General features: G+C 46.9%; 2 protein-coding genes across 2 annotated transcripts; one reads left to right on the plus strand and one right to left on the minus strand.

Annotated features, from left to right (window-relative positions):
* The first annotated feature begins 18,725 nt into the window (after positions 1–18,725).
* OAZ1 (ornithine decarboxylase antizyme 1) lies at positions 18,726–29,363 on the plus strand. The gene is given in 6 exon segments (XM_063147210.1): positions 18,726–18,924; positions 25,879–25,936; positions 25,938–26,024; positions 26,251–26,423; positions 28,168–28,253; positions 28,871–29,363. Coding segments are annotated over 6 exon segments (660 nt in total). The 5' UTR covers positions 18,726–18,799; the 3' UTR covers positions 29,002–29,363.
* A 6,565-nt stretch (positions 29,364–35,928) lies between these two features.
* On the minus strand, positions 35,929–96,104 carry MYO1F (myosin IF). The gene is made up of 28 exons (XM_063147111.1): positions 95,990–96,104; positions 86,304–86,441; positions 79,329–79,418; positions 78,769–78,863; positions 73,976–74,063; positions 70,292–70,381; positions 69,401–69,532; positions 68,570–68,704; positions 63,731–63,863; positions 59,826–60,022; positions 58,516–58,596; positions 57,238–57,324; positions 55,517–55,603; positions 54,639–54,806; positions 52,734–52,819; positions 50,686–50,767; positions 50,074–50,180; positions 49,748–49,846; positions 48,328–48,472; positions 46,504–46,618; positions 46,175–46,344; positions 45,200–45,345; positions 44,379–44,525; positions 41,719–41,867; positions 40,960–41,043; positions 39,537–39,747; positions 37,810–37,979; positions 35,929–36,219 (listed from the first exon to the last, which is right to left on the minus strand). Exons 1-28 carry the CDS (start codon positions 95,990–95,992, stop codon positions 36,143–36,145), a joined length of 3,312 nt encoding a protein of 1,103 aa, XP_063003181.1. The 5' UTR covers positions 95,993–96,104; the 3' UTR covers positions 35,929–36,142.
* Positions 96,105–104,144: the final 8,040 nt, after the last annotated feature.

Below are 104,144 nucleotides of genomic sequence, written 5' to 3' on the forward strand. Positions count from 1 at the left end.
ACTGCAGCATCCCCAGCTCTCTATAGGGCCTGGAGAAGAAGAGGCGAGCATCCCCGGCTCTCTATAGAACCTGGAGAAGAAAGGCGAGCATCCCCTGCTCTCTCTGAGGCTTGCAGAAGAAGAGGCGAGCATCCCAAGCTCTCTACAGGTCCTGGAGTAGAAGAGGCGAGCACTGCAGCATCCCTGTCTCTCTATAGGGCCTGGAGAGGTAGAGGCGAGCATCCCCGGCTTTTTATAGGGCCTGGAGAAGTAGAGGCGAGCATCCCCGGCTCTCTATAGGGCCTGGAGAAGAAGAGGCGAGCATCCCCGGCTCTCTATAGGGCCTGGAGAAGAAGAGGCGAGCACTGCAGCATCCCCGGCTTTCTATAGGGCCTGGAGAAGAAGAGGCGTGAACAGCAGTGTCCCCAGCTCTCTATAGAGCCTGGAGAAGAAGAGGCGAGCACTTCAGCGTCCCCATCTCTCTATAGGGCCTGGAGAAGAAGGGGCGAGCACTTCAGCATCCCCGTCTCTCTATAGGGCCTGGAGAAGAAGAGGCGAGCACTTCAGCGTCCCCATCTCTCTATAGGGCCTGGAGAAGAAGGGGCGAGCACTTCAGCATCCCCGTCTCTCTATAGGGCCTGGAGAAGAAGAGGCGAGCACTTCAGCGTCCCCATCTCTCTATAGGGCCTGGAGAAGAAGGGGCGAGCACTTCAGCGTCCCCATCTCTCTATAGGGCCTGGAGAAGAAGGGGCGAGCACTTCAGCATCCCCGTCTCTCTATAGGGCCTGGAGAAGAAGAGGCGATCACTTCAGCATCCCCGTCTCTCTATAGAGCCTGGAGAAGAAGAGGCGAGCACTTCAGCATCCCCGTCTCTCTATAGGGCCTGGAGAGGAAGAGGCGAGCACTGCAGCATCCCCGGCTCTCTATAGGGCCTGGAGAAGAAGCGGCGAGCATTCCAGGCTCTCTATAGGGCCTGGAGAAGAAGAGGCGAGGACTGCAGCATCCCCGTCTCTCTATAGGGCCTGGAGAGGAAGAGGCGAGCACTTCAGCATCCCCGTCTCTCTATAGGGCCTGGAGAGGAAGAGGCGAGCACTGCAGCATCCCCGGCTTTCTATAGGGCCTGGAGAAGAAGATGCGAGTATCCCCAGCTTTCTATAGGGCCTATAGAAGAAGAGGCATGAACAGCAGTGTCCCCGGCTCTCTATAGAGCCTGGAGAAGAAGAGGTGAGCACTTCAGCATCCCTGTCTCTCTATAGGGCCTGGAGAGGAAGAGGCGAGCACTGCAGCATCCCCGGCTCTCTATAGGGCCTGGAGAAGAAGCGGAGAGCATTCCAGGCTCTCTATAGGGCCTGGAGAAGCAGAGGCGAGCACTGCAGCATCCCCGGCTTTCTATAGGGCCTGGAAAAGAAGATGCGAACATCCCCAGCTTTCTATAGGGCCTGGAGAAGAAGAGGCGAGCACTTCAGCATCCCCGTCTCTCTATAGGGCCTGGAGAAATAGAGGCTCGCACTGCACGCTCCCCAGCTCTCTCTTTAGGGCCTGGAGAAGAAGAGGCGGGCACTGCAGCATCCCCGGCTTTCTATAGGGCCTGGAGAAGAAGATGCGAGCATCCCCAGCTTTCTATAGGGCCTGTAGAAGAAGAGGCGTGAACAGCAGTGTCCCCGGCTCTCTATAGAGCCTGGAGAAGAAGAGGCGAGCACTTCAGCATCCCTGTGTCTCTCTATAGGGCCTGGAGAGGAAGCGGCGAGCATTCCAGGCTCTCTATAGGGCCTGGAGAAGAAGAGGCGAGTACTGCAGCATCCCCGGCTCTCTATAGGGCCAGGAGAAGAAGATGCGAGCATCCCTAGCTTTCTATAGGGCCTGTAGAAGAAGAGGCGTGAACAGCAGTGTCCCCGGCTCTCTATAGAGCCTGGAGAAGAAGAGGCGAGCACTTCAGCATCCCCGTCTCTCTATAGGGCCTGGAGAGGAAGAGGCGAGCACTGCAGCATCCCCGGCTCTCTATAGGGCCTGGAGAAGAAGATGTGAGCATCCCCAGCTTTCTATAGGGCCTGTAGAAGAAGAGGCGTGAACAGCAGTGTCCCCGGCTCTCTATAGAGCCTGCAGAAGAAGAGGCGAGCACTTCAGCATCCCCGTCTCTCTATAGGGCCTGGAGAGGAAGAGGCGAGCAGTGCAGCATCCCCGGCTCTCTATAGGGCCTGGAGAAGAAGAGGCGAGCACTGCAGCATCCCCGGCTCTCTATAGGGCCTGGAGAAGAAGAGGCGAGGACTGCAGCATCCCCAGCTCTCTATAGGGCCTGGAGAAGAAGAGGCGAGTACTGCAGCATCCCCGGCTCTCTATAGGGCTAGGAGAAGAAGAGGCGAGCATCCCCGGCTCTCTATAGGGCCTGGAGAAGAAGAGGCGAGCACTGCAGCATCCCCGGCTCTCTATGGGGCCTGGAGAAGAAGAGGCGAGCACTGCAGCATCACCGGCTCTCTCTCTAGGGCCTGGAGAAGCAGAGGCTCGCACTGCACGCTCCCCGGCTCTCTATAGGGCCTGGAGAAGCAGAGGTTCGCACTGCACGCTCCCTGGCTCTCTCTGCAGGGCCTGGAGATAAAGAGGCTTGCACTGCATGCTCCCCGGCTCTCTCTATAGGGCCTGGAGAAGCAGAGGCTCGCACTGCACGCTCCCCGGCTCTCTCTGCAGGGCCTGGAGATAAAGAGGCTTGCACTGCACGCTCCCCGGCTCTCTCTATACGGCCTGGAGAAGCAGAGGCTCGCATCCCCGGCTCTCTCTCTAGGGCCTGGAGAAGCAGAGGCTCGCACTGCACACTCCCCGGCTCTCTCTGCAGGGCCTGGAGAAGCAGAGCCTCGTACTGCACGCTCCCCGGCTCTCTCTATAGTGCCTGGAGAAGCAGTGCCGGCTCTGCCGGACGCCCACCCGGCTCTCCTCTACAGGGAGCCAAGCCGGCGCCCTGGGCATTTCCGGCTCCGCCAAATGCCCACCCTGCTCTCTACAGGGAGAGACTAGTAATAAAACTAATAATAAAACCAAGAAGTGTATTTTATATTACAAAAGGAGATAAGTATATCTACTTTTGTAATATAAAATATAAAAATTATCAGTGTGTGTTAACAGACCGAGCCAAATTTGTCTATGAGTCATTGGTTTATAAAATGACAATGCCTTTGGATTAGAAGTTTTTGTGATTGTTCAGAGAGAGTTGAACCAGATGGACTTCTTTACCTTCCAATTCTTGGTAGTTCTGCTGGCATCCCCACCCACCAATGTCACTGTCATTGCAGGCCAGTACCCAAGTACTACCAGCACGTTCTGACCTTGGTGTTCACCATCAGTGAGGTCAACAAGGATCCAACTCTCCTACCCAACACCACCCTCGGCTTCCGCATCTATGACCACAGCAACAAAATCAGAAGGGTCTCCCTGAACAGCTTGTCTCTGCTCTCCACACAGGGGCAATTTCCCCCCAATTATAAATGTGACAGGCAGGATAAACTGCTTTCTATTATTGGGGGTCTCGACTCAAAATCCTCAAAGCAGATGGCACCCCTAATGAGCGCCCTTAAGATCCCACAGGTAAGGGGATAGATGTGGGTGTTCTCCAGGACTCAGGAACACAGAGCTACAACCCAAGTCTCTGAACATGGTTTCTTATCCATAAATTGGTTGGTACCATATGATTCTATGATCAGGAAAAACTTCCTGACTGTTAGAGCAGTACGACAATGGAACCAATTACCTATGGAGGTTGTGGGCTGTCCCACACTAGAGGCCCTCAAGAGGCAGCTGGACAACCATCTGTCAGGGATGCTTGAAGGTGGATTCCTGCATTGAACAGGGGGTTGGACTCGATGGCCTTATAGGCCCCTTCCAACTCTATTATTCTATGACTCTATGTTTCCATAATTCTGGATGGCGTGAATCTTCTGACTTTCATGTTAGCCTTGATGTTAATCAGGAATGGGGAATCTCAGGATGCTGTTGGATGACTCATTTCAGCAATGGGTCCTTAACGTAAACAACGGTTTTAAATTGGGGAAAACAGCAATGAATCTTCTGACACCTTAAAGACTTACAAATGAACAAGGTGCCACAAGACTCCTTGTTGATCTTGCTGCAGTTAACTGAAAGAGTTACTCCTCCTACAATATATTATTGGTCATAAGAATAATAAGAACATAAGAACACATAAGAACATAAAAAGAGTCCTGCTGTTTTAAACGTTTGAATTAGTTGTATGTATTTTATGGTGTTTTTATTTGTGTTGTACCCTGCCTCGATCCAGAGGGAGAGGCGGGTAACATATTATTATTATTATTATTATTATTATTATTATTATTATTATTATTATTATTATTATTATATGAGAAGGAAGGCCTATCTAGTTCAGCACTCTGTTCACGCAGTGGCCACCCATATGATGACCAGGAAGTCACGTGCAGGACACGGTGCAACAACACCCTCCCACCCATGTTCCCCAACAACAGGTGCACATAGGCTTACTGCCTCTGATACTGGAAGCAGCATAGTACCATTAGGGCTAGTAGCTATTGATAGCTTTTTCCTCCAGGAATTTGTCTAACCCCATTTGAAGGCCATCCAAGTTAGCGGCCATCTCTACATCTTGTGGTAGAGAGTTCCATAGTTTAACTCTGTGCTATGTGAAGAAGTGCATCCTTTTATCCGTCCTGAATCTCCCACCGATCAGCATCATGGGATGACCCCATTGGGTTCTAGTATTTGTGAACCGCCCAGAGAGCTTCGGCTATTGGGCGGTATAAAAATGTAATAAATAAATAAATAAATAAAATAAAAATCTCCCTATAAACATGTGATACATATCTAATCTATCATGTCTCCCCATAGTTCTCATTTGTTCCAGGTCTACTGGAACAAATGAGTGAAAGAACTGGGCATGTTTAGCCTGGAGAAGAGAAGATTGAGGGGAGACATGAGAGCACTCTTCAAATACTTAAAAGGTTGTCACACAGAGGAGGGCCAGGATCTCTTCTCGATCCTCCCAGAGTGCAGGACACGGAATAACGGGCTCAAGTTAAAGGAAACCAGATTCCAGCTGGACATCAGGAAAAACTTCCTGACTGTTAGAGCAGTGCAACAATGAAATCAGTTATCTAGGGAGGTTGTGGGCTCTCCCACACTAGAGGCATTCAAGAGGCAGCTGGACAACCATCTGTCAGGGATGCTTTAGGGTGGATTTCTGCATTGAGCAAGGGGTTGGACTCGGTGGCCTTGTAGGCCCCTTCCAACTCTGCTATTCTATGATTCTATGATTTGCCTTTTCTCCAGGCAAAACAATCCCAGCTTTGTAACCTTCCCTCAAAGGGAAAATGCTCCAGCCCTTTCATCTTTTTTGTTGCCCATTCCTGCATTTTTTTCCAGTGATAGCTTTGAAACTGACTCTAGAAATTCCTCCCTTCAGCTCGGTTATGGCTTCTTCGACCCCATTCAGAGAGAAGAAAACGTGTTTCCTTCCTTCCACCGGGTTGATCCCAATGAAATTCCTCAATATGTGGGCTTAGTTCAGCTTCTGCTTCATTTCCACTGGAACTGGATTGGGTTGTTTGCTCCCAAAGATGATAGTGGCGAAAAATTCATTCAGACATGAATGAATGTCTAATGCTAAAGCAGAATGATATCTGCATGGCATTCTGCAGAATGCTGGAGCCAGCTAACCTGGGTCGACTGATTCTATCAATATTTATTCATATTCATTATTCTTGGCTTGGGGCCCAAGTGATGGTTCTCTTTGGCAACCCCAGTGATGTACAACAATTATGGAGTCTTCATCAAGAAAACGCCAAGACCAAATTTATGGATCCTAACATCCTTTGGGGAGTTTGTTGTGACTGCATCCAACTTCAACCAGAAACATCTAAAAACCTTCCATGGTGCTTTGCACTTTAGAGTCCACACCAGAGATGTGGTTCAAGCGTTTTCTCCAGGCTTTAGATCCATTCCAACCTCAAGGAGACATCTTTCTCCATGCCTGGTAGGAAAGAGTATTTCACTGCACGTTTTGGAATTCAGCTATATATTTTCTATGGGGAGGAAGGAAGTGTAATGGGAAGGAGAAACTAGAGGACCTGCCCGACACTGTGTTTGAAATGAGCATGAAAACTCAGAGCTATAGCATCTACAACGCCGTCTATTCCATAGCACACGCGTTACATGCTGTGTACATATCAAGATCCAAACGTGCAATGACGGGAAAAGGCAAAAAAAAAAAATTATCCGAATATTCAGGCATGGCAGGTAAAGTCCTTCTTCAGATGTGACAATCTTATTTAAAAAATGATAATTCCCTTGGTGGTTTTGCAAAGGTGTGATCCTGGAAGCAAATCAGAGAAGCAAAAGTGTGGAATTAATTCCAGGGAAAAGGAATCCATCCATTCTAATGATCCCAAGGAAGACGTTATCATGGATATTCTTTAAGGGCCATAATTTCTGTTCAAGAGTGAGCAAAGAGTAGTGGAGGCTTATATTGTATCTGTAATATGATGTATTTAGAAATGTGGATATTGAGAATGAAGGAATCAAACAAGCCACCACCACTGCACTGTGCTAATCTATAAAGCATTATTAGTCCCACCAACCTGTAGAAACGGACAACAGGGAGGTCTCCTCTTCATTCTCTTTCTAGTCCCCATCTATACAACAATGGGATTGCTCCTCATTAAATATAAACCTGAGTTTTTATTGATTCGAATCTAGGTAAAGAGCGTCACACTGCAGCAGCGACAGCGATTTATGTCCTGAATTGATTTTTTATAGTGGAGTTATAAATGTGCACATGCGCATATACGATGCTACGGAGGAGAGACGAGGGAAGCTATAAATTTTATATGCGGAGCTCTGCAGATTCATATAACAGACAAACCGGGAGTGGGGCGGGGCAGCAGAATCAGAGAATTCCAACTACAAACGGTGCAAAGGAACGAGGCAGCTGATAGGTGGGGTCGGCCATTTATTTATTTATTTATTACATTTCTATACCGCCCAATAGCCGGAGCTCTCTGGGCGGTTCACATTCACATTGTCCTACCCTCAAAGCTCCGCCCCCATGTCAAAATGCGATTTAACTCCCCCAACACATAACCAAAACGCGATGCAAACTCGGACGTGACCCAAAAGTCGTGGTAAATCGTGAATGCGAAGATGCGCATTATCACATTAAAAACCCGGCGCTACGGCACATGGACGGCTGCGTCATATGTCCTGAAACGCGAATATGCACATTTAGGTCAGGGTAAACAAGCCATATAGACAAGCTCCTAATCATCCAGCCACATAACCTCAGATTTCAGGCTGGTATTAGCCTACTCCCTCTAGTGCCCAGCCAAAGATATGATGGTGTGTTGTAGCAATTAGACATCAGCCTCAAATGCTCAAAGTATGAGGCAGGCATTTTCTAATACTTAACGCCTGTCAGGGTTCCTTTTATGACCTGGACCTCCTGAGTGAGTCCTTTAGGATCTCTTGCCTCCTTAAGAGTCCCACCTTTCTTTCTTTATCTTCCCCTTCCCAATACTGTGGGCTTTGGGGTGATTGGCACACCAAAGACTTGAAGTTTAACACAATCATTTACTAGAATATTAAGACAACCAAATTAAACTTAAAGGTATTTAGTCAATAGAGCTGAGTGATACAAAGGCATTAAAGGAAAACAAAAGTTGCAAAATGCAAATTATTTTACCCTAGCTGCATTTAGGCTTTTCCAGCTGCTTCTTCCTCATGCTCTTTTCCTTCTCTCTCTCTCTCTCTCCCCCACACACACACGGTTGGTCTCTCCTCTATTTTTATACCCTCTTCCCCCAAAACAGAAAGTACTGAAGAAATGAAACTTAACGGGAGAAATAAAACTCATCCCGGGAAATAAAACTACTCCTCTCCCTCCCAATAGAAGAACCCCAGATCTCTAAGGACTGACCTTTTTGCTTTGCCTCTGTAGGTCACAGTGTCCAATGAAAAAGAATTGTTAGACATTAAACTAAGCAACGGAATATGAGAGAGGGAAAAAATGGTCTCCTAACCTGATGGCTACCCACAATATGTTAGAAAACCGCAGGCACTACTCACTGTTACCCCTTTTCTAACTGCCTCTTTCATTTCAGCTTCTTGCCACTTTGAGGGATGTCCGATTTAACAACACTGCTGGAGAAGAAGACTCTTTCACTGAACATGGCCGGAGATCATCTCGTTATGATATTGTAAACTGGATCTTTTTCCCAAATCAAACTTTTGCTCCTGTGAAAGTCGGATTTGTGGATGGAGGGGCGCCCCTTGGCCAAGACTTCACCATTTGCTCTGACGCAATTGTGTGGCCTGCAGAGGTAGGGTTGAAGTCAAGGATTCGGGGTCATGGGAGATCTAAATAATGTCGCAGTTCTGTCTTTGGGAATGTAAGATGTCTTTCTAGATGACACCAAAGGCCTCATGAGCCCAGGGAGAGACCATTGTCCAGTGGTAAAGCACAACACAGAAGGTCCCAGGTTGAATCCCTGGTATCTCCAGGTAGGGCTGGAAAAAGGTTGCTGGCTGAAGTCTTTTGGGAGCTGCTGCCAGTCAGTGTAGGCAACACTAAGTTAGAAAGACTAATGGTCTGACTCAGTAGAAAACACGTCCCTATTTTGCTATTTATGTCTCCTGAGCAGTAAACGTTTTAAATGGGCCTCACCTGTAGACATCTAGAAGAGGTTACATCCTCATAAATTAGTGGACCTATCCATCAACTCAACTGATTAACTCTCTGAGTGCTGTTTTGAATAATTCCAGTCATCTGGAAATCCTCAACTATTCCTCTCCTGTTTTAGAAGACACCCTTTGCCAGGTGTGTAGAGAAGTGCTTTCCAGGGCACCAGAGAAAAGTTCCAGAAGGGAAGCCAGTTTGCTGCTACGGATGTGATCGTTGTCCAGAAGGGATTTTTTCTAGCCAGGCAGGTAGCTGAAACAATGAGAGTCATATTAAAAGAGAATCATTTCTTGGACAAGGGTGGGATAGAGAGAAAATGTAGTGATGGCCACCAATCTGGATGGCTTCAAAAGGGGGTTGAATAAATTCCTGGAGGTGAAGGCTATCCATGGCTACTAGCCATGATGGTTGAGTGCTATCTCCAGTATTCGAGGCAGGAAGCCTGCATGCACCAGTTGCTGGAGAACATGGGTGGGAGGGTGCTGTTGTACCAAGTCCTGCTTGTTCATCCTTGGCCAATGGCTGGTTGGCCACTTTGTGAACAGAGCGCTGGACTAGATGGACCCTTGGTCTGATCCAGTATCAGGGCACTTCTTATGTTCTTATGGATGACAGGCAGAGACAGCCATTTTTACAACAAATAACATTAGATTTTCTTTTGCATAGTTCTATGGTTTTTCCTGAAGAAATGCTCAGTTTAGATCATCGTCGTCATCATCATCATCACCACCCTTATCTTCATCCTCATTAATACTTGTGCTTTGCATGCCTAATTGCGTTAAGGCCATTTTGGCTGTTTCATCTCAAATTGTTTGGGCAGAAAGCTGACCTTGACAGGTGTCTGCTTGTCCTTTCAATGAGGCTGCCGGTTTTTCAATTTGGAAATTGCTACACGTTTTGGGCACTAGATGGCAGTGGAAAATACAAAAGCTAGAGCCTAACATAAGAGCCGCTCTTTCAAGCCTTGCATTTTTATTGTGTACTTTTTCTACAGTGACGTTTACGCAAAACCTGGCCAACGACTAGAGTCACCACCAGCTATTCAGATATGGGTGATCTAAATTAACAAACAGATCACGGTTTTCATTCGGTGGGTTGGGACAGGGACCGTTGGCAGGAATCAATTGACCTTTCAATAATAAACATTATAATGAATAATAGACAACATGATAGCACTCTTCAAATACTTAAAAGGTTGTCACACAGAGGAGGGCCAGGAACTCTTCTCGATCCTCCCAGAGTGCAGGAGACGGAATAACGGGCTCAAGTTAAAGGAAGCCAGATTCCGGCTGGACATCAGAAAAAACTTCCTGACTGTTAGAGCAGTACAATGGAATCAGTGACCTAGGGAGGTCATGGGCTGTCCCACACTAGAGGCCTTCAAGAGGCAGCTGGACAACCATCTGTCAGGGATGCTTTAGGGTGGATTCCTGCATTGAGCAGGGGGTTGGACTCGATGGCCTTAGAGGCCCCTTCCAACTCTACTATTCTGGATGGGTCTAAAAGGGGGTTGGATAAATTCCTGGAGGCGAAGGCGATCCATGGCTTCTGGCCCTGATGGTTGTGTGCTACCTCCAGTATTCAAGGCAATAAGCCTGTGTGCACCAGTTGCTGGGGAACATGGGCGGAAGGGTGCTGTTGCACCATGTCCTGCTTGTTCATCCCTGGCTGATGGCTGGTTGGCCATTGTGCGAACAGAGTGCTGGACTAGATGGGCCCTTAGTCTGATCCAGCAGGGCACTTCTGATGTTCTCATGAGTACCTGCAGAAAACCCAACTGAGTTGACTGCTCCACCGACCATCGACTGAAGTTTTATCTGAACGCAGCCCTTGAGTTCTCTTCCTGAATTGTTTGGAGTTAAAAAAAAAAAGCAAGCTATGGTTTGTTACTGCCCTTGGGTTCACATAACAGAACAACCCAGAATCCAACCATTCATGCCCCAGGGTAGTGTTATGTGTAAACAAAGCCACTGAGTCAGAAAATTTGTATATCTACCCAGGATTATTTACGGATTACTAAAGGCTCTCCAGGATGTTTCCCGGCCCTTTAACAGGCTGATTCAGCCTTCAGTTTTCTGCATGCAAAGAATGTCCATCAACCACTCAGCGAGGGCCTTTCCCTTCCCAAGCAAAGGCGTGCATTGAGCTAGAGGTGGCATTAATAGCAAAACGCTCGGTGCTGTATTAGCAGCAACATTGTCACATGAGGCCTCGTTTCGACATCTGTTTTTCACTGCACGTCGGTTATATATCTGAAACAACCAACATCTGAGTCATCACTCACCAGCCACAACATAAACTTGGCACGGGGTCAAAAGCGTCTAGGCATATATTTCTTTTCGTGGCCCGACTCACGCAAGGGAACCCGTGTACCCACACTATTTGCTTTCAGGGTTGGTTTCAAGGAGTACAAAGAGCAAACATGTAAACCTACCCGAGGCATGCCATCAACGTTTGTAAGCATTTGTGAACCAACCAATATTCAAAACCCTTTGGTTGAAATCCTATGCAGCTTCACCAGGGAGAAAGTCCCAGTGAACTCAAGAGAACTTTCTTCCAAGTAGCTAAGCACAGGATTGTGCAGTAGCCTAGAAATATGATGATGGTGCCTAGGTATTTGAAATATGCACTCGGGCTTGCTGTGACCCGTGCCGAAAACTCAGACCAATGGAACGGCTTTAATCATTATTCAAACCACATTCCTAAAGGGATGTCAAAAGCATTTCGCAAGGCCCTCGGCTGAGCCTCAAAGTCAGAGCAAAGTTCTTTCTCACATGCTCTGTATTCAGCATTATGATTTACTAAAACAACCTGAGTATGCACACTTGCTTAAGAATGTAAGGAGTGCCTTGCTGGATTGAATCAAGGCCAATTTAGTCCAGTATTTAGTCCACCAAAAGACCACAATGTACCTCCTCTCCATCCCTGTCTTTTGGGGTTAAGCATTTAGGGTGATCATATGGAAAGGAGGACAAGGGCGCCTCTATCTTTCACAGTTGCATTCAATAGGTGTCCTTTGTATGCATGTAGCACTTGGTGAAATTCCCTCTTCATCACAACATTTAAAGCTGCAGGAGCCATAGTAGAGGGACCAGATACAAAAGAGGGAAGGGCTCCTGCAGCTTTGACTGTTGTGATGAAGAGGGAATTTCGCCAGGTGCTGCATGCATTGAAATTACACCTGCTGAAATTCCCTTTTTTATACAACTGTTAAAGATACAGGAGCCCTGTCCTCCTTTTCCACATGGTCGCCCTGGTTAACCGGGCGTCTGATTCCCCGCACCCAAAAGCTGTCTGCCTGGAAAGTTAGGAGGTCACTACCACTACTTAGCAATAAGGCACTCTCGATGTGCTCAGGGGTGGCATTGTTCCTTTGGTTCTGGTAGTACTCAGTCCAGGTGGTTACCAGCTCAAATGAAGCCCCAGTTTAAAGCTTTATGTATTACTACTTGTTTTAACGTGTACCAGAGAGGTACACCTTCAGAATTGGGCTCATGTAATGGTATAAATTTGCCTTACAGGCTGGTTAGGCCCAATTTCCGGAGGATTTCTGAACAACTGTGTAAGAAGAGCTGTTTCTTAACCACATGAGAAGATGATGAACAGCAATCTCTCTGGGGTTTTTCTCAAGTTCCCTGTTCTAAGCACGTAGGGGGGGAGGGGAAGCCATCTCACTGCCAGAAACTGCTGAAAAATACCCGAACTGGACAAACCTGTTCATCTAAGTTAGGGTGACCATATGACCGGATTTGCCTGGATTTGTCCAGGTTTTTGACGGCAAATCCGGGAGGGAGAGGGGAAATCCGGATTTTTTACAAAGAGCAGCTCTAATGGGAATTAACAAAAATGCTTATAACTCCGTCATTTTTTAAGATAGACATGAAACTTGGCACAATGGTAGCTCTTAGGAAGGGCTTTAGTCATACCAAATTTGAAACAGATCCGTTCATCCACTGATTTTTTAAGGATTTTTTTTAAAAATGAGGTTTTAAAATTATTATTTTTAAAATCGTCATTTTTAAAGATAAAGTGATGAAACTTTGCTCCATGAAAGGATTTAGGTAGAGCTTTAGCCACACCAAATTTGAAACAGATCTGTTCATTCATTGATTTTTTAGGAATTTTTTAAAAAATGAGGTTTTAAAATTATTATTTTTAAAATTGTCATTTTTAAAGTTAAAGAGATGAAACTTTGTACCATGATAGGATTTAGGTAGAGCTTTAGCCATACCAAATTTGAAACAGATCTGTTCATCCATTGATTTTTTAGGAATTTTCAAAAAAATGAGTTTTTAAAATTATTATTTTTAAAATCATAATTTTTAAAGATAAAGAGATGTAACTTTGTATCATGATAGGATTTAGGTAGAGCTTTAGCCACACCAAATTTGAAACAGATCTGGGGGCAGTAGCAAACCCTCTTAACAACAACAGCAGCTTGCAATGAGTGAAGATACAGTCAGAAAAGATATTTGAGGGAAGGGGAGAATGTAACACACAGAGTATAGCAAAAGCTTCAAAGTACAACAAAACCTACAAAAGTAGGAGTGAGTGAAGTTAATTTCAGATACATTGAATCTCTCACTTGTTCTTTATTTCAGTGATTTTAACATTAAGATGTTATGTAGAACAGATTTCTCTTAAATGTGTGCTGTAAAATCAGACATGTGACCAAGGCTATGTTCGGGTGGGCACGCCCCCTTGGTACTGGACACGCCCCCTTGGGGGCGAAGATGTTGTCCTCCTTTTGGGTTTCCAAAATATGGTCACCCTATCTAAGTTAAATAATAAAACGCCTGCTGTTGCATCACTGCTGGACGTCAATGCAAGCAAAGCAAGGTTAATTTATAGCCAGGGCAACTCATTTTTTTTAAAGGCAAGGTAGGGTGGTAGTGATGCGTGTTGGGATAATAATAATTATTATTTATTATATTTGTATACCGCCCCGTAGCTGAAGCTCTCTGGGCGGTTTACATATGGTGAAAAAGGACTCCAAATCAGCCATTGTACTGCAAAATCAAGTGCTATGTTCCCGGAGTACAAAGGAGTTTGTTACCACCACAGATTCAGCAGGGCTGGAAAGCAGTAGTGTAGATCCGGCCCAGGACAGAAACAATACCACACCACGTATAATTCTGCACACGAAACCAACTGAACACCACCATGAAAAGAATAATAACCAACTGCACACAGAGAAGAGAACTACTGTATTAAAAGATAAGTTACTTGTTGACTGTGCAATCAAAGAAAGCATGTTTCGATATCTGCTACTAGCAATATGCTTTTTCAAGCTATGATGATGTACTTCCTTACAGTATGAGCTCCATCAGATGAGTGTTTTATTGCACTCATTGCTGGGTGCTCACGGATCTGCGTGGGTCACAATGTCGTCTGCTTCCAGCCCCTTCTAGCCTCCTTTGCACCACCAAAAAACACCCCAGTAAGTCCAACTTATTTTTGAAGACGGAAGTTGCCGTGATTGCCTGCTGCGATCAAAACAGCCCACTGAATGGTCCACACGCACAGTGTTTACTTCCTCTTTCAAAAGAGGAAGTAATGAGGGACAAACGCACGGGCGGAGAAGCAACGGTAAGCGGATGTGATTTTCCTGAGTTATGATGCGCTATGATCAATTCAGCAGTGGGTGTTATTGGTGTCTTTAGAACTGGGAGGTTTAATTTAACCCAGTGGTTCCCAAAGTGGGCGGTACTGCCCCCTTGGGGGGGGATTGCATAGGGGGGCATTAAGAGGCAGGGGGTGGCAGGGGGGCAATAAGAGGCAAAGGGGCAGCAGGGGGCGCTCCAGGTGGTCTTTTCTGAGAAGCGCCTCTCCAGAAGGTCTTAAAACCCAGGGACATTTTTATGGGAGAAGGTGGTTTGGTCCCAAGCCATATAGGGGAAGAATCCACACATGTATTAATACCGTTTAAGAAGAGTCCTTTTAACAGTGAATTGAAATGTTTCAAAAGCACTAAAACGCTAATGAAGAGACATACCCTGCTGGGTATGCCCCGCCCCGCCGGCTGCAAAACAGAGGTGTTCGCTCTCCTTTCCCTTGGCAAGCCTGCGATGGGTGCTTCCCATTTAAAGGGGCCACGCACAGGGGGCACTGGGCATGAGTTTGTGGAACCAAGGGAGCAGTTACCTGAAAAAGTTTGGGAACCACTGATTTAACCTGTTTTATTTGCAGGATCCCTCATATTGGGATGTGGGCCTGAACTAAATGGTCCGTTGCTCCGCTATTAGATAGGGAATAATTAATAGTTTAAATATATGAATGTTCTAGTGCACATATTCCATTATAATGGGTGCTTTTTATTGAAGATAAATGTTTAGGCATGCATAACCGAGTCAGAATGCATACTTGTTAGAGCTCCTATCCAAATGCTCACACCATGGCATCACTTTGTTTTTATATCACTTCCCGGTGAAATTGCTAGTTGCAATAACAGAGCGGGACGGGGCACTTCCGTGTTCCTAATGTGGATCGACTGAACAATAACAGAGATTAAATGGGATCAGCTAATCGTCCCCCTAGCCAAAAAAGGGGAGGTTAGGGTAATATACACATGATATCCACCCCGCCATCCCACATCAACACAGAAGCACAGTTCTGCAGAATGAGTACAGTTAAGACCTGCACACAAAAGAGCAAACGACGGGACAAGATCGCACGAATGAAAATGATCAGGGAGGAAGTCAAAATGGCAAAACAACAACAACAACACTTTATCCTGTGAGGAAAAAGAGAGACCAGACCATCCCTAAAGCTATTTACTCAGGAGTAAGTCTTACTGCATTCAGACGAGTGTTTTATTGCACACTCGTTGCTGGGCACTCATGGATTTTCGCAGGTCCTTCTCAAGTTGCCGTCTGCCTCCCGCCCCTTCTTAGGGTGACCCTATGGAAAGGAGGACAGGGCTCCTGTATCTTTAACAGTTGCATAGAAAAGGGAATCCCATCTCACAAGGACATACCCGTTCTTGGTAGGGTATATTTCCAAACCTTCCATCCAAAAGGGCTGAAGGTAGAACGTTAAACCTGGCCAGAGTGAAAGCTTTCCTGAATTTAGGAATATTCAAGTCCACCAGATATTTTGCATAAGCAAATATCCTCCCATTAAGAAAAGGGAATTTCAGCAGGTGTCATTTCTATGCATGCAGCACCAGGTGAAATTCCCTCTTCATCCCAACAATGAAAGATGCAGGAGCCCCGCCCTCTTTTGTATCTGATCCCTCTAGTATAGCTCCTGCAGCTTTAACTGTCGTGATGAAGAGAGAGTTTCACCAGGTGCTGCATGCATACAAATGACACCTGCTGAGATTCCCTTTTCTATAAACTGTTAAAGATACAAGAGCCCTGTCCTCCTTTTCATATGGTCACCCTACCCCTTCTAGATTTCTTCGCGCAACAAAAAAACCCAAAACACCCCAGCAAGTCCAACTTATTTTTAAAGACGGAAGTTGCTGCGATCTCGTGTGCAGGAGAAGCAGCGGGCTAAAAACGGCCCCTTAATTGGGAAATGTGCATGTTATTTACTTCCTCTTTCAAAAGAGGAAGTAATGAGGGACAAATGTGCGGGTGGAGAAGCACCTGTAAGCAAACCCGATTTCCCCCTGTGCAATATACAATGCTCTCAGAATCAGCTTCCCCCAGATTCATTTCCTCCTACCTCTTCAAGCCTTGGAGAATAAAGAGGCTGCCTATTTAGGAATTACAGTGTGTGCATGGGGAGGGGAATCCTCAATCTCTTTTAATCAGAGACCTTGAGTTATAAGGGGTCCCTGGAAGTAATTTAGACTGACCCCCCAAACTTATAATAACTATATAATTATACTTTTTGACACATAAAACATGCGTAGTTATTCCATGGAACCTCCAGCATACTATGTATTGCCGTGTGCCATGCACTGCTTTGGCATTTTATATCATCTATCTATCTCTGGGCGGTTTACAAAGATTATAAACATTGAACATTTGAAGACCAATATACAAAATTTTAAACCATAAAAAGCATAAAAACAGATAACTTATCAACTATCTGTTAAAAAAAAACTTAACATATGCTGTTAGCCTGGGAGATGAGAAAAGTCTTGCCCTGGTGCCAAAAAGATAGCAATATTGGCGCTAGGCGGGCCTCATCGGGGAGATCATTCCACAGTTGGGGGGCCACCACCGAAAAGGCCCTCTCCCTCGTTGCTGTCCAATGAGCTTCCCTCGGAGTAGGCACTTGGAGGAGGACCTTAGATGTTGAGCGTAGTGTGAGGGTGGGTCCATGACAGTCAATGGGGTGGGGGGCGGGTGTAGATGAATGGGGACTGTGAAGTGTGGGTTTTTTGAGGATGAGGATGGGTAGAGTCTCTTTAGGGGTGAAGGATTATGGGGCAATTTTGTGGCTGTTATGTGGGCAGACCAATTCTATGCATGTGTAAGGGGAGAGGACTGCTTATGCTGATTCATGCGTGCTTGTGTGATTTATTTGTAATTTATATGTTTTAATTGTACATGTTTTTAATCTTGTAAACCGCCTTGCGTCCCAATACTGGGAAAAAGGCAGGATATAAATAAATATAATAATAGTAATCTAATAAGAACATAAGAAGAGCCCTGCTGGATCAGACCAAAGGTCCACAGGAATCTCACAAACAGGACATAGGGGCAACAGCACTCTCCCACCCATGTTCCCCAGCAACTGCTGTACATAGGCAGACAGTCTCAGGTACTGCAGATAGCACATAGCCATGGGGACTAGTAGCATTAATAGCCTTCTCCTCCAGAAATGAGTCCAACAGGGGGTTGGGCTCATTTTAAAGCCATCCAAATTTATGGCCACCACATCTTGTGGAAGTGAGTTCCCTAGTTTAACTCTGCGCTGGGTGAAGTCCTTTATCGGTCCTGAATCTCCCACCCATCAGCTTTATGGGATGACCCCACTGGGTTCTATTATTATGGGAGATACCGTGAGAGCCAGTGTGGTGCAGTGGCTAAAATGTTGGACTGAGAGCAGAGATCTGGGTTCGAGTCTCCACTCAGCCATCGAAACCCAGACTCTCTCGGCCCAACCTACCTCACAAGGTGGTTGTTGTGAGGATAAAATGGAGAGGAGGAGAGTTATATATGCTGCCTTTGGGTTCCTTGGAGGAAAAAAAGCGGGATATAAACACAATAAATAAATAAATACACTATCTTGTATGGGGGTGGGAGGACGCAGCTTAGGGATGGAGAAGGGGATTTTTAAGAGCACAGGGGATATATTTATACTGTTTTTATCATATAAAGCGTATGCATTTCTGTTTATGTGTGAGGTGTTTGGTTTTCTTTCCCTCAAAAACAAGATATTTTCCTTCCCACACGTCTTAAACCACCTTTCACGTCTGCGCATGCGCAACTACTTCAGCTAACGGAGGCATTCCCCACCCCCTTCCTCTCCCTCACAACCAACGACTTCTTTCCAGACAGTCAATCCTCCCAACCAATCGACCCCCTACGCTTATTTCCCTTTAGCCAATGAGAAAAGTCCTCGGGATTGGGTGGGTGGGTTTTTTTTCCTGGCCGGGTTCCGCCCCCTCTCCTTCCCCCACCCACCTTTTTTTGTTCAATAAAATCCCTTTGGTACACATGCGCATTTCGACCCGCCCCCTCCTTCGCTGAAGCCCCTCAGCCAATCACAAACGCCCACCCTGCAAGGTGAGGGGGATGGGGGGGGAAGAGAGAAAATATTGTTTACCTCAAAGAGAGAAAGACAGAGAAAAAAACGGTAAAAAAGCGGGAGGGGGGAGTAGGCGTAGCCATGACCTTATATGTGGAGGACTGGGCGGAACTGTCGCTTCCTATACAGCGGCGTGGGCGGGGCCTGGCTCGAAGGAGCGGAAATCGGGCGCGCGCTTGCCCTTATACGCTCGTAGCGGGGCGTGGCCAGGCCAGGGGGTGGGCAGGACCTGGCTCCGCCCCCTTGTATATAAAAGCGGTCGGCGCCGCGCCGCCCGCCTCCATTTTGTGCAGCCAGAGGGAGAAGAAAGACGGGAAGAGTCGCCGCGTGAGAGCCGAGAAGGAGGGGGCTGGGAGGAGGGGGCTTAGACCCGACCGGGGGTTCGGCGACCAGGGGGCGGCCCGGATGGTGAAATCCTCCCTGCAGCGGATCCTCAACAGTCACTGCTTTGCCCGCGAGAAGGAAGGAAATAAAAAGACCCACGCCGCCGCCGCCATGCCCGCCCTGCCCGCCAACGCCGCTTTGAGGAGGTGAGAAGAGGAGAGAAACAGCCCAGAGCCAAGGGCCTCGCCGCGGCCTAGTCGTGCCGCCTCGCCCCGCCGGCGCGAGAGGGGAGGGGCGGGGCCGCCGGGGGCCACGCCCCTTCGCCCCCTCCCCTCCCCTCCCAAACCCTTTTTGGGGAGGGGGGTCCTCAGGGTGCCCTTCTGAAGCGGCTCTCCATTTAATCCAGGCTTCAATGGTTTTTTTCTCTCGGCCTCTCCGATCAGGTTATACTTCGCCCTCTAGGCGCCTTGGACTACGACCCCCATCATGCGGGAGTTGTCGTCCAAAACATGGAGGGCGCCGGGTTGCCTACCTCGGCTAACTGTCCTCCAACCTGGTGCTTTACAAATATAGTCTTAGATTTCAACTCCTATCATCCCCAACCAGGGGGTGTGGGATTTGTCATCTAAAACACGGAGGGCGCCGGGTTGCTTACCTCGGCCAACCGCTTTCCCCAACCTGGTGCTTCACAAATATAGTCTTAGATTAAAGAAATACTTTTGTGAGCCGCCGTGAGAGCCTTTTTTGGCTGAATGGCGGCATAAAAATGCTTTAAAAAATGAATAATAAATAGATTCCAACCCTCATCATCCACAATCAGCATGGTCAGCATTTTGGGTTCTGTAATCCAAAGTTTGGGTGGCGCCAGGTTGCCTACCTCACTGAACAGCTTTCCCCAACCTGGTGCTTCCCAAATACAGTGTTAGATTCCAGCTCCCATCATCCCCAACTGGGGGTATGGGAGTTGTCGTCCAAAACATGGAGGGTGCCGGGTTGCCTACCTCGGCCAACAGCTTTCCCCAACTTAATGCTTTCCAAATATAGTGTTAGATTTCAACTCCCAACATCCACAATCAGCATGATCAGCACTGTGGGAGCTGTAATCCAAAGTTTGGGTGGCGCCAGGTTGCCAACCTCACTGAACAGCTTTCCCCAACCTGGTGCTTTACAAATATAGTGCTAGATTCTGACTCCCATCATCCTCAACCAGCATAGTCAGGGCTTATGGGAGCTTTAGTCCAAAAAACCTAGAGGGGGCCGGGTTGCCTACCTCAGGCAACAGCTTGCCCCAACTTGGTGCTTTGCAAATATGGTGTTAGATTCCAACTCCCATCATCCCCGACTAGTATGGCTGTAGTCTTAACGTATCTGGAGGGCATCAGGGTTGTGGGGGAGTCTGGAGTCTGTATGTGTATCTCCCCCCGCCCCAATATTGAAAGGGTTTATATCCTGCTTTTCAGCTGAAAAGGCTCCCATGGTTGCTTGCAGATGGCTAGAAAGAAATCGGTCCCCGTCTTTAGATTTGCGAGCTAAGCAGACAGGACACAAAAGGAAAAGCCTCCGTTCTGTGTTTTTATTCTTTCCTGGGGATTTATACCTAACAGCTGGATTCTGGGCCCGGATGGAGGTAAAGGAGGTGGAATTGCCCCCTTCCCCCAGTTATATATCATTAGGGTGTGGGTGTGTAGAAGCTATATTGGGGTGAGGGAAGGGGAAGAGAGAAAATACTTTGAATTTTTCGTTAATAAGTAGAGGTGGGTCTTGCTTTCTTCTCCTCCTCCTGCACCTAATTTATGTAAATACAGGACACAGAGACCTACCTATGGGGTGGTGATGAAAGAATGAGCAATCCACCTCTCCCCGTTAGTGAAAAATAATCGGAATTTGACATTTTCTTAGCTCCCCCCCCATCCGAAATACAGCCATCAGGCACCCACCACCCAAGGTCCTAACTCCATCTTGTTTGTTAGAGAAAACCGAGTGACTTCTTTTCCCACCATCACTCACCGGAGAGAATTTAGTCATTAGGTGCCTACCACCCAAGAAATGAGATTCTAGACAAATATATATTTATTGGTGGGGTAGGGGAGAGTGGGCCTCTTTTTTTTAGAGGATAAAATAGCTATTTATAACCCCTAATGTGTAGGAAAAGATGCCCTTTTTGAAAGAAAGAAAAGTGGTAGAAGGTGAGCTTCTGTTAATTAGGGAAAACTCAAAATTATCTTGTCTTCCAAAGACACGCCATACAGATCTTGGATATTAAAGTGCCCACCATCCAGAAAATATATGAGATTCTGCTCATGATATATGGGTGGGCGGGTTATATTTATTTATTTATTTATTTAAAACATTTGTATCCCATCCTATATCGTTAAAATCTCAGGGTGGCGTACAGATCGAAGCATACAGTTCAAAACAATAAATATACACAGCTAAAAACAAATTAAACCATGAACCGAGTTAAAACAATATATAATTTAAAAGCAGTAAAAACAATTAAAATAATCAGGCCCACCCCTGTTCATTGGAGAAAATTCACAGTTGCTGCTTTTCTCTCCTTCCACAATAATAAAAATAATAAGGCTATTGTATGCTTAACATTAAGTAGGAAAGTGTTACATTGAGGCCTCCCTCTGGTCATTAGGGAAAAAACGAATATTGTCTTATCCCCTTTTCTTTTCATCAAAGAGATCTGACAGCTAGGCACCCAACACTTGGGCGAGAGGAGTCCCATTTAAAAGTGCGTATAGGTGTGTGTATTTGTATTTATGGAAGGAAGGGAATGTGAGAAAACAAGGTGCATCTATAGTGAGAGGTTTGAAGAGGGAGGAAAAGGCAGACCCAATATTAGGCAGCATCTCTCTCACTGATCTAAATTAGAAACAGACTCTATTCATTAAGTGACATTCCTCGCTTCCTTCCACCCTGGCAAGTTGGACTTGTGCATGTTTAGGTACCCATCGCCCAAGAATGAAGTCTTATTAAGAAGATACTGCAAGGAGGGGGAATCACAGACAGCACATCTATTCATGAGAGGAAATTGGCAGATGGTTCAGCTCCTCCCTGCCAAAATGGAACACACACGCACACACCAGGCACCCAGGAAAGATAGAGGCCCTATTTGATGTATTTGGGATTGGGTGGGGGGAGATTCATTATGAACAATCTCCCTGTTCTCTCCTGTTCCAAAACATTAATACCTAAGGCCAGCTTTTTGTTCAGAAAAAAATATTCTTCTCTGCTGGGATACATACAAAAAAGGGACCCTTTATCCCTGGAAAGAAGAGATATTCCAAAAAATTGGAGGGTGGGGGGAAGCGCAGTTATGCACCTTCTGATATTGTTGGTGATGGGGAGGCGTTGGCAGTTTCTTTCATAGGGAAACTGAGATTAATGCACCCATACGATGCTACTGCAGAACATTCTACCTACGTATCCAATCGAGGATGTGTTTTCTACCGTCAAGGAAAATCCAGTAAATTCCTGCAAAATCCTCTCCCCCTGGTGTGGGTTATAGCCGCAGTTAAAGAATTCCTCAGCTGGTTATATAACGCGCTGGTTATTAGACTCTCGAGCGAGCTGCCGTTTAATACATGTGGGAAGGGGGGGCTATCAACGCTGAGCCATGTATTTTATACGCGCTCTAGATTTAACCGTATTGAATACTACCGTACTGACGAAAGGGGGAAAAACACTCCTGAAATGTTTCTAGCTCCTTCACGCACCCCCCTCATCTCAATATGCAATGGTGGGCAGGCAAATTCACTGTTTTAAAATGAGTATTCCATCGGTGGCTGTCGCCACTAATATTTTCCAAGCCACCAAGCCGTAAAAAGTTTAAAATGATCAAGGCGGAATTGCGTCCTTCGCTCCCACCAGTTGGTTTCGTGCAAACAGCCACACTGGTTTGGGCCTACCTGCGGGGCGGGTGAAGAGCAGAGCAAGAACTTATCTCAGACGTTGCTCGCAAGACCTCAGCTGTCACAAGGGAAGGCATTAATAGAGGCCGGGGTGCAGGCAGTATGAACGACACTTCATTCGTGACAAGGGCTCTGACTTCCTCCTTTTTGCCGGATGATGAGAAGAAGCTGATAATCGTGGGCATGGTGGAGAGGTAGCTGTCCGTCTTAGGGACAGAGCTGCATGTTGGTGGGGGGATTTCCTTCCTTCTGAGCTGCGGGTGCAAGACGCTAAACTTCCTCTTTCAGTACTTGCAGAGACGTGACTGGACCCACGGCCTTGTCAGGCAGAGGCTTCGCTAAGATCAACTTCCGCATTTCCAAAGCTGATGACTGATCTCTGTTGTCTAGGCTTCTGCTACAGTGGTTAACTGCTTGTACAAAGGACTAATCCTTCAAGGACAGTCTGCCAGATGTTGGAAACAGCAGTATGAATTGGGACCAAGACAGTGCTGTGAAAGGCCTTGGCTGGGTCCTTTTGAGAGTTGAATCTCCCAGTTCGTGCTTGGCCTTGCTTTTTTCCTTGAGCTCAGGTGTGACTCGACATGCCGCCTGTCAGAAATGTAGCTCTTCCACTGCTTTTCATCGCCCTCCTTTCTCCCAAACCCTGTGGCAAAGTGCCAGCTGGTCTAGCGCCCCCCCCTCCAAAAAAGGCACCTTTCTGGCACGGAGGACATAGTCGCTTTATTTAACCAGAAATCGGTCTGTCATCAGCTATAAGCAGGCACTGACCCACTTCTGGATGTAACAGCTCTCTATAAAGCAGTGGCTTCCAACCTTAGTTCCTCAGAAGTTGTTGGAATGCAACCCCCAGCAATCATGCCCAATGCTCGGGTGGTGATGGGGATTGTAGTCCAACAATATTGGGGTACTGAGTTTGGGAACCACTTCTGTGGAGAGATGTCCGCATAAAATGATGTGCAGGTCTTCTTCCTTGTGCCCTCTTAGGTGTCTGGCTACCTGGGCTGAGGGAGATGCAGGAGGAGAAGGCTACTAGCCCTGATGGCTATGGGCTACTCCAGTATCGGAGGCAGTAAGCCTGTGTGCACCAGTTGCTGGGGAACATGGGCGGGAGGGCGCTGTTGCACCTGTGCCCTACTTAGGGATTCCTGGTCGACAGCTGGTTGGCCACTTAAGAGAGTGCTGAACTAGATGGACCCTTGGTTTGATTCAGGGCTCCTGTGTTCGTTAGGCAAAGGTCGATGGCTTCCTCCTGCCAAAATCTTCATCTGCAAGCTTCTCCTGACACACTAGAAAAGGGTCTTGAATCCTGCAGGTTTCACTTGAACAGAGACATCAGACAAAAAATTAGCGACTTGAATAACGCTAGTGGGCAGGTTTGGGCGAGGCACTTCTAAAAATGCTGCCATTCGCCCTAGGAAAGGGTCCCGTTAGAGCCACCAAAAGGGCCTCAAAGCATAATCTGCCGTTCTTCATAGGAAGCGATGGCCGACAGGTTCTGGTGGGATCCTATGAAAACGGTCTAGATGGTGCCTGATAAACATAATCTTTAAATGAGCAGTGCATGTAACAGGCAAGGTAGCTATTGCAGCTTGCAAGTGGGGCGATGGGTGGAGGTTCACAACTGTGCATCATGGGGATGGCTGTTCGCCTGGAGGGATTAAATCACAGGGGAAAACATTCAGGTAACGAATCTGAGTGATAAAGTCCTTGCAGTGCTTTAAAAGGCTTTGTCTCACAGCCGGGTAAAACCTGTGCCTGGTCATTCACCAGAGTCGGGACAAATCACAAACTATTCTTCACAAGAGGTTTCTTAAGTGACCGATAAAACCCGCTTAAAAGATCTTTAAAAATGGCACAAAATCGGGTCAATGCGAAGAACAGCTCTCCGCATACCCCCACGGATAAACTACATAGCATCATTTGGGGGCTGTTTGATCATTAACAATCTACGAAGCTCACCGAAGAAACCGGGTTTGTGACGCAATCGTTTCAGGAATGCCAGTGGGGTGGTGTTTTAGCTGCTCAAAATGGTGGACGTTCCCCCCCTTTTTTTTTCTTCCTATTTTTTTTGGGGGGGGCTGTTTATACCGTTTTGCAAATGGCTGCTGGCAGGATGGTGGTGAGAATTTCCCCGAGGGAGACCTTTATCTGCTGCGGTGATGCAACCGGAGCGAGCCCGCAGGGCGAAGCATGGTGTAGAGGGGAGGGGCGAACTGGGGCTGCAAGAGCGTTGGGGGAGAAAGATCTCGTTCAGTTAAGCCGGCATGGCGTTGACATAAAAACCCCTTCTGTGTACCTTCACGCAGCGTGGCGTTTATTTCAACAGGCAGGGCGCTTCAGTGGAGTAATAGCAGCCGTCACGTTCGCGAAGCGATGTCGGTGTTTTCCCAATAGAACGCTAAATGTTTAGTCTTTCAATGTGAACGTGCAGGCTTAAAAATGGATGTTTCCTAATAGGAGAAGTAGCCCATTTGCAAGTGCTTTTGCGTCTTTACTAGAAACAAGGGAGCTTCCAGAATGGAGGCTTACGCCTTTATAGCAAGCAAGTGACAGTGGGACTTTATTGGAAGTCCTAAAGGGAAGCCAGTTCTGCTCTGGCATTTAGTGCTGTGAGTTTGGGGCTTCTCAGTAAACTTTTTTTTAAAAAAATGGGTTGTTCAGTTTTATGCCTGATGTTACTTTCATAGAATCATAGAATAGTAGCTCTGGAAGGGGCCTATAAGGCCATCTAGTCCAACCCCCTGCTCAATGCAGGAATCGACCCTAAAGCATACCTTTAACTGGTGATTTTTTAAAAAAAGGCTGAATTGTAATAGCGTTGTTTGTATGTATTGTAACAGTAGGTAGGAGCCAAAAGTTTATTTTTTTTTACTCACATTTGCCAATCAATTTGTAGTCTGCATAGGTGATGGGGTGGGTGGGGAGATCTCTTTTTTGGGGGGGGGGTTCTTTCCCCCCCCCAAAAAAAAACCTTTTCCTTTTTATGTTGTGTCTTTTAGATTGTAAGCCTGAAGCCAGCAACTGTATTTTCGTGAACCGCCCAGAGAGCTTTGGCTACTGGGTGGTATAAAAATATAATTAATTAATTAATATATTTTATTAATCTTTGTAAGTTGCTGTGGGAGCTTTTTAATATATTTTTTGCTGAAGCATGCCGTTTTTTTTAAAAAAAGCCGTATGTATAACTTGCCTATTTGCGTATTCACCCCTCGCTAATACTTTGCTTTGTTTTCTCAGTTCCAAGGTGTCCTTCAGTTGTTGTAGTAACCTGGGTCCGGGGCCTCGGTGGTGTTCCTGATGCCCCTCACCCACCCCTGAAGATCCCAGGTGGGCGAGGGAATAGTCAGAGGGATCACAATCTTTCAGCTAACTTATTTTATTCTGTAAGTATGTGCGGTCTTAGAAGTGAGGTCAATTTGAGGCGCGTTGTTGTGGGTGGAGAGTGTGGGCAACGTTGAAGCCATCAGGTCTCATCTAAATTGTATCTGCCCCCAAACAGTGCGCCTGGAGTGTTTGCAGCTTGAGAACTCTGTTGTATTGCTGGGAGACGAATTCTTTATAATTCAGTGCAGCCTTAAATAGTTTCCAAATCCGCTTTGCCTTCCCTAGGATAATCGGCTGAAGGTAACCGAGGAAATAACAGCGAACAACAGGACGAGAATCCTGAACGTCCAGTCCAGGCTGACGGAGGCCAAGCACATCAGTTGGAGAACCGTGTTGAACAACAACAACTTGTACATTGAAATTCCCAGTGGCGCTCTGCCCGAAGGGAGCAAAGACAGGTAGGCCGAAAACGGGTGGCTGTCGGATTAAAACCAGAAACGATGTCCTCAGCAAATGTAAATCTCTGGCTGAGTTATGTTCTTGACTATCTTTTTTGCGTTAGTCTTTTGTCCAGAGCTGTGGATCCTTTTACGCCGCACCCTCTGAAGTGGTGTTACTACTGTCACGATTGGCCTGTGTCTTGTGTCCGCTGTGTAATATCCGCAGGCAGGCTGCCCCTCTTCCCCGCAATCCTCCCTCCCTCCCTCCTTGACTCCTTTTCCTTGTGTGTCATGTCTTTATTAGATTGTAAGCCTGAGGGCAGGGACTGTCTTTTTTCCTAAGTGTAAGCCGCTCTGAGAGCCTTTTTTTGGCTGAGGAGCGGGGTATAAGTATGATAAATAAATAAAATAAATAAATAAATCTGTCTCAAAACTGTCAGGGATTAAAGAGAACTAATTCGTGGAATTCACTGGCACCAGATGTGTGTACTAGTTTAGGTAGCTTTGATGCAGGGGTCTAGAACTGCAAGCCCAGGGGTCAAATCTGGCCGGCTTGTGGAGTCCCAATCCAGTCCTCTGGGGTTTCTCAGATGGCTTGCACCCCCCCCCCCCCACACACATTTTGTGGTTTCCTGGCTTTAACGCACGTTCTTCGCCATTCTAAACGGTTGAAATGCCTTTTCCAATGCTAAGTTAATGGCAATAAAAGCTTTAAGCTAAAACACACTGATATTTTGGTCTTGCCTCCCGAGAAATTCTTTGAAATGCAATTCAGCTTTTAGGCTGGAAAAAGGTTCCGCACCTGAGCTTAAAGAGATTGAGCAGAGGCTCATAGAGGAGAGATTTCAGCTGGTGACTATTACCCATTGAACTTCCAGGTCCAGGAGCAGCATGCCACCAAATGCCCATTGCTAAGGAGCAACAGCAAGAGAGATACTGCTTTCTGACCCTGCTTTTGGCTTCCCGGAGGTGTCCAGCTGTCTACCATGGGAAGCTTGACGCTAGCCTGGGTTCAGACATCACGATAACCCACACTCAAGGCTTGAGTAGGGGCTGTTGTTGAAATGTGGGTTGTCGTGTTGTCTGAACCCAGCTGCACTAACAGACCACAAACAACCCGTGAAGAGAACCCACGGTTGGTGGTTGGATTGTTCACCAGGGTTTGTTACTGTGGTTGGTTTCAGACAACACAATTCAACGACAGCCCATACTCAACCCTTGAGTGTGGGTTAGGCTGTTGTGTTGTCTGAACCCAACCATCATGTCATCAGTTTGAGCTAACAAGCCACTTAAAACTCGACGTTCGTTGCTGGTGATACAACAGGAATAGGTGGAGTCTTAAAGTACTTCTCGCAGAGGAAGAATTGCTTCAGTCTTACAAAGACACCTTTGTGTCTGTTCTCTTCCTCACACACCCTGCCCTGAAAGGAAAGAACTTTGCTTCATGGAAAAACATGTGTGCATTTTAATTCTCCAAGCCTGCTCTCACCAGTTGGATTAGCTGGTGGTGTGTCTGGTGTTGGGAGTCTGTGCCAGATCATTGAGGTGACCAGTTCAACACAACAGAGTATTACGCTATAAATTGCAGCGACGACTTAAAGGGCACAGGTTCTTCAGCGCCTGCAAATCAGATCACATAACCTGCAGTTGCCTATACATGCGTGGTGATTTTTTCTGCATTCCCTCCACCCAAATACAATCTGCAGCCGTTTAAATACATCTCGGGAGAGGGGAAAGCGTCTCACTAACTTCCTGTTCTTAGTTTTGCAGTTCTGCTCGAGTTTGCTGAAGAACAGCTTCAGGTAGACCATGTGTTCATTTGCTTCCACAAGAACAGAGATGACAGAGGTAAGGGAGGCGGTATTGCTTTTCGGTTTGGCCACCGCCGTACCCCTAAGAGGTGGTGTGCTTGATTGGCTCAGTTCAGACCACACGTTAGTCAACGCAGCGTGAAAACTCCACTCAGCGGTGGAGTTCCTAGGGGGTGCTCCCCAAACAACATGTTTTAACTCCATCGTTGTGTGACTGTGTGCTCCTGTGGAGTTGAGTAATATCCATCGTGATGTTTGATTGACAGTTCCTCTGCCCTCTCTCCTCCCCCGGTCCTCCCGATGGTATCCCATCAGCCATTGCTGCAAGAAAACCAATCCCGGCGGCTCTCCTAGAGCGGCACCTGCTCTTTTCTGCGCTCTTGCCATTGAGAAAAGTCAACTCAGTGGAGCCTCTACGCAACACAATGCTTGTGCAGGAATTCTCCTCTGCACAGCGTGGATATCCTGCATGGAGTATTTTCCAAAGAAACCACCGTTGTGTGGAGTTTTCTCACTAGACAGCACATTTCTCAACGGTGGTGTAAAAACCATCGCGGAGTTCTAAACCCACCATTGAGAAACATGCCGTCTGAACTGAGCCTCTGTTCTTAAATCTAGACGAACCTGTACTAAACCTCCTCTTCTCCCTGACAGCTTCGTTGCTCCGTACTTTCAGCTTCTTGGGCTTTGAGATTGTGAGACCGGGACATCCCCTTGTCCCTAAAAGACCCGACGCTTGCTTTATGGCCTACACGTTCGAACGAGACTCTTCTGAAGAAGACTAGATTGCAGTGTTTGCCTGGTAGCGCTTTCTTCTTCGTAAAAGATGAATCCGTAGAAATTTTCTCAACATCTCCACGCGCATACGCCTGTGTGCGCACGCAGCGACGGCCGGCTCTTTGTACGAATTATTGCGACAGGCTGCTCTGGTGGTGGGAGAAGATGTTGGAAATTTCCTACTTTTGGTCATCTTTCTCTCCCCCCTCCCCTCCCCACCCTTGATTTGTCCGCTTGTTGTGATTGTGCAAAAAAAATAAATAAATGCTCACTCCAAATTAGCAGTATATTTCTTGGAAGTTTAATATTGTGTGTTTGTGATACTGAAGTATTTGCTTTAATTCTAAATAAAAGTTTATATTTTACTTTATTGATGGTTTTAATGTTTAAGCAGTTGCATATGTGGAGGGATCACCGTAGCCCTTAATCTCAACTTGGGGGGTAGTGGAATTTAACTTCTAAATAGGGGGTTTGGAGACACATATAGGGCTGGAGTGGGGTTGTGAACAAGTGCCCAGATGATGTAAAAGAAAGAGGTGGCGGGGATTTGTTTAGCAACAAAGTGGGTGAGGAGCACAGAACTTTCTCACTGAAGCCCAAGAGGGGAGAAACGTGGGGCAAAGTGGTGAAGATTTTTACTGCTAAGTGCACTACAGCCAGGTTGGATTTGATTTTTGATTTTAAATCACTACTCAAAAAGACTTGATTTAATCATGTGACTTCCCCCCGCCCCCAAAGTGCACTCTGTTCATTGAATGTTTTGAAACTTAGCACTTAAGAGGTAAGGTGGGTTGATTCTGTGTACATCGATTTGCAAAGGCACAATGGGATTGTGATCACCGCAGACCCAAATTCACAATTTTGAGAACTGTCAAACCAGGCATCTGTGATAATACCTTCTAGAAAGAATAAAAATTGCCCCATAATCTTACAGCAACCTCTGGAAGAGCATGACATGGTGAAATGGATTAATGGAATTCATTTCCCCCAAAATTTTAAACATTGCACGAATATACAGCCTCATGCGACATAATTAAAAACTAATCCCTATAGTGTATCTTAAATAGAAATCTATATTTTCCTCAAAAAACATTTTATTAAAAACCCGATTTAAATCAAAATCCGTTTTTTTTTATTATTTTTAAAAATGATTGATTTTCATCCACCCTGAATAAAGCTCACTTTTAGACAGAAAAACATCCTACAATTCACGGCATTGAGTTGGACCTGTTTCTGTGTAAACATGCATAGGATTTCACCCTAAGTCAAGCATCTCACCCCACCTATCTAAAATGTTGAGTCTATATTGTCTGGGTGGTTCCAGATTTAAACACCAAACTGCCCTCGTTATGTTCATATGGGTTCCCAGTGCCTCCAGTATCAGGCAGTAAGCCTATATATGCCCCAGTTGCTGGGGAACATGGGTGGGAGGGTGCTGTTGCACCATGTCTTGCTTGTACATCCCTGGCTGATGGCTGGTCGGCCACTGTGTGAACAGAGTGCTGGATCAGATCGTCTGATCCAGAAGGGATCTTAAGTGAAAGCATGAGCAAATTCAAGGGTTGGAATTATCCGTATCAGAAGGCTACAGGCGCTGGGTCTGAAGAAGCGCTGAACAGGGCCTCTAAAGATCGCTTTCCAGAGGCCTCCAAGCAAAGTTTAGTGATTTTTTTAAAACTAGGATACAAAAAGCAAATGCCAGACTCTTCTGACACCGCACTGTAAATGTCGAAGCATTACCAAATGTGCTAAAGGTCCCCTTTTTCCATGTTAACAGAATCATAGAATAGCAGAGTTGGAAGGGGCCTACAAGGCCATCAAGTCCAACCCCCTGCTCAATGCAGGAATCCACCCTAAAGCATCCCTGACAGATGGTTGTCCAGCTGCCTTTTGAAGGCCTCTAGTGTGGGAGAGCCCACAACCTCCCTAGGGAACTGATTCCATTGTCATACTGCTCTAACAGGAAGTTTTTCCTGATGTCCAGCTGGAATCTGGCTTCCTTTAACTTGAGCCCCTTATTCCGTGTCCTGCACTCCGGGAGGATCGAGAAGAGATCCTGGCCCTCCTCTGTGTGACAACCTTTTAAGTAGGGGTGTGCACGGATCCCCCGCTCCGCTTCATTTCCAGATCCGCGATTTGCGGATTGGGCCGCTCCGCCTATGTCCACTCCGCTCCACTCGGAGCTTCTGATCTGGATCGGAGCTCCGTTTCCCCCCCCATAGGCTTGCATTAAGCTAAAAAAGTATACAACTTTTTTTCTGTTAAAGTTAGAAACCTCAAGTTTGGCACCATGACACCTCATGGGAGTATACACACGCATGCCAAGTTTCAAGCCAATCCCATCATCCCCTGATTTTTGGGGAATTTATGAAAACCGGACACCCCATTCACACCCCTTTCCATAGCTCCGCCAATTTGCATGTTAAAAATCTCAAACTCGCCACCATGATAGCTTGTCCAGGGATACATACGCACGCCGAGACTCAAGGCAGTCCCATCATCCCCTGATTTTTGGGGAATTTATGAAAACTGGGCACCTCATTCACACCCCTTTCCATAGCTCCGTCAATTTGCACGTTAAAAATCTCAAACTCGCCACCATGAAAGCTTATCCAGGGGTGCACACACACGCCAAGACTCAAGGCAGTCCCATCATCCCCTGATTTTTGGGGAATTTATGAAAACTGGGCACCCCATTCACACCCCTTTCCATAGCTCCGTCAATTTGCATGTTAAAAATCTCAAACTCGCCACCATGATAGCTTGTCCAGGGGTGCACACGCACGCCAAGACTCAAGGCAGTCCCATCATCCCCTGATTTTTGGGGAATTTATGAAAACCGGGCACCCCATTCACACCCCTTTCCATAGCTCCGTCAATTTGCACTTTAGAAACCTCAAACTCGCCACCATGATAGCTTGTCCAGGGATACATAAGCACGCCAAGACTCAAGGCAGTCCCAGCAGCAGAGCCTGGTAAAGGACCAAGGGAGAGGGGGACCTTACCTGCCTCTGTCCATGGTCCGTCGCTGTCTTCAATTGAGCCCGCAGTTCCACCAGGAAGCGGCCCAGACTTCCTGGTGGAACCGCGAGCTCAATTGAAGACGCTGACGGACCGCGGACGGAGGCAGGTAAGGGAGAGGAGAGCGGGGGGGAGGGTTACCGGGCCCTGCCGCCGTCGCTGCCCATGCGGTGACGGCGGCAGAGCCCGGTAAGGGACCAAGGGAGAGGGGGGCCTTACCTGCCTCCGTCCGTGGTCCGTCGCCCGTCGGCGTCTTCAATTGAGCCCGCGGTTCCACCAGGAAGCGGCCCAGGAAGGAAGCGTTCCACCAGGAAGGAAGCGTTCCTGGTGGAACCGCGGGCTCAACTGAAGATGCCGACGGACTGCGGACGGAGGCAGGTAAGGGAGAGGAGGGCGGGGAGGGGGTTTACCGGGCCCTGCTGCCGTCGCCGCATGGGCGACAGCGACAGCGGCAGGGCCCGGTAAACCCCACTTACCTTTCCGGCGGAGCTCCGGATCGAGGCGAAGGATCCGCCTTCACCTCGATCCTCTTCGCCACGCTCCGCCGGCCCCCCAATCCTCTTCGCCTCCGCCTTAAGGGCAGGCGAAGCCCCCCGCTCCGCTCCTGCTTCTCCGGTCCGATTAGAAGCGGAGCACATCCCTACTTTTAAGTATTTGAAGAGTGCTATCATTATCTCTCATTCCGACGGACTACCTTGCCCATGTGTCTTTTCCCCACTCCCTCCACTAAGTAACAGCTTTTAAAAGGTCTCTGGTCCTCTCATAGGTTTGCTGCCTGATAGGACAGCAGTGAAGGCCAGTTGGCAGAGTTCACCAGCGTCACAGTATCCCTTCATTACTGTATAAATCAGTTCCCAATTGGTGGTTCCCATTCACATATTAGCTCTGCAAGGTCTGCATTTTAATAAAAGAAAATACGCCGTCTCCCGCGCTCCGTTTGCTTTGACTGTGACGTCATGTGCGAAAGCACCTGTGTGATTTAGCGGCTAGCTTCAGAGATTCCTTCCCTGCACCTAATCCTGAAAACTCCTGGCGAAGGAATCCTTTTGAATGTGGTGATGGACAACTAACAACTCTCTCTGCAGAAGAGAGAGATGCACTTGTTGACATGACTTGTGGTTCATTGAAATCATTTTTCAAAGAATATAGAAGGGACCAATTCTGGGTGAAGGTTTCTCCTGATTATAAGAAGTTAGGTGAAAAAGCTTTGAAACACCGAGTTCCCTTTTGTTCCATATATCTTTGTGAACAAACATTTTTTACATTTTGTTAAATGAAGAACACACCTAGAAATCGGCTCGATGTTGATCCAGATTTGAGATTAAAAGTAGGAAATATTGAACCGGATGTGGAAGGGATTGTTTGGGACAAAAAGAGGCACGATTTCTCCCATCACATTTAGGTTTAGTAGCTGCTAGACAGGTCATGATTTGTTCGATTGTAAACTAGACGTTGGTAAAATTAAATTCGTCTTTATATTCCTAACTAAATCACTGTCATTTTTGCATGGTAATATCACAAATTTTATGGTCTGTTCTTTAGTATCCCTAAAATCCTTTGCTTATTAGGGGCTACCCCTTATTTTCTCCAAAAAAATTGCTTCGCACAGGTAACTACCATAAAGAGAACAAAATTTTCAAAAGTAGGGGGTCCATGGCTTGGCATTTGAAAAACAAGGGGTCCGCAGCACTTCGCTAATTGGGAACCACTGGTATAAATCAATCTTCTGCAATGTGGCACCCCCCCAGCTGTTTTGGACTTCCAACACACGTTAGCCCCAGCTTTTGTGGATGTTGAGAACTGAGAGGGTTCCCCCACCCCTCTTAGAAATAATTTTGGACCCGAGTTTTAGCCCAAAACATTCAGGTTGCGGCAGGGAGGTATAGATAGCTTTTGTTGTTTTGAAGTGCAATCAAATGGTTTGTGGCTGATGAAAAACGCAAAGCTTCCAGCGGTTGTTATGTGGTTGGACTCTAGTCATTGTTAGACGTTTACATCTGTCATCTATGCTTTTTGCCATAAGCTTAGTTGTAGCTCTAGACACCTCCCCTGCAAGGTAGGCATCTATTTACTTTGCAGCATTAGTAATAACCAGCCTATGATATGTTTTCCTGGGCTGAGGAAGAGTGAAGAAAGAACTAGGAAATGGACAGGTGGTTTTTCTAAGATAAAACCATTGCCTCTCCAACTTCTTCTCAAACCTGCCTTTTTGAAGAGGCATTTGGTATAACCGCCTCAATCCATTCGCCCGACTGAAGCAAGAACACTTCCAGCAGAATAAGGTAGAAGAATCCCAATCGGGTGTGCTCCAGATTACAACTCCCATCATGAACCAGCCTGGGTGGCTGTGATGTAGCCTGATAGATGCGGAGAACACCAGGTTGAGTGATAACGTAATCCCTGCAGTGAGGAGTTTTAGACTGGTCGGAGGTGGTACAATCCATTCTGTGTGAGGCCTCTACCACTTCTTTCTATTTGTACGCATTTGTTCTTCAGCTCTTTCTCACTCTGGTTTTCTATTGCCTTTTTACATTGTAAGCTCTTAGGAGGCGGTGACCTGGACCTTTTCCTTCCAAAACCTTTTATGCTACCAGAAACGCAAATCGTTCTGTAATTATAAAAAAGAAAGCAGATTGTGCGTATGGGCAGAACATCCGAAGGGTCACAACTCCCAGGTTCCTTCACCATTAGTTATTTTCCTTGGTCTCCCAAAGTGTGTAGCAACACCAGCTTTCCTGCTGCAGACTGGTTTACAGTCTACCACCTCGAGAGCTTGGTTGAGTGCACTAAAATTCTGGATTCGTTTGTACGGCCCTGGTTCTTCAGGCTACCTCTACAAGATACGAAATGATCCATTCGTCACTGAGTGGATGAAACTACTCTGGAACAAGATCAACTCTCTGGGCTTCTGCCCCAAGTCTTTATTGATGATGGAAGCAAAGCAAGCCAAGACCCTTTTGTCTCAAAGGGTAAGAGACTGTGATACACAAGTTCTAAGATCTGCAGCAGATAGAACCTGCTTCCCTCTGTTCTTAGGTAGTAACCCAAGATTCAGAATGGCAGAAGCGAAATATTTTTCAGTGCTTAATATACCCAAATATCGGCGCGCACTAACTCTGGCAAGATTTCATGTCCTGCCATCTACTCTGTTGCAGGGGAGGTTTCAGAAAATCACTTTTCAGGATCGCTTGCGCCCATGTGGAAGCAATGCAATTGGATCGGTTGTCCAGGTTTTACTCTGTTGTTGTTTTTATGCAAAGATTAGAGAGAAATTGTTGCTTGACACCAGCTTAGAAGTTAACACACTTCTTTGTTGCTTCAGGGCCACAGAGGACAGAGACACAACCGAGGCTTTTGCAAAATTCTTTTTGAATGCTATGAGAATAAGGTCTCTCCAGAATTGATTCTGCTACATACTTCTCAAATCTGTAGGTAATTTTGCCCTACTCTCGTGCATGTGTAAAGTCTGGTTGGTGACCGTAATAAAGTTGATGATCATGATTAGTTATGCTTGCTAGGGCTGATGCGTGTTGTAGTCCTCTAGAAGTTTTGACCTACCCCTTCCAGTTTCTACTAGCAGCGTTCCTTTTATACAACTGCATTTACTAGCTGCACAAATGCACTGGCACTCTAGTTTCAAAAATGCCAAGGCTTTCCCCCCCCCCCGTTCTCCCAAGCCGATGTCATGCAGCGCTCGTGTTTCGAAACTTCGTTTTTATTCCTCTCCGCGCCCTTCCCAAGCGTTGCAACGCGTACAAAGAACGTGAAGGCCAGTTTGCAACACCTCTGACGTGCATTAACAACCCCCTCCCCAATTATTTAAAATATTTCTACCTACCCCCCCCCTTTGCTAGTTTGCACCAGAGCCACCGCAACAACGCACATTGGGGGGTGTAGGGGTGCAGCTCCTAGGGTTACATTCATCCTCCCCCCTCCCCGCAATCTCATGAAGCAAGGCTTTCATCCAAAAGTTTTTTCTGCCTTGAAAATATCTTGAGACTGAGTCCTCGCCGGCGACCTTGCAAATGAAGCTCCCCTCGTGCTGGGCACAAGCGTGCTCTGTTTTGAGGCTCGTAGGCTCTCCCCAACGCTGTCTTCCTGCTTTAGGACCGCTAAGCATGGCTTCTCTCAGATTTTCTGCACGTAATTGCCGGGAAAAAGGCCTTCTCGCCCATGAAGTCGGCCTTTCCACCATCCGGAAGGATCTGGAAAAAAAAAAAAAGTCAAAAGCCAAACTCTTCAATTTCAAAATTAATTTGTCACTCTGATGCGGTGGTTTCGAGTATTCAGCTACGGCTGGGGAGATCCACGTTCCAGTCCCCACACCCAGCCATGAGGCTTGTTGGAGTGAACTTGGGCCAGTCGCTGTCTCAGGCGTAGCCTAACCTACGCGACAGGATTGTTTGAAAACAAAATGGGAATGGGGGAAAATGTGCCATTGCTTTATGAAATAAAGCTTGTAATAATTTTTTTTTAAAAAAAATCTCGCATGTAGAAAACTAGCATTTCTGGTCTACAAGCTGTTTCCCTGACATGCTAGTTGTTTTAAGTGCAGGGATTTTTTTTTTTTTTTTTTTTTTTGCCTCTGTGGTGGAGCATTTTGCCATGTCATCACCCCAGGCAACCTGAAGTGGTATAGCCTAGACAGGTCAACCGCCCCAGTGGGAACTAGGTCTAAAATGGAGATAGTTGCTTAGGGGTATGGTGGCGGTCATGGTTACCTTGACGGCTAAATCAGATTAAAGCCAATTTTAGGTTTGGATGCTATGCCTCTCAAATCATTCATGATCTGATTGTTATCTAGGTAGATAATGCAAAATCAGATGGGAATATTTAATGAAATGGCTGAACAACTTTCACTGTTATTTTATTTTATTTTATTTATTACATTTACATACAGCCCCACAGCCAAAGCTCTCTGGGCAGAAAGTGTTAGGAAGTTTCTGCTAATGCTTAGCCAAAATTTGCTCCCCTGTTTGTTCTGGTCCTACCCTCTGGAATAAAATAAAATAAAATACAAGCTTGTTCCATTTTCAGTATGTCACTCTTTGAGCTATTTGAAGACCATTCTCATCTTTCACTTAAAAGTGGTTGTAATCCCATACACACACACTCACACACACACACACACACACACACACACACAGAGAAAGAAGTTTGCCCACTTTTAAGTTTATTTGAAGAAAATAAATATTTAAATATCAGGGCTGTGCACAGACACACACACACACCAGCCTGCTTTAGAGGCTGCTTCAGAACTTCCAAATCAGCCCCGATCTGCCTCAACCCGAACCGAACCGCTTCGAATCTGATCCAAAGCGAGACTTGGACATCCGAAGCGGGGCGGCTGTTGTGGTTTCTTGGGTATCTGCTGCCACTCATGACCCCTGCTCCTTCCTTGGACTCCTCACAAGTGTGCCCGCAACCATCCGCCTCTTTCAAAATGACAACTCGTCTATTTCCACATACCAAACCCTGTGCAAACGGCAGCCATAAGGCAATCACTTACCCAATATTACAAGCATAAAAGGGCCATTCGGATCCGGAACCGAAGCGGTGCACAATCCGAGTAAATATATGTTTATATAATATTTTACAGAATATCCACAGGTAGTCACCTCGAACCCTATAAATGTGTTAAACTCCCGCCTGAAACACGATTCATTTTAAACCGATGGCTGCATTCACACCAGAGCAGAAGGCTCTTGGTTTTCCTCCAGCTCAGTCCCACAGCACTGTCGTGGGGCCAGTCACGGGACGTCGGAGTGAGCCCAGCGCCCAAAGCCTTTTCTTACCTTCCAGCAAGAGATCTATCACATCGCCTATGTTGAAGCTGAGCTCGTCCACATCCTGCCCGAGATACTGGTACAGAGCGCGGCAGCGTGGTCCAGATATCTTCGGCTGTGGCTTGGGCCGCCCTACAGCTGGAGGTGGCCTCTGTCCGATGCTTCTTTTCCGCTGCGTCCTGCCGCGTTGGAGACAAAAGCAAATTAGCCCGGAGTTCTTCATTCAAAGCCAGGAAGGGTTTCTACCTGGAGATGACCCTACATCCTTCTCTGGCTGTGTGTAACCGGGATATGAATCATAGAATCATAGAACAGTAGAGTTGGAAGGGGCCTCTAAGGCCATCCAGTCCAACCCCCTGCTCAATACAGCAATCCACCCTAAAGCATCCCTGACAGATGGTTGTCCAGCTGCCTCTTGAAGGCCTCTAGTGTGGGAGAGCCCACCACCTCCCTAGGTCACTGGTTCCATTATTGTACTGCTCTAACAGTCAGGATGTTTTTCCTGATGTCCAGCCGGAATCTGGCTTCCTGTAACTTGAGCCCGTTACTCAGTGTCCTGCACTCTGGGAGGATCGAGAAGAGAGTCTGGCCTTCCTCTGTGTGACAACCTTTCAAGTATTTGAAGAGTGCTATCATGCACTCCTGCATTGAGCAGGGGGTTGGACTCGATAGCCTCGTAGGCCCCTTCCAACTCTGCTATTCTATGATTCTATGTCTCCCCTCAATCTTCTCTTCTCCAGGCTGTACATGCACTCTGTCCATAGGGCTTTGTTTCCAGACTCCTGATCCTCCTGGTTGCCCTCCTCTGAACGCGCTCCAGCTTGTCTGCATCCTTCTTGAATTGTGGAGCCCAGAACTGGACGCAATACTCTAGATGAGGCCTAACCGGGGCCGAATAGAGAGGAACCAGTACATCACGCGATTTGGAAGCTATACTTCTATTAATGCATCCCAAAATAGCATTTGCCTTTCTTGACATCCCTGCAAAGGTGGAGGTGGTCTGGGGGTGCCATGAGGTGCAGAATTCCACTTCTTGAAAATCTCCGTTTATTTGGGGAAGGGAGTACTTAAACAAAACCACCCGTTTCCAGCCTTTACGGCTGAAAAATTATGAGAGGGGGGTGTACGGAATGATGCATGGTGTGGAGAATGTGGATCAAGGGGCTGGAGCATCTCCCCTATGAGGGAGACCTTTTTCTCCCTCTCTCAAAATACTAGAACCCAATGGGGTCATCCCATGAAGCTGATGGGTGGGAGATTCAGGAGAGATCAAAGGAAGGACTTCTTCACACAGCGCAGAGTTAAACTGTGGAACTCACTACCACAAGACGTAGTGATGGCCACCAATTTAGATGGCTTTAAAAGGGGGTTGGACACATTCCTGGAGGAGAAAGCTATGCAGTCTACTAGTTCTGAGGACTATGTGCTACCTCCAGAGGCAATAAGCCTATATACATCAGTTGCTGGGGAACATGGGTGGGACGGTGCCGTTGCACCATGCCTTGGGTGACAGCTGGTTGGCCCCTGTGTGAACAGAGTGCTGGACTAGGTGGACCCTCGGTCTGATCCAGCCTCAGGGCACTTCTTAGGTTCTTATGACTAGATGGACCCTCTTAGGTCCTTAGGTTAACTTTCATTGTGAAGGAATACGTCCCATGAAAACATGGCCCCACCTTAAAACGTTGTCCAGTTGGTCCTTCACCCAACTGGAGTGAAAAATGGCCTCTTTTACATACCCTGCCATGCCCTGGTCTGGAACGTTCAGGAATTCCATGTTATGGTCAGATGGTAGCCGTGCCTTCGCCCGACGGGACATCCCTTGTTTGGGGAGAGCAGCGGCCGGTGGCCCTTGCCCGGGTCTTCTCGGAGTGCTGTACATCTGATCTTGCAGCCTGTTGCGAGGGAACTGTGCGGCTCCGTTCCTGCAGCTGCCAGGCGGAGGCATCCCTAAATAGGAGGCGTTACAACATCCTTATGAATACATCCACAATATTTAATGGATGTATCCCTACCTAGTCGCCTGGAGTTAACACTAAATAAGGGGGCAGTTCACATTGCATCCAATTAAGCGTTGTGTGTTTGGACAGATTTCTACATGAAATGGGATTGGTTTGAGACCTAAAGTCAAAAGTCCCCAAGCAGGGCCGGTGTTACAATAGAGGCCACTCAGGCGGCTGCCTAGAGCCCCAAGGTAAGGGGGGCGCTGCACGCCGCACCCAGAAGGCGCTCTCCCACAGCGGCTCTGAGAGGGTGGCTTCCGGGCACACCGTTCTGAAGCCATCCCCACCCCTATCCTGGCTTCGCTTTGGCTGGGCGCCCACCCAGCTGAAGCGAAGCCACACCCACCCACCTACTCCAGCATCCTGGCTTTGCTTCGGCTGGGTGGGTGCCCAGCCGAAGCGAAGCCAGGATGCTGGGGCGGGTGGGCAGCTTCGGAACGGTGCGCCCAAAAGTTGCTCTCCCAAAGCAGCTTCCGGTCGGTCGCGCCGTTCTGAAGCCGCCGGCCCGCCGGCCCCACCCCACCCCAGCGTCCTGGCTTCGCTTTGGCTGGGCGCCCACCCAGCTGAGGTGAAGCCACGACCACCCCCCACCCCAGTGTCCTGGCTTCACTTTGGCTGGGTCGGCGCCAAGCCGAAGCAAAGCCAGAATGCTGGGGTGGGGAGCGGGCGGGGGCTGCCTTTGGAACAGTGCGCCCGAAAGTCGCTCTCCCAGAGCAGCTTCTGGTCGGGTGCGCCGTTCTGAAGCTGCTGCCCCTAACCCAGCATCCTGGCTTCACTTCGGCTGGGCAGGTGAGATGGCGCCCCATGCCCAGGTACGCTGGGATGGGGGTGGGGGTGGGAGTGGGTGGCTGAAAGCAGCTCACCTGCCTAGGGCGCAAAATAGTCTGGCACCGGCCCTGCCCCCAAGTTGCATATGAAGAAACACCTTTCTTGAATACCCACGCAACAACCCTGCAGAGGAGATTAAGGTTGAAAGTTTCTGACCAGCTCAGAGACTCCAAGTGAGCAAGTAGATCCCAACATTCTCTTCGATCTTTTTCCAGAGTCTCCATCTACTACATTACGATTAGGTGCTTTACAGGTTCTTCAACCACATTCTCAAAGGGCTCCGTTTGATCTCCTTTGTACCTTTCGTTACAAGCTTCCTTCGCCTCCTTACCTCTTGGAGCCGGTGGGGCAGCCCGTGAGGGGGGTGGTTTCCTGTGATAACCTTTGCCTTGTTGGATCCCTTTCCTGGTGGGCTCTGTAAGGAAAAGGGAAATCAGCCTGGGCCAGAAAGATGAAGGTGGAATTCCTTACACGGCACTTGGACACTTTCCCAAGTGCTTACTTTTGAAGCCCTAAATCTATGGACTTTTGGATGGATTTTGTAAATGTAACCTTTCAGGAGTCTTGTATTTGGCTGATTTGACCTTTCCAAGACTTAGACTCAGAGAATAGTAGAGTTGGAAGGGTCCTATAAGGCCATCTAGTCCAACCCCTGCTCAATGCAGGAATCCACCCTAAAGCATCCCTGACAGACGGTTGTCCAGCTGCCTCTTGAAGGCCTCTAGTGTGGGAGAGCCCACAACCTCCCTAGGTCACTGGTTCCTGCTCTAACAGTCAGGAAGTTTTTTTCTGATGGATTTCCTTGCACATGCAAGGAGATACGTGTCTAGAACTATTTTTCTTTATTCGCCGAGGAAGGGCGTGGTTTCCTCTCATTATTCTAAGGCAGTCTGTGTGCACGAGGGACTGGTAGATGCTCACGCGGTTTTGCCTTCTTCTTTTTCTCTGCTAATTGCCTTTCTAACAGGAGGCGCCATTACAAAACAGTCCCATCAGCCACAAGATGGGTCAAGGTCCCCTTGAAACCGGGAGCTGCACCCCCCCGGCCTCTCAGAGTCCCCGCCGAAGGCCCCCAAAGCTCATTGCTTACTGGAGTTCTTGGGGAGTCCGCTCCCGATGCTAACGGTCAGCGTTTTCCCTCCTGCTTTGAGGATGGCCACGGTGCCTTGGCCACTTGTAAACGTCACGGCCCGAGTGCTGCCTCCGCCCCAGCCTTCCTTTTTCACACGGAATTGTAGTCTGAGGTAACCAAGAAGAAGGAATCCATCAGGTTCATAGAATCATAGAATCGTAGAGTTGGAAGGGGCCTCTAAGGCCATCCAGTCCAACCCCCTGCTCAATGCAGGAATCCACCTTAAAGCATCCCTGACAGATGGTTGTCCAGTTGCCTCTAGAAGGCCTCTAGTGTGGGAGAGCCCACCACCACCCTAGGTCACTGGTTCCATTGTGGTACTGCTCTAACAGTCAGGAAGTTTTTCCTGATGTCCAGGAAATCATGGTTGGGGTTTGCTAAGGGCTACCATACAGAAATCACTGCACATGCAACTCTTCTTTTTAAATTTGCAAATAACCCAACCAAAAAATCCTCCACAAAAAAAAAAAGGGGGAGAAGAGAGAAATAATAGTAATTAATAATAATAATAATGATGCGTATCATCGGGTGACTCTATGCAAAGGTGGACAGGGCTCCTGTATCTTTAACAGTTGCATAGAAAAGAGAATTTCAGCAGGTGTCCTTTGTATGCACACAGCACCTGGTTCCCTCTTCATCACAACAGTTAAAGCTGCAGGAGCCCTACCCTCTTGACCAGATATGAACGAGGGGAGGGGTTCCTGCAGCTTTAAGTACTGTGATGAAGAGGGGATTTCACCAGGTGCTGTGTGCATACAAAGGACACCTGCTGAAATTCTCTTTTCTATACAACTGCTAAAGATACAGGAGCCCTGTCCTCCTTTCCATAGGGTCACCCTAAATCTCAGGAAGGTTGATGGCACTGATGTCAAAAAGCTGTGAATGTGCTCTGGTTTTCCGTCAGAACTGGGCAGAACTCTAAAGGAGCAATTGAAGGTGCTGAAATCTATCCATCTGAAACCCAGAATGGATTCACAGCCCCACTGAAATCAGAGTCACCAGCCTCCATTGAACATACCCATCAAAAAGGGGACAATTTAATGCTACCATTTAAAATGTATACATTAATATAACATGCACCTTTAATAACAGCAGATTTTGGAGAGTTGGCACCCACATCTGAAACACCTCCTTTATGGGGAAAAAGCTACATCCTCAACCTGGTACCTTCCAGATGTTTTGGACTACAACTCCCATCATGCCCTAGTCGCCATTATTATCATTATTTATTTATATACCACCCCATAGCCGAAGCTCTCTATACGCCATCTTTCAGGATGCAAGTCTTACCAAGATAGCTCAAAAGGCTTGGCCGTTGGCTCTGCTGGTTGGGGATTATGGTAGTTGTAGTCCAAAACAGCTGGAAGTCACCCAGTTGGGAAAGGCTCAGGTAGAGCATTTGGGGCCTTTGGGTTTCAAGGGAGGGGGAAGACAATTAAGGGAGGGGATTTTTGCAGCAGTTTGCAAAATGATGGGACATGGTGAAGACAGATGTCTTTCTATCTAGGGAGGTTTTATCTAGGGAGGTTGTGGGCTCTCCCACACTGGAGGCCTTCAAGAGGCAGCTGGACAACCATCTGTCAGGGATGCTTTAGGGTGGATTCCTGCATTGAGCAGGGGGTTGGACTCGATGGCCTTAGAGGCCCCTTCCAACTCTGCTATTCTATGATTCTATCTCTCTCATTGTGTTGGAACTCGGAAATTGATCATAGAATCATTGAAAAGTAGAGTTGGGAGGGGCCTCTAAGGCCATCCAGTCCAACCCCCTGCTCAATACAGGAGTCCACCTTAAAGCATCCCTGACAGATGGTTGTCCAGCTGCCTCTTGAAGGCCTCTAGTGTGGGAGAGCCCACCACCTCCCTAGGTCACTGGTTCCATTGTCGTAGTGCTGTAACAGTCAGGAAGTTTTTCCTGATGTCCAGCCGGAATCTGGCTTCCTGATCGGCACAGACCAGGCAGGACTTCATGGAAAACACGGCCAAGGGATGGGGGTAAGATTAATTCCTAGAGGAGAAGGCTATCAAGGCTACTAGCCATGATGTCTCTATGTGCTCCCTCCAGTTGCTGGGGAACATGGGCGGGAGGGTGCTGTTGGCACCCGTGTCCTGCTTGTGAGTCCCTGGTCAACAGCTAGTTGCCCACTGTGCGAATAGAGTGCTGGACTGCATGGACCCTTGGTCTGATCCAGCATCAGGGCACTTCTCATGTTCTTAAAGTGGAGTAGACAATTGAGAAGGTGGAGAGGTCGCTCAGGGAGTGTTGGATGGAAGATATGACGCGTTTTGGGATCACTGGGTTTCCACAACACAGCCCACTCGGCTGGCATTTCTGAGCAAAGCTGCAGGGTTCCCCCCACCCCACCCCCAGAAATCCAGGGACTTTTTGTGTGTGTGGGGTCAAAATGTATTTGCGTCAATACACATTTGCGACTGCAATTGGCACAAATTCGCAGATGAAACCACGGGAATTTAGAGCCGCAGATTGGAATCCCAATCCTCCGTGGTAAGACTGTTTCTGTTTGGGACGTGGCAGGGGGGCAGCACCGGGCTGCCCCCCGCGCATCGTAATGGAGGAGCGCCTAAGCAGGTTTCCCGGCCTGTCGTCTCGGTGCACTTACGTGTCATTGAAAATGAGCAGGAGTTTGTTCCGGGTCGCCTCTTCGTAACGCTTGCACAAGAGGCTGATGAGTTCTGTCTTGAAGATGGACTCCAGGAACGTGTCCGCATCGGCTTCATGGAGGACGAAGAAGTCGTCTTGTCTTGTGCTGCGGGAGGGTCCCCAAAGGGGGGAAAACACAGAGAAAAGCGAGGAGCGTCAGTCCCCCTTGAGAGAGGGGTGGGATGGGGAAATGAGCAGAGAGGTATGGATCCCCCGGGTTGGCATAGCGGAGGAAGACTTCAATAGGATACTTAAGTAGGGTGACCCTATGGAAAGGAGGACCAGGCTCCTGTATCTTTAACAGTTGCATAGAAAAGGGAATTTCAGCCGGTGTCATTTGAATGCAAGTAGCACCTGGTGAAAGTCCCTCTTCATTGCAACAGTGAAAGCTGAAGGAGCCCTGCCCTCTTTCGTATCTGGTCAAGAGGGCAGGGCAGCTGCAGCTTTCACTGTTGTGATGAAGAGGGAATTCCACCAGGTGATGCATGCATACAAAAGACACCGGCTGAAATTCCCTTTTCTATACATCTGTTAAATTTGCAGGAGCACTGTCCTCCTTTCCATATGTTCACCAAACAGATTGGACTGCAAGTCCCATTAGCCTCTGCTGGCTGGCTTGGATGGATGGGACTTGTAGTCCGACATGTCGGGAGGCCACCTGGTTTCAGAAGGACAGGCTGAGCCCGTGGCATGCACCAAAGACGGCGGACGCCAGCCATAAACAATACAACACAGGTACTGAGTGCAGACACTTAGGAAAAAGATAGGAATAAGCATCACCTGAGGGACACTCTGTTGACTGCCTGGACCTCCACTTTCTTCTTCAGCACCTCCCGGATTTGGCCTTTCTCGGGCCCTTTCTTCACCTTCTCCCGGCCGATCAGGTAGAAGTGTTTGGGCGTCAAGATGAAGTCGCGCTTGATAGGCTGAGGAGGAAGAGGTTGCATCAAAGACGTACAGAAGGTCTTCCGTGGACGATGGAACCACGCAGGTAATTTTAGACCCTGAACTTTGGGGTCTTCTCTTCTTTAGATGGGAATGGGCATTACTTTGCTCACCTCCAAATGTATTGTGCTGGGTGGAGCCTCCTCCACACCTGCCCAATAGTCCTTGAGGGCACCACTGGTGTCTAGAAGGTGCTAGCATGTCTTTAGTGGGGTGGGGCTAGAGAGACTGCTAGCTAGCCAATGGGCACACAAGATTCAGGACAACCAAATCTAAGGGCAACCCAGTGATCCGTGTGATGAATTGCCTTCTTTGGGGCAAAAGTTTGAAGTGTCGGGGGCTTTTGAGTAGGGCCGTGTACAGCCCCCTGGATTTGCCTCGGAGGACAATTCGACCCCGAGCATCTTGGAACTGCCCTAGCACTCTTCAGAGTTGTTTCTGCCTTAAATGACAACAGTAGGTCTACGGCAGGCCAGAGCGGTTCTCCTGGAGGACAGGAGGTTCACCAGCGCAAATGGAGGTTTCAGACAAGTCCTGCAAGTGGGTGGGCATCGGTGGGCCATCAGGGCAAATCAGCCCGAAGCACTTCAGCTGCTTTGGGCCGAGGTGACCCAATCCGGTCCTGAACCAGATTCGGGCCGAGGCTGGCTGAATCATAGAATATTATGAGAGAGGGAGAAAAATGTCTCCCTGTGAGATAACTTTTACGAAGCCCTTTGGACAGGTCAAGGGTCTCTACAGATGCCAAAAGTGTTACTATTCCTGGGTTGGAGGGCAGGGTGGGAAGCGACATGGCCCTCCTGGCTTTACCTTAAACCGCCTGTCGTATTTGGTGACCGAGTCGGCAAAATCGATCCTCTCCCTCTTGCCCAAGAACTGTCGCAGCTCCGGCTTGTCCTCCATGCCCAGGTAATCGCCCACAAAGTTTCGGTTGATGCTGTTCCGTCGCCTTTCCTTGAAGCTGTACAGGATGTGGGAGGCTGTGTGGAAGGGTTGAGGGCGGGAGGGAGAAATTAGTGGGCGTATCGCCACGGCTCGCATTGAAAAACAAAAACGAAAAGCCAAGCCTCTAGTCCTTAAGGTGGCCTGCTTCGTTCGTGTGTCCGCTTGCTTAGAAACCACCCAGGCCTCGGCCTTACCTTCTTCTCGCATCTGCTCGTACTTCCGGATGGCGATGTGGCGACGCCATGCTTTCTGGATCACCCGGGCATAGCTGTCAAACTTCCGTTCCCGCATCTCCTCGAGAAGGAAAAGCTGGAGCCGGGGTGGGCGAAATGAAATCAGCATGGGGAGAAGAGGCCGGAACAAAGCCGTCTCTCCCTAACGCCCTCCGGATGTTTCTGGACTACAACTCTCATCATCTCCAAACGACTAGAGGTTATGGGAGTTGTGGTCCAAAACATCTAGAGAGCACCAGTGAGTTTGCTGATCCAAACCAGCTGGTAGGGCCTCTCCGGGGTTACAGACATGGATATTTCCCAGGCTCTTCCTGGAGTTGACGGGGATTCAACTGGGCCCCTTCTGCACGCGAAGCAGGGACTCTACCACTGTGCTACAGCCCTTCCCTTAAAGCAATGGAAGATTCTTGCTTAATTTTAATGGCACAGTAGACACGCCGCTTTGGGATTCCACGGCACGAAGCAACCGAGACTGCGAACCCTGTGATGCATTTAGGACAGAGCTGTTCAAAGAAGGGTGCTTGTGTGTGATTTTAATGAAATGGCGGTGGGCGGAGCCATCGGTTGATCAATGGGTGGAGACAAAGGGCAGGGTCACGGGGTTTGGTCAGTGGGCAGATCCATGGGATCGGCTAGGGGGTGGAGCTAAGGTGCAATTTTATTGGTTAGGGAACCCGGCAGGGGAGGAGCCAAGTGAGTAATGGTGAGAGAAGAGGTGGAGCCAAGTGAGTGTTGGTGAGAGATGGGGAGGAGCCTACTGAATATTTAGACAGAGGGTAGAGCCTAGTGGGTATTGACAAGATGGCAAGTGGAGACTTTTGAATCAGAAAATAGTAGAGTTGGAAGGGGCCTCTAAGGCCATCGAGTCCGACCCGCTGCTCAATGCAGGAATCCACCTCAAAGCATCCCTGACAGAGGGCTGTCCAGCTGCCTCCTGAAGGCCTCTAGTTTGGGAGAGCCCACAACCTCCCTAGGCAACTGATTCCACCGTCGCACTGCTCTAACAGTCAGGAAGTTTTTCCTGATGTCCAGCTGGAATCTGGCTTCCTTTAACTTGAACCTGTTATTCCGTGTCCTGCACTCTGGGAGGATCGAGAAGAGGTCCTGGCCCTCCTCTGTGTGACAACCTTTTAAGTATTTGAAGAGTGCTCTCATGTCTCCCCTCAATCTTCTCTTCTCCAGGCTAAACATGCCCAGTTCTTTCAGTCTCTCTTCCTAGGGCTTTGTTTCCAGAGCCCTGATCATCCTGGTTGCCCTCCTCTGAACACGCTCCAGCTTGTCTGCGTCCTTCTTGAATTGTGGAGCCCAGAACTGGACGCAATACTCTAGATGAGGCCTAACCAGGGCCGAATAGAGAGGAACCAGTACCTCACGTGATTTGGAAGCTATACTTCTATTAATGCAGCCCAAAACAGCATTTGCCTTTCTTGCAGCCCTATCGCACCGTTGGCTCACATTCAGCTTGTGATCTACAACAATTCCAAGATCCTTCTCGTTTGTAGTATTGCTGAGCCAAGTATCCCCCATCTTGTAACTGTGCATTTGGTTTCTATTTCCTAAATGTAGAACTTGGCATTTATCCCTATTAAATTTCATTCTGTTGTTTTCAGCCTAGCACTCCATTGGGATTCTAAAATGCTCCTCTAATTCAACCTACCTGGTTTAGTCAACTCAGCACTTGAAATTTCAAGTGGGCCTGAGGCAAAATAGATTCTGATAGAACGGAACACACACACACACCCAATCTAGCACTCTGGGACAGAGCTACGGACCCACTCGGCTTACCGACTCGGGGTTCTTGACGAAAACCTTTGTGCGGCCCATCTGATACTGGTCCACATCCATGTTGACAGACCTCAGCAGGTGCTGGACTCCTTGACGCTCATCTCCTCGCCATTTTGGCCAGGTTTCAGGGGTCAGGATGGCATATCTGGAGAAAGGGGCAGACAATCCCATCTCAAATAATAACTCCTGGTGGGTCCACATAGACCCATCCTCTGATTGGAGTCCACCAGGGGAAGAGCCTTCAGCATGGTGGCCCCCCCTCCTATGGAACTCCCTGCCTCTGGAGGTCAGGCGCCAATTTTGTATTCCTTTCGGCACCTCCTGAAAATGCCATTATTCCAGGAAGCCTTCCCTTAACGACCAGCCACGGTTTACTGTGCATTTTGCATCTTTTAAAATCTATTTTAAAGTATTTTATACTGTTTTTGTTTTATCTTGTACATCGCTCCAAAATTTTCAACGGGGAGCAGTATATAAATATTGCAAATAAATAAATAATAATAAACTCCAAAGGGTTGCTGAAATTTGGGCTGGACGCAGGCGGAGGATTCAGAGAAGGACAGAGGGGAAGCTTTAAGAGGGCTCTCCGCGTAGCCCTTTCCTCTGGTGACAGAAGTGCCCCTCTCATTTTAAGGAGGCCCAAATTTTTTAATTGTTTTAATTTAGGGAGTGTATCCAAAAAACGCCGCCCCTTTCCCTGCCAAATCACTCCTCTTTCAAAGAGGGAATGCAGGCAAGGCTGGTACTAACATTCAAAGCCCTAAACGGCTTGGGGCCAGGTTATTTGAAGAAACGCCTCCTCCCATAAGTACCTGCCCGGGCCTTAAGATCATCCTCAGGGGTCCTTCTCCGCGAGCCTCTGTCAAACGAAGTGAGGCAAGTGGCTACCATGAGCAGGGCCTTCTCTGCTGTGGCACCCTGGCTGTGGAACGAGCTTCCCAGAGAGGTCCGCCTGGCGCCTACACTGTATTCCCTCTGTCGCCAGCTGAAGACCCTTTTATTTTCTCAGTATTTTAACACCTAATCTAACTTAAATTTAAATTTTGCTCTTTTAATTCCGTATTTTAACCTACATCAATTTCTGCAGTTTTTTTTTTTTATCCTGGTTGTGCTTTTTATATTGTGTTTTTAATTGTGTTTTTAGACTGTTGGTTGTTTTATTACGCTTTTTATGGTTTGAATTTTTGTGAACCGCCCAGAGAGCTTCGGCTATGGGGCGGTATAAAAATGTAATAAATAAATAAATAAATAAATAAATAAATAAAGTAGAGAAGAATAAGGACACTGCACATCTTGGATGTGTCTTCCAATGCAGCCCAGAACTGCGTTAGCCCTTCTAGCGGGTACATAACACTTCTGGGCACGGAGCTCCAACCCAGAGTTCGCTACGCCCTCCTGGCTACCACGGACAGATCCTTACCTTTGCAGGAATTTATGGAACAATCTGCGGTACGCAAAGCCGGCTCTCCGGACTCTGATATTCTCCTTCAAACCCAGGTATTCCACTTGATGCTTTACCCTGCAAGCGGCGCACATGCAACTTAGTGAGGAGGTGAACGGTGACATCAGCTGTTTTGCACGGTCCTGGGTTTCCCTTCTCCCTCCCAACAGAACTACAGTTCCCAGGATTCCCCAGGAAAGAGGGATGCTAAAGCAGTTTAAGTCTCTACCATAGAGGTGGAAGGATGGGGAACTTTTGGCAACTGGTTTTGTTGGGGATTTGGCCCGTCTGTCCGCCTGTCTTACCTACTCTCCTCCCAGTCTCGGGGCCTCTTGGTCTCGTTGGGTTTAATGCAACGGATGTAGTGGGGCGTACACTTCATCAGTGTGTTCACCAGGTCATTGGCCTGTCTCTGTTTGGGAAGAACCAAGACGTTTGAAAGCCACCACCTCACCATCTTTTGCTCCAGGGAACCAACGGTGAAACTCCTTCAGTTCCTTGTCCAGTTTTCTTACTGGAGTTTGGTTTTCTGGAGTAGCTCGCCATCCCCAACCCTGTACCCTTAAAATGGAACACATGGATTTGGTATCCTTTGTCCTAGTCTTTCATACAGTGAAGCTGGGTGGGATTCGGATGTCCAAATCCTGCTTTGGATGTCCGAATCCCACTTCGGATGTCCGAATCCCGCTTTGGATCCAGAGGCTAGAGCAGGTCAGTCTGGGTCCAAAGCAGGGTAAGGCAGGTCGGGGTTGATTTTGAAACTCCGATGCAGCCTCGGAAGTGGCTTGAGGGGTCCGTGCACAGACCTAGCTTTCAGTATCGTCCTGCTTCACTGATGGCGTTATTTTCCTTACAGGCTTCCCAGCTGCTCACGGTGGGAAGTAAAGGAATACCTAGAACGCCAACTGGAGGGTTACCTTGATTTTGCTCCCAGCTGTGGTGGGCCGTCCTTTTTTGTCTGCGTCAAGTTTTTCTGGGAAAAGCATCCGGATGAAGGCACTGAGAAGCCAAGAAGAAAAGCATCGTGACTTAAAGACAAGGAAACACCCCAAAAGAGAGAGAGAAAAGTAAAATTCCAGGGAACACAGGAACACCAGAAGCTGTGTTATCCCGAGTCAGACTTTATCTTGGTCTATCTAGCCCAGTGTTGTCAACACTGACTGGCAGCAGCGGCTATACAGGGTTTCAGGCAGGATTCTTTCCTCGCCCTACCGGGGATTGAACCTGTACCCTCTGCATGTCTAGAATGTGCTCTACTACACTGAGCTATGAGAGCCCCGCTGGATTAGATGAATGGGCTTAGCCTGAAGCTTCTGGGAACCTTCCAACACACACACAAAACCCATTTCTTGGTCTGGCAGCATGTTGTGTTTTGTGGTAGACTGCCCCTGAATATGGCGTTCCCATTTTGGTCCCTTGGCCAATGCCTGCCGAAAGATCTAACCTTAAGAAGAGCTCCTGCTTAATCAGACTGAGTAGATTTATCTGGGCCTGTTGAGCCTGGAGAAGAGAAGACGGAGGGGAGACATGATAGCACTCTTCAAATACTTGAAAGTTTGTCACACAGAGGGGGGCCAGGATCTCTTCTTGATCCTCCCAGAGTGCAGGACATGGAATCATGGGCTCAAGTTAAAGGAAGCCAGATTCCAGCTGGACATCAGGAAAAACTTTTTAAAGCTCAGCTAAAAACTTTTCTTTTTTCTAAAGCTTTTAAAACTTGATTTTGATCTGACTTTTATATTGTTAGTATAAAAGTGCCTGTTTGGTGCATTCTCTTCTCCTTATTGTTTTATTGTTATTTTATTAGAATGTAAGCCTCTGCGGCAGGTTTTTGCTATTTTATTGTTTTACTCTGTACAGCACCATGTACACTGATGGTGCTATATAAATAAATAATAATAATAAATAATAATAATGGATTAGAGCAGTACAACAAAACATCAGGAAAAACGTCCTGACTGTTAAAGCAGTACAACAGTGGAATCAATGACCTAGGGAGGTGGTGGGCTCTCCCACCCTAGAGGCCTTCAAGAGGCAGCTGGACAACCATCTGTCAGGGATGCTTTAGGGTGGATTCCTGCATTGAGCAGGGGGTTGGACTCGATGGCCTTGTAGGCTCCTTCCAACTCTACTATTCTTTGATTCTGTGATTCTATGATGCTATCTAGCCCAAAGCTGGGAACCCTGTTGCCCTCCAGAGCAGCCTTCCCCAAGGTGGCACACTCTAAATATCTTGCTGTCTGGGGATGATGGGTGTTGTAGTCCAACACATTGACAGCATGGCAGGCTGGAGAAAGGTGCTTAAGTTCAGAGGTGGGTAATGTGCAGCCTTCCCCAAGGCGGCACACTCTAAATGTCTTGCTGTCTGGGGATGATGGGTGTTGTAGTCCAACACATCTACAGCATGGCAGGCTGGAGAAAGGTGCTTTAGTTCAGAGGTGGGCAATGTGCAGCCTCCCCCAAGGTGGCACACTCTAAATGTCTTGCTGTCTGGGGATGATGGGTGTTGTAGTCCAACACATCTACAGCATGGCAGGCTGGAGAAAGGTGTTTTAGTTCAGGGGTGGGCAATGTGCAGCCCTCCAGAGCAGCCTTCCCCAAGTTAGCACACTCTAAATGTCTTGCTGCCTGGGGATGATGGGTGTTGTAATCCAACACATCTACAGCATGGCAGGCTGGAGAAAGGTATTTTAGTTCAGGGGTGGGCAATGTGCAGCCCTCCAGAGCAGCCTTCCCAAGTTGGCACACTCTAAATGTCTTGGACTACTACTGCCATCACCCTCAAGGCTGGAGACAGGGGGTGTCATAGTCCAACATACCTGGAGGGCACCAGGTTGGGGAAGGATGCTCTAGGCCGTGCTGGACTGCAGACCTTATCATCCCTGGCCATTGGCAATGCTGGATGGGGATGATGGGTGTTGCAGTCCAACACATCTACAGCAAAATGTGAAGCTCCGACACTCACAATTCACTGCTCTGCATCAGTTCGATCAAGTCGGTGAAGAGCACGTCGCGATTCCTTTCGCAGAAGCCGCTCACATCGTAGGACACCTGAAAACCGCATTGGCCACCAGTCAATATATTAGCAAGCCCGTTGGTAAAATAATTTTCTTTCCAGTAACAAGTTCAGGAGTCTGAGAAGACAGTAAACTCCAGAGTACTATTAGACTCTGTACCAAATCACCGTATAGGGATGTCAGAATTCTCCATCCAGGGTGTGAAACTGGCCTGACTCATTCTATATCAAATAAAGGCCAGCTTGTGGATTTTCTGTTGTGGGGGAGTTGTTGTTCTTCAAATAGAAATGAGGGCAAATGGTAGCTGCCATTTACTTAATTTGCGCAAATTTTAGCCCTGATTTGGGTAATTGCACAATTTGCAGCCACCATTTGTGAAAGTTAAGCATAGGACAGCTGCAATCAATGCAAATTATGCAAGGCATGGCTGCAATTTTTACAAATTTCTGGGCTGGGTGGGGTGTCAAAAATGTTCCCAGATTTCTGGAAAAACCTGTATGCAAATGCAAGCCAAGCTGGGGGCACTGCAGAAATCCAGTGACCCCCAAAAGGGGAGACACCTCTGCCAGAACCATTTATACTTGACACATCCCTATTACCACATTGCATCCCAGACCTGCTACAATGACTTCCTGATGTTTCCCTTTCTTGTCATTCCATTGCGCTGCACCAAATAAATAAATATTTGTTTGTTTGTTTAGTTGACTAGTATCCCACCTTCCTGTAAAAAAAAACCTGCACTGAAATGGCCCTTTCAGAAAGCGACGAAGCTGCCTTTTCCCTCTCCCCTCCTCATCCTTTTTTCCTTGTGTGCTGTGTCTTTTAGTTTGTAAACCTGAGGACAGAGGAGCATCCTGTTCGTTACGGATCTCACAGGGGCAACACTGGGAGCCTTTTTTGGGGGGCTGAAGCTCAGTGTAAAAATGCTTTAAAATAAATAAATAATAATCCGATTCAATAAAAGAGAGTAAAAAAAATCTTTAGGTGGGGAGTGTGTTTGGCCTGTGGACCAGAGGTTCCCCATTCCTGCTCTAGGTCCCCCTAGCTGTCCTGAAGAGGCTCTCGTGACATGCCAGATTTTGCCATGATTCCTCCGCCTGTTTGCCCATGTGTACTCCTGGCTTCACGCTTTCACATTGGCTCAGTTCAGAGAACATGTTTCCCAATGGCGGTTTTGGAACTCCACGGTGGAGTTTCTACACCACCGCTGAGAAATGTGTGGTCCGGTGGGAAAACTCTGCGCAACGGTGGAGTTCCATTGGAAAACACTCCACCCTGAATATCCACTCTGTGCAGAGGAGAGTTCCTGCACAGCCATTGTGTGGAGGCCTCCGTGGAGTTTCCCGACGCATTGACTTTTCCCACTGGCTACAGAGTTCTCTGGCAAGAGCGGCGAAAGGAGCGAGTGCCGCTCTAGGAGAGCTGCTGGGATTGTGGGTTTTTTTGCAGCAATGGCTGATGGGATACCATTGGGAGGAGGAAAGAGGAACTGTCAATCAAACATCACGATGGGTTTTACTCAAGTCCACGGTAGCCCACAGTCCCACAACAGTTAGAACATGCCATGTCAAGAAATACTTTTGTAAGCCGCCATGAGAGCCTTTTTTGGCTGAATGGCGGCATAAAAATACTTAAATAAATAAATAAATAAAAATAAAAAATGTGGGGAGCACCCTCCTAAAAACTCAACTATTGAGTGGAGTTCTCCCACTGCGTTGACTAACGTGTGGTCTGAACTGAGCGCCTGGCTATGGTGTTGGTATTTATGACAATAAAACTTGGCATCCCAAGAAAAAGGGGACCAGGACGGGCAAGCAAGGGTGAGGTATCCCGCTGGTCAGAGCTCCAGAGACCTTGCCAGCGTAGTGGTGGATGACGAATCCTGAGCTGGAGCCGTTGAAATGTTCGTGGGTGCCCACCGCCGACTGGAGTTTCTGCAGCAGTGTCTGATCCGCCCCCTCGCCCTTTGCGTACACCGTGGCGCAGACATCATCCAAGACGCTCATGATGCCTGGAGGATTCTGGGAGGCGGAAAGGGAGAATCAAAGGGCGGAAAGGTGGCATAACTTAACACGGCTTGGGACCACAATACCTGACGGAACGCCTCTCCCGACATGAACCTACCCGTACACTGCGCTCAACATCTAAGGTCCTCCTCCAGGTGCCTCCTCCGAGGGAAACTCGAAGGAAGGAAACAAGGGAGAGGGCCTTCTCAGCGGTGGCCCCCCAATTGTGGAACGATCTCCCCGACGAGGCCCGCCTGGCGCCAACATTGTTACCTTTTCAGCACCAGGTCGAGGCTTTTCTCCGATTTAACAGTATATGTTGAGTTTTTAATTGACCCCAGATCTATCTTTAGGCCTGGATGAGAGTTGAAAGTTGTTTTTAAATGTAGATTGTCTTTGCATGTTGCTTATTTGTATGCTTCTATGTTTTTAAATTTTGTATATCGATTTTTAACGTTCAGTGTTTTAATCTTTGTAAACTGTCCAGAGAGCTTTGGCTATGGAGCGGTATATAACAACAACAACAAGAACAAGAACAACAACTTTCGCAACTGCTGGGAACCCATTTGGCTCATTATTATTTTTTAATGTATTACAATACAATTGTGATTAGTAATGAACGGGTACGATTCTCAAACTTTAAGAATATCTCCAGTCTTACGTTGGGTTCATTCTGAATTTTGCGGAGTTTGTTTTTAACCTTCCCCAATCAGTGCCTTCCTTACCAGTTTGTTTTCAATGAGATCACAGACCACTTTGTTGTTGAAATATTCTATCGCAGTCCATTTGATCCCCTCTTGCACGTACTCTTCCTAAGTCGAAAGTCAAAAAGAAGCGAGGTGAAAATGTGGGTTTGAAGGGAAGGAAGAATGAAGAGGGTGGGCGGGGGGAGACAGAAAGACGGAAAAAGAATGGAAGGAAGGAAAGGAAAGGAAAGGAAAGGAAAGGAAAGAAAGGATGGAATTCGAGGGAAGAGTTAAGGACCCTATCTGTTGAAGCAGATGCAATGGATCTGTGGATCACTCATATGAAGTTGTCTTACACCGGGATTTGTTTCAAAGGAAAAAGGTGTAATGTCTAACCCTACTTGCCCCTGTTTTGGGAGAAGGTGTTTCAGGTCATCAATCAGAATCAGATTCAGGACTAGAAGATGCAGCGCCAGACATCAGACAGCCTGGACCAGTGGGGGAGGAAGCTCTCATGGGTGATTCCCCAGCTGGAAGTCAGCCCCCTCCAGAGCTTATCTCCTCAAGGCCAAATCCTACACACTCAGTGGGAAGTGAGTGTGCTTCCGGGGGCGAGTGTTCCGAGACATTAACTGATGCTAGGATTTGCCGGAAGCTAAAACGCACAGCACGTAAAGAAGCCATGAGAAAGTCGGAGATATTATTCTTCCTCATTATGACGCCACTAAGTTTACAGAAGGAGCCACGGCTACACAATTAGAAAGAAACTCACCAGGGTTTATCACCATATCATTCTCGTTTCCTTATCAGCTTGTGGCTCCTTCTGTAAACTTAGTGGCGTCATACTGAGGAAGAATCTTCGAAACAGCAATTAGTACCGGACTACTGTTTATATAAAAGACGCTTCATGTTGAATAGTTCACCATATGTATATTAGATTGTTGATATTGCAGGCTTTGTTGTGAATGTTAGTGTGAACATCTTATAAATATTGTTGATGTGCCTGTTCTTTATACATTTGTAAAATTTCTGAATTATTCATCTATGTAAGTTGTTTTGACGTCGTTGTGGTTTGAGTGTTACCACTCTTATTATACTGTTGTTGTTTCCAAACCACAGCCTTCTATTTTCCTCATCTAGAAAAACCGCCACGAGCGAGAAAAGAGATAATAATAATAATATAAATATTGCAATTAAAGGCACAATCCAATACATGTCTAGACAGACAAAAGTCCTACAATTCCCCAGCATGCTGGCTGGGGATTGCTTGGAATTGGAGGATTTTTGTCTGTCTACACATGCATCAGATTGTGCCCTAATTAATGAGTGAATAGCTTGTCAGGCCACTTGTTCACCTTCGTCCAGTGCTGTCTACTGCGAGGGGCATTGACTCTCAAGGTCTCTGGCCATTCCCCTAAAGACCAAGTATGTTTCTAGTCCTCATGGTTCTATTGTAAATAAATGGCTGATTTCAACAGGATGTCTTGATTGTTATGAACCCGAGACGCTGAGGATTTAATCTGGGATTTGGGCATGCAGACCCAGTGCCCTACTGCTCAGTTGAGGACGTTCCCTCAAGTATCCATACCCTTCACAGCTCTTGGGGTCAGAGTGGAACCTTTACACCCACCCACAACAGAGCAACATAACATTGCCGTTCCAATTAGTGACAGGGGGAAGAGATCCAGTAGATTGACCCACCCCAGCCCCTGCAAAGGAAACGCTCAAGGCTCTGTCCCGTTTCCGTAAGCTGGCCTCACCTGCTCTGCTTTGAGGGTGAGCTCAATGAAGATTTGTTGAAGTTTTTCGTTCACGAAGTTAATGCAGAATTGCTCAAAGCCGTTTCTCTGAACGGTGGCGAGAGAGTTAAGAGATTAAAAAGAAGAAGAAGCAGTTAATTTAGGGATGTTGGTCGAATTCGTTCCTTGTGAATTCCAACACCAACTGGTGCGCAACTCCTGCACTCATGTGTAGTTTGGGGGTGCTCTTGGGTCCAGAGCTGTCACTTGAGGCACAGGTGAACTCAGTGGCAAAGAGCACCTTTTATCAGCTTAGGTTGATATACCAACTACGCCCTTATCTGGACAAAGATAGCCTCGCTACAGTGATCCATGCTCTGATAACCTCTCGCTTGGATTACTGCAATGTGTTATACGTGGGGCTGCCTTTGAAAACGGTCCGGAAGCTTCAGCTGGTACAAAACAGGGCAGCCCGTTTACTAACAGGGACTGGCTGGTGAGATCACATTACGCCAGTCCTTTTCCAGCTTCATTGGCTGCCAGTCCAGGTCCGGGCCCGATTCAAAGTGCTGGTATTAACATTTAAAGCCCTAAACGGTTTGGGGCCAGGTTATTTGAAGGAACGCCTCCTCCCATATGTACCTGCCCGGACCTTAAGATCATCTACAGGGGCCCTTCTCCGTGAGCCCCTGCCAAAGGAAGTGAGGCAGGTGGCTACTAGGAGGAGGGCTTTCTCCACTGTGGCAGCCCGGTTGTGGAACGAGCTCCCCAGAGAGGTCCGCCTGGCGCCTACACTGTATTCCCTCTGTTGCCAGCTGAAGACCTTTTTATTCACTCAGTATTTTAACACTTAATTTTAACTTAAATTTAAATTTTACTGTTTTAACTCTGTATTTTAATCTTATATCAATTTTGCTGCATGGTTTTATCCTGGTTGCGCTTTTTATACTGCATTTCATAATTGTGCTTTTAACCTGTTAGTTGTTTTATTGTCATTTTAATTTTTGTGAACTGCCCAGAGAGCTTCGGCTATTGGGCGGTATAAAAATGTAATAAATAAATAAATAAATAAATATGTGCAGATTGGAACATAGTTCATTGAATTTATTTCTCAGTCAAGCATTGTGCTTTAAATACTTCTGACTCCTACGACATAAAATTACTTCTTTTAGCTTTGATCACTAAATATAAGTCAAATAAACGTGCCGAATCAGATCACTTTCCATTTAGGCCACCCGTTGAAATTCTTCCCAGAATTTCTTCTGGTTCGACATCGACTAGCTCCATATCTAAGCCTACCTGGAATATTTCAAAACCGTAAATATCCAGAACTCCAACACTGTACTCCTCATATGGCTTCCGAATGGCCCTATTGATGGACTAGAAGAAAGGAGACTTATTAGCAGCAAACAAGGTATGAAGTTCAGGATCAGATGGCTGCATGTGTGCTGGCATTCAAAGAACCATAGGCTCAGTTAAGACCACACATTAGTCAACGCAGGGTGAAAACTAGGGATGTGCTCCGCTTCTAATCGGACCAGTGAATTAGAAGCGGAGCACATCCCTAGTTTCCCCTTAAGGTGGAGGCAAAGAGGATTGGGGGGCCGGCGGAGCGTGGCGAAGAGGATCTAGGTGAAGGCGGATCCTTCGCCTTGATCCGGAGCTCCGCCGGAAAGGTAAGTGGGGTTTACCGGGCCCTGCCGCTATCGCTGTCGCCCATGCGGTGACAGCGGCAGGGCCCGGTAACCCCCCTCCTCTCCCTTACCTGCCTCCGTCCGCGGTCCCTCGGCTTCTTCAATTGAGCCCGCGGTTCAACCAGGAAGCCTGGGCCGCTTCCTGGCTGAACCGCAGGCTCAATTGAAGAAGCCGACGGACCGCGGACGGAGGTAAGGCCCCCCTCCCCCTTGATCCCTTACCGTGCTCTGCTGCTGCCACCACACGGGCGGCGACGGCGGCAGGGCCCGGTAACCCCCCCGCCCTCCTCTCCCGGCCTTACCTGGCACCACTCCCCTCCACTGCGGAGCTCCGATTCGGAGCCGGAGCTCCGCGGCGAAGAGGAGCGGAGTATGGGTGGAGCGGCGCAGAGCGGGGGGTCAGTGCACACCCCTAGTGAAAACTCCACTCACGAGTTGAGTTTCTAGGTGGGGGGTGCCCCACACGTGTTCTAACTCCACTGTTGAGCGACTGCGGGCTGCCATGGAATTGAGTAAAATCCATGTTTGATTGACAGTTCCTCCGCCCTCTCTCCTCCCTGGTCCTCCCGATGGTATCCCATCAACCACTGCTGCAAAAAAGAGTTGGCCATATCTATGGCGCAGTTTATCCTGCACCATAGAGTTGGATAAACAGGTTGTCCAATCCCATCAAAATGAACATCCCCCATCTCACTTCAAATTTGGTATTCAACAAGAGACTTAGAAGGGATAACCAGACCCTCAGCTTGTTCAGGGGCCTTGGAGAAAAATCTCCAGGAATTCCAAACGCTCTGCCTGATATGGTGTTCAAAGAACCATAGAGCTGGAAGCGACACACAAGTTGTCACTCTACAGTCACTGTCCAGAAAGGTTTCTATCCCCCAATATGTGCTGGAGCAGAACAAAGCCACTCACCTCCACCAGGAAGTCAAAGACACGGGAGTATAGACCCTTGGCAAGGGCATCGCGGGTGTAGGAAGCTTGCTCTACGTTGAGCGTCACGTTGATGGACTCCGACCGGCCGCCCCATTTGCTGTCCATTTTTCTACTGGTGAGCTTCTCGTTCAGGCGCTCCTTGTCGATACCCAAGAGGTAGGCCGGAAAAGCAAGCACTGGGTTGGGCGAGAAGGAGAAGTCTCCGTTGATGTCTCAAGACAGCATGGCGGAATGTTTGGAACTGTGGAATTCATTCTCATCTTTGACATTTGCACGCGTCCAACGTCCTCCAGGAAGTTCAGGATGAAACAACCTTGTGAAGTAGGTTAGCATGGGCCCAAGAAGGGCCCAAGTTTTGGGGGGGCTGAGTCAGATATTTCAACTCAGCTCTTTCTGGCCTCATGTTGAATTTCCAAGCCCTCCCACTGCCGTGCAAGACAATAAAGAGGTCTGCCAAGTAATCCACAAAGCTTTATTCAACAAATAAACATCTCTTCACACCTGAAGAGAGGTTAAACACTAGGAACTTTCCTCTAGGCTAAAACTTGGCTAACTATATGTTTCATTTATTATTATGGCAACCCTGAATGGGTTTTAGCCAGTTACAAATCAAATACAAAATCAAATCCAACTGATTAAATATAAAGATATAAGACTTGTGTGTATTAACATCCATAGACCTTCTAAAGGATCAGTTATCTATGACCCTGATATGTGGGAGAAGTTAGAATCCCTCATGGACACAATACATTCACAAAATCCACCAAGTGTGTTTATCATTATGGGGGATTTTAATGCTAGGATTGGTGATGGGTGAGAACAGAAAAAAAATGCATTAATTAATGAAGAAATCAAACACCTACCGCCAAAGAAATCTAAGGACAGGATATTCAATGAAGAAGCAGCATCCCTTTTTAGACTAATATATAAATCTAACATACTTATTCTGAATGGCACGGGTCTAGATGATACAACGGCAAACTTTACCTTTACTAACAGAAATGGGGGCAGTGTAATTGATTACTTTTTAGCTGATTTACAAATTGCCCCGTACGTAAAGAACTTTGCGGTAAGGAACCAACCGGAAAGCGACCATCAACCAACGATCCTGGAGCTACAAGGAGCATGGGAGCGAAGGAACAAAAGAACTTCAGAACTGCCTTATGTCCAACATGGTAAACAAAAACTAAGATGGGATAATAAACTGCAAAAACAGGTTTGAGACACACTATATAGTTGGGAGTGGATATCATTAAGAACTATCTTTCTTAGCACAGCTCCCCTAGATAACTATGTGAGACAATTGTCCTTTCAACAAAAGTGAAGGTCTTTTCCCTGAGTCCCTTTAACTTCAAGGAGGATTCGTCTGAAGAAGCCTTTGGCAAGAAGCTAGCCGAGCTGATTGTCTCTTGCCTGCTTTTAGCTCCACTTGTTTGAACCTGCGGCAGTGTCAGGTTCTCTCCTGCAGCACCACCTGGTGGGCGCAGGGTAGTTGCAGGATCCAGGTTCAGACCAGCAAGCACTCCCAGGTGGGCTGATGCAGACCAGCTGGGAGCAGCCAGGGACCGGCTATATAAGAACTGCAATTCCACTCCAGTTTTGCCACAGCAACACAGTCTCCTGTGCCTGCTGCAGTCCATTACTGACTACCTGCAATCCCAGGCCTTTTGCCTTTTGCCTTTTGCCTTTTGCCTTTTGCCTTTTGCCTTTTGCCTTTTGCCTTTTGCCTTTTGCCTTTTGCCTTTTGCCTTTTGCCTTTTGCCTTTTGCCTTTTGCCTTTTGCCTTTTGCCTTTTGCCTTTTGCCTTTTGCCTTTTGCCTTTTGCCTTTTGCCTTTTGCCTTTTGCCTTTTGCCTTTTGCCTTTTGCCTTTTGCCTTTTGCCTTTTGCCTTTTGCCTTTTGCCTTTTGCCTTTTGCCTTTTGCCTTTTGCCTTTTGCCCTGCTTGATCATAGAATAGCAGAGTTGGAAGGGGCCTACAAGGCCATCGAGTCCAACCCCCTGAACTCTGCTTGCTTTTGGACTCCGGACCCTGCTTGCCTCTGGACCTTGCCTTCTTCAGCATCCGAATCTGATTCTGATTGATAGCCTGAAACTCCTTCCCCCACACTAAGGGGAACAGGCCTGATCATGACATCTTAGTCCAGCACTCTACCCACTTCATCATGCAGTATAGCAAGAGATGGCATTTCCAGTGAGCTGAGAACCCAGAATCAAGAGGCAGTGTGGCGTAGTGGTTAGAGTACTAGACTAAGATCAAAGGGACCTGAAACTTAATTTATCGCTCAGGCTGAAAGAGGTTCATCACCTCTGCTGTTAAGCTCTGTAAAGGTTTCCAAAATTTGTGGATGATATTTTTTACTCCCATTTAGATTAGGCATAGACGAACCTGTGGGTTTCACTTTCCCCTGCACTGATATTTTCTAAAAGCTTATGTTCTTTCCATCCCAAATATGAAGAAATCTGCAAATTTTGGTAAATTATTATCAAAAATGAATTGAAACTAAATTCTCACCCATTGTATTATTATCTCTCTTTTATTGCTCATGGTGGTTTTTCTAGATGGACATGATGGGTATTGCTAAGTCATGCTGTCTTTTACTGATTCAGGAATTTCCTGACTATTGAGCATGTTTTTATGACTGCTTTCTGTTTGTTGGTGTAGATGTATTTTGATAGACCCAGTTTCTGAAGGTTTTCTGTGTAGTTTTTTAATGTGACGCCGGTAACTGATGTGACAAACGGAAAAATTGTGACCTTTTCCTGTTGCCATAGTTCTTTAACTTCCATAGCAAGTGGTGTATATTTCCCCTCTCTTTTCCTCTTCCTTTTCTACAACATTTTTTGTCATTACGTATTGCTATGTCAATGAGGTGTGTTTTTCTTTTTCTTTTTATCTATAACCATTATGTCTGGTCAGTTGCAAGGTATTGGTCTTTTCTGTGTGAATTGTTTTGTCCCAGGATATTTTATGAACTGCATTTTCCAAGATAGTTTCGGGTGAGTATGTATAGTAGGGTGCAGGTTGTTTGATGAGGTTGAATTTGATGGCCAGCTGTTGGTGAAGTATTATTTTTGCAGCTGTATTGTGTCTGTTCTATTATTATTATTATTATTATTATTATTATTATTATTATTATCCAACTTTTTTCCTCCTTGAAGAGCCCAAGGTGGCATACATGATCCTCCTCCTCTCCATTTTATCCTCTCCATTTTATCCTCACAACAACCACCCTGTGGGGTAGGTTGGGCTGAGAGTCTGTGACTGGCCCAAAGTCACCCAGTGTCATGTCTAACCCTAATGCCCCTGTGTCGGGAGAAGGTGTTTCAGGTAATCAATCAGAATCAGATTCAGAACTAGAAGACGCAGTGCCAGACACCAGCCAACCTGTACCAGTGGAGGAGGAAGCTCTCACGGGAGAGGCCTCAGCTGGGAGTGGCCCCCCTCCAGAGCTTACCTTTTCAAGGCCAATTCCAACAAGCTCAGTGAAAAGGCAAGAGAGCTTCCGGAGGTGATCATTCTGACGCGCTAACTGATGCTAGGGTCCCCCATAACCGAAAATGCTCAGAGCAGACAGAGGCCATGAGAAAGTCAGAGAGATTACGCCAGAAACTACCACCGCACCAGCAATTTGAAGTTATGGACATTTGAGACGTTAAAGAGACATTTGTTGCTTAAAATAAAGCTTTGTGGATCACTTAGCAAGTTTCCTCATTTCTTGTCCTATTGAAAGCACGAGCAACTGAGAGACATGACACCCAATGGGTTTCGATGGCTGAGTGGGGACTAGAACCCGGTTCTCCTGACTCCCAATCCAACACTCTAGCCACTACACCACACTGCCTCTCATTCCTAGTTGATAGGTTAGCCCGAAGCAATTACTCACAATCTGGACTTTCCACCTGGGCATAGTTGCCTTGTTCCTGGAAGCCAATGTTGCCAAGATGAAGAATACCAGCTATTATCTGTAGGACAAGCTGCTTATCTTGACCTGTGATGCCAATCACATCCATGGCATTCTGCAGAACACAGCCCAGGGCAAAGAAAGTGAAATTGAGAGGAAAAAAAAGAGAGAGAGAGAGAGAGAGAGAGAGAGAGAGAGAGAGAGAATGAGAGAGAGAGAGAGAGAGAGAGAGAGAGAGAGAGAGAGAGAGAGAGAATGAGAGAATTAAAAACATGCATACAAGGAAAACCAGAATGGGTTCTGATGACATGACAACCAACGGTGGGTTAAATATAGCTGTGCACAGTCCCTCAAACTTGCCTCCGAAATGGCCCCGATTCAACTTGGGGCACTTCGGGGAGTGCCTACCTTGCCTCAACACCAAAGCCTAAGCAAGAATCGTCCCCCTTGAAGTGACTCCTTGTCCATATTCTCCATGCCATGCATCATTTTGCACGCCTCTATTCCGTCTCCCTTCAGCCTCCTTTTCTCCAAGCTGAACAATCCCAGCTGTTGTCACCTTCCCTGCTATCATAGAATAGCAGAGTTGGAAGAGGCCTCTAAGGCCATGGAGTCCAACCCCCTGCTCAATGCAGGAATCCACCCTAAATCATCCCTGACAAGTGGTTGTCCAGCTGCCTCTTGAAGGCCTCTAGTGTGGGATTGCCCACAACCTCCCTAGGTCACTGGTTCCATTGTTGTACTGCTCTAACAGTCAGGAAGTTTTTCCTGATGTCCAGCTGGAATCTGGCTTCCTGTAACTTGAGCCCGTTACTCCGTGTCCTGCACTCTGGGAGGATTGAGAAGAGATCCTGGCCCTCCTCTGTGTGACAACCTTTTAAGTATTTGAAGAGTACTCTCATGTCTCCCCTCAATCTTCTATTCTCCAAGTTAAACATGCCCAGTTCTTTCAATCACTCCTCATTTTGCAGAGTTGGGTGGGAGGGAAGAAAGGAACGCCTGCATTGGCCAGTTGAAACTGAAACCCTGATTTGCTCCCCTGATTTGCTCCCTTCCTGCAGGTAATTAAGACTCCAGCCGTGGGTGCGAAGCCGTCAAGCGGAACTCTTTACCTCAGAGGAAGAACCCCAGCCCCGGACCGGTCTTCACTTCTGCTACAGGACATGCTCTCCTGCACTGTTGGGTTATTATTCTGGCAATGCGACTGCCTTAACATACCCTATCTGTCTGCACTTCACTGTGCCTGCCTTCCTGCTTGCTGATACTGGTCTTGGCCAGGCTAGCTCTGGCTAATCCCGTCCTGCGCATGTCTTACTTCCCTGCCTACTTGCTATCTCTCTCCTCAAATCTGTTCCCTATGGCTCGCTCCAATTTCATCTCTCCCAACTTAGTTCCTATTCGGTGTCTCCCCCCTTCCCAGCTGCCTTTCTCGTGTTCCTTATGGAACAGTCGCTCTATTGCTTCCAAGGCCCCTGTCATCCAGGACTTGTTTTTCTCTAGATCTCTCCACCTCCTTGCTCTTACTGAAACCTGGCTTCCTGCCCATGATACCGCCATCTCAGCTGCCCTCTCTCTTGGAGGACTCTCTTTCTCTCACTCGAGTCGCCCAGAGGGTCGAGGTGGTGGTGTGGGTCTTTTATTATCGAGTTTGTGCCAGTTCCAACCTCTTTCCATTCCACCTTCACACTGTTTCTCCTCCTTTGAGGCACATGTGGTGAGACTCTTCGCTCCTCTGCCACTGCGGGTTGCAGTTCTGTACCGCCCCCCTGGCTCATCCTCTAAATTTCTCTCTGATCTCGACTCGTGGCTGTCCTTTCTCCTCTCTGACAACTCTCCTACTCTGATCTTGGGTGACTTCAATATCCATGTAGATGACCTTCACGATGCTGCAGCTCTACGATTTCGCTCCTTATCTTCCTCGTACGATCTGAAGCTCTGGTCTGAAGCTCCCACACATTCCCTTGGACACTGTCTGGATCTTGTCCTCACTCGGAACTGCTCTGTCCTGGACTTTTCTACTGTTGACTTTCCTCTGTCAGATCATCATCTAGTCTCTTTCAATATTACTCACAATCCCCCTCCTTCACGCCCCGCTTCACGCCCTTGTCGTGACCTGCATTCTATCAACTATGAGGCTTTCTCTCAGTCTCTAGCCTCCTCTCTTCCTTCTGTCTTCACAGCCGCCTCCTTGGACTCAGCCGTCTCCTCCTTTAACTCCTCCTTATCTTCAACTCTTGATAATCTTGCTCCATCTACAACTCGGATAGTTCGCCCCTCTCAACCCCAACCGTGGCTCACCTCTTTCCTCCGCTACCTTCGCTCTTGTTCCCGGGCAGCCGAACGCCTGTGCAGTAAGACCAAGGACTGGGCGGACTTTGTCCATTACAAATTTGTTCTCACCTCTTTCTCTTCTGCCATTTCACTGGCCAAACAGCAGCACTACTCAACGTTGATCCAGTCAAATGCCAAGCACCCTCAGCGGCTCTTCACGTCCTTCAATTCTCTTCTGAAGCCTAATCCACCATCTCTCCCTGCCTCTCTGGCTGCCAATGACTTTGCCTCTTTCTTCAATGCTAAAATCCAAACTATTCGCTCCGATCTGGCCAGCTCTGCTCCGCTTCCAGCTCCTTTCCCTCACCTGTCAGTTCCTCCTGCAACTCTCTCAGCGTTCCCTTCGGTCTCTACTGATGAACTGTCTAAAATACTGCGCTCGTCGAAGCCTTCCACTTGTTCCCGTGATCCGATTCCCTCTCGCGTCTTTATTAATCTTATCCCCGCTATCCTCCCGTCCTTGCTTCACATCATTAATTCTTCTCTGTCCTCTGGTTCATTTCCTTCTGCTTTTAAACATGCTACAGTCTCTCCCATTCTCAAAAAACCCACTCTTGATCGACTATCTCTGTCTAACTACCGACCTGTCTCTCTGTTGCCCTTTGTCTCAAAGATCCTGGAACGTGTGGTCTACTCTCGTTCTCTTGACTTTCTCTCTAGTAACTCTGCTCTGGATCCCTTTCAATCTGAATTCTGTCCTTTGCATTCCACTGAAACAGCCCTTACCAAGATCACCAATGATCTTCTTACTGCCAAGTCTAAAGGCCATTATTCCGTTCTTATTCTCCTTGATCTAACTGCAGCCTTTGACACGGTTGATCACGATCTTCTCTTAGATTCCCTCCATGACCTTGGACTCTGTGGCTCTGTCTATAACTGGTTCGCCTCCTATCTAGAGGGTCGCTCTTTCAGCGTGTCGGCTAACGGCAGCTCGTCCTCCTCCTTTCCCCTTTCAGTAGGGGTTCCGCAAGGCTCGGTGCTTGGCCCGCTGCTGTTTTCTCTATACATGCTGCCCTTGGGTAAACTTATTCAATCTCATGGCCTCCAATATCACCTGTATGCCGATGACACACAACTATATCTCTCATCTCCGGAACTTTCTCCTGATGTCCACGATCGTATCTCGGCATGTCTTTCAGATATCTCAGCCTGGCTGCTTCATCGTCATTTGAAACTTAATATGGCAAAAACTGAACTGCTTGTTTTTCCTCCTAAACCTTCTCCTCACCTCTCATTCTCTCTTACTGTCAACGATGTCATGCTTACTCCGGTCAAGGAAGCTCGTAGTCTTGGCTTTATATTTGATTCCTCACTTTCCTTTACTCCTCATATCGAGGCAGTAGCTAAATCCTATCGCTTCTTCCTGTATAATATTGCCAAGATTTGGCCATTTTTGTCTGTCTCTTCTGCCAAGACTCTCGTTCACGCACTGGTTATCTCTCGGTTGGACTACTGCAACCTTCTTCTCTCTGGCCTTCCTTCATCTCACACCAGTCCACTGGTCTCTGTCCACCACTCTGCCGCTAAGATCATCTTCTTGGCCCGCCGCTCTGACCATGTCACTCCACTTCTGAAATCTCTTCATTGGCTTCCAATTCACTCCAGAATCCAATATAAACTTCTCCTGCTGACCTTCAAAGCTCTTCACGGTCTAGCTCCTGCCTATCTCTCCTCTCTCATCTCACACTATTGCCCCGCTCGTGCTCTCCGCTCCTCTGATGCCATGCTTCTCGCCTGCCCCAGGACCTCCACTTCCCTTACTCGGCTTCGTCCTTTTTCTTCTGCTGCCCCTTACGCCTGGAACGCTCTTCCAGAACACTTGAGAACTACAAACTCAATCACAGCTTTTAAAACTCAGCTAAAAACTTTTCTTTTCCCTATAGCTTTTAAATATTGAGTTTGTTCTAACTCTATACTGTTAGCTTCACCCTACCCGGTGCCTGGTTACACTTCCCTGTGCCTGTTTGCATTCTCCTTCCCTCTTTATTGTTTACTACAACTTTATTAGATTGTAAGCCTATGTGGCAGGGTCTTGCTATTTACTGTGTTATCTGTACAGCACCATGTACATTGATGGTGCTATATAAATAAATAAATAATAATAATAATAATAATCATAGGGCTTTGTTTCCAGACCCCTGATCATCCCGGTTGCTCTCCTCTGAACACGCTCCAGCTTGTCTGCATCCTTCTTGAATTGTGGAGCCTAGAACTGGACGCAATACTCGAGATGAGGCCTAACCAGGGCCAAATAGAGAGGAACCAGTACATCACGCAATTTGGAAGCTATACTTCTATTAATGCAGCCCCAAATAGCATTTGCCTTTCTTGCAGCCGCATCGCACAGTTGGCTCATATTCAGCTTGTGATCTACAACAATTCCAAGATCCTTAGGGGAGATGCTCCAGCCCTTACAGAGAATTAATGTACTGGAGCATGAATTTCAGGTGCAAACAGTGCTTGACCTCACTGCCGATTACGGCCGCTCACCATGGTCTCGCTGAAGTCGCTCCGATCGTCCGTGCCGTCCACTTTGTACGTGTCCGATTGGCTCAGGTAATAATAATAGTCTGGGGTCATAACCCCCAGGTTGTGTTTCTGGTCTTGTGAAGCACCTTCTATGAGCTGTGAAAGCAAGAAGTCATGGGGGGGGGGAAAGAGAAGTTGCACAATGACACAAACTCTTGGCACACTGGCAAAAGTTTGCCTGAACATCCCAAATGGCCTTGCTGTGAGAGGATTGAGGGAACGATAATATTCTGTGCGCACCGAAGGTCAACGAAAATGGGGATTGACATATCACAGACTCACAGAATAGTAGAGTTGGAAGGGGCCTCTAAGGCCATCGAGTCCAACCCCCTGCTCAATGCAGGAATCCACCCTAAAGCATCCCTGACAGATGGCTGTCCAGCTGCCTCTTGAAGGCCTCCAGTGTGGGAGAGACCACAACCTCCCTAGGTCACTGGTTCCATTGTCAAACTACTCTAACAGTCAGGAAGTTTTTCCTGATGTCCAGCTGGAATCAAAGGCTAGACTTAGAAAGAAGCCTTAGATTATCAGAGCCTCCTGCGCCACACCCAAGGCTCAGCTGCTGTCTATTACATGCCTTGCTCCTACGGGTTTCCCTCCTTTTGAGGAGTCCTTCTCCAGAATCTGGTGCTTCTTCTTAAGGGGGTATTGCTGTAGAACCCTTAACAGCTCCAGGACACTCATAAATGCCCAACCATGCCTATGGCTGGCCATGCAGCTGGCGCATCGTGGCACATGCCAGGTGCATAATCGTCCCCTTGAGGACACCACATATCCCTTCAGCTCCATTACCTGGTAATAGATGTGGAAGTTCCTTTCGCCCTCGTTTTGGCTCACCACCCGGGATTTTTCCAGCAGGAAGTTGGAGATCTTCCCCCCGTCTGGCTCACCCCCACGGCTGAACTGGATCTCAAAGTATTTCCCCTGGCGGGAGGCACAGCAGATTGGGTAGGCAAATCAGCGAGACAGTTTGATCAACGCAAGGGGTTAGGGTGCAGGAATCAGAAATCAACACCCCAGAATCTCCTGCATTGAGGCTTTTGGGTGCCTTTCTTGGGGCATATAGTCATAAGAGCATACGAACTTAAGAAGTGCCCTGCTGGATCAGACCAAGGGTCCATCTAGTCCAGCACTCTGTTGTCAGTGGCCAACCAGCCATCGGCCAGGGATGAACAAGCAGGACATGGTGCAACAGCACCCTCCCATCCATGTTCCCCAGCAATTGGTGCACACAGGCTTACTGCCTTGAATACTGGAGATAGCACCCAACCATCAGGGCTAGTAGCCATGGATAGCCTTCTTCTTCAGAAATTCATTCAACTCCCTTTTAAAGCCATCCAAATTGGAGGCCATCACCACATCTTGTGGTAGTGAGTTCCATAATTTCTCTATGCCCTGTGCCAAGAAGTCCTTCCTTTCATCTGTCCTGAATCTCCCACCCACCAGCTTCATGGGATGACCCTGTTGGGTTCTACTATTATGGGAGAAGGAGAAAAATGACTCCCTCTCCACCTTCTCCACACCAGGTGTAATCTTGTCCTTTCTATTTAAAGGGATGCAGAACCTTGTCATGCTGAAAAGAAGTGGATTTCTGAGCAATGGTCATCCCTAGCCCTGAGATCTATTGACAGAGGGCAGGTTCGTAATATTTTAATATGGGGAAAAAAGCCCACAAAGACTTACAAATCGGCTGGAGTTGTTGTTTCTGACCGTCTTGGCATTGCCAAAGGCTTCGAGTAACGGATTGGACTGCAGAATGATGTCTTTGACATGCTAAAAGGAAGAGAAACACAGAAACATTGGCAGGAGAGAGCCAAGGGGGAGTGAATGTGTGTTGTTATTGTTACTATTACATTATATCCTGTCTTTTTTCTTATTGTAAGGAACCCAAGGTGACATACATAATCCTCCTCCTCTCAATTTTATTCTCACAACAACAACCCTGTGAGGTAAGCGAAGTTGAAAGTGGGTTTCCATGCTGGGAATTGTAGGACTTCTGTCTGTCTAAACATGCATCAGATCGTCCCTTTAACTGGCAATATTTATATTGGGCAACCAGGATGACCAGGGATCTGGAAACAAAGCCCTATGAAGAGAGACTGAAAGAACTGGGCCTGTTTAGCCTGGAGAAGAGAAGATTGAGGGGAGACATGATAGCTCTCTTCAAATACTTAAAAGGTTGTCACACAGAGGAGGGCCAGGATCTCTTCTCGATCCTCCCAGAGTGCAGGACACGGAATAACGGGCTCAAGTTAAAGGAAGCCAAATTCCAGCTGGACATCAGGAAAAACTTCGTGACTGTTAGAGCAGTACGACAATGGAATCAGTTGCCTGGTGAAGTTGTGGCCTCTCCCACACTAGAGGCCTTCAAGAGGCAGCTGGACAACCAGGGATGCTTTAGGGTGGATTCCTGCATTGAGCAGGGGGTTGGACTCGATGGCCTTGTAGGCCCCTTCCAACTCTGCTATTCTATGATTCTATGATATACTTCTTCATCCTCTTCATCATCTTTATCAGTATTATCTCTCTTTTCTTGCCCATGGCAGTTTTTCTAAATGAACATGACGGGCTTTGCCAAGTCCTGCTGCCTTTTACTGATACAGGAATTTCCTGACAATTGAGCTTGTTTTAAGTATGACTACTTTCTGGGTGTTGGTGTGGATGTATTTTGATAAGTCCAGTTTCTGAAGGTTTTCTGTATAGTTTTCTTTGATGTGATGCCAGTGACTGATGAAACTGAATGATTTTGACTTTTTCCTGTTGCCAAAGTTCTTTAACTTTCCTCTCCTTTCCTCTTCCTTTTCTACAACATTTTTGTCATTAGGTATTGCTATGTCAATGAGGTACCTGTGTTTTTCTTTTTTGGCTGTAACAGTTATGTCTGGTCTTTTGAAAGGTATTGTCTTGTTTGAATGAATTGCTCTGACCCAGTATATTTTATGATCTGCATTTTCTAAGATTTTTGCGGGTGAGTATGTATAGTATGATGTAGATTGTTTGATGAGGTTGAATTTGATGGCCAGTTGTTGGTGAATTATTATTTTTGCAGCTGTCTGTATAGTCCATTTCTGCCAGAATTTTACATCATCCTGTTACATGGCCAGTTGATGATGATGATGATGATTATATGCTGCTTTTCTTCTTCTTGTGATGAACCAAAGGCTAGGCTTATATGATCCTTTTCTTCTCTTCATTTATCCTCACAACAACCCTGTGAGGTAGGTTAGGCTGAAACTCAAGGACTGGTCCAAAGTCACCCAGGGAGCTCCATGACTGAGTTTGGACTAGAACCCAGATCAACTGAGTCCCACTCTAACCACTGCACCACCACGCTGGCTCTCTTGAGATGTCTGGACACCTCTTCGAATCTGCCAGTGCCCCCATTTCCAGGATAGGGTCTACCTGATACCTATCCTATCCCCCCTGCTTAAAAAACCGCAGCCCCTGCAGCCCATTTCCAGGCAGCTGAAACCAACCCCACTTCCAATTTCCCACAATGCCACTCACTTGTAGCTGTTCTGGGGCATTGTGGGACATTTAAAGGGTGGTTAGAACCACTTGTCCTGCACCGCTTGGATAGGGTGACCCTATGAAAAGGAGGACAGGGCTCCTGCAACTTTAACAGTTGTATTGAAAGGGGGGAATTTCAGCAGGTGTCCTTTGTATGCATGCAGCACCTGGTGAAATTCCCTCTTCATTACAACAGTGAAAGCTGCAAGAGCTATACTAGAGGGACCAGATACAAAAGAGGGCAAGGCTTCTGCAGCTTGAACTGTAGAGATGAAGAGGGAATTTCACCAGGTGCTGCCTGCATACAAAGCACACCTGCTGAAATTTCCCCCTTTCAATACAACTGTCAAAGATGCAGGAGCCCTGTCCTCCTTTTCATAGGGTCACCCTACCACTGACAGAAGAGGGTCCACACCGCAGGACACTTCACCCAGAGCTCCCTGAAGTGGGCCACAACTTATCTCTCAAGCATCTACACACACACACACACATCTGCATCATGTAATCATCAAAATGAATCTCTCGGTAAAGTCTGAACCACCTCTTAAAAAGGGAAGACACTCTTGTTCAAGTTAATACATGGGTGTAGAACTCACAGCCTGTGGGCCTCATTTAGCCAGCTGGGCTCCGTAGTTTGGTTTACAGAGCCTCCTGGGGTTCTTCCCAGGGGTAGGGCTTTCAACTCCAAGCTCTGATCCATGGAATCAGGAATCCCATTCTGGAGATCTGGGTCCTCAGAGGAGAGTTCTGTAGTTCCATCCCCATAAGAAGAGGGCAACACTGCTTCAGAGGCTGAGTGACCCCCTAGTCCCAGAGAGTGCCATCGTCTTAAGAGGCAAATCAGCAATGCCCCCTTAAGAAGAAGCACCTGATTCTGGAGAAGGACTCCTCAAAAGGAGGGAAACCCGTAGGAGCAAGGCATGTAATGGACAGCAGCTGAGCCTCGGGTGTGGTGCAGGAGGCTCTGATTATCTAAGGCTTCTTTCTAAGTCTAGCCTTTGATTCTGGCTGGACATCAGGAAAAACTTCCTGACTGTTAGAGTAGTTTGACAATGGGACCAGTTACCTAGGGAGGTTGTGGTCTCTCCCACACTGGAGGCCTTTAAGAGGCAGCTGGACAGCCATCTGTCAGGGATGCTTTAGGGTGGATTCCTGTATTGAGAAGGGGGTTCAACTGGATGGCCTTATAGGCCCCTTCAAACTCTACTATTCTGTGATTCTATGATGCAATGGTATTTCTTTAGCTCCTTGTGCCTAGTGGCTTGTTTCCCTGATGCTTATTCATGTTTGGACCTCTGTGTTATCAGTCTTTGGCATTCCGCTTGATGCTGCCTTCTTGATTTTGGTTCTGCTCGACAGAGATCCTGTGCATTTGACTACAGTTACTCCTCTCTGGATAAAGCCCTGTTTACCTGGTTAAACTGTACTTCACTTTGACTCGCTTGCCATTTTTATTGTAATCAGCTCTGTGTTTTGCCCTAACTAGTTTCAAAGAACCGAAACTAGTTAGGGCAGGACAGTTGTTTTTGTTTTTTTAAACCCAATTCTTACATTTTTAGGATTAGAATTATAAACATAAAATGAGCTACCCTACACCAGCTGTCCCCAGCTGGGTGCCTTCCAGATGCTTTGGACTATAACTCCCACCATCCTCATGGTGGTTGGGGATGATAGGGGTCGTAGTCCCACAGAGCTGGAAGGCTGCCCTGAACTCACAGTGACATACCTGAGACTGTTCAAAAAGCTGCTTCTCTTCTCTGAAGATTAAAACCCAAGAGGAAAGCATAGAATCAAATATGAAACCAGGAGGGCGGGTTAGCAAGAATATGACCCAAGTGCTTTGCCCCCGAGACGTACCTGTACTTTTTCCCCACCTCCTGACACTTTGGAAATGTATCCCATGATGTATTTCGCTGCCACGGTTTTCCCAGCACCGCTTTCACCACTGAAAAGACACACATGTGCAACAAGGAGGGGCAAAAAATGGGAAAAAAAAGGATGAACTTAGAAAGCAGGAGGACAGCAAGGCTTCATCACAGCTAGGGTGCCACAGTCTTGCTCCATAGGGCCCCAATCCTCAGGTTTTCACCCCCAAAGAAAACCTTCAATACCTCCAGCTGGAGGTCGCTGGATATTTGTACAATGTTTCCTGCTCACTCAAATATCTTCACTCATTCTCCCTCCATGGATACCCAGAGAGCTCCAACAACCTGAAATGCCTCTGCCCCATAAAGTTGGAGTCCTCTTCCCAATCTCTATATGAAGTTAGGTGGGTGGCTACTAGGAGCAGGGCCTTCTCTGCTGTGGCACCCTGGCTTGGAATGAGCTCCCTAGAGAGGTTCACCTACCACCTACGTTATACTCCTTTCAACAGCTTGTTTACCATGACCTCTTCAATTACTTAAAAGGTTGTCGCACAGAGGAGGGCCAGGATCTCTTCTCGGTCCTCCCAGAGTGCAGGAGACGGAATAACAGGCTCAAGTTACAGGAAGCCAGATTCCGGCTGGACATCAGGAAAAACGTTCCTTCTCCTCTAGGAATTAATCTTACCCCCATCCCTTGGCCGTGTTTTCCATGAAGTCCTGCCTGGTCTGTGCCGATCAGGAAGCCAGATTCCGGCTGGACATCAGGAAAAACTTCCTGACTGTTACAGCAGTACGACAATGGAACCAGTGACCTAGGGAGGTGGTGGGCTCTCCCACACTAGAGGCTTTCAAGAGGCAGCTGGGCAGCCACCTGTCAGGTATGCTTTAAGGAGGATTCCTGCATTGAGCAGGGGGTTGGACTGGATGGCCTTATAGGCCCCTTCCAACTCTACTATTCTATGATTCTATGACCCAAATGCGCATATTTGCATTTCAGGACAAATGACACAGCCGGCCATTCGCCGGGTTCTTAACCGCAATCATGCGCATATTCATATTCGTGATTTACCGCAACTTTTGATCAACGTACAAGTTTGCACCGCATCATAGTTATGTGTCCACGGGGGAGTTAAATCACATTTTGACACGTGGGCAGAGCTTTGAGGGCAGGACAAAACGATTGGCTGATTCCCCACCTTCCCACCTATCGCGTCCTCTGGCTGCCTCATTCATTCCCGCCGTTTTAATGTTGAATTAAAATGGAGCTTTTAAAATTAAAACAAAGAGGGGGGAACAGGCAGCGAGAGAGAGGAGACGTGTTCAATCCCCTGCTCACATCCTCCTCTGCTGCCTCGTTCCTTTCCACGCTCGCTTTTCCTCTTCTATGAATCTGTGGAGCTCCGCAGATAAAATTTATAGCTTGCCTCGTCTATACTCCGTAGCCTTGTAGGTGCACATATGTGCATTAATAAGTGTACTACAAAAATAAATAAATGCAGGAGATAAATTGCTGTGGCTCACAGCATCACAGCAGTGTGATGCTCGTTGGCTAGATTTGAATCAACTAAAATTCAGGTTAAAATTAAATGAGAAGCAAACCTGCTGTCATATAGACAGAGACCAGGTGAAGGCCTTTTTTTACTTTCTCAGTATTTTAACAGTTTACCTTCTTACTCTTTTAACTTTGCTGTTTTAAATCTGTATTTTAAATACAGATTTATCCCGATTGTGTTTTTATATTATACCATTAGATTGTAGTTTGTTTTAGATGTTGAATTGTACTTGAGGGTTTTAATTTTTGTGAACTGCCCAGAGAGCTTCGGCTAGTTGGTGGTAGATGGGGTGACCATGGGGTGAAAAGGAGGACAGGGCTCCTGTCTCTTTAACAGTTGTATTGAAAAGGGAATTTCAGCAGGTGTCATTTGTATATATGGAGAACCTCATGAAATTTCCTCTTCAACACAACAGTTAAAGCTGAAGGTGCCCTGCCCTCTTTTAAATCTGGTCACTCTAGTATAGCTCCTGGAGCTTTCACTGTTGTGATGAAGAGGGAATTTCACCAGGTGCTGCATGCATACAAATGACACCTGCTGAAATTCCCTTTTCAATACAACTGTTAAAGATACAGGAGCCCGGTCCTCCTTTTCCTATGGTCACCCTAGTGGTAGAGATATGCAATAAACATATGAATTAATATAGCTCTCAAGTTCTCCCACATAGCTCCACCCATTCTCCCTTGCTGCCCCTTCTGCCTGTAGTCTTTCCCCAAAACTCAACAGAATTTCTGCTCCCTTAAACAGCTCCACCTGTTCTCCTTGGCTGGCCCATATGCCTGGAACACCTTGCTCCACCAAAACAGGAGAATTGAACCTCTTTCAGGATGGGAGCCCAAATCCCATTTTGGAGAAATCCTTGGGGGCCACATTCCAGTGGTGGGCATGGCCAAAGGCATAAGGGGCAAGGCCAAAATACTGGGGTGACCCTATGGAAAGGAGGACAGGGGTGCTGTATCTTTAACAGCTGTATAGAGAAGGGAATTTCAGCTGGTGCCATTTGTAGGCGCGCAGCACCTGGTGAAATCCCCTCTTCATCGCAACAGTTAAAGCTGCAGGAACCCTGCCCTCCTTTGTCACTCTAGCATAGTATTCTGCAGGAGCTAGACTAGTGATCAGATACAAAAGAGGACAGCATGTGTGAACAGGGCAAGAAATTCAACTTAAGCTGGTGGTGGTGGATGTATTACTGAACTTTACAAGCATAAAAGGGGAAATTACTCCAATATCCTGCAACTAATCTGTGGCAATGATTTCGTCAGGGGATGATGAGGGCGGAGGAGAGAAACTAAAAAGTTTGTGGTTCTCTGTTGAATATGGTTGCTGTCTTTTTTGCTGGCAGGACTCCATTATTATTAATGTGAAGAAAAACTATGTGAAGAACTTCCTTTTATCTGCCCTGAATCTTTCACTTTTATTATTATTTCAGATTTACATACCACTTTCCACAGAGTGATTAAGCAGTGGATTTTTTTCTTTTTTAAAGAGATCCCTCAAGACTACGACTCCTATCTCCCTGCAGGCAATCTGAGCTGTGCTGGCTGGGGTTTATGGGGACTGTAGTCCAAAGATCTAGAGGGAACCATGTTGTTGGAGGGTGATTTACAAGACAGAGAAAAAGCTGTATGTTGCTATGAAAACGCTCCTTCCGAAAGTGAGTGAATGCTGTCACTTCTGCAAAGTTCCCCATTTGTAGTTTATGTTGATAGATTTCTTATAAAGCCAGTGGTTTTTTGTAAATGAGGCAAATTTCCATATATATATTTTTAACACACGGCGCAGAGTTAATCTTGCTAGCACAAAATGTAGCGATGGCCACCAGATTTGGATGGCTTTCAAAGGGTTCGGACCTGTGAGTAGGTGACAATTGAGCATGTTTCAAGTATGACTGCTTTCTAGATGTTGATGTGGATGTATTTTGGTAGGCCCATTTTCTGAAGGTTTTCTGTGTAGTTTTTGGATGTGATGCCAGTAGACTAATGGAATAATTGTGACCTTTTCCTGCTGCCCTAGTTCTTTAACTTCCATAGCCAGTGGCGTATATTTCTCTCTCTTTCCCACAACATTTTTGTCATTAGGTATTGCTATGTCAATGAGGTAAGTGGTTTCCCCCCTTTTTTGTCTATTTATTTATTAAAACATTTGTATCCCGCACTGTATCACTGGGATCTCAGGGCGTTGTTATGTCTATAACGGTTATCTCTGGTCAGTTGCAGAATATTGTATCATCATCATCATTGTGTTTATTAGGGTGACCATATGAAAAGGAGGACTGGGCTCCTGTACCTTTAATAGTTGTGTTGAAAAGGGAATTTCAGCAGGTGTCATTTGTACACATGGAGAACCTGGTGAAATTCCCTCTTCATCACAGCAGTTAAAGCTGCAAGAGCTATACTGCAGCTATACTGTGACCAAATTTAAAAGAGGGCAGGGCACCTGCAGCTTTAACTGTTGTGATGAAGAGGAAATTGCACCAGGTGCTGCATGCATACAAATGACACCTGCTGAAATTCCCTTTTCAACACAACTGTTAAAGATACAGGAGCCCTGTCCTCCTTTTCCTATGGTCACCCTATGTTTATCCTGCCTTTTCCCCTCTTGTGAGGAACTCAAAGAAATTTACATAGTCTTCCTTCTCTCCATTTTATCCTCACAACTGCCCTGTGAGGTAGGTTAAGCTGTGAATCAGTGACTGGCTCAAAGTCACCCAGGCAGCTTCATGGCCTAACAGGGTGTAGAACCAGGTTCTCCCAAGTCCTAGTCCAGCACTCTAACCACTACTCAATACTGCCTCTCCAAGTTATAGCCCTAGGTCTCCAACACGGTGCCTCTTCTAGAACCGACCACATTCCCTGCGTCATATTTTACTTTACCTCTTACAGGTTTAATGGGAAGGCTGTAAAGTGAAATGCTGTCCTCTACCTTGGTTTGGGTTCTAAAAAGTGGTTTCATGTTGTGGAGAGATTTTATGTCTCCACCTCTTAGACAAGTGAGTTTTCTTTTAGTCTCACTCATTTGGCTACTGGGAAAAGGGTGGTTTATGACCAGCCGTGGCCATCACGACAGCCACTTTATGAATGAGCAAGCGCTGCTCCCATGGCAGCCATCTTGTGAGAGTGCCCAATGTTCCTCTTGTATCAAAAAGGTTGGGGAGCCCTGTCCTCTCAGCCCAAGACTCCAACCACGGACACCAGAATCCCCATCTGGCAGGGACCTGAGTTCTGATATTTACCTGATGATAACACATTGGTTCTCTCCATCAATAAGCATGTTCCGGTACATGTTGTCGGTCAGCGCATAGATGTGTGGTGGATTTTCATACTGCGCCTAGCACACAAAACGGAGGCATAAAGTCAGGGCTGTGAAACAGCAAGAAGAAGGCATTTGAAATTTGGCAGTCAAAGTAGTGAATTCTAGGGCTGTGCACCCCCTCCCTGAACCGGTTTGGGTCAGTCCGGACCTCCCCTGATCCACTCTGGAACTGGATCTGGAGTGAGATCCGGATTGATATTCGGCCCCTATTTTGCCCCCTCCCCCACTTACCTGGCGCAATCGCCAGGTAAGCCTCCCCACTTTCCTGGGGGGTGGGGGGGCTTACCTGGCGGGAGCTTCAGAACGGTCTGAATCGCTTCAGACTATTCCGCTCTGCTCCAAGCCGATCCGGACCTCCCCCGCTCCGCTCCGGAACCGGGTTTTGGAGGTCCGGATCAGCCTGCTCCACTTCAGATCTGGGGATCCGTAACGGAGCGGAGCACAGCCCTAGTGAATCCGGCCACCCGCAATAGGCCTTACCGCTCCTTGGTACAGCTCAACTTCTCGGTCTGTGAAGTAAGGCATCTGTTTGAACGGGTTGACAGAGATTAGGACCGGGCCGATATAGGTCTGGGCATCACTTGTTAAGGTCCAGATGGAGGAACATCGATATATCACCTTGCGTTCCTTGGGCTGAAACACATTCTCGGCTCCCAAAAACAGCCTTCGGATGCAAACCTCAAAACCAGCAGCATTTGGTTATCTCTCACGTAGGCCACTGTGGCCCTGTTCCGACAACATGCTAAACCATGTTGGTTAAGCATTTTGAGCTAATTATTATGGCTTTGCGTGTCATGTGACCTGTGACTTAGTGTGCCATGTGAACCGCTCCTAACCATGTTGGCGACCTAACCATGGTTCAACGACACTCACTAACCAATTGCTGCGAAAGAGTTATCGGCCTAACCATGGCTTAGCGTGTTGTCTGAACAGGCCCTGTGTGGGTGTATTCAAAATGGGAGGAGAAATAAAAGCAAATGTGGTCTTCAATGGCCATCAGATACGTATTATTGTTTCATGTAAATATTTTTTATACTGTACCACCTTCAGATATATATATATATAAAAGCATCTCAAAGTGGTGTAGAAAGTAGCAACAAGGAACAATACTATGTTCATGCACTAGCTGATATTTATTTTATTTTATTTATTGCATTTATATACTGCCCCATAGCTGAAGCTCTCTGGGTGTTGCTTAGGCCCCCTAAGATATATGTTTGCAGGGTAATCATCTTATTTATTTATTACATTTATATACCGCCCCATATCCGAAGCTCTCTGGGCGATTTACAAAAGTTAAAAACAGTGAACGTTAAAAAGTATACAACATTTAAAACCATCAAAAGTATAAAAACAACAGTATAAAACAACAGTATAAAACAACTACTTTAAATCTTTAAGTAGTAGGCTGGTGCTAAGCCTGTCAGTTAACAATGAAATGAATGAAAGTAGTTTCTTTTTTCTGCCTCTTTCACCCTCATGACAACCCTGCAAGGTAGGGTAGTGCTAGGCCTATAAAGTAACTTTAAAACGAATTAAATTCTTTCCTTTCTTCCTTTCTCTCTCTCTCTCTCCCTCCCTCCCTGATGCATGGTCAGGGCCACCACGATTTCCCTTGTCCCCACAGAAAATGAAAACTACAACTCCCAGCATGCCTTTCACCGTGGTGCCTGGCATGCCCAATGGGAGTCCTGCCACTGAGGCTCATGTAGGGTGACCATACAGAAAGGAAGGCAGGGCTCCTGTAACTTTAACACTTGTATAGAAAAGGGAGTTTCAGCAGGTGTCATTTGCATGCAGGCAGCACCTGGTGAAATGCCCTCTTCATCACAACCGTTAAAGCAGCAGGAGCCCTGCCCAGAGTGACCAGATACAAAAGAGGACAGGATTCCTTCATCACAAGGTTGTGATGAAGAGGGGATTTCACCAGGTGATGCGTGCATGCAAATGACACCTGCTGAAATTCTCTTTTCAATACAACCGTTAAAGATACAGGAGCCCTGTCCTCCTTTTCATTTAGTCACCTTACCTGTATATGGCAATGGGGGCATTCTCCCATCTTCTGCTGTATTTATAAATTCAATTTATTTCCTTCATACCCCTTCAAACTTGTCTTCATTTAATTGTTCTGTAGATCTACACCAAGCAGAACAGGACACTTTGAAAACGGTTTGAAAACTGAATCTGGAGTGTGTCCAGTGCCCTAACAGTTGTCACTGTTGTTATAAACCGCTTTAAAGCAGTAGTGTAGCTCCTGCCTTACATGCACTAAGACTTCTGTATGGTTCTGAGGATATCAGCATCGTTATGGTCATTGCTGTTGTTATTTGTGTGTATTTCCCCTAATTTGCACTCAGGGTCTCTAAGTCACTTGATTCTCTGTGCAATGGGAATTATTCTTGGAACAGGATAATGCAACTCCAAAAAATGTGCTTTTCTGTGGCTGCGTGATCACCCACCCACGGTATTGCACTCATGATCTTAAAGTCACTTGATTCAGTTTCCTTATTTGTGCACTGTAGGGTGACCCTATGGAAAGGAGGACAGGGCTCCTGTATCTTTAATAGTTGTATAGAAAAGGTGTCATTTGTATGCATGCAAGCACCTGGTGAAAGTCCCTCTTCAACACAACTGTTAAAGCTGCCTTCTTTTGTATCTGGTCACTCTAGCATAGCTCCTGCAGCTTTAATGGTTGTGATGAAGAGGGGATTTCACCAGGTGCTGCTTGCATACATAGAATCATTGAATCATAGAATAGCAGAGTTGGAAGGGACCTACAAGGCCATCGAGTCCAACCCCCTGCTCAATGCAAGAATCCACCTCAAAGTATCTTTGACAGAGGGTTGTCCAGCTGCCTCTTGAAGGCCTCTAGTGTGGGAGAGCCCACAACCTCCCTAGGTCACTGGTTCCATTGTCGTACTGCTCTAACAGTCAGGAAGTTTTTCCTGATGTCCAGCCAGAATCTGGCTTCCTTTAACTTGAGCCTGTTATTCCGTGTCCTGCACTCTGGGAGGATCGAGAAGAGATCCTGGCCCTCCTCTGTATGACAACCTTTTAAGTATTTGAAGAGTGCTATCATGTCTCCCCTCAATCTTCTCTTGTCCAGGCTAAACCTGCCCAGTTCTTTCAGTCTCTCTTCATAGGGCTTTGTTTCCAGACCCCTGATCATCCTCTGAACACGCTCCAGCTTGTCTGCATCCTTCTTGAATTGTGGAGCCCAGAACTGGACGCAATACTCTAGATACTAGACGCAATACTCTAGAAATACAAATAACACCTGCTGAAATCCCCTTTTCTATACAATTGTTAAAGATTCAGAAGCCCTGTCCTCCTTTGCATATGGTCACCCTGGATTAGGTAGGACCTGCAATATTTTTATATTCATAATATTGGGCATTAGGGGATAAACTTGACTTCCAACACTTGTCTCATTTGATGTAAAAATCTGGAGGACCACCCTTTTTCTTTCACTGCCTCCTGCCAAAATAGGTGAAGAAGTTAAAACGTCCGACAAAAGCCACATTTAGGCCTTGTGGTAAAAGCTGGGTGGGGAATCCTATTGACTCATGCCTGAATACAGAAGTCTTTACACAACAGCAGCGAAATACAGGGTGTGTTTTTTTAAATAAAAAAAACTTGTATTTTCTTTTCTTTAGTTTTTTAAAGAGGAAGACAAGTTTCCGGTTCTCCCTCTGTGTGTGTGTGTGTGTGTGTGTGTGTTGTTCCACAAAGCAAAAAAACAGATCTGGAGAAGTCAAGTCCCTTCACAGCCAAAACTGACGTGGGTTTTTATCAAAAACCCCAAACCAACCACGTTGCAAACGCCAGCCCTTTCCTGTGGGCAGCTTCACATGCAACGTGACTTCCCACGGCAAAAGAGGGTGTTTTTGCACACTGCCGTCACGGTTCCAGCTCCAGGTTTTGCAGGGCGCTTGGACAACAAACCTTGAAATGGCCTCCTCGTTTTTTTAGTCTTTCTCACAGCTACCGTTACCTAGGATGACCTTGGACAGGATCTACACTGCTGCTTTAAAGTGGTTTATAACAGTAGTGACAACTGTTGGGGCCCAGGACACACTCCAGATACAGTTTTCAAACTGTTTTCAAAGTCTCCTATCCTGCTTGGTGTAGATCTGGCCCATATGAAAAGGAGGACAGGACTCCTGTATCTTTAACAGTTGCACAGAAAAGGGAACTTCAGCAGGTGTCATTTGTATATATGGAGAACCTGGAGAAATTCCCTCTTAATCACAACCGTTAAAGCTGCCCTCTTTTAAATCTGGTCACTCTAGTATAGCTCCTGCAGCTTTAACTGTTGTGATGAAGAGGGCATTTCACCAGGTTCTCCATATATACAAATGACACCTGCTGAAGTTCCCTTTTCTGTGCAACTGTTAAAGATACAGGAGCCCTGTCCTCCTTTTCATAGGGTCACCCTACTTTAACAGCGGCATTGAAAAGGGAATTTTGGCATAGGGTCCGCCCACTCCAACCTCCCTTTAAATGGGTCACAAAGAAAAGGATTTGCTGGAGAGGTCTAGCATTCCTACAGGGATTGTCACGGCTTAAGCTAGGGTGACCCTATGAAAAAGAGGACAGGGCTCATGTATCTTTAACAGTTGTATAGAAAAGGGAATTTCAGCAGGTGTCATTTGTATATATGGAGAACCTGGTGAAATTCCCTCTTCATCACAACAGTTAAAGCTGCAAGAGCTATACTAGAGTGACCAGATTTTAAAGAGGGCAGGGCTCATGCAGCTTTAACTGTGGTGATGAAGAGGACATTTCTCCGGGTTGCCCATATATACAAATGACCCCTGCTGAAATTCCCTTTTCAATAGAACTGTTAAAGATACAGGAGCCCTGTCCTCCTTTTCATAGGGTCACCCTACTTAGCATGCCATGTGAACCATGATGGCTACCTAACCATGGTTTAAACTAGGGTGACCCTATGAAAAGGAACACAGGGGTCCTGTATTTTTAACGGTTGTATTGAAAAGGGAATTTTAACAGGTGTCATTTGTATATATGGGGATCCTGGTGAAATTCCCTCTTCATCGCCACAGGTAAAGCTGCCCTCTTTTAAATCTGATCACTCTAGTATAGCTCCTGCAGCTTTAACTGCTGTGATGAAGAGGGAATTTCACCAGGTTGCCCATATATACAAATGACACCTGCAGAAATTCCCTTTTCTATGCAACTGTTAAAGATACAGAAGCCCTGTCCTCCTTTCCATAGGGTCACCCTAAATAAATGGGCAGTGGGGAAAGTGCTCAGGGTTAGCTCCCCACCCTTGGTATGGGGCTACTGAAGCTACCCGTCCTAAAAGCCCTCCAAAACCTGGATCTAGAATGTCTTACCACTCATCTGGGGTGGCCAAATTTGGAGATGAGGCAGTCAAAGGAAGTACGAAAAGAGCCACAAACCACAAGGTGTTTTTCCCGCCTTCTTTTTCTTAAAGCGGAAGCCCACGCGGTGTGTGTGTGTGGGGGGGCAGTGACATATGCAAGACTGAGGCTTTCCACGTCCAGCTGCAAACAGGCTGCTACTTTTCCTGCAGCCTCCAGAAAATGAGAACTTGGTCCTCTGAGTCAGGACTGCAGGGAAAAGAGGGAAAGTGTGCCAGAAAAAGCGAGGAGAGAAGAAAAAACAAACTCTTGTGGATCAGGTGACCAATTCAGCACACAGATGTTTTAGGTTGACTTTTGGACTATAAGTCTGAGAGTTTCAGCTATAGGGTGACTCATAAACTGAATGAATAGAGGGACAGACAAACAGTTTCTTGGGGAATGGATCAAACTAGGGTGAACATATAGAAAGGAGGACAGGGCTCCTGTATCTTTAACAGTTGTATAGAAAAGGAAATTTCAGTAGGTGCCATTTGTATGCATGCAGCACCTGGTGAAATCCCCTCTTTATCACAGCAGTTAAAGCTGTGATTATGAAGTTGCCCATCTAGCTGAGGTTCCCCCCCCCCCCCGCATCTAGCAGAGTTTTTTTCACCCATCTAGCTGAGTTTTTTCCGCCTGTCTAGCTGAGGCTTTTTCACCTGTGTATCTGAAGCGTCGTGGACAGGAAGGAAAGGAGGCTGGGGAGGCCTCTGGATATGGCGTAAGTTGGCCTCCCCAGTCCTCTCTCCTCCCCGCTCACAGAACCGCCTCTTTCCCTTTTCTCCAAGGTTGCTTTTATCATCTTGGAGAGGCAGCTGATGTGGTTCTCTCCCTGCCAGCTATGAAGAGGAGGAGGAGAGGAAAAGCGCTCAGATTCCTGGCTCCGAGGTCAGAGCACTTGGTCCGACCTTGGATCCAAGAACCCTAAGTATCTTATGCCACCCTGCCCAGACACTGTCTAGGACCCCTAGTATGGCTTCCTTGATCTTCTCTAGCTTAAATACCCAGCTTGTTCTGCCATTCCTCATGCGACCTGGTTATAATTACTTAACTGCTATTCTGAAACAATGATACTCCCTTCTTCTTATTTGCTTAAAGGTAATTAATTATGATAACCTTTAACCTTTTTAGGTGGGGTTTCTTTAAATGTGAATGATTCACAGGTCTTTGTCTTTTATGTTAGAAAACCAAGCTCAGGGTACAATTATTATTATTAATTTAAATAAATAAATAAATAAATAAATATTATTAATGAAAAGTTGAAGCAACTGTGAAAAATATTACCACCAAATGGTGGTTTTCAAAAGCATTTTTGGGAAGTTGTTAGCAGGGGAATTCTTTAACCATCACCAGGATCTCGGTTTCATGGAACATTTGAACATGGGCCAAGAACTGGCAGTCAGTTGACAGCTGCCAAAAATGTGAGATGTGATGGCTGGTGATATTTAAGCAGAAGCTGCCATCTGCCAGGAACACTGCAGGTGCATCCTGCATTGTAGATCCTGCACTGAATAGGAGGTGGACTAGATGACCTCTGAGGTGTCTTCGAACTCTAAATTTCTATGAAAGATGCACTCATTTATGGGTTGTATCCAGAATTTCCCTCCCTGAAGAGGAAATGGTCTGTTTGTGGAAGAACGCTCTGCCTAATTTTGGCAGATCTCCCCTCTCCCCCACAGCTCACCCCATTCAGCAGGGTCCCCTGACTCTCTATGTAGCATTTTCAGGGGACTGGAGGAGCTGCCGTGGGAAGGAGGAGGAAGTCTACTTCCACCAGCACAGTTGATCTGGCTTAAATCTCCACCCATTGCTACATCTCCAACAGAGCCCCTGTTTAATTCCCATCCGTTATCTGATGCCTTGGTGTCATGTAATCCCTTTCCTAGAATATTTTACAAAAGCTTTCCCTAGAGAGGACAATAGATGGACCTACCTTGCAAGGTTCTTGAAATGATTGCAGAGATGTTCACCCAATAGGGCTTTTGATACTCAAACATGCTTAGGACTTTATTTTTAATGTATCCTCCCCACCCCCATACCTCTCTCTCTTTAAATCAAAGGATACAAAAATATAATCATCCATGAAACGCTTTTTTAGATTTTCAACAATGGCATCTTCGTTGATCTTGGAGAGCAGGACCATGTCGTCCACGCCACTCTGTTTGACATTGTGACTCTGCCAGTGGAATCTCTCTTTGCTCCCCTGGGGTGTGTAGGAGGAGAGAGAGAGAGAGAGAGAGAGAGAGAATTAGTCCATCAGACATTAATCCTGAGTCAGGTTACTGCTACAATGAATAATGATCCCTTATAGCTATAGGGACAGCTTTGCCCAATCCGGGTCCCTCCAAATGTTTTGGCCTACAACTCCCATCAGCCACAGCCAGCATAGTCAAGGATGATGGGAGTTGCATCTGGAGCATCCGTCAACAGGGAAGATTGACATAGCCCACAGGGAGGGAGCTTATTTTTGTCTGTGGGGTGGATTTCCCCCTGGGCCAATCCGATGCCTTGGATGATGACAGTGGGTGGGCCCATTCATGAAGCCCCTCCCTGACACCAGCTGCCCCACCCACTTTGCCTTTCTCTTTGTACAGAGGAGCATACTGCTCTGAGCTGCTGTCTGCACAGAGAAAAATTAATATGGGGGAGGAGCCTAGGAGCGGGGTGGAGTCCACAGAGATTCCTCCACAGGCCAGATTGAGAACCTCTGTGGGATTCATTCAGCCCAAAGGCTGGAGGATCCCTTCCCCTGCCATAGTGCATTTCAAGCAATACAGATGATGATGATGATGATGAAAAAATGTAGACAATAAATCATGGACAGTTAAGTTTCCCTGTTTCTCATATGAGACGTAGATAAAACAAACAGTAATAACTTCCAATAACTATTCTTGAATTTTGACCTGGTTCACTCATGTTATTGGATTCCCTTTGCAATCGATTGGCATTTGGTTCAAAATAAGAACTTTGGAAGAGTCCTGCTGGATCAGACCAAGGTCCATCTAGTCCAGGAATTTGTCCACACTGTGGCCAACCAGCTGTCGACCAGGGAAAACCCACAAGTAGAACATGAGTGCTTCAGCACCCTCCCACCTATGTTCCCCAGCAACTGGTGCAGACAGGCTTAGTGTCTCTGATACTGGAGGTACCACATAGCCATCAGGACTAGTAGCCATTGATTGTCTTCTCCACGAATTGATGCAACCCCCCTTTGAAAGCCATCCAAATTGATGGCTATCACTGTGTATTGTGGTAGCAAATTTCTTAGTTTAACTACGTGCGCTGTCGAGAAGTCTTTCCTTTTATCTGTCCTTAATCTCCCACCAGTCAGTCTCATAATATCAAACCCCTTTGCGTTCTAGTATTATGGGAGAAGGAGAAAAATGTCTTCCTATATCCCCCATTCTCCACACCATGCATCGTTTTGTCCACCTCTGTCATGTCTCCCCTTAGCCTCCTTTTTTCCAAGCTCAACAATCCCAGTTGATGCAACCTTCCCTCATAGGGGAGATGTTCCAGCCCCTTAATAATTTTCGTTGCCCTTTTCTGCACTATCTACAATATCTTTTTTCAGGTGCTGTGACAGTATTTCAAGTGGGGTTGCTCCAGAGATTTGAATTAAGGCAATATGATACTGGCAGATTTATTCTCAGTTTCTTTTCAAATTATGCCTAAGATAGAATTTGCCCTTTTCACATCTGCTACACGCTGGGTTGACATTCTCATCAAGCTGTCCGCCACAACCCCGAGATGTCTTTATTGGTTGGTTGCTGCTTGTTCAGATCCCATCAGTTTATACTTGAAGTTGGGATTTTTTGCCCCAACATGCAAAGTCCCCCAATTTAAGTTAAGTTTTCCAATTTCGCACAAGAGACATGGGTAAAACAAATCCTATATAATAACTTCCAACAATTATTCTTGAATCTAGATTTGGTGCATTCAGATTAATGGATCTCCTTTATAATCGACTGACAATTGTTTCAAATTGCTACCTTAACTTTCCTTAGCTGCTGTTTGGAGGGACCCGGATTGGGCAAACACATCCTCCTCCGAAAATAAGTCTACCACAAGATCCTGTGTTGACCAGTTGGTCATTGAGATGCATATTAAGAAAGCAATTTCTTAATATGCATGCAATGCACCAGGGGAAGAGCCTTCACCGTGGTGGCCCCCCTCCTATGGAACTCCCTGCCTCTGGAGGTCAGGCAGGTGCCAACTTTGTATTCCTTCCGGCGCCTCCTGAAAATGTGGTTGTTCCAGGAAGCCTTTCCTTCATGACCGGCCGTGGTTTATTTTGCATGTTGTTTCTTTTGAAAAAATGTACTTTTATTATGTTTCTTCTCCGTTTTTATTCTATTTTATCTGTTCACTGCTCCGAAAGTTTGAATGCGGAGCAGAATATAAATATTGCCAATAAATGACATAAATAAATAAATTTCATTCTGGGGGAGGCACATCCTGGACAAACTGTCGTGTTTCTCTGGAAACTCCTGCTTTCGATGGGAGGCAAATGAAGAGGCCTGCTAGGTAATCCACAAAGCTTTTATTAAGCAACAAACATCTCTTCCACCTGAAGAGAGTCTAATCTCTCGGAAACATCCCCCTAGGCAAAACTCTGCAAATTAAGCGAGACAATTGTCCGATTGAGGAGAACAGGAAGCCTTTCCCCAAACACTCGTAACTTCAGAGAGCCTGGTGTGGAGGCAGGTTCTGGCGCAATCCTAGTCGGACTGACTTTCTCACGCCTTCCTTCCGCTCCGTGCGTTTGAGCTTCTGGTGGACCCTAGCATCAGCTAGCTTGCTGGGGCGCTCTCCTCCGGAAGAAAGCTCACTTCCCACTGAGTGTGTAGGATTTGGCCTTGAGGAGATAAGCTCTGGAAAGGGCTGGTGAATCGCCCGTGAGAGCTTTCTCCCACACTCAAACAAGCTGGCTGGTATCTGGCACCACCTCCTCTAGTTCCGAATCTGAGTCTGATTGATGACCTGAAACACCTTCTCCCAAAACAGGGGCAGTAGGGTTAGCCATGACACAAGCTAAGAAAAATGGGTCACATTATCTAGGCCTTTGTTTTCACAGATAGATCAACTATCCATCATAGATAGTTGAGAGAACCATTTTCCCTGTCAAGGTCCATATTACTTCAGTCAAAATCTGTTAGGGGAGGGATCTGCATTGCAGCCGAGGTGGGGTGTCTTAAGCCAAAACATTGCAGACCTATTTAGCTGACCGCCTTCCCTCATACATTCCCAGACAAAATTTAAGATAATCGGAGGAGGTCTTGCCTATCATTCCAAAATGAAAGGAATGCCGCCATGAAGAACCACAATGGCCGGCCTTCTCTCTAGCAGCCCCACCCTCTGGAAAACCCTCCTCTGTATTGTATAGGGTGACCATAGGAAAAGGAGGACCGGGCTCCTGTATCTTTAACAATTGTATTGAAAAAGAAATGTCAGCAGGTGTCATTTGTATATATGGAGAACCTGGTGAAATTCCCTCTTCGTCACAACCGTTAAAGCTGCCCTCTTTTAAATCTGGTCACTCTAGTATAGCTCCTGCAGCTTTAACTGTTGTGCTGAGGAGGGAATTTCAGCAGGTTCCCCATATATACAAATGACACCTGCTGAAATTTCCTTCTCTATGCAACTGTTAAAGATATAGGAGCCTGGTCCTCCTTTTCAGATGGTCACCCTAGTATTGTAGAGCTGGGAAAAGTGCTGGAAAAGGGCAACTAAAATGATCTAAGGGGCTGGAACACCCCCCTAGGAGGGAAGGTTTCATTAACTGGGATTGTTTAGCTTGGAAAAAAGGAGGCCGAGGGGAGACATGATAGAGGTGTACGAATTTAGGCCTGGTGTGGAGAATGTGGACCGGGAGACATTTTTCTCCCTCTCTCAAAATACTAGAACCCAACGGGGTCATCCCATGAAGCTGATGGGTGGGAGAACCGCACTGGAAAGACTGTTAAGGGAGCAGTTCAATGCCTCCTCGGGTGACCATATGGAAAGGAGGACAGAGCTCCTGTATGTTTTTTTGTTTTTTTTTTGGATTTCTGAATCCAAGGTCAAAGACAGGGTTTTGACCCCAGAGTCAGGAATCCTCCCCTACCTCTTGCAACTGGTTTTAAGATGTTTTTAGGATGTTTTTAACAATACATATTATGTTTTAATTCAGTTTTATGTATTTTCTATTTACTGTTGTTCCACACCACGATCAGAACGGAGAGGCGGGTAAGAAATAAAATTATTATTATTATTATTATTATTATTATTATTATTATTATTATTTAACAGTTGTGTAGAAAACAAAATTTCAGCAGGTGTCATTTGTAGGCATGCAGCGCTAGAGTGACCTGATACAAAAGAGGGCAGGGCTCCTGCAGCTTTACCCGTTGTGATGAAGAGGGGGTTTCACCAGGTGCTGCATGCCCACAAATGACACCTGCTGAAATTCCCTTTTCTATGACACTGCTAAAGATACAGGAACTCGGTCCTCCTTTCCATGTGGCAACCCTACCCGTGACATCATCCGGAGCGGGGGGCATAGGGTTTTTTGGATTCAGGAATCCAAGGTTGGAGATGGTGTTTTGCCCCTGTCCCTTGCAACTGGTGCAGAGAGATCCATAAAGGCGACCTCAGAGAGGGGATAAAGGGCGTGCTAGTGAGCGGGGAAAGGAGCAGAGTGGGGAGGCCAGGATACGACATACCCTGAGGCCTCCCCAGACTTCTTCCCTCTCACTCCGACTTTCCCCAGTGAGTCCTGTCTAAACAAAATGCAGAGCTCCTGCATCAGGTCTAGGGTGACCATATGAAAAGGAGGACAGGGCTCCTGTATCTTTAACAGTTGCATAGAAAAGGGAATTTCAGCAGGTGTCATTTGTATATATGGAGAACCTGGTGAAATTCCCTCTTCATCACAACAGTTAAAGCTGCAGGAGCTATACTAGAGTGTCCAAATTGAAAAGAGGGCAACTTTAACTGTTGTGATGAAGAGGAAATTTCACGAGGTTCCCCATATATACAAATGACACCTGCTGAAATTCCCTTTACAACACAATTGTTAAAGATACAGGAGCCCGGTCCTCCTTTTCATAGGGTCACCCTAATCAGGTCCAGATCCATCAGGTCCAGGTCCAGGTCCATCAGCTTACGATCGCCATAGGATTGTACTGCAAATCCAGTTTCTAAAACTTCGTTTATTCACTGTACCACTGAATAAACGAAGGAGAGCAAATCTCTGGAAGAAATCCCCAATAAATAGGGGCAAACTGATAAATAGGGACAAACTGAGCTGATGACATAACGCTCCTAAACTCCAAAAGCCTGGTTCACACGTGACGAGAAGCCACCGTGGATCAATTCCCCCATGGGGCTTCTCCTAGTGGCCATTTTGAAGATGCGATCGATGACGTTGGTGCACTGTACACACAAACCCAACGAGGGTGGGGAATTGGGGTCCTTGACAAGCCAGCTATTGCCCTAAAACAGCCCATGGTTACTGGGTGGCTTGTCAGTCGGGCCAAATAAGAGTTGTTCGCTTAAACCTGGTTCGATTTCCCTCTGAGCAGGCACCATTTACAAATTGCCACCAGCTTCCTTCAGTTTTTGATTGATGCACAGCAAGCTGCTTCCTCTGAGGTTTTGCACCGTGGCCTGAAGAACTTCAGTTAAAAGGAAGGAGGAAAAGGGAACTCAGGGGGTTGAGAAAGCCGCCTGTACATTTTATGGGCCGTCATTTTGAAAAGGTTGCAAGGAAGGGGAACAGCTTGGTGCCCAATCTCAAGCCGTCCATTCTCAAACGGTCTCGCTCGAGTAACAAAGTCAACAGAATGGTGCACCCCTTTCTCAGGCTTTCGTTCAACGAGAAACCGGCTGCAGAGAAGGCCTCAAACTGCAACCCTGTATGAGTCGTTGCTCTGGGTTTCGCCTCATCTGAAGCAGGAGGCACTCCCCGCCTAGTGGATAAGCAGGGTTTCCTGTCTGGCACGTGAGCTTCGGCGACAGGAAGGCAATACGTAACTTGTGGTTGGAGTTGGCTGAGATGAAGAACCGATCAAGGGCCTAGTCCACATTGAGGTGGCAAACTTGGCTCTAAGCTGTACCACTTCAGAGGCGATTTGGGAGGTAGGATACATGACGGAACACTCCTCTGTATAATTAGGGTGACCCTATGAAAAGGAGGACAGGGCTCCTGCATCTTTAACAGTTGCGTAGAAAAGGGAATTTCAGCAGGTGTCATTTGTATATATGGGGAACCTGGTGAAATTCCCTCTTCATCACAGCCGTTAAAGCTGCAGGAGCTATACTAGAGTGACTAGATACAAAAGAGGGCAGGGCTCCTGCAGCTTCAACTGTTGTGATGGAGAGGGGATTTCACCAGGTTCCCCATATATATACAAATGACACCTGCAGAAGTTCCCTTTTCAATACAACTGTTAAAGATACAGAAGCCCGGTCCTCTTTTTCATAGGGTCACCCTAAAGGAGTGGTATGCTGAAAAAAGGCAGTTCCTGACGATGACAACAACAACAACAACAATAATAAATCTATTTCTTACCTGCCTCTCCATCTTGACCAAGGCATGGAACAACAACAAGCGATAAAATACATACAACTGAATTAAAACATAATATACATTGTCAAAAACATCCTAAAAACAACATCTTAAAATACCACTGGATAGGCCTGCTGAAAGAGATCAGTCTTTATAGCTTTCTTGAATGCTAGTAGACTGTTAAGTTGACGAGTCTCCTCCGGCAGGCCGTTCCACAGTCGGAGCAGCAGAAGAGAAGGTCCTCTGGTTAACAGTTGTTAATCTAGTTTTTGCTAGCTGAAGTAGATTCTTCCCAGAGGACCTGAGTGTGCGGGGCGGATTGTATGGGAGAAGGCGATCCCGCAGGTAGCCTGAACCCAAACCATGTAGGGCTTTAAAGGTGATAACCAACACTATACAACAGCCAAGCTGCTGCGTTCTGCAACAGCTACAACTTCCAAAACAGCTTTAAGGGCAGCCCTGTGTAGAGCTTATTGCAGCAATCCAGCCTTGAAGTTACTAATGCCTATACCACTGTTGCTAAGCTACCCCTGTCCAGAGGAGGCTGTAGTTGGTGAGCCAGCCCAAGCTGGTAAAAGGCTTTTCTCTCCAACTCCACTGTCTGGGACAGAGTGAGAAGCTAAGAAGAAGGACCAGGTGAATAAGTAGGTTGCAAGGATCAGAACGGGCCCTCAACAGACACCCAATCATGCCTAACATTGACGCCAGCCATGGGTACACCCCAGACCTAGGTCGACCACCTCAGTGAGGAGTAGATTCTCTACACCACCTTTGAAAAAAAAACACCCCTCAGCCAACGCGTTTTCACTTTGAGAGAAGCGGCGTTTCAGCGGCTGCTATTTTTAATGTTGACTTTTGGTTTAGTGGCGGAGTCGAACCAGGGCTCACGGGGGATGCAATGCCAGCACTTTTTTTTGCTTAGCAGGGATATGGATTTCATCTCCTACTCCCAGCTCCTAAGAATTCTGTGCTCCCTCTGAGCATAGCTGCAATATTTATTTATTATTGCATTTATAGCCCGCCTTTTTTCCTCCTAGGAAGCCAAGGCGGCGTACATAATCCTCCTCCTCCTCTCCATTTTATCCTCACAACAACAACCCTGTGAGGTATCATAGAATCATAGAATAGTAGAGTTGGAAGAGGCCTACAAGGCCATCGAGTCCAACCCCCTGCTCAATGCAGGAATCCACCCTAAAGCATCCCCGACAGATGCTTGTCCAGCTGCCTCTTGAAGGCCTCTAGTGTGGGAGAGCCCACCACCTCCCTAGGTTGGGCTGAGAGTCTGTGACTGGTCCAAAGTCACCCAGTGGGTTTCCATGGCTGAGTGGGGACTCGAACCCGGATCTCCTGACTCCCAGTCCAACACTTTAGCCACTACACCACACAGAAGCTGGGGTGGGTGGGGGTGGATGTTTTTTCCCCAGAAACAGTGTATTTTTCCCCAAAGTATCTTGAGGTCGCTTGGTTTGGAACATGCAATGAAGACCCATTCAGTTTACCAAAGTTGTCCTCCTGCAGAAGATGACAACGGTTAGAACTAGTTTGGTGTCCTGATGGCTAAGTGCAGTTTCCAGTATCAGAGGCAGTAAGCCAGTCTGCACCAGTTGCTGGGGACCATGGGTGGGAGGGTGCTGTTGCACGTTGTGCTGCCCTGGTCAACGGCTGGTCAGCCACTGTACGAACAGAGCACTGGACTAGATGGACCCCCAGTCTGATCCAGCAGGGCTCTTCTTATGGATGGACAAAGGTGCCTGCATTTTGGAGGTCTTCCTTTGATGTTGACATGGGACACTGTCATGATGAGCGCCTGTATTACAACGGACGGTCCTCTATTTGAAGAGCTGTCGGAGTACTTTCCTCCAGTTCGAAAGGCTCTCCAGTCCAAAGTTTAAAGAACAAGATCTTTCCAAAGGGAAAGTCAGGCCTTGAAATTGTTCATAAAAGCCTCTGGACAACAAACTGAGCAGTGGACACTGATGGCCCCCTGCTTCCAGCCTTCAAACCTTGGTGAGATGTACTCTGTTTCCACTGAAATTATAAGAAGAACTTCCAAACTTGCATCTGTGCATATAAGTTGGCGAAGGCTAATTTGTGTCCCTTTTCAGTGGCCACATGACTAGGGAGATGGCCTACTTAGTGATGGCACCACAGCTGTGGAAAAGCCTCCCCAAAGAGGCTTGCCTGCGGCCTTTGTTATGGTATTTTCAACAGCAGGTCAAGCAATTATCCATCATCACAGAGTGCAGGACACGGAATAATGGGCTGAAGTTACAGGAAGCCAGATTCCGGCTGGATATCAGGAAAAACTTCCTCACTGTTAGAGCAGTACGACAATGGAACCAGTGACCTAGGGAGGTTGTGGGCTGTCCCACACTAGAGGCCTTCAAGAGGCAGCTGGACTACCATCTGTCAGGGATGCTTTAGGGTGGATTCCTGCATTGAGCAGGGGGTTGGACTGGATGGCCTTAGAGGCCCCTTCCAACTCTACTATTCTCTGATTCTATTAATTCTTCCACCCATGCTAGGCCTTTTAAATTGTGATTTTAAAACTTGGGCTCCCAGTATCTGATTTGTAACTTGTCATGCTGCTAAAGTGGGTCACCCACTTTATCTTCTTCAAAAATTGATTCATTTTACTGTTTTGTATTTTAAGAAACCCAGAGGAGTCAGTGTGGTATATTGGCTAGCGTGTTGGACTGGGAGTCAGGAGATCCAGGTTCTAGTGCCTACTCAGCCATGGAAGCCCACTGGCCAGTCACAGACTCTCAGCCCAACCTACCTCACAGGGTTGTTGTTGTGAGGATAAAAATGGAGAGGAGGAGGAGGATTATGTATGCCGCCTTGGAGGAAAAAAGGCGGGAAATAAATGCAATGATAAATAAAGGTGCAGCAGAGACAAACAACAGATAATGCCTTTCTCCTTCGCCGGCGGTATTTCAGCAAAGATGTATCTCATTTCCCATTTAGGAGTCCGTAGAACTGAAAAACAGCTTTTCTTCAAGTGAGCACCAGGGCCATCGACATGGGCGTGAGCTACTTGGTCAGTGGAAGGTGCGTTGGGGGGCTTGCTCCCTCGCTCACATTTACTGGCACCATTGTCTGACACAACGTTGATCCGCGTTTCCGAGCAGCGCAAGGGTGGTTCTTAGAACAGGATGCCAAGACGTTATCTCTCTCCCCCACACCCTGCGGGGACTTACCATGGTCTTCCTCTTCTCCACTCTCCAGCTTGGCCAAGAACACCCCACCGCTGAGATGGGCCCGTCGCCAGCTTGAGTCACAGAGATCCACCAACGGCCATGGCCATGTTGCTGGTGAGGGACACGGCTCCGTCTTACCCTTTTTCCTTTCCTTTTTTTGAACAGCAGCGGTACTGACAGACAGAAGTGGAACTAAACTAATGCTAGACGAGTTCCTCTGCCTTCCCCCACCCTCGACTTCTCTCTCCCTCACTTCCTCCTTCAGGGTTCAGTTGATGGGGGTAGGTGGAAAAGAGATAAGAGACGCCTTTCTAGACTCAAAGTGAAGCTGAACCCACAATATCGAAACGCCTCTGTTCATCATGGTCTGGAACAGTGACACACACACAAACACATTTCAGTACCTGGTTCAAGACTGAACATTGGACGAACAAAGAGAACACCCTGATGTGTTGCCACAAGGCCGTGACTTCCACCAACCACAACCGATGACAGATGGTTGTAAAATTTGTAAATTTTCTGAGGTTGTCCCAATTTCTGCCCTCTTGAAAAGAGAGAGGAAGCTATGGGCAGGAACAAGGCTTTTAAGTGTGAAGCGTGCAATCTCCAACAGTGTGATGTGGCTGCAAGAAAGGCAAATGCTATTTTGGGCTGCATTAATAGAAGTATAGCTTCCAAATCGTGTCAGGTACTGGTTCCTCTCTATTCAACCCTGGTTATCATAGAATCATAGAATCATAGAATAGCAGAGTTGGAAGGGGCCTACAAGGCCATCGAGTCCAACCCCCTGCTCAATGCAGGAATCCACCCTAAAGCATCCCTGACAGATGGTTGTCCAGCTGCCTCTTGAAGGCCTCTAGTGTGGGAGAGCCCACAACCTCCTTAGGTAACTGATTCCACCGTCAAACTGCTCTAACAGTCAGGAAGTTTTTCCTGATGTCCAGCCGGAATCTGGACATCTCTAAGCCACATCTAGAGTATTGCGTCCAGTTCTGGGCTCCACAATTCAAGAAGGATGCAGACAAGCTGGAACGTGTTCAGAGGAGGGCAACCAGGATGATCCGGGGTCTGGAAACAAAGCCCTATGAAGAGAGTCTGAAAGAACTGGGCCTGTTTAGCCTGGAGAAGAGAAGATGGAGGGGAGACATGATAGCACTCTTCAAATACTATAAAAGGTTGTCACACAGAGGAGAGCCAGGATCTCTTCTCGATCCTCCCAGAGTGCAGGACACGGAATAACGGGCTCAAGTTGCAGGAAGCCAGATTCCAGCTGGACATCAGGGAAAACTTCTTGACTGTTAGAGCAGTACAACAATGGAACCAGTGACCTAGGGAGGTTGTGGTCTCTCCCACACTAGAGGCCTTCAAGAGGCAGCTAGACAACCATCTCTCAGGGATGCTTTAGGGTGGATTCCTGCATTGAGCAGGGGGTTGGACTCGATGGCCTTAGAGGCCCCTTCCAACTCTACTATTCTATGATTCTATAATTAAATAGGGTGACCCTATGGAAAGGAGGACAGGGCTCCTGTATCTTTAGAAGTGAATTTCAGCAGTTGTCATTTGTATGTGTTCAGCACCTGGTGATAGCCCCTCTTCATCACAACCATTCAAGCTGCAGGAGCTATGATAGAGTGACCAGCTACAAAAGAGGGCAAGGCTCCTGCAGCTTGAATTGTTGTGATGAGGTGGGGATTTCACCAGGTGCTGCATGCATACCAATGACACCTGCTGAAATTCACTTTTCTATACAAGTGTGAAAGATACAGGAGCCCTGTCCAACTTTCCACAGGGCCACCCTAAATTGAATGGCATCAATTCAGTGCACCTTTTGACCTCTTCGGAAGTTTTGAAGCGGAAATTAAAGACTCGGTTATTCCAGCAGGCCTTATTTCTTATTTCTTTGCTGATTGCTATATACTGCTCCTAGGCTGTACTGTTTTTATTGTAAGATTTGTGTTGTTGTTAAACTGCTTTTAACTTAGAAGAGGAATGACAAAAATGAATGATTTTGAAGTAATATGGAAACAGTTTTTGGACTTTGTATTATTAAGGGGGAGAGGGAAAACACCTCCAGAAGAATCAATGAGATTTTGGAAATCAGTATAAGATCCCTGGGTTGGGGGTGCACATGTTAATCAATGATTAGATCAAAGCAGAATTAAGTTAAGAGAATGTATGTTTATTAGTTTGTTTAAGTATGTATTATTATGTATTATGTATTACGGGGTTATTATTATATATCGTATTGTTTAGAAATATGGTTATTATGTAGTTATAGAAAATGAATAAAAACATTTTTTTTTAAAAAAACTGCTTTTAACTTATTATGTTGCCTAGAGTACTTTGTATATAGGCAGGTGATACATTGAATAAATAAATAATAAATAAATGCACACACACACACAATCTGGATTGCATTGCACCTGAGTTGGTGAGGGACCTGCAACTGATTGGCTGAGCGAGAGTGATCTCGTGGAATGTTGAGTCGCTCACAGAAATCAGTGGGTGCAGTCAAGTTTCAGTGAGGGAAAGGAAGGTTGTCAGGTTGGCTGTGACTAAAACCTCACATGGGGGGCCGGCTGAGGACTGGGAAGAGGCCCTTGTGTGAGAGACAAGGGGGGCAGAGGCTAGGGTGATGGGGACAGGATTTCCAGGAGAGAGAGAAGGTGCATATTGCTAGGCTTTGACTCTAGACATGAGTATCCTGCCAGTTAGGGGTTCCATGTTGTAAACTTGCATGACTAAAGGAGGCAAAATGGGCCAAGAAGCAGTGGCAGGACTGGGATGGGAAGCTAAATCTCCTTTGTTGATTTGAACTCGATGGGTCAGTTCTTCAGCTGCATGTTTGGAATCATGGAAGTGTCGAGTTGGAAGGAACCTTGGTGGCCATCTAGTCCAACTCACTGCTCAATCCAGGAGTCTTGCAACTACACCATCCTTGATGGATGACTGACCAACGTCCAGCGAAGGAGAACCCACCCACCTCCCAAGATTGTTCCATTGTTGAATAGCTCTAGCTATTGGAATGTTTCCCCCCCCCTGCCGTAATGTTTCTCCTAAACCACTTCCCTAGAAAACCCACCTGTTGGCTGTATTCCCACCCTCTGGAGCAGCAGAGGGCAACAGAGCTTCATCTTCTGCCTGACAGCTATCATGTCCCTTCCTCTTCTCTTTTCCAGGATAAATGTACCCAGCTCTTCGTTTCAACCATTCTTCGTAGGACTAGTTTTCCAAACCCCTTCTTCTCACCATTCTGGGCATACTCTAGTCCAGTGGTTCCCAATTGCTGGTCCGCGGACCCCAGGGGGTCTGCGTAACCCACCCAAGGGGTCCGTGGCACCATTCACCTATTAGCTCTGTAAGGTCTGCATTTTAATAAAAGAAAATACGCCGTCTCCCACGCTCCGTTTGCTTCGACGGTGACGTCATGCATGAAAGCGCCTGCGTGATTTAGCAACTAGCTTCAGAGATTCCTTCCCTGCACCTAATCCTGAAAACTCCTTGCGAAGGAATCCTTTTGAATGTGGTGATGGACTACTAACAACTCTATCTGCGGAAGAGAAAGATGCACTTGTTGACATGACTTGTGATGGTCCATTGAAATCATTTTTCAAAGAATATAGACTGGACCAATTCTGGGTGAAGGTTTTTCCTGATTATAAGAAGTTAGGCGAAAAAGCTTTGAAACATCTGGTTCTCTTTTGTTCCACATATCTTTGTGAACAAACATTTTCAACATTTTGTTATATGAAGAACAAGCTTAGAAATCGGCTTGATGTTGATCCAGATTTGAGATTAAAAGTAGGAAATATTGAACTGGATGTGAAAGGGATTGTTCAGGACAAAAAGAGGCATGATTTCTCCCATCACATTTAGGTTTAGTAGCTGCTCAGCAGGTCACAAGTTGTTCAATTGTAAACTAGACGTTGGTAAAATTAAATTCGTCTTTATATTCCTAACTAAATCATTGTCATTTTTGCGTGGTAATATCAAATATCACAAATTGTAGGGTCTATTTTTTAGTATCCCTAAAATCCTTTGCTTATGAGGGGCTACCCCTTATTTTCTCCAAGAAATTGCTTCGCACAGGTAACTACCATAGAGATAACAAAATTTTCAAAAGTAGGTGGTCCTTGGCTTGGCATTTGAAAAACAAGGGGTCCGCAGCACTTAGCTACTTGGGTACTACTGCAGTCTAGTCGGTCAATCTCCTTCTTAAAATGGCGGCATCCAAAAATGGACACCGTTCAATATTGAACACGTGGATCGTTTTGATTTCGCCCACGGCTCACGGTACCTTCTGGGTCATCGGCGAAGTTTAGTATCGAGCGGAACCCGGTCCCTTTCTCTGTTATGTTCGTAATCACACGTGAACAAAAGTGCTCCTTCGGAAACTCACAAACAGGCTGGTAGGTAGTCCTTTATTATAAAAATCATGCTGTAATTGCTCTCTGTCTCTCTCTCTCTCTCTCTCTCTCTCTCATCTTGGAAATAGGATTTTTAAAAACAATTTCTATAATAACAATAATAATATTAATACAATATATCTGTATATATTTATATATGGAATTGTGAAAACCATCAAAAGAGGACGCTCTCTCGTAGCGGGGGGAGGGGAGCGGGGGGTTCCCAAAGTTTGACATTCCGTCTTGCTAGCAAACCGGGACAATTCCACTGGAAGATGGTGAGGGGGACACTGCCTGCTTGGAGAGGAACAAACCAATGGTATAGGAATGACAACAGCCACCCAAATTTTGCCTTCTGTGAAATCCGAAGGACATTTGAGTATGAGGGGGTTTCACCCCAGGCCAAACGCCTGGGGAAAACAATGAGAAGTCAAAGGCTCAGTTCAGACAAAACGTTAGTCAACCCAGTGAGAAAACTTCGTACAACGGTTGGGTTTTTAGAAGGTGTTCCCCACACGACACGTTCTAACTCCACCGTTGCCATGGAGTTGAGTAAAATCCGTTGTGACGTTTGATTGTCAGTTCCTCCGCCCTCCTTCCTCCCCCAGTCCTCCCGATGGTATCCCATCAGCCATTGCTGCAAGAAAACCAATCCCGACAGCTCTCCTAGAGTGGTACTCGCTCCTTTCGCCGCTCTTGCTAGGGAACTCCGTAGCCAGTGGGAAAAGTCAACTCAACGCAACATAGAACTCCACGGAGCCCTCCACACAACACAACAGTTGTGCAGGAACTCTTCTCTGCACAGCGTGGATATTCAGCATGGAGTGTTTTCTAAAAAAAAAAAAAAACTCCACCGTTGCGTGAAGTTTTCCCTCCAGACCACACGTTTCTCAATGGTGGTGTAAAAACTCCTCCGTGGAGTTCTAAAATCGCCATTGAGAAACGTGTTGTCTGAACTGATCCGAAGAGTTTTCAACAAAATTAACCACACTCTGGGAATGTGTGTGTGTGTGTGTGTGTCTGTCTGTCTGTCTGTCCTTCCACACATTTCTAGGTGGTTTCTGGGTGAGGGGAGAGAATCTGAATGGGGTTTGGGTATTCCCACTCAGTTAAAAATTCAAGGGAAGCCCAGAAAGGCTCCAAGAAGATGATCGAAATTCCTTATCACCTTCAGACCAGTCTTGCCAATCTGCTGTTCTCCAGGTGTGTTGGATCACAACTCCCAGAACCCCCACCAGCATGGCTGGCTAGAGGATCTGGGGAGTTTTTGCCGAACACAACTTGGGGGGTGCAAATTTGCAGATGACACAAAATTGGGTGGGATAGTTAATACCCTGGGAGACAGAAACAAACTTCAAAGTGATCTTGATAGGCTGGAGTGCTGGGCTGAAAACAACAGAATGAAATTTAATAGGGATAAATGCCAATTTCTACATCTAGGAAATAGAAACCAAGTACACAGATACAAGATGTAGCAATACTACAAACAAGAAGGATCTTGGAATGGTTGTAGATCACAAGCTGAATATGAGCCAACAGTGTGATGCAGCTGCAAGAAAGGCAAATGCTATTTTGGGCTGCATAAATAGAAGTATAGCTTCCAAATCGTGTCAGGTACTGGTTCCTCTCTATTCAGCCCTGGTTAAGTCTCATCTAGAGTATTGCGTCGAGTTCTAGGCTCCACAATTCAAGAAGGACGCAGACAAACTGGAGCGTGTTCAGAGGAGGGCAACCAGGATGATCAGGGGTCTGGAAACAAAGCCCTGTGAGGAGAGACTGAAAGAACTGGGCCTGTTTAGCCTGGAGAAGAGATGTTTGAGGGGAGACATGATAGCACTCTTCAAATACTTAAAAGGTTGTCACACAGAGGAGGGCCAGAATCTCTCCTCGATCCTCCCAGAGTGCAGGACACGGAATAAGGGGCTCAAGTTACAGGAAGCCAGATTCTGGCTGGACATCAGGAAAAACTTCCTGACTGTTAGAGCAGTACGACAATGGAACCAGTGACCTAGGGAGGTTGTGGGCTCTCCCACACTAGAGGCCTTCAAGAAGCAGCTGGACAACCATCTGTCAGGGATGCTTTAGGGTGGATTCTTGCATTGAGCAGAGGGTTGGACTCGATGGCCTTAGAGGCCCCTTCCAACTCTACTGTTCTGTGATTCTATGATCCCATTTTAAAATTGGGAGCAGGTGCAAACTTCAGGGGATAACTTAATTTTGGTTCACGTAGTGGTTTGAAAGTGCAAAATTAGGTAACTAATTTCTCCCTCATCACTGGCTGGATCTACCCTGGAAAAGTTACAGACATGGTAATGCGTTTTGATACAGGCCCTTTCTACACCTAAGGATTATCCCTGGAAAATGGAGGGATCGTCTCTGCCTGCTCCCGGGATCCCCTGTGTGTCATTTGCATGCACAGGGATGATCCCGGGACGATCCCTGGGGGATAAAAAGGCAGGTGTAGAAACGGCCTCAGTGTTTTCACATGGGCACACTAGTTAGGACCACTTTGTGAAGTCATCCCCCAACGTTTTTAAAAAAGAAGACAAACGCACACACAAATCTAATATCACACCTGAATCGCCGAAGCACTTCCAGGGTAGAAAAGAAAACCCACCTTATTCATTAGAAATAAAATCAAACTAGCGACGTTACAATTAAAGGATAGCACCAATTCGTTATTCGTAGCCACACATTCAAATGCTGCAGGTTTAAGGGTGAAAGATGGGGGCCGTTGAAATATGCATCTTTAAATATCTAAAAAAAGCCCACAAGGCCCCAGCACCAGCAAACAAATTTAAAAAAAATAAAAATCCAGCACCGTTCCATTCCCCACCATAACTGCAATTTGGCTGTTAAGATCCTTGCTCCTCTGGAGAATTTGCATTCATCTGAGAATCTAAGAACTTCAACTGACCTGAAGACAGATGGCAGTTACCCAAGGCTTTAGCCCATGGTTTTTCCCAACCTGGTGATGTCAAAATTCGAACCCAGAACCTTCTACATGCAAATCTGGGTCTCTCCTCTAAAAATCAAGTAAAATTTTAATGTTTCTGGGTAAATCGCTGATTGAAATAGGACACTAGGAAAGTGCCTTCACATGACCCCTACTGGCTCCGAATAATCAACGTTAGAGCTGTTCGTCACTGCAAAATCCGTTTCTTTTCCAGCTTGGCGGAGTTCTGCAAGGCGTTGGCCACTTTCTGCATTTGCAAGCCGAGCTCCCCTGCGCTCTGGGAATGCGGGGGTTTTTTGCGCATTTTTTTCATGCAGGCTCTGCAATTTTTGCAGTTTTTGCGCGAATTACGGTTGAATCTGCGTGTGAGGGGGAACTGGGCAAATTGGCCGGGAAATCCGCAAACCGGCCCGACGCACTGCAGACCGAGACGGGAGCCTCAGCAGGAACCAGAAGAAGTCTGGCTGGGGGCAGGCTTGGAAAACACATTGAAGTCCACCCCACAAATGGATTTCGCTGACGTCTTAGTTTATGTTGACCGGCAGCGGCTTTCCAGGGCTAGAGATATGGGTCTGGAAATGCCAGATTTTGAACCCGGTACCTGATGCATGCAAACCGGAGCATGCAAACCCCTGATCTATGCCACCTCCTTTTGCCTGCGTTTTTGCTTTAAAAGCCTCAAAAATGCACAAACAAAATGAATTTTATGCCATTTCCCACTGACTTATATTCTACTGCCTTTCCTCTGCCATCCAGTTGCAGCTTTGGGATGATCTGGGATGCGTCCCGTCTC

The sequence above is a fragment of the Elgaria multicarinata genome, chromosome 23 (assembly GCF_023053635.1).
Source record: "Elgaria multicarinata webbii isolate HBS135686 ecotype San Diego chromosome 23, rElgMul1.1.pri, whole genome shotgun sequence".
NCBI classification, from domain to species: domain Eukaryota; kingdom Metazoa; phylum Chordata; class Lepidosauria; order Squamata; family Anguidae; genus Elgaria; species Elgaria multicarinata.

Coding starts and splice junctions, on each gene's coding strand:
- MYO1F (XM_063147111.1), bottom strand. Junction 49,847..50,073: donor CGAGACTGGGAGGAGAGTAG/GTAAGACAGGCG, acceptor CGCCGCTTGCAG/GGTAAAGCATCAAGTGGAAT. Junction 44,526..45,199: donor GTCAACAGAGTGTCCCTCAG/GTGATGCTTATT, acceptor ACCCTCCCGCAG/CACAAGACAAGACGACTTCT.